Raw genomic sequence first — 144,179 nt, 5'->3', positions numbered from 1 at the left:
AGGTAATTAAGTATAAATGAGGTCACGGAGGTGAGCTTAATCCAGTACAACTGGTGCCCATATAAGAAGAAAAGATCAGGATACAGACACACACAGGAAGACAAGCCGAAGGCACTGGAAGAAGATGGCCATCTACAAGCCAAGGAGATGAGATGTGACAATAAAGCCAACCATGGTGACACCTTGATCTTGGACTTCTAGTTCCAGGAAAATGAGAAGTAAATTTCTGTTGTTTAAGCCACCCACTCTGTGGTGTAATAGTTAAAATTTCAAATAAAAACTGGACAATGAGCTTTGTCCAGGGAGTCTGAAGCTTGTAGAAGAAATGTGACTGGCCTAAGATTAACCAATCACTATCACCCCATGGATGATGTGGAGGCCATATTTTTACCAGATATACCAATTCCTTTGTCCACTCTCTCATAATGAAATACACCATGAAATAAAGTACATAGAATTACCACCATCGTATCCTCTCCTTTAAAAGTGCTTGTTTTGTACTCAGGGTGTCATAGGTGGAGAACAATACCTGGGGGTACAGAACAAAAGCTGGTACTATGAATATATAAGATAAATATGCACAGCTAGAAATAAAGTTCTACAGCTTCAACTTAAGGCTCTGAAACCAGACTCACCAGTACTACATGACTGTTACCATTTCAGCTCTCATTCTTTGAAAAAAGTAAGAGTGGGGAAGTTAACCTAAAAAAGCATTGGTATAATAAAGCTTAAGGCTGAGATTTTAAAGAACTGAATTATAATAAGTGTATAAAAAATGTGTTTTCTGATTTTACCACTCTTATTATAACCAACTGGAAGATCATAAGCATCCACTATTAATTCCTGAACTTCTTACTCTATAGGCCTTCCCATTCTAAACTGCCCAGACAATTCAGTACAAAGTGTGCATGTTGACTGTTAAAGAGGGTGTAGACAATAGAGAACACCGCTTATATTCTAAGGGACTAGTCTTTTAAATGTATTTTTCTGGGTCTTGAGATTCTGATGGTGGACCAGTGTGTTCCTAAAATATTCAGTTCAAATTGATGGCTATTAACTGAAGAGTTGAGAGCCACACATTTCTTTATATCCCCAGCGCCTGGAATGTGCACCCAAGAGTTCCCCAAACACTTCTTCACCCACTGATCTCCAGTTTATAGGACTCAGCTTATCCTTTGGTTTCATTGTTTCCTATTGAAGGAAATAGTCTACTTACCCAAGAGACTCCTGTCAGTGCTAGGGTTCTGCACTGGTCTGAACAGTACTTACTTTTAGAACCTGGCAATTGCTCCAAAAGCTTCCTAAATACAGATTGCTGCATTTGTGAAAATATTCAAAATGTTATTTTAACTATCATTGTATCGTTCTAGTTTCACTGTTTGGTATTTTCATTAGAATAGGTTTGTTTAGGCACTTTAATTCTTTCCCTTTTCTTACATACAGGTTTCACCTTTACTAACTTTATTATTCTTACTCTCCTATTAATGAAACCAATTTATCCAGACAGGAGAATTATTGATTTTTTGTAGGGTGAAGGAACTTACCAGAATGAGAAAGGACAAGTTTGAGAAACTCACTCATCTTTCTCCATTTTTATTACGATGGATGTTAGATTGTTTATTTCCTAGACTCGGTTCTGAAACTATCAATCAAAGCAGAAACATTGTTCAAAGACATAACTATTGGGGACCCTGCAAAGAAAATGAAAACTTGAGAGCTTCAATCCAGTAGGTTCATGGATCCTTTGGGAAAAATTAGACTTCTCTGGTTACCATGTTAGTTTTATACCATATTCCTCCAATTTCCTGCCTTTACAACTGCAATAGAATGTGCTTTGTGTCCTGTTGTGTCTGTATACTCAGTGACAAAATGGTGATTCAAGTGAAACTTCAAAATAAATGCAGCTTCATAGGTGCTAAAAAAGAGCACCAGAAATAGAGATGATTACAGAAGCAGGAAAATTTTGGCAACATGAAGGTAGTCTCCTTATATACTAAAAACAATATTTATAATCAAATTACTGTCACACTTTCCATCAATGTACACAGTAAATAGAGGAGCTTGATTTCAGCATTGGGCAGATTCAAAATACAGGATACTGCTGCATGAACAAACACCACAGCAGAGCATATCCGCAGTAGATAATAAGAATTTATTACTAATAATTTATAATAATAGTATTTTTTTATTTTATAGAGTCCTAAAAGAAAAGATACAGATTATCAATGAATATTTAAAGTTTTGATAAAAGATAATAATTTACCAGAATTAATGCCAGCTTTACAACTACATTCTCATATTTGAGTAATCAATAGAACTGGTGATGATGATTTAACAGTTCTCTGTATTTAAAGCAAGACATTTAAAATGAATTGGAAATTACACTAAGATATTAATCTGCTGTTCATGAACACCAGATATTCAATTCTTTGTTGATGGTTGATCACAAAATAAGCACTCAGTATCTGAATATGTGAATTTGCTGGAAAAATGATGAGAAATATTTTTCTGAGCTTACTCCATGTCACTGTGCCGATTACGAAGCTAGTGCCCCTAAGTCCAAGTCCTCTTTTTCCTTTCTCTCTGGTACTGCGGCTAGGATCCACAAGCCACGTTCCTTCCCAGGTGGCTTTGTTGTATTCTGCCTGCTGAGCACCTCCCAGGCCTGGTGGAGGGCCGTGGAGATGAAACTTGATCCTTCTATCTGATGGTTGATATTGCCATGGTTACTTGACTCCAGCTCCAGCGTCTTCCTCCAGGCCAGCAGCAGTTGGATCCACCCTCTAGCTGTCTTCTGTATTTCGAGAAACCACCTGGTTGCAGATGTCAAGGTTTCCAGGACCAGGAGGGCAGCACTCTCTCTTCAGCTATCTGAGGCCCAAAGATGTGGGACTCTACCCTGGGCTTCTGAGTTATCAGCACCAGCCATCCAGGCAGTGCCCCTTCCTCATGGGTCTGATTTCCTCATGGGCCTGATTGGAGCCCTGGGCTCCTGAGATGCCAGCAGGAGCCTGGTAGCACCGTCTCCTCAGAAGTATGAATGCCAACTCTAAAGGAGTCCTGGTTTAAGATACTAGGTTCTGATAACCCCAACCTTTGGCCTTGGTTGCTCCATTTTAGGGGGTGATACCTGCTTCTCATACTTAGTAATCTTTGTTTTCTCCCATTATGTCATTTTCAGTCCTTCAGCATAATTTAACCAATTCTTATATTAAATTCTCTCTGTTGAAAAACCTACTATTGTCCCTGTTTTCCTGACTAACACGTTATTGACATGCTCAGTGATTTGAATAAAAAATGGTTGAACTAAAGAAAATAAAATTATAGTTTACAAAATGTCTATCTTAAGAACATTAAAAAAAAAAAAAAGATTGAATAAGCAAAGTTTTCAGGTTATTATGTTACTGGACAGGGGCCGGCCCAGAGCAGGTCTGCCCCAGGCTGGCCTGTAGTGTGTGAGTCCTGTAGTGTGTAGGAAAGAGCTCGCACCACGAGTCCAGATGGGTTTGAGAGTACATTTATTATAGCTGGGGACAGTGAAACAAAGGGAGGAATTCGGGTAGCAGAAACAACAGGGCAGAGCCTCGGCAGTGCTCTGCTTGGGCTTTCTAGAAATGTTACAGGGAAGAAGTGAGCCTGGGCGGGGCTGCTTTAGCTCACTGGGAAGTCAGAGAAAAGGGGGCCTTGGAGAGATCAGGGGCTGAGCCTGGGGTGAGCTACTGCTGCCCATTGCTCCCCTGGCTGCAAGTCTCCTGGGGACCCTTAGAAATAAAAAGTCCTGAGGGCTTTTTATCCTTCTGGGTGTTTTTTTTCCTGCAGGCAAGAATCTTAGGGGAGGGCTTCAGTAGCGTATTCATCAGCTTTCCAGGTGCATTTTTAATATGCTGATGCATTAAAATGAGTGTATGTGGGGGTTGGGGATTATTCTTTGGTCTTTTTACTGTTTTACTTTTATCTTACATCGGTCTGCTTTTAATGCAGTTTTTGCTATTTGTTCCCCAACTTCCTCTGTCCTTGGGTTTAGCTGGCACAAATGGCATTAATTGGGTCTTTGTTTTCCTAGGCCAGGGTGATTTAAGCTCTGTAGTCTCTGGTTAGGAAGGAGAGTATAAACCACTTGCTTTCAAGTGTCCTTGGTGGGGGAAGATAAGGTGCTGCAATTCACAAGCTGGCTGCAAGCTGCCCGAACTGCATATACACATATAAAGATACATATGTACATGTATTTATGGTCAACTCAGTGATCAGTAGGAATTCACAACAACAGCCATTTTCATCACCTATACTAATTTTTTAAATGGCCAGTCTCACAGTAGATCCATTTCACTTTTTAATTGGCATAGTCTGAATTAAAGTACATGATTTTAAATAAGAATACCAAATTAAATTCTCATTTGTGTCTGAGCAAACATTTTTAGTATAAATTTCTGAGAAAAATTTTAGCTCATACCCTCTTCATAAACATCAAGTATATTAATATGTAGTTCTTATGTTTCTCTGAACTCATTTTAGTAATTTCACAGAGTTATCACTTGAATGCTTTGTTGTCTCACACATTCTTTGTGGCTGTTTTTTAAAACAATAAATTACTCTTTATTATTTATTGACAAAACACTTGAACTTTTAAAATTCTCAAACTATGTCTTCAATCCTTTGACACTGAAATTTTTTAAAAATTGCAGTGTTTTCACCTGATTTAACATTTAACTTTTAGAGCTAGCAGGTGTTGACAATCTCAACAGGGCAAAAGGAAATTTGACATGCATTAATACTCAGTGTTTACCTAAAATATGAGGAATTCCCACAGGACAAAGAACTAGGCAGTTTCTATTCAGGGAGTATGCTGAGTTTAGAGGAACTAGCTGTAAAAGCACTGAATTCATAATGCTAGATTTAAGGCTAGATTTTAAGTGATCAAAATGACAAATGGCCACTCCCAGAAAGGTTCTCAGCCAACACGGAATGTTGACAAGAAAGAAAAATAACATTTCCAGTGGTTAAAGTAGGACTTTGTTTTCCCCTAAAGTAATAACTCCTTGTAAGACTACTGGCTCAACACCTTCATGGTGGTGTCAGCACCCAGGATCATCAGAAAGTGTCTCTTCTCCATCTCCAAACACCTTCTTCCCCAAGCTCCATATCTAATTCACACTGACCCTCCAGTATATTATGCTTTTAAGATTTGGACCAGTCCAGACCAGTTTATCAACCAACCTGAAATATTGGCACATTATTGGAAAGTTTATGACCAGTCAGGTAACATAGGCACATGCATGTTTATTTAGAAAAGTGAAAAACTTGCCACTACAGTTAAATTCAATATTATCACCAACTCTAGCTGTCAGAAAATTCTTATAGTACCCAAAATGACAATCTTTACAAATTTATGTTTTATTGCAGGAAAGTGATACAAGATAGCAAAACATTAAAGTAAGTAAATGCATCAAAGCCAAAGACCATCTCCTTAATAAGGGGTCCATAGAGGTCAGATGTAGGCTCCTGTTCTCCCTTCTTATGGGCTACTTTCTCACTTGCATTTGGAAAGATCTACATGTGCACAGAATTCCTCTGCATATAAAATGGAAATTAGGCTGAGTTTCTTCTACTCTGCTGGTCACGTAGGCATATTCTTTTAGGTAATGATTCCCAGTGGTATAAGTTTCCAGGAGTCTCACTGAGACTAGGTGGAAATCATTAATAACACAGTTAGTAACAAACAAGTCTGAAGCTAATAAAAACCCCTCTGGAACTTACCTCAGACTCATGGTTATAGAGCAACACTATTAATCAGTATGCTTCATGCCTGACCAGGTATCAGACATGCAGGTAGATCTCTTACTCTAGCCCAGGTAAGGCCAATTCCAGGATCACTGGAATTAGCCATTATTGGGCAGTGTTTATATAAAGTTTCTTCTTTGAGTTAGAGTGACTCATGCTCCCTGTTTGTTTTCACCTCCTGGTTCGGAGGGATGAAGGTAAGAGTCCACAGCTGACCTCTCTGGACCCCTTGTTGGGAGACGATCTTTGGTTCCGATGCTTTACTTACTTTAATGTGGTTGCTATGTTGTATCATTTTCTGGCAATAAAACCTAATGTGTAAGTATTATCATTTTGGGTCCCCTAGGTTTTCTTTGGCAATTAAACCCTCTCTAACAGCCACCATTAGAACATACTCTCCTATTATACTCTGTAGATAGTTACTTATTCTGCCTGGTAATAGATTCCGTCTTCATGATAAATAAATAAGTCTTCATAAATAAAATCAAGCATAATTTTAAAATGAGAAATGAAAATTTAGAGCATAACTTGGTGCCTTTCCCCCGACATCGACTGCCCTTCCATTATCCTTGCAATTTATGCGCCAAAAATTAAAAAAGCAAAACCCAGTAATTTGGAGTCCCCAGAACAACATACAATGAATTTCCTTAAACCTGCACTTAAGCCCAAGTTCTTCATTTGTCTAAAGTTTCTCCTCTCCTTGTCTGAAAGTGGCCTCACCATTTCCTTTCTATTTACACCCCATAGAAGAGGCTTTGCTTTGTCCATAGCCTCCCCCCATGAACGGCTTTGTGCCCTTTCCAGTTGCACCCTGGCCTTATGTAATTGGATTAGGAATGGGTCCAGGGCATATGTTCAGCAACTCAGCATCTCTCTTCAGGGAATTGTAAAAACGGAACAACATCTGGCTAGTCCCCTGGACTAAATTTAATAGCTGAAGCTTATCATTTTTACCCATATTCTGTTAAGAGATGGGAAAGAGAAAATGCATATGGTATGGTCAAAGGCAATAAAGAAAAGTTTTAAAAGCTTTCCATTTATGTTCAGTCAAGGTGAGACTGCTCAATAAAGTGGCTACCTTGGCTTACATGTGAGCCTGGCCCTTCTGGAGCTGTAAGTACTTCCTTGGGGCAGAGCTTGGTCTTATGCATGTCAGCGGTCTCAATTCCTTGTCCAGAACCTAAAACCTAGAATGCCAATAAACGCAGGTGTAACCGAAAAAAATTTACACAGTTTGCCATGGTTTTGACAAAGGCATTACTTAAGTCAGATGCCTATAAATGAATATATTTCTTATTCTTTTCAGCCCTTACAATCCTAGACTGGTCTGCCGCCTCTGTGATGATTGATGATCCTCTATCATTTGAAGTCTTCCAATACTAAATTTTTACAACATTTTTACAACTACTTCTTGATAGTCTTCTTTATAGGCTCTTCTTTCTCTGTTCTTTACTCCTTTAAAACTCGATTCTCATCTTGATGTTCTTATTTTGGTGAATTGCAGCATCAACACCAAACTCCCCCAAATGAACACCTGTAATTTATCCTATGGTTAATTCGTTCTTCATATCTAGTTAGTCAGTAAGTCTTCAAATCTACTTCCTTAATATTTGCCCATCATTGGTTATCTCCCATTTTCCATAGCAGAGTCTAAGTTCACACTCCTTTTTTACTTTTCTGGACCTCTGAAATAATCTTTGTGGCACAAGCACAAATACTTCCCTCCTCCAATACGTCCACCACACTGAGACCAGGCCGATCTTTCTAAATGTCTATACAACTCATGCTCTTTCCTCTTCTGACCCTCATCAAGAATCACCATTGTTTACAGGGACAGGCCATAATCCTCTCCGGGCCTTGAGCTCTGTGCAGTTGTCTAGCTTCTCTTATGTCCTACTCCAGGTCTACCGAACAGTGACACCTTCCTAAATGTGCACAGAAATGTCATACCTTCATGCCCACGCCTGTTAGAGCCTCCTGCAAATTGTCTGTCAGAGAAACAACTGCTCATATCCCAGCAGCGCAAGTCATTTCTTTCATAAAGCCGTTCTTTCCTCTCCATCCCCTCACACTTGATCGCTTGTTCTTTGTGCCTTCACAGTGCCTTAAATCGAATTCCAGCATCTTCTTGTAACACTTGTGCTCTTATTTGGTTTTATGTCTCTTTTTTCAGTTTCTCTGGCTTCAAGCATTGCCAGATCATTGGTCAACTTGTATGTATTAGGTGGCCAATAGAAGTTTGTGGGAGGAGTAAATTAACATGTTAAAAAGAATGTCAAAAACCCAATCATCTAAGGATGATAAACGTAGACTGCCATTAATAACAAACACTTTAATTTTAAATGCAACTATTCAAAATTCAATAATCATCATTAAGGGCCTATTCAATGCCAGATGTGGTATTGAATATTAGAAGTACAAATATGTTTAAGACGCAATCCATGAATTTGATGCACTCTAATTTCCCAGCAGAGGAATCAGGGTGTGTGAGGTCAATCTTGCCCCTCTTAATAGAAGGACTCATTATACCTGAAGGTTTTGTATGTAAAATTACAGAATTAGAACTAAATAATGAAGGCAATGGAAAGGGTAATTATATAATTTATTATTCAAACCAGGCATTTGTAAAAGCAAAAGGGGGAACTATAAATAATCACACTAAGAAAGCAGGTGTAAAACTGGGTTGTCCAAATGTGGACAAACTAGAATGTATGATTGTTCTAGTGACATGGAGAATGATAAAGGGTTCAGACAAGATAGAAATGTAATCTGATTCATTGTGTTTACAGAGCACATTCTGATATATCTGGTAGATGTTCCTGGGGATAAGATAACATTCAGGGAAACCAATTAGGAAGTTGTTATAATTGTCTAGAAAGAAAAGAGAAGGCACTGGCAGTGGGAATGTAAAGGGAGAGAATAGACTTGAGAAACAAAGGAGATACAATGGATGTGATTTAAGGATAGCTATTTAAGGATAGCTTGGATGTGAGAAGTTAAGGAAAAGTCAAAATGGTTTTCTGATTTTTATGTTGGAAGTCTGTGAGGATGTTAAGGGACTTCAACAAAAAGATGGAAGACATATTTGGTAACGCTTTTAACTTAATAAACTTTTTGTTTAAAAGAAAGAATAAATGGGACAAATCTATTTTGCTATTGAAAATATGAAAATGTCTGAACTAATTTGAGTAAAGCATGCTACTTATGATATTTATAGAACATATGAATGTTTATTGCCTTTTGAAAACATATTTAGGAGTTTTAAAATAGATTCAAATTTTATCATCCCCAATTAAAAACTTTTACTGATCTGAGAATTTGGCCTTAGAATCCACAAGCCACTGTGTATACTTTTCTGTTACTAAACCTGACTATTCTGCTGCACACTCTTTCAATGCAAGAAATATATCCTATTACTTTTCTACCCAGTGCTTTGTCAAATGCCTGTAAGCACTGCGAATATACTATTTTTGCAGAAAAAGGCATTTCAAAGTGTTAAGTTAGAATGCTGGTGTTCACTGTATGTCTCTTACATGCCATGTACCGGTTTGGAGCAAAGACCTATTTACAATCTAGTGTCAGAGGCAGTCCATAAAAAAATGCTGTGTGATATAAGAAAGAAGTAATTAACTTAAAAGTAAATAAAGCAGAGAACTGGACTGGAGAGCTCCTGGAGGGAGGACAGTGGCTATTTTTGATGAGTTGGTCAGAGAAGGACTCCTGAGAAAGTGATATTTAAACAGCGAATCTACTGAAAAGATGTAAAAATGTGAAGAAATACTGTTGTAGGCAGAAGGAACAGCATGACCACAGAGTCACCGCGGATGGCTAAGATAGAGAATCTTCCATCCATTACAGAAACTTGACTTTGGGGTGATGCTACTGAGTTTCTCTGGATTCCCTAGCAGCAGTGGAGGGAACCTTCCAGCTCTTAGGGTTGGGAAAGACAAGAGGACTGTTTGGTGAGCTTAACTGCATGGCAGGTAAAGCAAAGCAGGCCAAGGGCTCCAGGGCAAAGGGCTCTGTGAGTGCAGGGCAGGAGGCGAGGGGTCCAGGTGGAAAGGGGTGTGAAAAAGACATGGGTAGAAAATTGGCTGATCCTGGGTGTACATTAGGGCCCAGAGATGGCCATTTTCCTAAATATAGAACACAATACAGGAAATGCACTGTGAAAACACTTACACCTTTATAACAATAAAGTTAGATCTGATTTCCTAAGAAACATTTATAGGTGAAGTGTTTATTGATATTAGATTTCTTTTCCCCCCAAATGATTATTACAAGTAAAGTGTTTTGGTTGATTTTCCTCTAACTGCACTAAATTGGTGATTCTTAGTGGACGTGGGCTGGGGCCCGAGAATGTGCATTTCTAACTCATTCCCCATGCGATGGTGCCGCTGCTGGACCAGGAACCAGACTTGGAGAATCACTGCACTAAACTCACTGAAATGTCCGGGAGGCTGATGTCAAATAAACACAAGTTAAATGACAATTTTACTACTTTAATGTCAGTATCTTTTAGCACCTTGGACTATTTTATGAAAAATCTTTTTTTCTTATATTAATCCTATGAGTATGTAAGTTATAAATACTATTATTACATCACCCAAATGAAAGTAAGAATCGCTAACCCCAGTAATAAGTGCTTATCGATATCTCATTACGGCTCAGGCTGTGACCTAAGTGCTTTCAATTAACTTCATTCAGTGCCCTGAATTGTGGCGGGTATTCATGATGACATTCGCCTTGCAGACAAGGAACCGGAGCCACAAAGGGCACAGTCTGAGGCGAAGGACACAGGCCGGGCTGACCCGGGGTCCTGTTGCTTTCCACACCTTCTTTTGTTCTGCTTTAGGCCTGAAGCAGACAACATATTCACAAAAGGATCGTGGGCATAACCTAGAGCTACTGTCCCTCGTTTTCCAGCACTAATGTCCCCTGCTTTGAAGTGGCAGGTCCTTCTGCCAGTATCACAGCGTAACAGCGTGTTAATCCAGTGAAAAGCCCATTGAGCTGCTGTGCATGTGTATACACTTAAACAGCACCGGGTATTTTACGGTCCACAATTTGTTCCCTAGACAATAAGAGGGCCTGCGGAGGCCCCTGTTTATGGGTTCTGTGGCTCAGATCCAAAGGAGAAAGGGGAGTTATGTCTCGGGAAAGGACAGCTCCCCAAACTTCAGTTTGAAGGCTACCCTCCTCTCACATGCCAGGGGAGGTTCGTAGCTGAAACCAGTCCTAAAAGAGAGGTCTCAAAGCAGGGAAAAAGTAGGATTTAGCCTCTCCGGGTGGTTTTTAATTAGGCACCTTTTCACACGCATCACCCTCTCTGTGGACATGGGAGGTGAGTATGCACAACTGAGGCATTTGTACCTTCAAACGGGTAGTGAGGGAGCTAGAATTATAATTTAAGTAAACCAGTTCCTTCAGTATTATTTGTAAGATCATCAAAAGCGGACATGAATTTGAAAGGGGGAGGGTGAAAAAACACTTCATCATAAATGCATTGCATTGAGATTCACGTCAGATAACAGGGAGCAAGGTGTTAGCAGGTAACAGTAGAAGTGCATAAACTTTCTAAATTTCATGGTGGTGGTGAAGGAAAAGGTTGCTATCTCTACTGCTAGGGACAAACAGTCTCCCCACATTTTTGGGGTTTTCATAAGGAGGGATTTTCGCTAAATTGCCTGAATTTCTTCCCTAACCCTTACTCAGCCCCAGGGGAGATGGGACAATTTAAACAATGGGTAAAACTGGGAAGAATATTTTACATTTTGCTCAGCTTCTTCCTGTTAGCCCTGATTGGGGGGGGGGGGGCAGGGGGTAAGTTTTTCCTTCTATGAAAGAGTCTATATCCCTGATCCTGCCGTACTTTGAATTGCCTTCCTCAAAATTCTCTAAATCTGCCCTGGCCAGTGTGGCTCAGTGGCTTGAGCATCAGCCCACCCACCAAAGGGTCTCTGGTTTGATTCCTGGTCAAGGGCATGTACCTGGGTTGCAGGTTGGATCCCTGGATCAGCGGGGGCATGTGTAGGAGACAACTAGTTGATGTCTCTCTCACATCAATGTTTCTCTCTCTCTCTCCCTCCCCCTCCTTCCTCTTCCCTCCCTCCCTTCCACTCTCTCTAAAAATCCATGGAGAAAATATCCTAGGGTGAGGGTTAACAACAACGACAAAAAATATACAAAATTTGAATAATAGAGGAAAGAGTATAGTGTTAGGTCATCAATTCCCCTACTGTATTCACAAGTGCAGATATTTAATCTTACTTTTTGTGTGAATAAAAGTGTTTAGTTCATAGCTTGGAGTAAAATATGCTTTTGATTTGTTGAGTACAACTGAATACTGGAGTTTTGTATTTTCTTAAAATCTCTGAGTATGCTTGTGTGTATGTGTGTTTGGGAGGGATACATTCTAGAAAACCCAGAGATAGTGATCTGCACTAGAAAGAGCTGATGGTGCTTCATGGAATGAATCATGCGAATAACAATAAAAGGTAGAGACTATGCGGGAGCAGATGCCAAATGGTCCAGACTGAAAGCAAGCTGAACTGAAAGATGCAATGGAAAAGAGGGGTTTCATATAAACAACAGACCTGTATCTCAGCAACGAAAATACATTTCTGAGTTAATTTTTTCTCTTGGGCATCTGGGAAAACGGTGGCAGCTTTCATTGTGAAAAAGAAAGTAGGGGAAAACTTGGGTTATGAAGAAAGCTGAATTAGTGTGTTTGCTTTTTAACATTTTAATGAATTGCTGAGATGACTCCTTGCACAGTCGCCTTTCAAAGCCAGAAATCGCTGTTCATGAATATAGGATGTGCTTCCTCTAAGGCATCCGGGCACAGGAGCTCACAGGTCATGGAGCTTTATAATTTCCTGACATGTGGTGAATCCTTGACGTGTAATGCTCCCGCTATTTGCTTCAAAGTTGAGAGTAACCATGTGTCTAAGATGGGAAGTGATATGAACCAACTTGAGGTAAAGTTGATAAGGCTGAATGTGAACGACTTAACAGTTTTAGTCAAACTGTTTTCACTTTCTGTCTATACGTAATATTATTACTATATTATTACAATATTATTACTTTCTGTCTATATATAGGATTATTATAACACCTATTAAACTTCGAATAAACATTTGTAATATATTTTAACTCTGGACATTTAAAAAAACACTCTTTCTTAAATAATATGAGATTTTACAAGAGTTGTAAAGTACAGAGAGTTCCTATCTATCTTTCACTCAGTTTTCTCTAATGTTAACATCTTATACAACCATAGTACATTTATCAAAAACTAAATATTTAAAATTTTTCTTTTAAAATATGAAAGTTTCAACTGTGGTCAGAAGTTTAAAACTTGATTTATCTTTTACAACTTCATATTCATTTATCCATACTCACATGTCATAATCAAAATGTTGTTTTACCAAATATATGGACTGCAACATTTTGTGACCTATGTGAACATAACCTTAATCGGTGGATTACGTTACTTTAAATCCCTAGTGACATTGTAGTTGGCCGTGTTCTCTTCAAGATGTTTCATATCCAGTGAAATAACTTATGTATTCTGTTAGTAAATTACAAATGAAAATTATAAGTAGCTCAAATTTAAATTTCTCATGTTTAGACTTTTAAATATTGTTTCCAGTTACCCACTGTGAAAACAAGATAAAAAATTAATTAAATTAAATAAATTACAGAGCTGCTAAAATTGTGTCAAATTAGTAAAAGCTATGATTTTGCCAACAGGGATGCAAATATTTCTTCATACTTGGACTGTTAAGCAACCCCTACAGCAATTTTTAAAAATACGTGGTTAGAAATGTATCATTTATGCTGTGAAAATGATAAATACATTTCAACCATTCCAGTTACCATAACAACAGAGTATAATGCTTTTCCCTTTATTTTAGCTTCAATTTAGATTTGATTGCCAGGACCAAAAACGAGAGAGACATTTCATACAGAATTTGTATTTCCACTCAAAGGTAAAGAACTAGGTTTGTGTCCACTTTGACTTTCTGACATTGGTTTCATAGGTCTCTGTGTTAATAAATACTCTAGGATAATGTCTAGGTAGAGCAGAGAAAGATACATTTTCTGTAATCTCTTACAGTTTTGTATAATATGAGATTAACTTTTGGCCAATCCAATGTGAGTATAAGTGTCATATGACAGTTTCTGGAAACTTCCCTCAAAGACATCTTGTGCACACCTTTTTTTTTTTTGCCTTTTTTTCTTCTTCGTGTGTTTCTTCATTCTACTTCCTGAAACACCTATGATGGGAAGAGCTTTTACTGACGTTTTGGAGTCTGAGGACATGGGGCATACACTGGAAATGGCAGAGCAGTGGATTCGATATAAGTTTGTCCTCTGAGAACTCTCTGGGACAGAGTAGCCATCCCAGCACTTGACTCTCTGAATTTCTCCGCAAGAGAGCAATTGCTTCTATTTTTTTAAGCCATTGGTATTTTGCATTTTTCTGTTGTTTGCAGGTTTTACTAATCCCAATGTGCCGCATCTCTCTGAAAAGTGAAAATAGGATACTCCTAGGTATCTACACATTTCAAGAAGACTGATGTTCGTGCATGTGCGTGCTTACCTGCCGCCTGTGAACACGGGCCTGCCGCCTCTGCTTACGCTCTTGCTCTCTTGGTGAGCTCTAAGTGGTGAGCTGGATGCCAGCAGCTGTGTCCCCGCTGGCACAGCTTACCTGGGCCCCCACAGCTCTCAGTCCACCTTAGACACCACAGACTTATATCATGGTTTCTTGGTGTATTTGCTTTTGAAAATATCCTGATATCCCAAAATAGGAACACCCTGGAGTTCTGCATGCCAGGGATAAGGGGCGATTTACTTAAGGCTCTTTGTTTTTCAATTCTGGAAAAATAAAGTCAGTTAAATCTTACTCTTGATGTTATTAAATCAGCAGAGCTGTCTATAGTTTAGTCAAAGTAGTTGAACAAACCTTTTATTTTCCTTGAATTTATAAATTTAAATTCAGTAGAGAAGGGAAGTGAGTGAATGTATAAACTGCAGTGGGGGGTCTCTCCTAAGCTACACGTGAAGAGGTATTTTGAAATGGAAAAAACTATATATTTTAAATGAGATTAAAACAGTTTAGTTACATTAAAAATATATTTTGTCAAGCATAAGAATGAGGTAAGAAACATGGAAAGAGATAAGTTATTAATACTTTGCGAAGAGATAACAAAGTTATATGATAACTGACTTTTGAATAATGAAAAAAAGGGAAAGCACATTTTCAAAGAAAAAAAGATATAAAGAGAGATGGAATAATGCTACATCAAGGAAATATTTTAGGCTAAATTCTAAGAAAAACCCTTGGCCCAACAGAAGGGTATATCCCGGAGATTGTTCCGAGTGGGGTATGATAGACACGTCAACAGGTGAGCACCTGAAAGTGACAGCTCTACCTCCACCCCCTGGCAGCTCCAGGACACCCAGAACAAAGGACTTACCAGGATAAAGTTGTGAATCCAAACTTTTCTGCCAAAGAACTCATGTTCCTGGCAAAACTCTGCAAGAAACGAACCCGTTCTTCCTGTGCCAGGCTGGAGTATCTCTCTTCTGTGAGAAGCATGCTGTTTCTGCTTCCATCTGCCTTCCTTCTCAGCTTCTCCAATATGTTCTAACCTAGACTGTAGGTCTTGAGGGAAAGAAAAGGGCAATTGGGTAAATTTTATTTTATTTTATGTTTTATTTTATATTTTTATTATTTCTTATTTGGAGGGTACGTTTATTACAGCTAGGGATGCTGAAACGAGGAAGGGATTAGCATAGACGAAACTACAGGCGAGAGCCTGGGCGGGGCTGCTTTGGCTCCCTGGGCAGTCAGAGGAAAGAAGCCGGGGACAGGTTCAGGGGGCCAGCCTGGGAGGACCTGCCCCTGCCCTTTGCTCCCCTGCTTGCAAGTCTTGTGGGGACACTTAGCGTTTAGGAGAAGTAAGAAAGGGGAGGCATGCTCTGGAGAGGGAGAGCACACCCTGGGTCCTTAGGCTTGAGGGTTTAAAAGCTCAGGATTAACAACAACAACAAAACAGTAACAATAAAAGCTGGGAGCTTAGGGGAGGGCTTAGGGGAGGATCTCAGTAGAATATTCATCGGTTTTATGCTGATGTGCCGAGATGAGGTTTCTTCCCTTAGCTTCATCAGTCTTTGGGTGCGGTTGGCACAAATGGCACTAACTGGATTTCTGCTCTCTATCCGGATCCCCGAGCAGAGTGATGTAAGCTGTTTACCCTCTGGTTGGGGAGGAGTGTAAAGCACTGTCCCCTCCGTGTCCTTGGTGAGGGGAGGGAAGGTTTGTGACCTATGCGCCTGTCGGGCACTGGGCTTCCCGGCTACTTAGTTGTGGCGCATGTCAGGCCTCTCCTCTCACAGCCCAGCCTAATCTCTGCTCCTGCCGGGGGAGATTATGGTTTTAAAGAGGAAGTTTCAGTGCTATTGGTATAATCAGTTAGATTATGAGCTTGATTTTATTTGTTTTGATGTTAATGCTTTTAAATTTGATGAACCAGCTTTTCAAATATTGCCAGATATTGATTCTAGAAAAACAGTATTTTGAACAGGACACTGCAAACATTTTTCTTCAAGACTGAATGTCAGTAAAACTGTATTTCCTGAATTAAAGCTAATTGTGTTTCTGAGGGTAAGACAGTCATTATGAGTTTAAAGAAAAACAACAACCAAAAAAAAAATAAAAAACACAACAGGAAAGGAATAAAAATAGAAAAAAATTGTAAAGCGAATCTAGAATTTGATACTGCCATCTGTTGTTTAGAAACAAAATTGCATGCAATTTAAAGCTATACTTTCTCTGCTAATTTTCAAGAAAAAATAGTATAGGGTCATGTTATTCCACATTATCAATACATGAAAAAGAGAGGGAAAAAATGGTGCTTTATTCATGCTATATTTCTGAGTTTGGATACAAGCACATGTGTCACTTTTTAAAATATTGCATAATGTGTACAGCTTTGAAATTGTTATAAATATTATGTATCTACTTAAAAGTTAGCAACTACAAAAATATGCTTAGTTCAGATGTCTCAAAATGAAAGTAAAATAGATATAGGAGATAATATGGATTCTTTTAGTTTGCAAAGATAATAGACCTTGCTTTGTATACAAATGTTAAAGGTGAGAATGGCTTTTCCTTCTGAACAATGAACATAATCCGCCATGATCCAGCATGTAACTATGGCAATGCGTAAATATATACCTTAGACTTGGAAGAATATAATGAATATTTTAAAATATACAACTTATTGCCCTGCTGGGCATGGCTCAGCGGTTAAACGTCGGCCTAGGACCCAGGCGATCGGGGTTCGATTCCCCGTCAGGGCACCTGCCCGGTTGCGGGCTCGATCAGTGACTCTCTCATCATTGATGGTTCTATCTCTCTCTCTCCCTCCCCTTTCTTCTCTCTGAAATCAATAAAGAAATATTTAAAAAAAATATATACAACTTATTTAATAATGAGAATTATATAATTTCCTCTTTGTTTAAATCAAATGTCTTAGAAAATTTCAAGTACTTTATGTAGTTAATTTTATAAATGCAGACAAAACTAAAAATATCCTTTAATGACTCACTAAAAATATTTATTTGGAGCTTTTGATGTAAAGTATTTTTTATAAAATATATATTTTATATTTGGATGTCTTTATTTGATTATCTGTTTAATTGCTATAGTGTTTTTTTTTTAACTCTGCCAGAAGATCTTAAGTATTGATAATAGTAAAATTAACTTTTATTTAATAAAATGTTGTTACTCAAGAGGAAAGTCAAATGATACATGAGTGTTGTCTATATTATTTATTACTAAAAATCCTGAGTTTATTTCAGTATGTTAAAAAATAAAATTACTCTAGAATAGATTTTATATCTTGGTTTTATAAATAGAAGCAACTTGCAAAGTAATATTTTAAACCCTCTATTTCATAATTGGGTAATATTCCACATTTATAAATTATTTATTGCTTCATCTCTGTCACCTTCTTCTCCCTGGTTTGTCAAAAGATGTGTTGGTATAATTAATTTGTTAGCACCCTGATAGATAAAAGGAAATGCAGAAAAGTTGTTCTGAACAATTTAGGTTTGTGAGGTTACAAAAATATAATTAGCCTGGGCTACATTTCACAACACTTTATGCTGTTGCTCACAGACATAGTTTAAGACTCCACAGTAGATCATTTCAACAATGTTATTAAAATTGCAAGTGGAATTATAAAACAATTTTTTAGAACTAGAGTCTTCTCTATAGTTATTCTAAGAGTACTCCTAAATGGCAAAAAATAAAATAAAATAAAATTTAAAAAAAATAGAAGATTCTCCTATTTTTCCATAATGAAGAAATATATTAATCTCCTTGACACTACTGATAGTTTACATAAGGAAATATTTCATGAAGATTACCTTCTTGTCTTATGTTTAACTCTATATGAGATTCATTAGTAATAACATACAATGGTGTATTGATTCTGTAGTATTTTAAGCACAACGTGAAAAATCAGTATATGAATCCAAATGTTTAAGCAGGTTTTCAGTCTTACATCTCTCAAGCAGCTATAAACCCCAAAGGAAATTGAATTAGCAGACTTCTGCTCCATCCAAGGTGGAAGGGTTAGCTTTATTCTTTTGCTTGATACACTAAAGAAAGAAGAAAAGAAAAATATATGAAACAATGACTTTCTGGATGTTGGATACCAGGCAACCGATTACTAATCCATGAGAAATAAATGAGGTGAGCTCTATGGTTGCTCCAGATTGCTGTCTAGAGAAAGTATCCAGGCCATAGCATAGGAAGCTGAGGGTTCTCTTTGAGTTAAGTGAATGGAATTGGAAAACTAGAGAAGCAAAGGTGGCTAGAACTTTCAAGGCAGAGGCTAGACAGGAGACAGCTGTACAGAGAGAAAACTCCAGAGCTCTGCAGAGGGCCATGTTCAAGTATTTAATTGAGTATTGCTGAGCAGATGAACGTGAGGAAACAACCTGAGGACAGGGAAAGAACCATACAGAAGATTTAGAGGAAACAAATTCCTAAGATCACATCGGGCCAGGAATAGTGCCTACTTTTAATACCCAGAATGGAAAACCGCATAGTGCACAAGGCATTAGAGTACTAGGAATTGTCTTGCCTCAGTAGGCAAGAAAAATTAGCCTTTAACTAAATGCTTCCCAGGTTCTGCCTAAGGAGGATGGAAGCGAGAACTGAAATGGCCACACTCTTTCCAAGTAACTTAAACGCGATCCCAGAACAACACTTAAGAATGTTTAAAGGAATACAAAATTATCCAGTACTCAACAAAGAAAAACTCACAATGTCTGGCATGCTTGAAATTTACCAAACATGAAAACATTAAAAAAAAATACAACCCATAACGAGGAGAAAAATAAACGAACTAAAAGTGACCCTGAAACGACAAAGAAGATAGATTTAGTAGACAAAGATATTGCACAGTTTTAACTGTATTCCATATGGTCAGTAAAAGAGGGGTAAGATTAAATGAGACAAGTATAAACATAGAAGATATAAAAAAAAAACCAAAATGAACAATATTTAAGATGGTAAATACACTGGATGGGATTAGTGGTAGATATAAAACAGTACAAAAGAAAAGATCGGTCAACTTGAAGACAGAGCAATCAGAATTATCCATCATAAAAGAGAGGGTAAAAAACAATTAAAACATTTAATGAAGCATCAACAAACTGTGGGATAATTTCAAGTGGCCAAGTATATGCATAATTAGAATCCTCAAAATGTAGGAAGATAAATATATATGTGTTTGAAAAACTAATGATCATTTTCACCCCTAAATTTAATGAAAACTTTAAACCAACAAATCCAATTAAAACAAGCACAGGAAACATGAAAAACATACCAGAGCACATCATTACTGAATCACTTGCTTACAAAAAGATATATTCTCTGAAGGGAACAGAGATAAGAATGTGTGTTTTGTTTGCTTGTTTATTTTGTTTAGTTTTTGGTCAGAAACAATGTCAGCTAGATAACTTTGGAGTAACCTTTTTTTAGTACTGAAATAAAATCTATTATGGTAGAATTCTTCACCCAGCCAAAATATTTTTCAAATGGAATCTTATGACGTGAAAAGTTCTGAGATATTTTTGAACAAAGAGAATGTTTCTGTGCGTCCTGGCCTCCCTGGGATGAGCCACAATGCCCTTCCCCCTTTAATAACCTCGCCCATTCTCCTAATTCTTGCCTAATAACCACAGGCGAAAATATAACACTTGCTCTATTTGTATACTTCTTTCTGCCCTATTAATTTATTCAACAATACTGGAAACATTAGACTAGAGCAGTAACAAAATTCTGGCTTCATAGAGTTTACATTCTTGTCAGGAGGGGCAGATGACATACAAAAACATAAGTATGTTGTAGAGTATATGAGATAATAAGTTTTACAAGAAAACTAAAGCAGGGAAACAGATACAGAATATTCAGACAGGAGAGGTGGATGTTGCTATTTTAAATAAAACAATCATATTTAATGCATAACACAGTTACTATAGTTGATAGCACTGTATTGTATAATTAAAATTTGCTAAGAGAGTAGAAGTTAAATGTTCTCTATCACACACACACACACACACACGCACAGAACACAGAAGGTAAATATGTGAGGTGATGGATGTGTTAACTCATTGGGGTTAATCCTTTCACAATGTATACATATATCAAAATAGCACATTGTACTTTTTAAATGCCTTACAATTTTAGTTATAATTACACTTCGATTTAAAAATAATAACAAAACTAAATAAATAAAGTGAAACAATTGGGAATGTCTCAGTGATGTGACAATTAAGAAAGACCTGAAGGAGCAAGCTATGTGGATAGCTGGGGAAGAATGCTCCTGGCAGAAGAAACAGCCTGTGCAAAGGCCCTGAGATAGTATCATCCAGGGTGAATGTAGCACCCACAGTGAGCAGAGCAAGAGACATGGGCAGATATTGTTGGGGCATATTTCTTTTTAATGTACTTCTCTTTTTTTACTTTATTAAATTTATTGGGGTGACATTGGTTAATAGGATCATATAGGTTTCAAGTGCACATTTCTATGGTACATGATCTGTATATTGTAATGCATTTCTAAGAAATGAATTTTTCATTGTTTTTGCACTCAGTTCTCCTTTAAAAACCATATTAGAAAATGGAAAGTAATAAAATTAACTTCCATATGCCCTATATCCAAATGAAAGTATCAAATTTTGAAAAAATTATGTTTTTTATTCTTTTTTCTTTTGCTGAAATATTTTAAAGCAAAATTCCAGATGTACTCATCACATCCCTATACTTTAATCTGTATCTCTAAAAATAAAGCCATATTCTTATGTAACTACAAAACCATTATCACATGTAACCATATCAGATTATTCCTGTTTATCTGACACCCAGTCCATAATCAAATTTCCCTGATTTTTCAAAATGTGTTTTGCATTTGGTTTGTTTGAATCAATATTCAAACTCACTGGTACTTCTTAAAGAGTAACGACAATTTTACTGTTTATAGAGTCTTCCCTTGAATCTATCTTCATTTAAAATATTTTTATCTTCTTGAGAACTGAATTAGAGAGAGGCTCGAGCAATTAATTATAATTATAAGCATCCTAAATTCTACACTGTGACTTCAAATGAAGATGCTAAAAAATAATACATTGGTAATTACTAACACAACTAATTACTAATACAACTAATTAGTAATTAGTTACTAAATACTAATACAACTAATTACTAATTTGTAATTTCTAATTTGTAATTACTAAATAGTAATACAACTAATTTGTAATTATTAATACAACTAATTTATTATACTATCACCTAAATTATAGGTCTGTTGTTTTATTATTTTTAAAATCAAAGAGGGCTTAGCTTATATACATATAGATTATATATGTTTACATTTTATGTGAAATAACTAGAGAAAAGAGAAAAATCCACCCAGTTGATAACAATAAAGAAAATGAAAATGGTCCCAGCAAAGATAAGTGGAGACCCAGCATTCTTTAAAATAAGCATTTATTCCACATACCAAAATTATGAATGTTAGATTTTTAATTCTAACATTATTGTAACACATTTACAAAGCAGCTATTTGACTTAGGTCATAGGAAGACTTCGCAATAAAATCTGACAGGACTTGTACAAAGCCTTCAAATTTTCCCTCATGTATTTCCCTAAAGGTTACAATAAGTTTTTATAAAAATTAAAATTTTCTCTCCTTTTTTTACCTCAAAATCAATGATAGCATATCTCTTTATCTTCGTGTATGTGTTGAGTTCGGCCTTCCTTTATTAAATTCTCTTCAATAGCATATCACATGGTGCAGAGAATGAAGAAAATGATTAGATTCTGATGGCCCCATTTATCAAATATCAGAAAAACATGATTTTGTCATTTTCTAGTGCACGTTACTGAGCCAGAACTGAACAAAAGAGACTCAACCTTAACTAATCATTCTCTCTTCCTCTTCCAACAAACATATGCTGAATGATGGTAAATTTATCCATGTCTTTCAAGTTTGAGGGACAATTAAAAATTCCAAGATTTTCCAGTCACCGGGTAAAGTTTTCATCATATAGACTGATTGATCTCTTACTGACATTGGATATTATAACATCAACTTCCCACAGCTAAAGTTGTTTTTCCACCTTTACATGTATGCTTTAAATGTGAAATAATGTGTGATTTTCCACTTTCACAGATAACCTTTAACTATTTGTATGTTTTGTATCTTACTTCGTGGTAGTTTCACAATGTCTTTCTTTCAAGCGGTCAAGTGTAGACCCTGAATTCTTTCTGGTAAAGGTGTTCTATGGATTATTTCATAGAAAAAAAGTTTGCTTTCAACTAACTCATGTCTTAAATACAAAAATGAGTTATTGTATTCTCTCAGGAACTTATCTGTCAAAAGATAGTTGAATTCTTCCTCCTAGAATGGATATTTTGCTTAGTTATATGCAAAGAGATAAAATAGATATTATTGATAATGAACTTTAATTTGCATTGAACACTTTCTAGATGAAAAGCCTTTTGCTAATCCTAGGTTATTTCATTTATACCTTACAACAGTCTTATGCAGCAGGTACTACTGTGACCTGCATTTTTCAGATGAGGCAATGGAGGATTAAAAAATTAAATTAACTTGGATGCCAGGTGCTTGACTCATACTGCTCTTAAAGACACAGACACTTCTATTTTTCAAGAAACTCAGTGTTTTATTATTATTATTATTATTTTTAACATATCTTTATTGATTTCAGAGAGGGGAAAGGAGAGGGAGAGAGAGAGATAGAAACATCAATGATGAGAGAGTCATTGATCGAGCCCACAACCCGGGCATGTGCCCTGACCAGGAATCGAACCCTGATCAGCTGGATCCTAGGTCGACGCTTAACCACTGAGCCACGCCAGGCCAGGCAAGAAACTCAGTGCTTTAAATGAAAGATTGTCTTAATGATGTTCAACTCCAAGTTGAAATGTATTAGTATGCCCACCTATGCGCCAAGAGAATCATAGAATATCATATCATTCTAGGACTTGAAAGTAGAGTGGTAAAAACAGAGATAATTTTTGCTCTCAGGGAGCTTATATTTAATGGGGAGATAACCCAGTAATAAATAAATATATCCTACAGCAATAGAGAGCGATAGTGCAATAAAAATTTAAACAGTGTGTAATGAACTACAATGAATGTGTCATTTTAGGCTGACCAACATTTTTGACTACTCACTTTATGTTTCGATAATTTTCTGCATTACAGTTTTTGACCTTTCCAAAAATGGAAAATAGAAAACTTACTTTCCAAGTCACCCCTCATCTAAGATGCAGGCAATATCTTGGTTTCTGCCAAACACATACACTAGCCTAAGATTTCAATATGGAATTGAACAACATGAAGGCATTTGTTTCTTTCAGGACATTGAATGTCTTGACCAATGTGGTGGTAGAGCAGTCTAGGTTTTCAGGAATAGTACTGGTTAATTCTGGTATTCAGTCCCTCAAATATTGATGTGAATGGGGCCCCAGAGTCATTGGTATGAGTTGTGGTGTTGGTATGATGTGCGTTACTTGATATATATTTTTAAATATATCTTTATTGATTTCAGAGAGAGGAAAGGAGAGGGAGAGATAGAAACATCAATGATGAGAGAGTCATTGATTGGCTGCCTCCCGCACACCCCTGACAGGGAATCGAACCCTGATCGCCTGGATCCTAGGTTGACACTCAACCGCTGAGCCACGCCTGGCCGAACTGTTACTTAATATTTTTAACACATTTCTTTTTTTTTAAACTACCCATTGTAAGTTCTATTGTTTGCAACTAAGAACTATGACTGATACACAGGGATAGATATAATAAGTTAGTCATAAAATGACACTTGGAAAAGGTGATATGTCAGAAAAGACATAAATGTAAGGAACCAAAGTAGCAGGAAAGAAAAGAGTAAATAGAAAGTCCTGAAGTGAGAATTAGCTTGATGTATTTTTTGGAGCAAGAAGAACATCTGTATGGCTAAGAGGACTATGCTAGGTAGACAATGATAGGCAAGGAGATAGGACAGAGAGTCATGGGGGGCCTTAAAGATTATGACAAAGAATTGGATTTTATAGTGAGTGTAATAGGAAGTCATTGGATAGTTTTAAGAAGCAGTTTTATAATATGACTTACATTTCAAAAATTTACTCTGACTGCTGTGTAGTGTTGATTGCAGAGAAACCTGAGTGGATTAAACTAATTTTGAAATACTGGAGGTTATAGAAATAGGTTAGACTCCAGACATATCCTGAAAATAGAATTGTCACATTTGTGTAGTGGATGTGCATTGTGATAGAAAACAATTGGTTGAATTGTGGTCATTTACTGTGAGTGGGACAGCTAGAGGAGAGTTGGGTTTTGTTTGTTGTTTGTTTGTTTGTTTGTTTGTTTGTTTTAATATGGGGATTGGGAATAATAAGCTCCGATTTCAAGTAGGCAATTTTCTATGGCTCTGGAAGTTCAAGGGAGAATATTGAGTTAGAGGTATAAATTTTGGAGTCATATGTTCGTAGATGGTATTTAAAATCTTCAGATACGAGATGACCCTCCGGGTACTAAAAGGAGAGACAGGGAATGCAAAATGGCCACGTGCTAAACTATGAGACAGTCTAACTTTAGAGGTTCAGGTGAACAGAGGGATTAACAAAAAAGACTGAGGAAGAATGGCCAATGTGATGAGATAAAAATGCAGGACAATCCTGATTCCCACATTCCTAGTGAAGAAAGTGCTTCTAGAAAGACGGGATCATTAACCACCCCAAATACTGCTGATAATTGGGATGAGATGAAGCCTGAGAATTTGACCATTAGTATTTGGCAAGAAAGAGGTAACTATAGAGCCAGGCCAGGAGATCTTGAGAATGATTGATTCAAGTGGAACAAGAAACAATGAAAAGATTACTTAAAGGTATGGGGTATGAAGAAACTAGCAGGTGAGGAAGTAGACACGTGAAGTATATAGTCCACTGGTTTTCTGTAAAGAAGAGCAGATATATGGGGTTATATCTGAAAACATGGAGTTAAGGGAGTTTTTTTCTTTTTTTACCATATTCACCTTGGCACACAAATCTATTAAGAATAGCAATACATAACTTTGCCAACTTTTAAAATTTTTATATTACAGTATTTGTTTTAGCTACAATTACCCAATGGCTCACTAAAACACAAATCAAATGGCAGATATCTTGGCAGTAATGTACCAAATTTTATCAAAACTACTCAGGTTATTAAAAAATTGTTTTAGAATAGACAGACAATTTTAAAGGGCTCAACAATTTACTTGAAAGACTTCACTTTATCTTATCAAAAACATTTTGTTTTCACATGCTAAAAGGCTATAGAATGAAAAACATGGTCCTAAATATTTTAGGTTAAGAATATTCAATTTTTGATACTAAAATTATTTACAAAACACTTTACAGCATTTAGAAAATAAGGCAGAAAGATAAAAAGCCAAGAGATCAGGGAAGTGCAATATTCCCAAATTAATAATAAAGGAATGCCCGAAGGCTTTTACTTTGACCCTACTAAACGTATTCATGAACATGCTAAGTGCTATAGGGGATGCTTATAAGTATGAGGCATGGTTCTGTACATCAAACAACATACAGATAGAGTTGGGAAGATAAAGAGTATACTTTAAGAAGATAATAAAGAAAAACAGTAAATAAACGGGCAGTGTAGACAATATGTGCCATAAAGATTAGGACAGAAAAAAATAACTGTGAATCATTAGTTGTCTTTTATAAAGACAGGAAATGAAGAGCATTCATAAAATCTGGAAAGTCATGTAAGATGGGAAAGAAAATTCTCAGAAGGGAAAATAAATTTTGTAGTAATGTAGTAACAATTCAATTAAAACTACTTTCCTTGACCCTGTTGTGTTATAAGTTTAAGAGCAGGTAGAAAAAAACCCAATGAAGCTCCTCAGCCACTCGAATGACTGTAGTCATAAAGGCATACAGGAGCTGGAAGGGATGTAAAATGGTGCAATCACTGAAAAAGTGTGAGAGTTTCTCAAAAAGATAAATATAGAGTTACTTTATGATCCAGCATTTCAATTTCCAGGTAAATTGAAACATATGTCTACACAAAAACTTCTGCACAAATGCTCTTAGAAGTATTATTTATAACCAAAAAGGAGAAACAATTCAAATGTCCATCAACTGATGAATGGTTAAACAAAATGTGATATACACAGCCAATCAAGTATTATTCAGCCATAAAAAGAGAAGTGCTGCACATACTACAATAAGAATGGAAAACATTCTACTAAGTGAAAGAAACCTGACACAAAAGGCCACATTTTATATAATTCCATTTATAGAAAATGTACAGAAATCAAAAATACATAGTGATAGAAAGTAGACTAGCGGTTGTTACAGGTTCAAGGGAGGAGAGAATGGAAACTCGCTGGTAATAGATATGAGGTTTCTTTGTGAGATAATGAAATGTTCTGGAATTAGTGGTGATAGTTACACAATCTTGTGAATATATTAAAAAGCACTGAACTGTAGATTTCAAAGGTGTATATTTGATAGCATGTGAATTTTATTTCAATTTTTTTAGAGTGAGAGATATTTCAAATTAATAAACAACAACAACAGAAGATGGGGACATTCTTCATGTCTGGGTGTTTTGGAGTCATGTAGGAACAGAAGTATATACAAAAGATGGGAAGATACTGGGTAGAGTAGGCTTACTGGAGAGAAGAGTTTGGGCTCCTGAGGACATAAAATTGTAAAGATGGGTTATGCCAACTGTATTATTTTAAAAATAAGTAGCAAGATGTCAAGAATTAGGAAAAACTGAAAGATCCAAGTCAATTTATTATAGGCTGTGATATGTAAAGAAAGCATTACTATGTATATCCCCATTCCAGAGATAAAGAAATTGAGATATAGGTACCTGAAGAATCTTACCTAAGGTAATACAGCAAATAAATGATAGAATCAGGATTTGAATCCAGATTTGACCGACTCCAGAGTCAACAACCAGGACTGTTCTTTCTTCCCTTGATAATGACATATTTTATCATGATGAAATTTCTATATAAATAAAATCACTTTTATAGTACCAAATTTTACTTTTCTTCCATTATCAGGTGAAAAGTTAAGTTTGAGTTGTATTTTATTAGCACAGTAGAACCAATTAATTTTCACCAAGTGCAGAGAAGATTGTCAACTTTTTTAGCATGACTTACTCTTTTTGAAGTTGAATCATTTTAATAGGATTTGCTCTTAGGGGATTGTATAGAACACCTTATTTTTTTAGACTTTACCAATTAAATCGAAGAAGGTATAAAATTATATTTATGGTAGAGATACAAAGAAGAAAATTGGGGCACTGGAAAGATGATACATATTTTTCTAGTACCTTTCAAGGCCATTTAAACAAAGCATAACATTTTATACTACTTTTTTTCTGCCTTCAAATATAAATTGTTAAGCTGCCACTCAAAAAATGGTCTTATTGCTAAAGTATCTTTGCCTTCTTCTGTTCTTCCATGATCTCTTAAGTCATACACATAATGAAAAGTTGCCTGAAAATTGTAATTTTTCTATAGTTGTTTAATTATGAATTGATTCAAACTTCAAAATTATTTTCAAAGACAGTCTACAGTGTTTGAAGCTCCGTGTCAGTTGCTATGTTAGTCAGCATTTGAGTTAAATGACAGTCACTGGAAATCCCCATTAACTGTGGCTTAAACTGGATAAAAGTTTACTGCTTTTTCTTATTCAGGAAGCCTGAACATGGTCAGTGCAGCCAGCATTGTTGCAATATATCACAATGTCCAGGACCTAGGCTAATCCACCCTAATGCTTCGCTCTGCACAGATTTTGATTCCAAGTTATTGTAATGATTCAAGGTGATTGTCAGAGCTCCAGATATTCCATCTGAGAGGGAGGAAGAGCAATGAAAGATGCAAGTGCATTTCTTTCCTTTAAGGACACTTTTTGGGAGTTGGACACACAATTTCTGCTTACAATCCACTGAACTTAGTCATAACTAACCAGAGGGGAAACTAGGATGTGTAGCCTTAATTCTGGGTGACACAACTAAAGAGAAGGGGTTTTATTGCTGTGGGAAATGGGGACATAAATATCTGCAGATGTTGCAGTTCAAGTTTCCTAGGAAGCAGATTCTGAGATGCTGATTGCTTCCAAGGAAGTTCATTGGAGTGTTCTTGGGACCAGAGCTTAGGGGAGACCACGGAAGGGAGCAGTTGGACGCAGAGGTGAGAAGCTGAGCTGCTCAGCAGCCCCAACCAAGACCCAAGCCAGTCCCATTCAGAATTGTGGTTAGTCAGAGTGAGGAAGCTGAGTCTTCATATTTAAACTTGGGTCCCTTGCTGTAGGCTGCTTCTGGAAGCAGGTATGACAGTGGACAAGACAGTTTTCTTGAGCTGAGATAATTCCCAAAGAAGGCTGACAGCTGAGGGCTGTCTTCCAGAAGATGGGGTAATAATTCTCCGTCCCTGTGGAGGGACCTGGGTCGCACATCACAGCATCTACCACGGCTGGCTGCTAGCAGGATCCGTGCTACGGAGGGTAAGAAAGGAAACCAAAGCACAATCTTGCCCTGGACACATGAAGACCTACATTCCAGCGACATTTCAAATAGCCCTAACGCAAGGTAGAAAGGATTAAGTGTTTGAAGAGAAATACAAATGAAGAGCTATGGGTGTTCAGAAGTTAGTTTCCACCTACTCGCCTGCAATTCTTATTTAGCATAGACTGTATGTTAGATGCCATGCTAGGCAATAGAATAAAATGAATGTCTGATGGGCATGTTCCTGTACCATCAGGGAATTTAGCGTCTCACTGGGGACAGTGATTAAAGGAAACAACAGTTAGTTGCGATATGTGGTAGGAAGGGAGAAGCAGTAAATGAATGACTAATTGTGAAATGTGTATTTGAAGGAGATATGAATAGGACAGGGAGAACTATATAAGCTAAGAATTAATGATGAGAAGGTAGCAGCCTTGGGGGGAAGAAAGTGGAAAAATAGATTTCTAGGCAGGGGGCCCAAAATGTTCAACGACAAAGTGACAAGTTTGAGAACTGAAAGAACACCTGCATGACTGGGGCACAGTAAGCAATGAAAAGAGTGGAGTGAGAGGAGATTGGAGTGGTAAGAAGAGCATTCAGTGCCTGAGAATCTGGGTTGTGTTTTGTGCACAATGGAAGAGCAAAGGACTTAACACACAGAAGAAAGTGCATAATTTGATTAACATTTCACATAAATTATCTCTGGCTGCAGTAGTGAAAACAATATTCGAGTATTGAAAAGGCTTCATAAAACTTGACATCACTTTAGAGAACTGCTTTCAACAATTATAATAAACACATAAATGGTTCACATTCTAGAGATACAGATAAAATAAAAAGACAAAATTTCTTGCCTCACAAAGCTTACTCTTCCATAAAGAGATTCTCTATCTCTGTTTTTAACTCTCTCCATACACATGCACACACACACATACACATTTATGAAAAGGAATGGATGAAAAATAACCTCTGAATAACTCCTATAGCTCTTCATTTATTTATTTTTTCTCTTTAAAATATTGACATACCTTGTATTTATTTACCTGGTACCAGGGTGTACCCAAAATTACTCTAATACAAGGTAAATATATATATGCCTATACACACTAAAGTATATATATATATTCTATATGCTATGTATGTGTCATGTATATATGTGTATGTATTATGTATGTATACACATGTGTTTACATTATTCATATGTCCTACATATAGTATGTATAATACTGCATAGATGTTATATATAATATGCTCTATACTAAATTGTGCATTAATATTAAGAGCTTTTATGCCTTTTAACTATTTGAGTAAAGACACTAACTTTACTAGAATTATTTGTACAGCATAATCTCAGTTTTATCCCGCTCAAGACAGTGCATCATGACTACACAATATTCTTTGTTGAATTCACATACGAGTATTTATACATTTTTGTGAGGATAATTTTATATTTTGATTTTAATGAACAATTATTATTTTAAATAGCTTTGTCCTTCTAAAATTTTTATGTGAAAATATATTCATCCAAACAGAATTTCTTATTTTAAAATATAATGTTCAAGTCAAACATTAGTGTCAAAGCAAAAATATTTTTACTTACCTATGACTAATCATTATTTAATTCATTCTATTTGTGATGGGATAATATATTCATAAAGCAATGCAGAAGTTTTCTATCCTGACTCTAAATAGGAGAGGCCAGTGGAGCGTAGCGGAGAGCTTGTTGCAATCTCTTCCTTGACTTTTAAGGTTGTATTTTCATCAAAGTCTGTGAGAGAATTTTGGATGGCATATTTCATGTGAGAGATCTATGACACTGTGCTGTGGTTCTACCCATTTCATAAAAGCAGAGGAGCAAATGGGATGCTTGCTTCGTTAAAAATAAAGAACGCATGCCCTAGCCCGTTGCTCAGTGGTTAGAGCGTCCATCTGAGGACTGAGGGGTCTCCGGTTCGATTCCTGATCAAGGGCATTTACTGGGCTGCAGGCTAGATGCTCCCGCCCTTCAGCGTGAGGGAGACAACCAGTCAACGAAAAATCAATGGAAAAAATAAACTCGGGTGAGCATTAACGAAATAAATATAAAATTAAGAACACTGTGTTCGAGTTGTTTTTGTCCTAAACTTGTTTTTTTTGTCTCTCGACAGCAGAACATTGAAAACTCACTGAAATTTATGTACAGTGACTGTTGGACTCCTATGCCTCTAACCTTTCAGAAGGGCTTTACACAGAGAGCTGAATGTACTGACATCTGGAGACTGCTTTTCAAAAGTGAGCAGTGTGCTTAGTTGGGAGTCGCAGCTGATCAGAGAGACAGAGAAAAAATTCTCAGGGAGCAAAATATAAGTGGGGAAGTATAAGTCAAATTTATGTCAAAGCTTCCACTGCAGAAGCAACACCACGTACTTATTGATCACTGATCATGCACAAGACTGGGCCTGAGGTATTGAAAAGAAAAGAGAGCACAGGGCCCTTCCACCAGCTATTTACTCCACAGAACTGTGGCAAATGCTGAGACAGAGGCAGAAGCCGCGTATAAAGGGCCTGACTGGCTAAAATTTCTCTAAGTCCCAGAAAGATTCTGCAGGAAATGCAGACTCCCCCAAACTCATTTTTCATCCACTTATGGGAGCTATATAAGAAACTGTAGAATGCCTGAGCAAGGAATTAGAGTAGATTTTATCAGCGAGGTGTGGCTGGCTATGAAATGCCCTCAGGAATGCAACCCAACGCTGAGGAATGGTGTTAATCTAAAAACTAGAGCAGATTACCCTCGTTTGCTCCTTTTTTGTGTGTTTCTAAATCTGGTAGAATTAAGGCAAAATCTTAATATGTATATTATGCCTCTTTTCAATGCTAGCTTAAATATTATTAATTAACAAAATGTAATGGCATAAGATTTTTGAGAAAACTCTCTTAGCCTCACATTATTCAGAACACTTTAAACACAGTGGCGACTAAACCTTCAGATTGGATAACACTGTTTAGTAAGAGCTCTGGGATCATATGCAACACTTAAAGGACACAAGGCGCTGAGGGTCAGTGCCCTCGGGCATCTTAGTTTCTTGGTCTCTGGGATTCTGTTGCTAGGCATTCACCGAGAGAAGAAAGGCAGGGCCATTGAAAAGCCCCCCCCCCCCCCAGACCCTCTTAAACTCCTGTTTCTCTGGTTCTGAAAATAAGTGAATGTTTGGAGACAGTTTAAAGAGAGGCCAACAGAGGTTTCCACATATTATCATCTAGTTTATACCTATGGGCAAAGTGTATTAAGGTAAGAGCTACGAATATTTTTTTTAAATTAGCATTCTGCTTGAAATAATTATTTGTAATAGAAGTTTGTTATTGTTGCTTCTAATGAGTTTACATCTTTGTTTTGAGTACTAACAGTGTTAATACTTGGTAGAACATAGGATAAATTTTTTAAACCATTAATTTTTCTTTAAAAATGCGTGGCACTTAGCATAATCCATTAGAACCGTGTATAGAGAAAACCTTCTGGCATAATTTAACAATATATATGAAAATAGCCCGAAGAAAAGCATTTATGTTGAGAACTGTTAAAATGTTATTACTGCTTATGGAACAATTATTAACTATTCCTTTACTTGATAGGCTAAATCAGATACTAAATCAATAGGCTTTTAACCTTTTGGATGTAGTATATTGCAGCTTTAATTTTACAGAAATTCTGGTTGCTCTGGGTATAGAAACCATGGTTGGAGCGGGGGAGGACAATTGGTGCCTTTGCAAAGAGGACTGCTTTCTTTTCATCTGAAACTAAGCTATGTGGTTGCTGTTTTTGTCAGTTTTATAATGTAAAAAATTATCTTCATCTGCCAACAAAAACTAAATATCTAAATTAAAACATGATATTATCCTGTTCACCAGGGGGAGAGGGTTTATTTTAAGTCCCAGAGCTAACGACCTGGGTTCAAATGGCAGTTCTATCACTTTTCAGTGGCCTTACCTTGGGTAGTTGCTTGACTTCTTGGTAAAATAGGGATTATGGGTCACAGTATTATGGGTTATTAGAGAAATTAAATTAAATAATACAGTTTTGTATTCCAGTTAACACAATGCTTAGCACAGAGTCAATCCATGATAAGCTAACAATTATAATTATCAGAAGAAGGCAAATTGGTTTTAATTTATCCTTTTATTAGCATAAGAAAGGAGAGGTCAGAAAATAATCTGTCCAACAAGAATTTTTAGAATAGGTGAGACAGACAGACAGACAGACAGACACACACACACACAATGGCTTTCTAACCCTTAGAGTAAGAATAATTCTGACTCATAGTAAAAAGAAATTTGAAGATAGGTAGGTCCACTCTTTTGCCATGGCAAGAGGAGAGAAAATATAATGAAAATCATAAGCATAGGACAGATAAAGTATAGCTCTGGCTTCTTGATATAATGATACCTCAGCTTTTACCAATATATTGCTTTACATTATGACAGTCTCATATGCTCTCACCCATATTGTCATGATCACAAGAATACAGAAGAGATAACTAGCGCTTGGTGAGACCAAGGGACATGTCTGAGACCGTGCCAGTTGTACATAACAGAAAAGATCTCGGGTTCAAGGTTCAAACCCGTACTATTTGCCATGCTGCCTTCTTTCTACATTGTGCTGACTATGGTTTTCAAAAAAATAAAGGGTTAGGAGGGAAGAGGTCCATAAAAATGTGAGAAAACCGATGTGATTTATTAGGGTAGGGTAGATGTACTCAGGAGAGAGAGCATTATCTATTGGGATTTGGGAGCAGAAACACTGATAAACAGGAAAGGTATGTGTTGGCTGCTTCCGGAGAGATGCAAATCTGGAGAATTCCTCTGCCTATATTCACAGGAATGTTCTGAGTGGATAAGTTCCTTTACTGTTTCTTTCATTCAACAGTGTTACATAGATTTGCATACAGTAAAAATAAACAACAAACTGTAACTGCCAGTGGAGGCAATTTCTGAACTTTATTGGAATGGATGTTAGTATCTAGTTAAGTTAAAATTCTAATTTGCCAAATGCATATTCCAAAACTAATTTTTTTAGAGTAATACAGAGTAATTACAAAAATGTATACATACTTTAACACCTGATAGCTCAGTTTTGAATATAAAATGTATTATAATAAACATTGACTTTATAATTATTCAAAGTGTATGCATACATTTATGGGGGGATTCTCTCTCTCTATCAGTGCTTCTGCTCCCAAATCCCAAAAATATATATATTTAAATATGTGTTTATTGACTTCAGAGAGAGGAAGGGAGAGGGAGATAGAGAGAGAAACATCAGTGAGAGAGAAATATAGATCAGCTGCCTCCTGCATGCCCCCTACTGGGGAATCGGGTTTGCAACTCAGGCATGTGCCCTGACCCAGAACCAAACCAGGGACCTGTTGATGCACAGAACAATACTCAACCAGTGCTCAACCAACTGAGCCACACTGGCCAGGCTCAAAACTAAAATTTCATTTTTAAATTTGAAGCAAACACACTTGTAACACTTTTTAAATATATATATAATCTTTATTGATTTCAGAGAGAGGAAGGGAGAGCGAGAGAGAAAGTTGAAACATCAATATGAGAGAGTCATTGATGGGCTGCTTCCTGCACGCCCCCGACTGGGGATCAAGCCCGCAACCCGGGCATGGGCCGTGACCGGGAATCGAACACTGATCTCCTGGATCCTAGGTAGATGCTCAGCTGCTGAGCCATGCTCAGCCAGGCTGTAACATATTTTTTAAATTTAGGACCTGCTCATCTTAACATAATAGGACTCCGCTGGAATGTGGCTGTTTTCTAGACATGACGTATGAAATCTTAAAAATTTGAGAATGTTGGATGTACTTGTGTTGTTACAATAATGTATTCTTTCTGAAAAAGCACGTGTTCTCACTTTGTGTGAATGCTAACCTGTGCATGCATGAATTATATGTCTCTTTTTAATGAAGGACCGAGACAAGAATATCAATTAAAGATGTTTTGTATTTGTCAAAGTTGCCCATGATGAATGTAAGATGCCTTATTCTAATCAGTACTGTTGCTACAACTCTAGTGATGGATATCTAGCAGTGATTCCTATTTCTACCCAGTTAAGCACTATACACCATCTTCAATCCATTGATATATTGTTGCAAGTTGTATACTGAATCCATTTCTATAGGGTTACCTTTCAGTGTATAATTTAGCTTTTGAGAACTGAACAGTAATAATAAAACTAACGAAGGAGTTGAGTATGAGTTATACATCACAATTATTGAGAACACTTCAGATGAATATAAAGTGCTTTGTGAGCTATTTTTGTTCTGATTCTAACACTTGTTTACAACATCTGGTCATTTCCCAAATTTATTACTGAAGAAGGTTTGTTAGCAGCCAAGATATCTCTAAATTTAAACTATTTAAATTAAGATCTTATATTAATCAATTTCCTGTGGCTTAAGAAAAGTAATCCTCTCAGAAAGACTACTTTCACATTTTGGTGAATGACCATACTTCTTTAATTTAGTTCCTATAAGAATGGGGGGTGATATTATTGGCTCTTCATTCTTCTACCTCAAGTGGCTTTTGCCATGGTGGGGGGAAAAAATTGGATTGCTATTCATTGATTTATTATTAGGTTTAGTCATTTCTGTCTTTTTGCAAATTCGTATTTCTGATATTGAATCACTTTATAAATATTATTTTGACTTAGTAAATATGTAAATATATATGTGGTTAAAATCAGTACTTAGCATTTTCCCTCCTTTAATAAAATTAGAATAAATCTTCTAAGCTCTTAATTTAATTGAGTTTAGAGGTTTTAAGAGAATGTGTATGAAGACAGAATTAGGTTTAGAAAGTCTACTGACTTGGTTTTAGAAAACCTGGCCTTTAGCTCTGATTCTAACAGTGAAGATTTCCTAGTGTCCTGCTATATTTTTCATTTTATTTCATGTTCTAGGCATATTACCGTTTTGGTAAATATTAACTCAATTGTAGTTGATGTCCTGCCCTATATGCCATCTCTGCTCCACAGATGAATATGAATATTAGATGTGTTGTATTTGGCAAAGGAAGGAAAGCTTATACACTTGATTTAAGAAAAAGCAACACACTGCTAGGGAGGGGTAAACTTTTTTTTTTTATTTCAAGCTTATTAAACTCTTTTTCTTTCACTTAAAAAATTAATGTGTAAATTGCATACAATGAAATGTACAACTCTTAAGTGCTTAGTTCAATTACTTTGACACTTGTATATTCTCAGTACCCACAACCCAAAGAAAAATGTAGAATATTTCCATCATCCCAGAAAGATCTTTCATGTCCTTTGCCAATAAATCCTGTCACCACCAGAGGAAATTACTGTCTCATTTCTACCACTATAAATTACTATTTCTTGGGCTTATATAAATAAAAGTGTAACATAGATATTCTTTCCCATCTCAGATCTCTCAGTCAACGTATTGATTTTGAGATTTATACGTGTTGTTGCACATATCACTACTTTATTCCTTTTTATTGCAAAAATAGCGCTTCGTTTATATATTCTCTTGGTGGACGTATGAGTTGTTTCTTGCTTGGGGCTACTCTTAGGAATAGGCTGTTATGAATATTCTTGTACAAGTCTTTTTAAGGACATGCTTTTATTTTTTGGGAGTAAATACCTCAGAGTAAAATTCCTTTATCGGGGGTGAAATACACGTTCAGCTTTATAATTACCGCAGTTTTCCAAAGGGGTGGTACCATTTTATGCTTCTACCATAAATACCCGAATTCTCATTGCTTCACTCACTTCTGACATTTGTTGTTGTGAATCTTTTTAAATTTTAGTTCTTCTAATGGTTGTGAATGCTAATTACAGATGCTTTTTGACTTATGTACCGATAAACCCATCGTAAGTTGAAAATATCCTGTCGAAAAGGCATTTAATATACCTAACCTACCAAACATCATAGCTGAGGCTGCCCTGCCTCAAACGTACTCAGAACACCTACATTATTATCACACAGTTCAGCAAAATCTTTTTTTTTTTTTTTCAATCCTCACCCAAGGATATTTTTTCCATTGCTTTTCAGAGAGGGAGGGAGGGAGGGAGGGAGGGAGGGAGGGAGGGAGGGAGGGAGGGAGGGAGGGAGGGAGGGAGGGAGGGAGGGAGGGAGGGAGGGGAAAACGGGAAACATCGATGTGAGAGAGACACAGTGATAGGTTGCACCTCCCTGCCCAGGTGCAGGAATGGAGCCTGCAACCCAGGCGCCTGCCCTTGGCCTGAATCGAGCCTGGGCCCCTGCATCCGGGCGACACTCTAACCACTGAGACACTGCCAGGGCCAGCGAAAGCTTCCAACACAGTGGAGGCCCTGCGGAGCATCAGCTGTTTGCCTCGCCATCGCCTGGCTGACTTGGCAGCTGAGCTCACGGTCACGGTCCAGCATCACAAATAAATATCTACCCCAGAAAAAGATCAAAATTCCAAATTCCAAGTACAGTTTCAATGGGATGCAAATCGCTTTCAGATCATTGTCGAGTAAAAAAGCGTAAGTCAATGCATCAAAAAATAAAAACCCAACTATCTTAAGTTAGGGGTCATCTACATAGTTTCAATTGCTATGCTTTTTTCCAATAACTAAAAAAAAAGAGAAAGTTTCATTATGAATGGAGTTTTTATGTCTTTTTCTATCAATTTTAGTCAGTTTTTTCCAAAGAATATGTCCATTTTATTTAAATTGTCAGATATATTGGCATGTGGGTCATGTGGAAACAAATTCTTTCAGGTTTTTGCCTATTAAGATGTTTTTATTTCCCCGTTATTTTGAAGGATATTTTTAATATATAGAATTCTAAATTAACAGGTTATTTTTTCCTTTGAGTACTTCAAAGATGTTATTCCACTGCCTTCTTTTATTTATTGTATTTAGTGAAAAGCGAGTCATAACTGTTATACCCTTTGTGTAGTATGGATTTTTTTTTATTGAGTGGTTTCAATATTTTCTTTTTCTTTTTTGTGTTTTCGGATTTCACCTACAATATACCCAAGGGTAATTTTCTTCTTGCGGTTTTCTGAACTTCTTGAGTGTTTAGGTTGATGTGTTTCATCAATTTGGGAAATTTTTTATCTATTATCTTTAAAAATGTGTCTTTTGTCTTAATCTCTTTCTTTTCTCCTTTATTTTTTTCCTTTGTTTACTCCAATTATATGTATATTAAGCCACAAGGAAGTGTCCCACAGATCCCAGACACGTTCCCTTTTGTCTACACATTTATCTTCTCTGTTTCAATTTGGATGATTTCTTTTTTATCTGAATTCATATTAACTGATAGTGTTTTCTTAAATATTTCCTATGTGCTATTAAGCTTATCAAATACATTTTTATTTCTGATATTATTCTTATTTCTAGTGTTTCTATTTGACATTTTATTATAGCTTTCATCTCTGCTGAAATTCCCTTTGTCTTCAAGACAGGTAGCCCCCATTCTCTACCCCATTCGATCCTACTGTACTCATTTTAAATCGCCTGTCTGATATTTCTAATATCTGGGCCTTTTCTGTATATTTTCCTGTTTTCTTGACCATGGGTTACATTTTAAAAAATTTATTCATTTGTCTCATAATTTTTTATTATCTGAGAGGCATTATGAGTAATAAAACTTTAGTAAATACTATTTACCTCCGAGAAGGGCGTGGCCCTTTTCCTGTCAGGCCACCGCTGTGGGGCCGAGTCACACCCATCTGTAGTTGAGCCAGGTCTAATCCAAACGAAAGTTATTGCAGCCTTAATTAGTTTTAATTTACTACAGCCTTTAAATACTTTGAGAGTATGATCAGGATTTACTTTTTAACTAAGATTGAGATCAAGCCAGACAATAGAATCCTTTACAATAGAGCAAAAAAGCCTTCTAACCTTTGTGTGGTATAAGGACTCAGATTAAGATGCAATATTATGTGCTGCCTTGACATGAGAAACTGGAGGGCCTCAGATGGCCTTGACCACAAGTTCCCTTCCCCACTCTGCTCGAGCGGATAAGGTCCCCCAGCCAAAGGATCTTCCTTATCAAGGGGACCAGGCAGAGTTTCTGCTTATCCATGAGTAGTGGGTTTCAGTTCCCTTCAGCCCAAGGAATTACTTAAACAAGCCAATTACATCGTTGGTGGGAGCCAGGGGCCAACCCACAGTCCTGATATTACAGAACTTGTGTCCTCCAGGCCCTCGCTGTTCACTCTGTTCCAGAGCACAGCTGGTGCGTGGCATGTGGTGTTCTACTGTCCCCACCCCCCCCAAGGATGTGAGTATATGTACAGGCTGCCGTCAGTCTCATCCATCCAGGGTCGGGTTCCATGTGTTCACTCGCCCCCATAACCATAGGGTGGGAATTCCTCCCTCCCCAGCGGGGTGATAGGAGGTGATGAAAACACTGTGGGGGAGCTGCTACTTTACAGTAAAAAATCATTAAAAAAATATATCCGGTAAGTTCTCTTTTTTCCTCAGACCCACCCTTGTATTTCTACACCATGGATGGTATCTCTCCAACCTCTTGCCTTATCTCCAGCCTTTGGGGGCCCATTGAAATGTACTTGGTGAAGGCCTGGCATGCCTCTGAGCTATTTGTTTCTTTTAGTTTTCTTTCCCTTTACCCAGTCTTTGGATGGCTATGGCAGTGACGAAGTGGAGCCTTTTTTTTTTTTTTAATATCTTTTTATTGATTTCAGAGAGAGGAAGAGAGAGGGAAAGAGAGAGATAGAAACATCAATGATGAGAGAGAGTCATCGATCGGCTGCCTCCTGCACGCCCCTTACCGGGGATCAAGCCCGCAACCTGGTTATGTGCCCTGACCGGGAATCAAACGGGAATCGAACTGTGACCTCTTGGTTCATAGACTGATGCTCAACCACTGAGCCATGCCAGCTGGGCAAAGTAGAGCCTTCTTTTTTTTTTTTGCTTTTACCTATTTCCACATATCTTTATTGGGTCCTAGGTAATTGCTATTGGTCCTTATTTTTTTAAATTTTTGTTCAAAATATTACAGATGTTCCTTTTTCTCCCCATTCACCCCTTACATCCCTCCCCAGTCCCTCTCCACACCATTGTCTGTGTCCCTGGGTTGTGCATATATGCATATAAATTCTTTGGTTAACCTCTTCCCCTCCACCCACCCGCCCCCCTCTATCCCTCTGAGCTTCATCAGTCTGATCCAAGCTTCCATGTGGTTGAGTCTACTCTGTTCATCAGTTTATTAAGTCCTTTAGATTCCACATATAAGTAGATCATGTGATGTTTGTTTTTTTCTGACTGGCTTATTTCACTTAGCATAATATCTTCCAGGCCCCTCTATACTGTCCCAAAGGGTACGAGATCCTTCTTTACAGCTGCCTAGTATTCCATGGTGTAAATGTCCCACAGCTTTTTTATCCACTCATCTACTGATGGCTACTTGGGCTACTTTCAGATCTTGGCTATTGCAAATAGTGCTGCTATGAACATAGGGGTGCATATATTCTTTTTGATTACTGTTTCAGGATTCTTAGGATACATTCCTAGAAGTGGGATCACTGGGTCAAAAGGCAGCTCCATTTTTAATTTTTTGAGGAAACTCCACTCTGTTTTCCATAGTGGCTGCACCATCTGCATTCCCACCAGCAGTGCACCAGGTTCCCCTTTCTCCACACCCTCGCCAGCACGTCATTTATTAATTTGTTGATAGTAGCCATTCTTATAGGTATGAAGTGATACCTCATTGTAGTTTTAATTTGCATCTCTCTGATGATTAGTGATGTTGAGCATTTTTTCATATGTCTCTTGGCCATCCATATGTCCTCTTTGGAGAAGTGTCTATTCAGATCCTTTGCCCATTTCTTAATTGGGTTGTTTGTCTTCCTCTTGCTGAATAGTGTGAGTTCTTTGTACACTTTGGAAATTAGCCCCTTATCAGATTCATCCTTGGCAAATATGTTTTCCCAGACCGTGGGCTCTTTTGTATTTTTGAGGCTGTTTTCTTTTGCTGTGCAGAGCTTTTTAGTTTGATGTAGTCCCATATGTTCATTTCCCTTTTGTTTCTCTTGCCCTAGGAGATGTATCAGTGAAAATTCCACTACATGAGATCTCTGTGATTTTACTGCCTATATTTTCTTCCAGGATTTTTATGGTTTCATAACTTACATTTAAGTTTTTTTTCCATTTTGAGTTTATTTTTGTGTATGGTGAAAGCTAGTGGTCTAATTTCTTTTTTTTTTTTTTTTTTTGCATGTAGCTGTCCAGTTTTCCCAGCACCACTTATTGAAGAGACTGTCTTTACTCCATTATACGCTCTTGCCTCCTTTGTCAAATATTAACTGACCGTAATGACATGGGTCTCTTTCTGGGGTCTCTGTTCTGTTCCATTGATCTATATGTCTGGTGTTGTACCAATACCAGGCTGTTTTGATTACAATGGCTTTGTAGTACAGTTTGATATCCGGTAAAGTGATCCCTCAAAGTGGAGCCTTCTTGATGATGAAATTTCTGGCTTCTTTGTTGGCCTTCTCTGACACTACCCTAGGGAAGGGATGAGGGTCAAGGAACCTTGTAAGGTGGGGAAAAGCTAAGCTCTTCTTACAGCCTTTGCTGGTAGACCACAGTTTTTTGCTTTTGGTGTTTCTTTGGAGGGGGAGATTGGTGTTTTTCTGGGGGCTTGTTGTTAGGTGGACTAGAAAAGTTATTGTTTAAAAAGTTTCCTGTCTTTCTAAGCTGATCATTTTCTGGTCCTTGGCTTTTCTTGGGGCTCATATTGTTTGTATCATTGATGTTTCTAGTTTGCCAAATTCTCCAGTACTCAGTCTGGGAGATAGGAGGCAAAAAGAAAATCCAGAGGACTGAATGCTGTGTTTGTTCCTTGGACCTGCTAGCCAGCCTGCTTTCTTTTCTCCACCTGTCAGAGTCTTCTTATATTTGTTTTACAAATAATGTCCAGAACACTTAGTTAGATGCACTTGGCAGGAGGAATAAGAAAAAGAATGTCTATTCCTTAGCTCCAGAAGCAAAAGTCATAAATGATAATCACTCAATAGCCAGACATAAATTTTCATTAAGGAAATGAAAATACTGTTATTTCTAAAATGTTCAAAAGAAATTAGTCTTAAAAACTTTTAAAATTAGCTCTTTCATTTCAAGTGTATTTTTCTACTTAAAGCGAACATATAAAGTAAGCAATAGAGTAGTTTTGCAACCTATCAATACAGACATTTTCTTATGAGGGATATTTGGTCATCTTTTATCAATGTGTTTGTTCTTTATATTCTTAATTATAAAGTAAAAAACTTAATGTTAGAACAAAATATGTTGTGGTGTTTTTCTGACAATTTAACATGCCTCTCTCACCTAATATTAAGAATTGTACTCATTATACTTTCATATTTTCTTTCCTACCACCCCACTCAGGCTGAAATTTTGTTCTTAATTTTAACCTTTTTGCATATTTTAGATTGTTCTGGAACTACTACTGCTTAATTATCTTTTATTACACAGTTCTGAGTCTTTGCTTTATGATTTTCATCTGTGATAGTTTCAAAATAAACTATCTCAAATTTATTTTGAAAACAGATGAAGTAGAACAGTGGGTTTTCTGAATTTTGTTTAGAAAGGACTTGCAAGAGGCAATCTGATTGAAAGTGCATTATTCTAAGAGACGTTTTAAGCTGTATTTATAGGGTCAGTACATATTTATTTAGATTGCTTTTTTTTTTCTTTTGTGTGTCTATGATTTTAAGAAATAGCTTGTCTTCCCTAACTCCCTGGCAGGTGCTATTACTGTATATAGAAGTCCATTCAGAGTTTCATCCATTCATTTATTTATTCAAAAAATATTTATTGGATGCCTACCACTGTTCTAGATGTTGACGATGTAGCAGTCTTCTGCTCCCATTGAGGTTCCAGTTTAGCAAGTGAAAGGAGTATGTTATCTGTGCTGTCAAGAATAAGGCAACACCATCCCTTACAATATTGCACAGGAATTGAAAATGCGCCCAACCAAAGAGAATAAACAAACAAAATACCTGAAAAGATTAAAGTCAAACTTATAAAAACACAAATCCTCCCCTCTAATTTCAAAAATTCAAACTAGTAGCAATCTTTATTTTATTAACAGCATCACAATATATTTTAGCTGTGAGATAAAAGCAAAAAATACATTAAAAACAGTTGAAAAAATACACTTAAAACAGTTTTTAGAATATTTTCTCTAAATTTAGATCTTTACTTTTTATTTTGGGGTGGGGGGCATTATTAAACGGTGGAAAGACTCAGAATGAGAGATAAATGTCTGTTTTATCAATTAACAGTATGTTACCTTTGGAAGTTATTTAACTTCTTTAAGCTTACTTTTCTAACAGTAAAGTGAAAGTGGAACACTTACCTTGCATGATTGGGAGAGTTAAAAAATATGCCAAATTTATCTTACCTAGCAGATCATTTGGCTTATCAAAATCACATGTAAATCTGCTTCTTTCCTTCCCCCAGGCCTTTTACTGAATGCTTATGAATCTCTTTGTCCACATACAAATTTAACCGAGTTTTGATACCCTTCAACCACCATAAAATTGAAAAAAAGTTTAGAACTTTGTTTTGTACAATTATCCTTTGACAGTGTCAATTTATAGAGAAGGCCTCTAATAAAATCTTATTTTAAATGCTTGAACTTTTTAAAGAAAATACGAATTTCTTGTGTAAAAAAGAAAGAAGCTGCCAAATCATCTGATGAATCTAGTGGCAATTATTCCATACCCCTAATATTTTACAAAGAATAATAATTCTTACAGCCATAAAATAACTTTAAATAACACTTAACACAATCTACAAACAATGAACCCTTCGATCTAAGATTCTCTTTTAACTCACATTTATATTTCGTTTCAACTTAGTAAACATTTTTGTTTTCTCTTGTGATTAGAAAATTAATTCCTATGTATTTTAAGGGAAGAAGAAAATAAATCTGCTATCTCACCACCTAGAGAGAGCCCATTTTGCAATATGCTCCATCCTACGTTTGTGATACAACGAAAACTGACCAAAACCTCTTGATAGCACATAATATAATGAGTTTCACAGTTTCTTTTTTATAAAATTACTAAAGGTGGATAAATGGCAATAGGGTAAAACATAATTAAATAGAAACAATCCAGTGGGCAATGGGTGCATAGCAGAGTGGTGGAGTGCAAGGATACAAATCTCTGATGGCACAGTTCGACCCAAGCATAGCATTTACAGGAGCTAGAAGAATGGATTGAGTATCCCTTCTTCAGACTGTAACCCAGGGATATTATTTTTCTTAATTGTTATTTGATGAGGATTAATGAGTTTTACAAAGCAGAATTTAAGACTAGGCCTCTGACAGCATCTGGAGTACTGAGTTTGTGTCTTCAACTAAGAGATAACCCAGACACCTAAAACCAACTGTCGAATGAGCTGGGGATTCTCTGGGGAAGTGCAGCGAGATGACTGAGTGGATTGATAACGAGATCCAGTACCTCTCCTTGTAAGCTAGAATAAGGGTAACCAAAAGTCATTATGGGTCAATACCTTACAGGAGGCAAAAGAAATTACTTAGCTCAGGTCAGTTTTTATTGCCATTGAGAGCTACCTGCTATCAGTTGTAGATCCAATGAATGACCCTTTACCACTAAAGTTTACCTACCCTGAGCAGGGCTAAGTTTTTTTTCTTCAAAACATGTTTGTGCCATTATACCAGTTGCTTCTTAAACTTTCAGGATAGTTTATTCATCTACTGTTACTAAATCTAAGGAAATGGACTTAAAATTGTACACTATTAAATAGAAAAATTTTTCTTGGGTTTTTCCAAATTACTGTTCTGCTCTAAGCTAAAGGCAGTTAGTTGCCTTTAACTTTTTCAGATAAAAAAGCTGTCATGTGTTTTTCTCAGCATTAAAAACCATCTTTGTGCTTTAAAAATTGTGCAATTTCTTTGCTCTTTTTAGTAACTAATTGCTGCCTGTATTGTCTGTGCTGGACATTTTTGCTCTTTTACTAAAGCGAGGTTTATGGGATTTTTCTGTGGTATATCTGAGAAGCAGATGCTTTGTACTCCATATCAAATTCATTTGAAGTTGCTGCTGATTAATGTGTCTTAGTTTAAATAATCTTACATTATATACTCTTTAATATGTCAAAAATGTACTCATAGAAATGAATGGCCAAGATTAAGGAGAAAAAAAAGTACTAAGACCCAGTAGTTACTAATTTACAGAAAAATAAGGCCTTATTGCAAATCCTGGTGTCCTGTATCCAGGATTAGGAACAAAAGTACATGTCTGCAAGTATACGTAACCAAACAGGTAGTAGGTTTCACATTTTCCAACTCCAAAAGTAACCGTTACATGACTAAATATTTAGCAAGAGCCTGATGCCCCGCACAGAGGTTGACAGGAAGATTAATTACATAGGGACCTAGTTTTCAGATAACATATAATAGAACATAAGCAAATTGAAAGCCAAGAATATTCTTGCTTTCCTTTATAATCTCAGTACCTGAGAGAGTGACTTGCTGAAGCCAACTTAGGGTTTGGGTAATTATTGAATGAGTGAACGAAAGAATGAACGAACGAATGAACGAATGAATGAATGAATCAATGAACTAATTCGTTATTTATATGTCCAAAGGGTCTCTTGTGGATTTTTTTATGGGTGAGAGAGCTTAACTGAAGTCTGAGAATCAGAGATTTGCTAGAATAGTGAAATCATAAATTCCATAAAATATATCTACTAGAAAAGGAGCCATAGAAAAGCGTTTGATCAATTTAGTTCTCTATTACCTACAGCTAGTAGACTTTTGTACTACAGTAAAAGTACAAAAGCATTATATAAGATCCCATTTTAATGTATTTTCATGTGACTTCACTTTTTCTTCATACATTCCTTAGTGGTAAAATACTAATTATCCCCAACCACTAGAAGATCAGAATTAGAAAACAGAAGAAGTAAAATGCTGATTATTCATTTCATTAATTAATTCTGGTAAAAGTTCTGAGAGCAAAATTTAAAGTGTACTCCTTGTATGCCGGTATAATTCAATTATTTATATTTTTCTTTTTTATTACTTACAATTGAGCTTAACTTCAAGTGATGCTACAGCTGAAGAGTATTTATAAAAATGGGGTTTAATAATTTTTTAAAAGAACTCAACCTGTGATGTGTAGAGACACTGCAAATGAGTTTTTGTTGATATGTGTATGCATGTAAGCACTTGAATAAAATGTGGCTCACTGGGTGGGGCGTAATGGAAAGGAATTGTCACAAGCTTTTCCCCCCTCAGTTCCCTTGTGTAGTAGAACAAGATGCTAAACTTTTCATTCAGTTCATCCAAACAAATTCCATCATCAACATGAAGTTCCTCTTCAAAATCAGCAACATATGACACATAAGCGTACCCAGTACCCAGAGAAGCGAAGTTACTCCATGTTTCCTCGTGGGCTCTCCTGATAACAGCTGCCTGTTTTCCCATTTGCCCTTAGCTCGTCAGAGACCCTGCGCCGCTCCCACAGATCATCCCACCAGAGGTCACAGATCACCCCGAACCTACAGAAACAGGAAACCAGACTTCCTCAGGCCCCTTCAAAACACAGAAACCTGTTTCCTTTGCACATCTCACATTGGCAAAGCTCCGGCTTAGCAGATTCAGTGTGGAAGCAGCTGCCGAAAAGGCCAGAAGGACTTACTCCTCAATTTCGGATGAGTTGCCTTCCTTCAAACCACTGAGATGAAGGGGGCAAGGCTGTTTGTTCTGCTCTCCAGCATATGGAGTGGGGGCCTTGGGCTTAACGACACCACGCAGACTTGGGCTGCATCCGAGGATGGCAACTCCCAGAAGAATATGAGCTCTGCTTCGGTTCCTCTAAATAAAATACAAAGTCACCAAATGCTGCCAACCACTCAGGCCGTGCCAGCTGAGACGGCCCCTGAGGCCAGAACCTCCGAAGAGAGTCGCCTGAAGTCAGCACCGTCTCGCCCAGAGTCAGGCGCATCCCCTGCGGGTGTGAGACACCCAGGCCTCAGGTCCACGGAGGGGACAGAAGAAAGGGTGCTGCAGGTGCAAACCCTCGCCCCGCCGGCCAAGTCCAGCATCCAGGTTAGTCCCGGAGCAGAGCCCGTGGTCCTTTCCAACTCCACGCTGAAATTTCTGCAGAGCTTTGCCACGAAGTCGAATGAGCAAGTGACTTCTCTAAACGCAGTTGGCGCCGTGGGAAATCGATCACCCCGGGAAGCATATCTCGGCAGAGGGGACACCAGGGAAAGCCAGAGAACCAGCTACCAAAAGCCAAGCTTCGAGACAACTAGAGGGAAGTAAGAAACATTATTTTCTTCTTTTTCTCCCTAGCTATGGGGCCTGTAAGACGGCAAGCCAACAGTTAAGCTACCTCGCTCCCAGAAAATGATTTTGTGTTCCAGGTGAAATTGGACCATATTTCAGTTAGATAAGGCCAGTAAGATAACTGAGCGTTGCCTTATCTAACGGAGAACAGATGAACAAACAAAATGCAACAATCCCGTTTTAATTGAAGTTGTCCGAGTCACTTATAGAGGTGTTTTCACTTGGGATGGTTACTAACAAAGAATGTAACACCACAGTGACTGTTAGTTTAGTTAACTCAATTCAAGGGCATGTTGGTTGTGCTCAGAATTACACCCACAACATGAAAGAAAAAACTTCAATATAGTTGGGATGTGAACAGATTTAAAAATTGAGACAGCCTGGTGCTGTGGAAAGTATACAATTATCAAGATCAAACCAAGTAGCCCTGGGCTGCAATCCTGGCCCCAGCACTATCTAGATTCATAACTTTGAGCAAGTCCATTGATCTCCCTGAGCCTCAGTTTCTTCATATGTAAAATACAGATACAGTATAAGGAGTACAAATGAAAAATATAACTTTTCATGCTTACCATGCAAGATTCGAATTAATGAACTATGTTTAGATGTGTGCTTCTCAGAGCAGGTGCTCAACAAATCCTACTTTACCATCACTGTTATATTCAGTTATGTCATCATGAATGTGATGAATAAATAAGCCGATTCTTCAAAGTGATTTAGATTTAAAATTAGAGCAAAGTCAGTTCGAATTGTTGAGTAAATTTACAAAACACAGCTTAAAAGAGTATCATTAAAGACTTTCAAAAGGACTTCCCCCAAACCTGTGAAAAATGCAGATCAATATTTTACTCATTTAATATTCAAAGTTATCTGTATGTTTGGAATACTAGAAGTTTAGTGATGTGAAACTAAACTTTCAAATACCTTTTGCCTATAATAAAATAATTTCAAGATACCAAATAATCTTTTAGGAGCTTAAGTGAGTTAAACACCTTATTAACTATAACACATATTCAAGCTAATAATAGTAGCTTATACCTGCTACATGGAAGACATTGTGTTCAAGCTGTAGTTGATATAAAGATGAGGAGACACTGGGAAAAATGCAAGCCACTAGATTCCCATTTATGTATTCTCTATTCATTCTATTTCAGAGATTACAGAAATTTTAAAAACACTTAAGTAAATCTGATTTTAATTAAAAACTTAACTTGGTGGAATTTAGAACAATTCCAATTTACTGTGAAACAAATGCTACAAATTACAAAACGTTCAATTTGGGATAAGTACATTTTGTCTATAACAGACATTTTAAGATATAAATTAAACTTTCTCATGTTTAGGGACAACAGAATTGATCTATTAAATAATAATAACAAATGCTACTTATTGAGGCCCTTTTCTAAGTCACTTACATGATCATTTCTATGAACCATATTTTGTTAATTTAATTTTTTAAACCAATTATATAGAACTCTCAGGCATTCACAGGAAATGATTGGAAACTTTTTAGAGATGGCGTCAGCAAGACATCATCTTGTGTGGCTCGGTGGTTGAACGTTGGCCCAGGAACGAAGAGGTCCACAGGTTCGATTCCCGGCCAGGGCACATGCCTGGGTTGCAGGCTCCATCTCAGCAGGGGGCATGCAGGAGGCAGCCAGTGGATGTTTTTCTCTCATCAGTGTTTCTGTCTTTCTATCCCTCTCCGTTTCTCTCTCTCTAAAAAAAATCAACAAAAAACCATATTTAACATATCATTTAAAATTTATATAGCCTATAGAAAATGGGATTCGTTTCATAATTAGAACTAGTAATTCATCATTTAAATAATACTAGTTTTTAAGTAAATTCTAGTTGTTCAATCCAAGGGCCTCACTTCTGAAGCTTGTGGAAGAAACTCTTATTTATTTGATCACTCTTCATACATTACCTATTATATGCTCAAAACTGTGCTGGTCTCTGGGGATACATGGAATTTTCAAAATAAGAATAATTCTTGCTTCCAAGGCATATGTCATATCAAAGGTAAGCACCAACATATGAATCAGATTTTTTAAATTTAATATTTTTAGGAGGAAACAAATTATTAAAGGTATAACCTACTAAACAGAACTTTATTTCATGGATTTTCCTATGAAAATAATATTAAGTTATTCCTGGAGAAAAGTAACAACTGTCCTTAGAACTTCTATAGGCTGAGGTACTGGAGAGCCTGAGGTTTGCTTTTGGTAATCCTTTCCATGGAGTACAAGACTTCTTGCTCATTAGGCCCTGCCTTAATAATAGTACTCCAGAAAACTTAAGTCTGTTTTTTATGGACACAGTGTTGATGCAAGGATAAGGCCAAAAGGGGTCTTTCATATTGTCATTCAATTAGCAAGTAATAATAATTTAGGGCATTTGTTCTTAGGCCTGTACTGTTCTGAGTGAATATATATACATATATATTTCAATCATTTAATCATGACTATAAATCCATGAAGAAGCTTCAGTTGTTACTTCTTTGCAGAGAGGTTAAGTAACTTGACTAAGGTCACTTACTTAGTACAGCTCAGGACAAGATTCAAACCCAGGCCGGCTGCCTTTAGAGACATAGCTCTCAATCCCTTTAGCAAGCACAGCCTACTATCCCAAGTGGAAAAATAAGATGACCACTCTATTTCCCTTCTTATGAGCCTTTGAGGCTATTCTTTGCCTCCAGAATAAAGTCCAGGTTCCTTACCCAGTCAGTCATGCAATGCTATTCTTTTCTGGCTCCTGCCTAGCTCCCAGACTCATCTTCTGTGTTTCTGGTCATTACAATTTGTAGTTCTCTGCTCCACAATGTGCTATTTGTTCAACCTACCTTTGTTCCCTGTTTGGTCTTCCTCTCCCGTCACCTACTTCCTTTACACCTAATAATAATACCTCCAGGAGCCTTCTCGGGCTAAGTTAGGTGACCCTTCTAACTGTTCATATAGCTCTTTTTAAATTCTTCTATCACTGCACTACAACAGTGCACTGTAATGAACCTGTGATCTCCTTGAGTACAGGGACATTTTTTCACTGCTAGCAAAGTCTCTGGCTTATAAGTACACAATAAATATTCAACAAACTGAATGTAAAATATTTATAGACCAATATGTGAATATAAAGAATAATCCTTCCCAAAGAAATATTCTTATTTCTCTATTAAAAATCCTGGTTGATTTGGGTTAACTAATTTGAGATAATTTGGGATTGAAAAAATAACTTAGATTTTTTTCCTACTGCTTTTGGAATTTTATAGTGATTCTAAATAAAAGGAATACTTATGTTTATAGGGTTTTTTTCTGGCATATTTTGTCTCATCCATACTTTCTCTCATCTGAGCACTGCAGTAATCACTACTGGCTATACCAGAGCCGTGTGTGGTGTCCTGTCTAGCAGAGTGGGTGTTTGTCAGTGACCAAGCACATTGAAATAGCCTGCATAAAAAAGAAGAAATTAGGATTAATGCATTTGTGTGTTGAGCAAGCATGTGCTGAGGACCTAATCTGTCCCCAGCACTGTGCTTGCCCTGCCCTCATGGATTCTGTAGACCAGTGGGAAGGGCATGGGGAGGAAAACAGTGAATCACAAGTGTTGGTGTTGCATTAAAATGGTTATAAACATTCTGAATGAAGCTCATGAGTACACAAGAGGGCGCCACTGGAGGTTAGTAAACCCTCCCTGAGAGGGTAATAGGTGAAGTGAGGTATCGGTGCACATCAGCTGCTTACTTCACTTCTCCCACAACCACAACCTCTGCACACACATACTTGCATTTGAATCTTCGCCATCTCCGTGAATGGCTAGTTTCATAACTAGAAACCTGGGATGTATTCTTGACATTTTTTTCCCCTTCTAGCCTTAAAAAAAATTCTTCTTGGTGCCCGCTCCAATATATTCCAGATTCCTCAGCTTTTCCCCACCTTCACTACACCATCCTATTTCTAGCCACTGTTATTTAACCACTAGTCTCCTACCTTGTCCACATGTTTCCACTCTTGCCTTCTGTAATTCATGCTCCACACAACTAAGAGATCTTCTAATTTTTTTTATTGAATATATTTGACATATGACTTTGTTTAAATTTAAGGTGTTTAAACTTTTAAATAATTTTATTAATGTATTTCATTAGATGTAAGACTTCATCTATTGTGACACATTATATTACATACTAATAAAAAGAAAGTATGACATCAGTATTTCTTAGGATTTTTATTTTTATTTATTTTACTTCATTTATTATTATTTTTTTCAGTCCTCACCTGAGGATATTTTTTTCCATTGCTTTTCAGAGAGAATGGAAGGGGGAGAGAGAGAGAGAGAGAGAGAGAGAGAGAGAGGGAGAGAGAGGGAGACATTGATGTGAGAGAGACACATCGATTGGTTCGGTGCCTTTCGCATGAGCCTCGACTGGGGCAGGGATCGATCCTGCAACTGAGGTATATGCCCTTGGCCAGAATTGAACCTGAGACCCTTCAGTCTGTGGGCCAACATTTTAACCACTGACCAAACTTGCTAGGGCTAGAATTTTTAGATTTACTTATCTCTTAGACTTAGGGATGTTTTTTACTATATATCACTTTTTTGCATATTTAAATGAAAATATAGATGAAACTGTCTGACCAATACTCACTGAAAAATACCATTGATTTCAAAATATATTCTGGATTTCAGAGATATGTGTCTTAAAATCTGTGGAATTTTGTATCTTTTCACATGCTCAAAATTACTCAGCAGCTTTCTATTGCATTTAGAATAAAATGCTGAATTCTTACCGTGGCTCACAGGCCTTTCTTGACATGATGAGCTTGGCTATTTTTGTGATCTCATCTTCCATTACGATGCCTGCTCACTCCACTTGACCTCCTCCAGCCACACTGGCCTTCTTTTTGGTCACTGAACCTGTCAAGTTAACATGCATCGTCAAGGAAATTTTCTGTTCACTTGCTAGAATGCTCCTCCTTCGGGAGCATTCCTTTAGAATGAGGACTCCTCTTCCTCATGAAACTATAACGTTAATGTCCCTCCTCAGAGACCTTCTCTGACTACTCAATGTAAAGTTGTCATCTTTATCTTATCACCTTTTTTTTTTATAGCACTTTTTGAAATAATTGGGTCTATTTATGTAGAGTTGTGTATTTCGTGTTTTTCAACAGAACATACATCCCATGAAAATAGGAACCTTGTCTTTCTTATTGACTGTTCTATTCATTGCTTACAACAGTGCCAGGCACATAGTAAGAGCTCAACAAAACTCTATAGGTTGTGGCTCAGCTGTTGAGTATCAACCTAAGATCCAGGAGATCTCGGTTCGATTCCCAGTCAGGGCACATGCCCGGGTTGTGGGCTTCATCAATGACTCTCTCGTCATTGATGTTTCTGTCTCTCTCTCCCTCTCCTTTCCTCTCTCTGAAATCAATAAAGATATATTTAAAAAAACAAACAAACCACCAAAACTTTATAGGCTATGGATAGGTTTGAAAATTTAGAGATCAACTAGAGATATAAATCTTGGAAATATAGAAATATGCACACTCTACTGAGGAGGTTTTATTGTGTGTGTTTTTTTCTTTTTTAATAAAAGAAAAGAGAGAGGCAAAAATCAGAGGTAGGCCAGAGAGTTTTTTCACTTCTTTATTTGTTGTTTTATTTTATTTTATATACAGACTGGTCATAAATATGGTAAAATGTTAATAAAGAGGGCCAGAAGGAAAATAAAAGTTCAATACAAAGCAACATAAATATTTTATTTGCTGAGTTTAATAACTTGGTTTCTTTTAGAATTTCATTTGTTAATTCTTTTTCTATAAGCTTCATATTTTGGTGTACGTACAAGTAGGCGGCTTAAGTTAAATGAATTCTAACCTCTAATATAATATGTAAAATTATAAGTTCTACAGGTCTTTTATTAGGCTACACATAGACATAAAAAATCTGATCAATAAAATTCACCTGTTGTCTAGGTCCATTCAGGCTGCTGTAACAAAATAACACAGACTGAGTGGCTTAAGAAGAACAGAAATTTATTTCTCACAGTTCTGGAAGCTGGGAGTCTGAGATCAAGTTGCCGGCATTGTTGGGCGAGGGCCTTTCCCAGGTTCCAAGCTTTTCATTGTATCTTCATATGGTAGAAGAGGTGAGGGCTATCTTTAGGGCCTCTTTTATAAGGGCATGAATCCCATCATGAGGGAGTGCCCTGATGACCTAGTCATCTCCCAAGCCCCCACTTCTAGATACTATCATATTGGGCATTTAAATTTCAACATATGAATTTGGGGAAACACAAATATTCAATTTATAGCATATGTAATTTGCAAAGTTATTGTCAGGACTACTAGCATCTAAAGGGGATTATTCTCATATGCTATAAAAAGAAAACCATACCATTATATTAAAGAGTATTTTTTCTTTTATTCTTAGAAAATAAATGCATCTACTGTATTACCACCAGTGAAAACTAATACTAAATAGAATGTAAGCCGCATCTTAATTTTTTCTCATTGTTCGCTCTTATTTTATTCCTTTTACATTTCTCTTCAGTAAGTTACTACTGAATATATAAGTTCATATTGTTTTATAGATGCTAGAATTTAACGAGCCTTTAGTCCAGGTGATTAAATGAGAAATTTTTGTATTTCCACACCTTCTGTTTTTTAATATGAAAGGGTTATTTTTTAAAATTTCTTATTTAGAGGCAAATGCTGAAAGAGTCCATTTTCAGGAACAACTGGCTTATGTTTAGAATTAAGCATCACAGTTTCTAGTTAGCCTGCCTTTCCTGAGGCTTCGTGGTCTGCACTCTAGGAAAGCCTGACACCTGCTGGAACTGAAGCAGCTTGCATTGTCTCTGAATATGTGAGGTTACAGTGTGGGGAAAAGAAACAAAAAAAGGAAATTGGTAAAATAAAACAAATGTGTGGAAAATGGTTGTTTTAAAGTAACTTTAAAAATTGTTACTTATAAATATGTTATACATATCTAATTCTGTGTACCTTTTAAAATGTACTATTATTGGCTTTAAAACTTGGAAAATAGGTTGGATCCCAAAAGCAAACTCCATGTGTCTCCTGGGATGGGGACACTTTCAGCTCATTTTCCTAAAATTTTACACGAAGAATACGGTATATACACAATAACTTGTGACTCTGAGGCACGGTACAGTCATCTATCATCAAAAACTCAATTACATTCACCATACTGTGCCCACTATGGAAGGCGAATTAATGATGTCTGACAAAAGACTTTAACTGCAGAAGTCAATATATAAAAAGGGGCTTCTTCTTAAAACCTTAATTAACCAGAAAATTAAAGTATCAAAAATTCCCCATGCTCTGAGCTTTGCATGATTGCCTTTCAAAATATGTTTCAAATATTTATTTACATGATTCTTTTATAATACTAATTTGTTTCAAATATTTATTTACATGATTCTTGTGTAAAACTAATTTGTTTCAAATATTTATTTACACAATTTAGTGTAAATATTATTTTTAGAGTAAATAGACTTTTGAAAAAGATGGATTGTATAAAAGTACTTACACTAAAATAAAATGAATTAAAAACATGAATAGTTTGTATTTGAAAAAAGTTATTTTTCTTAAGGAGGTAAATATCAGGATGAACTTATCTTTTAGACTGTTAGACAAAAATAAATATAAGTCTAATTATTTACATGTGGTTTGCATAATAAGAATCTTTTCACTAAATCTAAATACCTATTTCTGATTTTTATTATTTCTTCTTTCATAAGGTGTATATTTTCTCTAGACTAGTTTATCATTTATGAGTTGAACTATATGTAAGTTCTAGTCTCTCATAATTTGATACAGGTCACTCCTTTTTAGTCTAATTGAAATTCTTATAAAATAAAGATTTTATAACATTTGGGAAGTATTTATGTTCATAACTTCTTAAGACTATAGAGATATTTTGAGAGCTAAACTTCATTATAAGAATTAAATATAAATGATATTAATAATCCTGTGTAATGGTTTTCTGGAAATTGTTATTGAACTGATATATGAGCAATTATAGTTAAGATGAATTCATCAGGTCATGAAAGAAGTCAAAACGGAGCCATGTCTCTACTTGCTATGAGGCAAAAAATTGGAAATATATAAATATATAGACCTATAGATATCTATTCTTTTCATTAAAAATCCTACTGAACTCTGAATTTTTAATCATTATTGACAACAGCAAGTGTTTTATATATATTTTATTAGCTCATTTAGTCTCACAACAATCCTGTGAGATACATAATATAATATTTATTGTATAGGTGAGGAAGACACATTTAACATACAAACTAATGGCTAATAAATTGTAGAATCAAGATATAAAGTCAACAGCTGTGCTGCATGCTTCTCCAAAGTCAAGGAAATGTTTTCTTTATTTTGTTTCACTAATTTAGTTATCCCCAACCCTGCTCCTCTCCTTCTGCTTAATTTGACAATAGGGAAAAAATTTTTAAACATCTACACAGAATCTTTTCTTCATTTGCCTCCATGTGTGGAGTAAAAAGAGAGTGAAAATCTTGTTCAATAGTTGGTCCTTCATCATAGAAGTGACCTTCTAAATCTGACTTATATTATGGATGCTATCCCTTTCATCTGTGCCAAATATCTTCTCCAGATCGGTGGCCTTTCTTTTAAAATTATTCCTGGTGCCTTCACATAAAAAAATTCTTAAACTTTATTTATTCAAGTATTTTAGTTACTATATAGACTGAGGAATTGCAGGGGTGGGTGGGAGTGTGTGGGGAGAGATTAACCAAGAAATTTATACGCATTATGCATAACCCGTGGACACAGATAATAGTGTGGTGAAGGCCTGGGGTCAGGGGACAGGTGTAGGGTGGAAGGAGTCAACGGGGGAAAAAGGAGACATCTGTAATACTTTAAACAATAAAGATAAATTTAAAAAAAATAAACATGTGACCCATCACCAAAAAAAGAAGAAAAAAACCCACAATTGATGTTTTTGTAAATTGGATTTATATCTTGCAACTTTGCTAAATTCACTTATTACCTCCAATAGTTTTCTTTGTAGATTATGACCTTGCTCATAAAACTCTTGTTTTCTATAAATATATATAATCTTGCCTCTTAACTTCTAGTTTATATGACTTTATTTCTCTTTCTTGCTTTATTACATCGACATGGTAATCCCAGGTTATACAGATATATACCTATGCTTTCTTCTAAGAGCTTTACAGTTTTAGCTCTTACTTGTAAGTCTTTGATTTATTTTTGAGTTAATTTTTATATCTGGTACGAGATAGATTAAATGTAGAGTTCAGATCATGCATGTGTGCCCCTTTCTCTCAAGAATCATATCGCTGCATTGTCTGTTGTCCAAATCTGATTGCTTTATATATCTTGTCCAGCTTTATAGTTCTTACTAAAAACCTATATAGATTTACCAGGTAGATCTGGTGCTTTGTTATAGCCAGAGCCAGAAATTTCTGGAATTTATGTTTTTAGTTTATTCCATAAAAATTTGTAGAATAAGCTTATTAAACTTGTATCAAACTGAGGTTTGATTAAAAGTGCATTGAATCTACAGAGTAAATTGAGGAGAATTGATATCTTTACCTTGGCCCTTCCCATCAATGACCATAAGGTACTGGATTTTTTTTTTTTCAGGCTTTTCAATAAAGCTTAAATTTTTCATATATTAAATCTCACGCTTTTTTGTTGGATTTAACAAGATAATATTATTATTTTTGCTATTGTAAACAGTATTTTTTAAATTTGTTATTGGTACATTGAACTGTAACTGATCTTAAAGATGTGGCTAAACTTTTTATTAATTATTAAGTCTTCTATTGATCTTACCTACATTGCTGAACTCTCTTATTAATTAGAATTATTTGCATCTAGACTATTTCATTTTTTTCTTTATTCATAGTCGTTATCTGCTGCTAAAAAGAGTATTTTTTTCCCTCTTTTTGATCCTTACACCATTTATTTCTTTACTTCTGTCTTACTGCACATTATGTAGAGGTAATGAACTTAAGTCTGAATCTCCAATCTCAGCCCTAATATTGGTATTTGCCATAAGGGCAATCTTGGATTTTGACTTAGCTTATAGCTAAACAACACAGGTTCTGGTTTTATTTCTGATTTATTCTTAATTTCTTTTGATCTCCCAGTGTTCCTTTACTTTCCATGAGTACAGCAATGCAATAACAAATGTGTTTTTCTCTCATCTCTAGATGTTCTAAAGCTAGATATCAATATTTCAAAGTATCTGATCTCCAGTACTGGCAGTAACAGGCATAGTTCTATGAAAATAATTTTGATAAAAAGAATTCTTGGACAGTGATTTTTTTCCTAACAAGAATCATCTCTTCCTTAGGAACTGGTGTGCGTATGTACATACCAGATTATCTCCCACAATGATACTGTACAACCAAGCCACTTATGTTCCCAGTGGGAGAGCGCCTTGTGGCTGGAACAGCGGGTTCTGTCCTCAGAGGTATGTAATGGTTCTTGAAAATAGTAATTTCTTCCATCAAAATCATATATGGCCTGGAATATTTAGAGAAAGTTAATTATCCCAGATACATATGTAAAGTAGGGTCATCACATTAAACTAGATGTATGATCTTGAGTAAGTAAAATGTAGATACTAATAATACTTTGCCTCATATGGGTGTTTTTAGAACATGTAAGATAATGCAGTGAAATACTTGACACTAGTACCTGGTACTTTGTAAGTCTTCAATAAATGTTAATTCTCATGTTTGTTTCTATTTTTACTACAACTATTACGTATATTCTGTAACCTTATCAATAACCGCGTCCTTTATTTCCTTATGAAATTCACACACAGCTTTAAAGGTTTATTGATAATTTTTCGTTCTAGGTTAGAGAGAAGTCCACCAAGTGCAGTTATGCACAGTAAAGCAGCTACCTGGGGCCCTCCTTTTTGTGTCTATTTTCATGACTCATGTTATTTAGTTTTCACTTTTAAAAAATCTATGTAATTGTCCTAATATGTGGAGCTGAGTAACTGATAAATTCTCTGAATTCATACACAGGAGCTTAGCTGGGTGTATTTCAAAAGAACCTGCAATAAAAACTAAAATTGTTATTCAGGTCATGATGGTTAATGTTATGCAAATTGTCATACAAATAACTCGGGCAGTGAATCTGACACATCAGCAATCTGGAACAGCGCGCAGTAAGAATACATAAAATCAAGGTGTTTCTTAGTCCCTGGAGGAATCGCCACAGTTCATGGTCCAGAGAGCTAAGCACATCTTAGGGATTTGGGGGAGCTGAGCTCCAGTTCTGCTTTCAGCATTTACTCCCTTTGTGACAATTTCCTTGTCAACATGAGATACAAAGAATGCCTGGTTAATTCTTTAGTAATGAAAATATTACCCCAGAAACCTGTATCATATTGCCCTTTTGAGTTCAAGGTTTGTTTGTTTTTTATCTCTTTAAACAAACCAGAAATATGTATCTTTATTTGCATCTCTTATCTTTCTCTACCTTTGACTGGGTCTCTCCATTTACTCACTATTTCAGTATGTAGGCAATGGTTGTCGCTTTCTTGTTCATTGTGTCCGAGCAACATACAGCAGAAACCCAGTTTGCCAAAGCGGGGAACATAGACTCCGAGAACAACCCAGTTAACTGCCTGAGTTCCCTCCCACAAACCCGAAAGAGTCTTTTCCCCACCTGCCTGACTTCCTATTTAGCTTTAGCTGCTGGACTGGAGGTGATATTTCACTGGGCAGAGTTATTTACTGAATACAATTTACTGAAATAAGCAGAAATAGATAATTAGCCTACTTTTAGAGATGGAAGGAATCTTAAAGCTCATCTTAAAATTGAGGAATGACCTCACACATTTTGAATTACCCATCAAGTTACAGCAGAAACTAAAACCCAAGTCTCCTGAAGCAAAGCCCAGTCTGTTGTAATGCATTTGCTCCACATAACAAAGGCTTTATTGATGAACTTGACTACAGTGTCTCCAAGATGTTGTATCTCACAAACTCTAGCTCGTGCTGGGGAGCTCACCCGCACAGCGTGGGCTGAGACTCTAGCTTCATCACTTTCAGATGGGAGACTCTGAGCAAATTATTTCATCCATGTGCCTCAGGCCTTCATTAGCAAAGCAGAATAATAATAATAATACTTTCTTTATAACTCTATGAGAATTAAAATAATATGCCCATTTCATAGACCCATTTGATAAATGTTAGCTAAATATTGAAGATATAGGGATAAAAACAATATGACCAAGTTGTATTTGTGATTTGCACTTATACACATAGAGCTTGCAATTGAGTATCATTCGCTATTTATGTTGATTATTGAAATATTATAGTTTCTTGATTTTCCTTTCATGGTTTCTTCTCAGAAATATTTCCTCATGTTAGATATCTCTCTCTCTCTCTCTCAGAGAAAAATACTATGTGAAAGAAATAATATATAGTATGATTAGAAACCTTGAGAAATGAGAAAGTTCAGGTTGAAAATCATAGTGGTTATCATAATCTCAATTAGATCACTAATTTGTTGTAAGTTGTTTGATATTGTTCAGGAGTAAAAAGGATCCTTTTAACTATAACAATATAAGAAATAATGACAATTAAAATAAAACAAATTATCCCTATAAACTATTTAAAAATTGGAATTAAAATAACTTTTAACATTGATTTAGTGAAAAGCATTATGAAAAGAAAAGCTATAGTGTTTTTAGAAATGTAATGATAGATATAAATTTAAAAGAGCAAATAGTATGACCTTTAGTACAGTTTGTAATATGTTTAAAGAAATCTAAGTTTGACAATAATATTAATAATAAATATAATACTAATACTAATGATAATAACAGATAACACTTACTGAATGCTTATTATATGTCAGAAATCATCCCAAACACTTTACATTAATTATTCCAACTGATACTTTCATGTGAGACAAAATAATCCTGCCGTTGCTCTCCTCCCTAGACCTCAGAGGACAGCAAAGCCTGTCTACAGGATGCAACATAAAATTGTTACCTCATTGGAATGGAAGTGCTGTCCTGGATTCAGTGGAGCAAAATGTGAGCTAAAAGGTACAGTCTTACTAATTTTGTAATAACAATTAGAAGCATAAAACTCCTGAAGAATAAGCAACTGATTCCAGTAAAGAAAAGAGTTGCATTTTCCCTTTTGAACCAGTTAGTTAACATGTAACCAAACTATTAGGACTGTCAGCTTTCGGAGCTCCCTAACTTAGTAACTATTATAGTACCCTAAAATCTCATAAGCTGTCTTTTAAATTCTCCTCTCATTTTTATGTTGGTTTTACATGACGAGTAAATGGAGATCTGACTAAATAGCTTCCTTTTTTCTTAACTATGTGCATGCCTTATTAAAGTACCAGAAATCCCAATTTTTAAATACATCATCATTAGACGTGATCCTATGTAAAAACAAACAAACAAAAAACTACTCTGTATTTTCCTTCCAGTTCAATTATTTGAAATAATACTGTGTTTATAAATGAAATTCAGTTTTAAAGAATACATATAAATATGGCATGAATTATTCTGCTTTTTTAAAAATCCTAATGGAGCCATTTTTCCAACTGAGATTTTAAGGGTTTTCTGGTGGCAGGGCTGATCAAACACACGGTAACCTGCTGTGGCCTAACATCTACGTGACTGTTATTTTGCTTATGGCTTTAAACAGGTTTCCTTTGAAAAATATGTACGGCATCAACATACATATTTTAAATGAATGTTACAAGAAAGGCTATTAGCAGTGGTGAGGAATTCAATCAGCAGTGTCAGAGACTGTGATTAAAAATTAATGTAAGTGTGGAGGAACCATTATGATTCATATTTAAAAAAAGAAAATTGCAATAAAAAAGCTATAGGAACCCTGAAATTTAGTTAGGGGTATTACATATGGTTCTTCTAGCCCAATTCAATGAGCATCTACAGGTAAATTGCACAGTTATGCTATTTGTTCTCGGTCTAGCCTTTCAGGGATGTTAAAAAAAATTAATACATTTTCAGAGTGTAGCATAAATATGTGCTTCATTTATAATCAGGTAAAATAAACTTTTAAACAAAATATCTATACTAAAAATATTTGGAAACAAGATAATTTAGGATATTTTTTAAAAATTCAAGTATGATACTGCTTTCAAAGGACTTTGGACTACCATGAGGTGCACAAATATGCTCACAGTGGTAAAACATATTTGTTTATAGTTCTGTATTTGGCAGATGGCGACAGTTCTGGGCAGTATTTAGAATTATATTTCTAAAGCCTGGTTAGTTTTTATATTTTTCTTCTGTGAAGACGGTTTTGTTAGGAATATTAATTCTATTATTATTTCTTAAAGATTCAAGTGTTTGTTCACAGAATACATTTCTAGAAATTTAGAATGTCGTTACACATCCTATTGCACATAAGGGGCTGAATGTAGATTTGTGGAAGGAAGCAAAGTCTGTACAATAGAGAATGTCATGGGCTCCAGCTGATAAGCACTGCTCTTGTATCAGGCTTTGTTGTTGTTGTTTTAAACTTATCTTTATTGTTGAAAGTATTACAGATGCCTCCTTTTCCCCCCATTGACCCCTTCCACCCTGCACTCACCCCCCACCCCAGGCCTTCCCCACACTGTGGTCTGTGTCCAGGGGTTATGCATATGTGCATATAAATTCTTGGTTAATCTGTCCCCACCCACCCACTCACCCCCGCCTTCCCTCTGAGATTTGTCAGTCTGTTCCATGCTTCTATGTCACTATTTTGTTCATCAGTTTATTTTGTTCTTTAGATTCCACATATAAGTGAGATCGTGTGATGTTTGTCTTTCTCTGCCTGGCTTATTCTGCTTAGCATAATATTCTCTAGGTCCATCCAAGCTGTCTCAAAGGGTAAGAGAGCCATCTTCTTTACAGCTGCATAGTATTCCATGGTGTAAATGTGCCACAGCTTTTTTATCCACTCATCTACTGATGGGAACAGGGCTGCTCAATGTTGCTAATCATCAGAGCGATGCAAATTAAAACCACAATGAGGTATCACTTCACTCCTGTCACAATGGCTCCATCAACAAATCAACAAATGACACGTGCTGGCGAGGGTGTGGAGAAAGGGGACCCTAGTACACTGCTGGTGGGAATGCAGACTGGGGCAGCCACTATGGAAAGCAGAGTGGAGTTTCCTCAAAAAATTAAAAATGGAGCTGCCTTTTGACCCAGTGTTCCCACTTCTAGGAACATATCCTAAGAATCCTGAAACACCAATCAGGCTTTGTTTTTTTGATGCCTACTGCAGTTAACCCTTAAACAATGCAGGGGTTAGGGGAGCTAATACCTTGCACAGTAAAAAATCCACATATAACTTCTGACTCCCATGGGTGATTGGTGACAGGACTCCCCAGAGATACACAAATCCACAGATGCTCAAGTTCCTGATATAAAATGGAGTCTTACAATGCATACAGTAGGCCCTCAGCATCTGTGGATTCCAAACCACCAATAGAAAATACTGTTTTCCATCTGGGTTGGTTGACTCTGTGGATGCAAAACCCTGGATACAGAGGGCTGGTTGCATATTTATTGAAAAAAATCCACTTATGAGTGGACCCACGCGGTTCAAGCCCATGTTGTGCAAGGGTCAACTCTAATCTGTTATTAATACACCAGGGAGGGAAAACAAACCATAGAATTTCATCATTATAAATGTACACACAAAAAACAAGACTAGTTGATGGTTTTTAATATCTATTATATACTGTCATTCCCTTTTTCTCAGAGAATTATATGAAATATTTAAATTAAATTCAAATAGCTTAGTTTTGAATGTTTAATGACACCTTGTATTCTAAGTGGAAGCAACTTGTGGATATTTTTAACACAAGGTTTATAAATTGTTTCCATAAATCCTCATTAACAAAAATGTCTCAGAACCATTTTGACTATGACCCTCTGTCACAATACTATAATTAGAATTTCTCACAATGGAGGTGTCTGCTGATTAAGCTGCTGTGGAAAGGTCTTCTTTCTATTGAAATCTATAACAGGAATAATTTTCTGATGGCAGACATTCCCATTGTGTGATATTGTCATACAATTAATTCTACTATCACTGCAATTCCAAAAGAACCTGCTGTTGCTCCCTACAATATTCTGACCATCCTACTCTTTAGTTTTATTGCAGTATAAGCTTCTGAATTTTTTATTAGTGCAACTGATGCACTGGTAGTAACAAGAACTACTGTGCCCCTTCGTCCCTTCAACCATTCTTTATTATCTCATCTATTCTGGGGTGATTTTTTGTGTGTGTGCACATTTTCCCTAATTCCTACCCAATTACATGTCAAGTTCCTCCCTCTTTTTTTTTTTTTTTTTTATCACACTTTATATATGTGCAACAGTCTTTTATTCTTATATAGGAGAAAAAATTGTCAGGTTTCCTTTGACAACACTGTCCATGCCGCCTCATATGACAAGCCACCCCAAATAAGGCAAGCATAATCAGTGTGGCCGTCCACTCTTTAAACCTCCTCAGAGCCCTCAAGGGTTTGGAATAACCTGGTGGTATGACACCGTGGTAATTACTTCAGGGCCAGTCCTTCACATTAGGAGATTATTGTATTCAAGGAAATTTGTAAAATACTGCAAAAACTTCTCAAGTTCTTGCTTCCCCAACAAGTTTCCTCCTTACAAGCAAACTAAATTCTATAAAACAAAAATCATAATTTTCTTTAAATTTGTATTGCAGTAGGAAGACCTTTTTAATTATGTAAAGAGATTAATAGATCAGGAATAAATCTGAGCTACTAGCAACTACACTCTTACTTTTCCTCTCCCAGTTGGCACCCCTCTGTCTTTTTCTTTCTCCCTCTATCTCTATAGATCCATCCCCAACCCGTTAGGAAGGAAAGTCATGATTCAAAGTCCTGGGGCAACCGGTCCTCTGTCTTATTCTACAACATGCTATTTATATTACTGAGCCTCCACACATGTTCTTTTTGCTGCAACTCAGATAGTCGAAATTCTGGTAGTAAGTTTTAGATTAGCTTATTAAAGTATTAGTCATATTTTCAAGAGGAAACCAATTTTTAAAAAGTCTAAGTGAATAGAACTTTGTTGAAAAAAAGGAAGAGCATCAGATCTAATGACACTATAATAGTTTTGATGTATTTTACATTTGTTATACCTTTTTAAGGGTCAAATAGTTTGTTTTCAGAAAGGGATCTAATTTTGTAATATGATATCTGAGATTTTTTTTGAAATGTCACTGACAACATACTTTTTAAGCCAATTTTATAAAATTTGCAATAATGTGTTTTTCCAGTAGATGTCTCTAAAATGTTCCAAAGTGGAACAGGGAAATTGTGGCTTTCTCTAATGACACAAAGAACAGAAATTTAAGTTCAAATAATATTAGATTAGAGAGGAGAAAAGAACAACTCCTTTGCAAATATGTTAAAAAACATTTAGTCATTTCCCCTTTATAGGAAAAAGGTTAAAAAAAGAAAAAAGCTATTTAATGAAACTATGCTTGTATAAATCTATCACAGATATTCTGAATGCTGAAAACGTATAATCATGCAGTTATTGGAATAAAGTGATTCCTACCTTATGTTATGAATATGTGGAAATATTTCATTTATCAAATACTAAAAAATAATTCAATAAATTATATAAGAGCTAGTGTAACTAACATTTTTTCAAATGGGGCTTCTCCAATAAGGTTATTTAAAAATATGACTTCAATTAATATGAAATAAAAATTTTAATCTTTAAAACAGAAAAAAAATCCCTCTATTTCTTTTATGTTTGCATATCTAATTCTTCCAAGTAGTGACCTAATGCTTTTCTCTTTGAGAAAGAGCATTACCTCCTGCAAACAGGAGCAACCTCCTGTATTGTTCACTACAATTATGATACATTTTGTCAAAAAACACCTTGTACCTTAAGTCTTTCTTGCTCCAAATTGCCTTATTCGATTTAACTACTAAATCTCAGTAAATCTTTATATAGGTACTGACCTCCACCAAGCAGTCATTCACTGAATATTGCAGGATCAGCTGGACACTGTTCTTGTCAAGCCACACAGGAAGGTTTCTGGTCCTAAGGGCGAGAGAGCAAGCTTCTTCATTGCTGAGCTGCCATTAATGACTTCCTCCATGTGTCTCAAAGGCCTGAAAGAAAAAAAGAAAATTCACAAATAGCATTTGTCTAATTTAAAAAGAGAAGAAAAAAAAGAAAATATACTTCATAAGGAAGCTGTTGCTCTTGACACTTGCCAACCTTGCTTTCTTCTCTAAGTCCTTTGTCCATCAAGGCCAGAGTTTACAGTGCAAGGAAGAAAAGAGTAATTATGTTGGGAGAAGAGAAGACAGGAATCCAATTTTTTAAATATATTGAATTTTTAAAAAATCTGAAGTGCATAAATAAATGCTTTTTTGTCTCAGTTTCTATCTCGTACAGAAGATCCAGAAAAAAACAGACTTAGAAATCTATGCTCTATGGGACAAAGCAAAGGTCTATGTGTAAGTGCAAGATAAGATAGATTGCCTGGAAAACCTAAGATCTGTGGCAGTCCTAGTGGTAGAGAATACATATGGGAAGACAGAAAGATTGCTCAATGGAAAAAATAAAAGAGCATCGATCAGCCAGGAAGTTTATCACAGGAGAGTAACTGACTCCACTGTTAGAGATTCTATCAGCACTTCTCCACCAGCTAAATCCTGTGCAATAAATTGGGATGAATGCAAGTATTGAACTCCAGTCAACAAACAGAGCTAGAAAAAGATAAACTATTGAGTTTGTTAAACAGGCTTTTAAAGGGTTTAACAGACTTGGCAGGGACCCCATCCAATGAATTCCAGAGAAAAGAGGTTCATAGGGCAATTGAATCCTAAACGTCTTTGTGGGATGCTTACTAGTTGTTGTTTTTTTAACGTAAGAGTACAATTTTCTCACCTATTTCCTCCTAACACAATTAATTTAAGAATAACTCTAGCTAAGAGCAAATGGGAAGTTTAATGCACACACACAACCACATTAGTTTTTGTCATTCGCTATTTAAAGTATTTTTCCAATGACAATTTATTTTAAATCAGGCTTTTTAAAACTTCACAAAATTATGGAGAAAATTTTTCTTATTTCATATGTATGCTTCCACATAATTGGAGTGAATCGTCAAAAATCAGCATTCAAGAAAACTGGAGATTTTCACTCTTTACTTCTGTGTATGATTCTTTATGCCTTTCAGTTTCTTTTTCCTTTCTAAAGAAAATTACCTTAGAATAATAAATAAATTATTATTTATTTTTTCCCTAATCTTTTTAGATATTGTTTCTAATCTGCTGATTTTCTCCAGTATGTCACTTTTTATTCCCTTGTTTGCAATGCAATAGCATTTTTCCAGATCATTTGAAATTCTTTTGACCCTAAGTTCAATAGAAAATTAGACTTTACTCTTCATTTACCTCCTTTCTATTCTGGGCACTTGACCTTGTACCCAGGTTTGTTTTCACCTCTTGCACAGTCAGGATCTTGCCTTGACTGGGTGGCATAGAGAGAGCTATGAGGAGAAAGTGCCCCCACTCAAATATGACCCTAGAAGACTGAAAATAACCCCCCCACACACGCGCTCTTGTATGTGATTCTCTGCTTTTCTTTTTTTTCTTTTTTTTAATATATCTTTATTGATTTCAGAGAGAGGAAAGGAGAGGGAGAGAGAGAGATAGAAACATCAATGACTCTCTCGCCCCCGACTGGGGATCGAGCCCGCAGCCTCCCTGCTTTTCTAGTCCTTCCCAAATGCAGAAGGAAACAAGTGAAATGCGGTGTTATAATCTCCACATTCAATGTACAACATGCAATACTTTACAAAACGTGAGATAAAGAGGCCTGATTTCATTAGAATATAATAATGCACTATAAAATAATGCCATACTATTTGTAATAAAGCTTTAGCAAAGTATTTTGAGCCTCTAGAAAGAAATCCTATGTAAAATGCTTGTGATTTTTGTTGAGGTCACTCCATTTCAGTAAGGGTCCTGAGCACCTAAACCAATCTGCCTCTTGGTTATGAGGATGCGGTGGAAAGGGTCAGGGGTCGTGTTCAAATATGTAACAACCAAGTCAGTGGTTATTTTATATATTAAAAGATGTTCCATAGTAACAAATTTTAATAACTTATTATAAATTCTCAAATAATATTTATGGAAAATTATGCACTGAAAACAATTAGTATGTATGAACAAGTAAACTAAGGTTAGCACCAAACAATTTGATGATTCTGCTAAAACACTGAATGTTTCATAAAGTCTACGTAGTGCATGACATGGGCCAGCAAACTGTTAGTTCTGAAAACACTCCCAGATCTTGTTATAATAGGAATTCCATTCATCATGTATTCTACAAGACATATCCTTTATTGTGCATCCACTATTACCTTGGAATGTTAATTTTATAATATTTATAACTAATTTATCATTGTATGTTTATTACATATTTGCCAACAGGTATGGCTGTACTTCAAAATTTTAATAATTGGTAGGCTACATTAGTGCACAGTGACTAAATATAATCTTGGAGGTAGGGTACGTAGAACGTTACTAGATGGGAGTGAGGAGTAATAGCCTGGGTTTTTAATGGAAAGGGTATTTTATTTCTGACACATTCAATAATTGTCTTCGATTGCTGGGAAGGTGGCTTAAACACTCTTCACAGTCTTCCAGGCTTAGCAGTACATATCCAGGGATCTTGTGTCATAACAGTAGAGAGCATGGAATTGTCTGCATGAGGGAATCGTAGAACTGTGAAAAGCACCTTCCACCCCACCCTACTTCACTTATTCCTTATAAAGACTCACCTCACTATAGAGTGGTAGGAGACTCAAGGTTTTCATTCATTAGAGTTTTAATAAATCATGTCTTTAGCATATGCTCTTGTTATCAACAAGCCTGTGTGACTATTTTAAAATCTATAAAGATCAATGTCTGTATTGCAATTTTAATATAAAAAGTATCTGGTATTTTAAACAATGAATTTACTTCTTAGAATTAGAAAATTTTGCAATTTGTTCTCAATCAATGCTTCTTAAGCAGGGTCATACCTCAAAATCAACTGTCAAGTTTTAAAAATATATATATACACGTGCTCAATTCCCCAGAACAGATCTACTGAATCAGAATCTTCAGGGTGGGGGTGGGGATGGAAAGAACATTGACACTTCTAGTGTTTCAAAGTTTACAGGTGCTTCTTATATCCATCCATGATGAAAACCACTATTCTAAAGGAATGTTCAAAAAAATCCATAACATGTGGAGAAAATTCATGATAGAAAAGGAAATCTTCCTAGTAGGCTTGTTTGTATGTCACAAAACAATATAATCTTTGTTTTCACTATAATTGTGTACTGCTTCCTAACAAACTATCTGCTGCCTATTAAGTGATAATATGCCTTTTAATGCAGCAGCTCTTTTTATATTCTTATAATCTAGCTCAAAAAGTAACCAGTTAGAACATGAAAAGACCATTTGTTCATCCTGTTAAACCCACCTGTTCCTTTTGCTGTAAATACTCACAAGTCTGTATCCTGAACACTGTTTCACTGCTAAGAGAAACAGGAGGTAGTGAGGTGGGAGTTGCTAAGGAAGATTAATCTTTACACCCTACTCCAGTGTTTCTCACACTAATGTACATTGGGATCACCTGGAGAGCTAGTTAAACCACACATTGCTGCCCCACTGCAGAATTTTTTAAATGAGCAGGTGTGGGGTGGGGCCTAACAGTTGCATATTAGGAGTTCCCAAGTGATGCTGATATGGCTGATTGAGAGACCCTGGTTTGAGTACCATTGCTCTAAGTACCTTCTTGGGAAGACAGATTTTAGCTGCCAGAAATGCTTTATTACATCATCGAAGAAGGAATCTTGATTTCTAAAAATGCAATTATTTAATAGATATATTTGTATGAATTAATTTGAATTTAGGCTATAAAAACATTATTGCTAGAACTTAGCAGAAAATTAACACTTTCCATCACATACTCGAAGTCCCAAAGTGAGTCCACTTTTCCCCAAGCTATAGATTGTCTTCTTCAACCAAATAAATCAACAATTATGTAGGACTTTCTATAATACAGTGGGGGGTGGGGGTAAGATCAAAACAAAAACCTTGGACATGAATGGAAATTCATTAATTTAGCTCAATTTTCTTTCTTTCTTTCTTTCTTTCTTTCTTTCTTTCTTTCTTTCTTTCTTTCTTTCTTTCTTTCTTTCTTTCTTTCTTTCTTTCTTTCTTTCTTTCTTTCTTTCTTTTTCTTTCATATATCTTTATTGATTTCAGAGAGAGGAAAGGAGAGGGAGAGAGAGAGAAACATCAATGATGAGAGAGTCATTGATCGGCTGCCTCCTGCACGCCCCCTGCTGGGGATCGAGCCCGCAACCCGGGCATGTGCCCTGACCGGGAATCGAACCCCGATCGCCTGGATCCTAGGTCGAGCCACGCCGGGCGGCTGGAAGCTGCGTTGCTAACAAGCAGCCTTCCTGGCAGGCGGCTTGCGAAGCGGCTGCAGCTTTTTGCAGGGCTCATTTCCAAGGCCCCTCAATTATGCAGGCCGCTGATTTAGTTTAGTTTAGTTTCTCCAAACTACCAACCATTCTCGTCTAAGAGGAGACCGGAATTTTTTCTCGGCCCCCCCATCGGAGTCCTGCTCTCCCCAGCCCCCCGGGGGGCGGGCAGCGGGCTCTGCAGCCGAAGGGCAGGGAGCTCGGCCACATTGTTGCCACAGGATGGGGACAAGCGCGCAGCCCCGACGCTCACCGCTCTCCCCCGCTTGCCTCCCTGCAGCCCCGGAACCGCAGCGGCTGACCCACACCAGCCAGGCGGAGAGCCACGCGGCTGTCGGCGGAGAGGCAGGCGGGCAGCGGCGGCAGGACTGCTGTGACCCGGGTAATTACTGTCACCCCTACCCAGCTGTCGTCAGCGCCGTGTACAGCTTCCAAACAAGACCTCGCTCGGCTGTCAGATGTTTGCTGGCGACGCATGAACATACCTCTGAGCCCTTTGCTGTGGTGCGGGAGGATCTGCGGCTGAGCCGCAGGCTCGCGGCCTAAGGGGCCCCGGGGGATTACTGGGGCTCCTGTGCACACAGAGGAGAGGAAAGGGGAGGGGACGGCTGCATTGCCAGGCTGTCAGGAAACCACGGGTTTCCAAAGGAACAGCAAGCTTTTGTCCCCCAAAGGCTGCAGTCATGGAGCATCTTGAGGTGGAAGGAAGGGCTGGATTCCTCGGAGGGAGCTCAGAAGGCTTCCTTCCCGTGGCGATGGAGATCACTGAAGGGTGCTGGTCACTTAGGGGAAAGTATGTGACTCGGGACCAACAGGGGTCTCCTGTTGATCCAGAGTTGTCCCGTTGCATACTTTCTCAGCTTTCTAATCATAAGTACTTTGCTATTTCTTTTAGGCTTAACTTTATCTGTTAGAACCATGGATTGGTGACTGGGGATCTCTTTAAGAATGCAGGTGAATGTATCTTAGAAACTGTATTCTGATTTTTTAAAGACTTGGAATTCAGTATCTTCATAAGATACCATAACATCCGCCTTGAATTATTGAAGTGCATCTTAAAAGGCATGGAAAGTAGCCCTTAAACTGAAATCTCTCTTTCCGTAAATACCTCAGTCAAGAATAAAATTCTCAGAATATAAATACATCTGTATACATATAAGTATACAGCTACACATATTTAATGCTGGAGCATTGGATTTGAAAGCAGAAGGTGAGGCATTAGCTCTGAAACCTTAAGCAAGTTATTTTGGTTTTCTGACCCTGAATTTCTTCATCTATTGAGATTGTAACAAAAACTCTTTGAGGTAAGCAAAACAAAACACAAACAAACAAATAATTTTTTTTAAAAGACCTGAACATTCTGGGCATAGTTAAAAGATTTTAGAAATCTAAGCTAACATAATACTTTTTAAAATTTCTACCCCTTAGTGTAAAATTCAGGTTGCTATTTGCTAAATGCATATAGCCTATACCTTTAAATATACAGTGCAAACATGATTTATTTGAATTACCTTTAAACCTATCATAAAATTTGAAAGGTTTTAAATATGTATTTTCTATTGTTTCCAATTTCCTCTTCTTCTCCACACAGCAGTGACACAAAAACTGACTGACCAGATGAACCTCCAGGCAGTGAAACTGACCCTTCTGCAGAAGAAGATTGACGATATTTCTTTGGTTGTGACTGATGTAAGGAACACCTACTCCTCCCTGGAAGAGAAAATCAATGAAGATAGAGGCAAGGAATTTCAATCTTTTCTAAAAGGTAAAAGTAAAACAAAATAAATTCATTCATTTAAGGCAAAAGGAAAGCAACTCATTATCTTTCCTCATATCGCTTCGGTATCTTTGCTTTAGATTGGGTGGTATATTAGTCTGTATAATACAGATATTAAACATTTTTTTTTTATATCTCTTTATTGATTTCAGAGAGAGGAAAGGAGAGGGAGAGAGATAGAAACATCAATGATGAGAGAGCCATTGATCGAGCCCGCAACCCGGGCATGTGCCCTGACCGGGAATTGAACCCCAATAGCCTGGATCCTAGGTCGATGCTCAACCGCTGAGCCACGCCTGGCAGGGCCAGATATTTTTAAATAAGCTACTTTTAAATCACTTAATTCTGAAATAATTTGGAATATCTAAATATTTTCACTATGTCATCAAATCTCTGACTGAATATTTCATCCGATTTATTGACATTATGTACCTAGTTATAGCCTAACTGGTATTTCTCTATAGTTAAAAGAAATTAAACTATGAGCCATATTTAATTTATTTTAATTGTGGTTTTCAGGTCAGGATAAAGATGAGGTTAAGGAGTGATTAACAAGGTAGCTAGATACATGGTTGTCTCAATAATATTGCTGAAGGTATTGAGGATAAATCTAAAGTGCATTATGATCCCAGAAAATATCTAGTTCCTACAGTACCATCAATAAAATATATTCTGAAACATCTAGGGTCAGAATAAGAATAATTTCTTCATAAATGCGAATCAGCTTTGTCTGAATTTTTTACTTTTAAAACAGAAGGCTGTGTTCCTTCCTGGAGCTTCTACGGGATAATTCAAGTTGTCAGAATTCATTTTCTTGCAGTTGTAGAACTGAGGTCCCATTGTCTTGGTAGCTCTAAACTGAGGCTTTTTCCCAGCTTCTGGAGTCCACTGAGTTTCTTGCCTCATGTCCTTTCTCCATCTTCAAAAGCCCACAGCTGTTGAGTCCACCTGCCGCCTCTCAGGCTCACCCTTGGGCCTTTCCCTTCCTCTTTAAGGACTCATATGATTGCCGTGGGCTCCCCTGGATAATCCAGACTAATCTCCTCATCTCAAGGTTCTTAACCTTAATCACACCTGGTAAGGCCATTTGCCAGGTAAGATAACCTATTCACAGGTTCAGGGAGCTAGGGTGTGGACATCTTGGACAGGGCAGGATTATTCTGCCTTCCACAGGGATTTATAGATAGTGAGTAATTGCTCTGACAGTGTTAAGCACAGGGTACTAAGGGCCTGGTTGATAGTTTCGACAGATCCAGTGGAAAGAGACCAGGAAAGGCTTTTGTGAAGAGAAATCATCTCAACTAATAAATGATGGATCAGGAGGAGTTAATTAGCCAAAGGGATTTCAGGTAGAGCATGGGTATTCTAGGAAAATATTTCAGTTACTAGGAATATCTCAGCTCACTGGGTTAAGTTTTTGTTTCCAAGTTTCAGGATTATTGGTTTCTTTCACTTTTTTCTACAAATAAAAAAAAGCACTCATTAAGCACATTTCTATCACTCACAAATCGTATTTTTTTTCTATTTTTCACCTGTGGTTTACAGGTAAAAGAGATTTAAAAAAAAGTGGACGTTTCTATTTCCATATCATCTACCAGTATTATAGCAACCATGATCGTGTTTAAGCATGTAAATAACTGGTGCATAATTATAAGCCCTCTGAAAGAAAGACCCTGTTCTACGCTTCTGGCATGCCCACTATGGCCAAAACTTACTGATCACAAGCATGAGAGAGGAATACATTTTCCCTGAAGTAATAGCAGGAACAAGTAGTCAAATAGAAACAGGATATAATTGACTATAACCATCATAATGAAATTTGTTTAGCAAAATTTGGTTATCACAACCTGAGAGAATTAAGCCTGTCACCTGCTTCTACATAAACCTACTAACAAAACTTCTGGCAGCGACACAGAAAACATACACTCAGAACAACAACAACACAATTCCCTCCTCATTAGGAGGCATTAGTTGTATACTGAGCACAATCAATTATGAGAATCAGAGGGCTTATAATTAATGAATGTCTTTATAGGCAACAAAAACTAAACTCACCCTCCCAGGTATTGTGCTTGCCTAGCAAAACCACAATTTCTTCCCTTGCTTATTCCAAATCTCAGGTGAGAAACACTGTTTATCTACTAGGATCCATAGAAAGTCTTCAGAATCAAATGCCCCAACCCCTTAAGAGGTATTTGAAAGTTATGAAAAGGCCATACATTTGCAACCACGGAAGGGGCATGTCAAGGTATCTGATATCAAGCATATCTAAGTCACCAAATACAATGTCATCTTTTTTAGAAAGTATGAGCACATGAGTTATATGAAATAGAATCAAATAAAATTACGTGCCCACTCAGATATTAACATAAGCACTTTTATGTATTTTTGTAAAAACAGATTCTTACACAGATGTTTCTTTGGTAACAAATTATAGAAATGTTACCTGAAAAGCTAATTTGTCCTGAAAAAAGTTTTTAAGCTAATAATCTAATTTCTTTTCAGTCACTACTGTGATTTTAGCCTTCACCCAATATATTTTTCCATTAAAGAACAGCTAAAGTATACCCTCTAATTTTAATTTTTATAGTTTATTATTTTCTTAATTACTTTGATCAATATTCTGTACTGAACTTTACCTATTTACAGTGTTTTTACCTACTATTATTCTTATTTGGACTTTCAAATCATGTTATTTTTCACTTCCTGAAATTAAATACCTATTATTATTGTATATAATTAATTAATTAATTCAAGCATGCTTAAGATTTACTTTACCTTTGCAATCTTGAAAATTATTTTAAAATCCAAATTGTAAGATTATAATTTTCAAGAAAGTCTGGTTTCTAACCTTAAATATTTTATTGTATTTCATCAAGCTGTCATCATGAGAATTAAAGACAATTTTAACAAACAGGAAATAGCTAAATGATCCTGAAGAAAGTACAATAAAAATAACTTTGCTGTTGAGAAGCACCTATACTTAGTGAAGCTAACATTTTAGTATCAGAAATGTCACCTTTCAAATTTTATGTTCTGTGTAGCGTATAGAATGCACTCAATGAAGATTTGTTTTATAAATGGATGACTGCTTAAATGCTAAGTAAAATTTGGAGAATTAAAATAGTTTATAACCTTTCTGGCATAATTATTCATGTTATTAAATACAAAAGCTAGGACCATTTCAGTATAATTTATCTTAATTGTGGCTTTGTAATCTTTTCTAATTAATTTAGCCATCCGTTAGTACTTAGTTGCTATGTGTCATTGATTACTATTCCACACTTCATATGGTTTTATTTTTTCTATTACATACAAATTGATTTTCACTTAATTTTTTTTGCCTTTTAAATTTATTTCAGTCTTCACTAGGTTTAGAAAGGTACAATAATTTTTTTTGGAAATCCTAGACCCTAAAGGTCAATTGAGCTTTAGGGTCTAGAATTTCCAACATTGATTTTTAGGGTCGAGAATTTCCAGGAAACTATTCATGTTAACAACATTTATAGCTTTATCTTAGTACCAGATTAAATAATACCACGATGCTCAAGCAATACCTCATTCTATTCAGGATAATTGCTTTTTCATAATAGTTTTTCTGTCATACATCTTAAATACTTTAGAACTTGCTAACACAATATATACATGTAGAGATTATATATTTTAGTCCTATAATCACCTTTTTTGAGTAGGCTTCATAGTAGCCATAACTCATTTTATAACATCCCATTGTTCAGACCTTGTTTAACATTCTTTGTATTGTGTTGCCTGTATTTTACATTATAGTCATTGCTTAGATTTTGGAATGGACATACCTTCTATCTTCATATGTATTATAAATATGCCTTAAGTATTTGTTTTATTTTTTCTCATTTTCTGTTTTTGTAACAGGCTTTTGGTTTCATTTTGTTTTGTTTTTAAGTTTTACATTTTAATATGTGCATTTTCTAATCTAAATTGTTCTGAATAGTGCAGGATGTTTTCTCTTTTCCTTTTTTTTTTTTTTTTTTTTAAGTGCTACTTGTAGAACTGTCCACAATCCTAGCTTATGATTTGTCCATGCTTTCTAATACTGGAGATACTATGATGTGCTTCATTAGTGGGAAGTGGCCTCTTCTCTTTTTGCTAAGAATTAATGTCATGTTATAATACTTAAGGTATATATTGAATTCCTGTTTTCATTTGACTTAGTGATCTCCAAACCTCTCATTATTATTTTATTGTTGTTATAAACTATTGCTGAATATTTTGACTATTACTTTATATTGTTCCTCATTTGAGAATCTCATAAAATTATTTCTCTGCAATTTATTAGTTTTTATAAGCTCGAAACACAGGCTTTGAAAGTTAATTACTAGAAACCTAGTAACACAATCATGACCTAACATTAGATATTACTTACTAAGGCAGAAAGCCCAAAGTCATGTAGTTTTGTACAAGACTAAAACTAGACCTAGAGTCATTGCATACAGGAGCCTGTTAACTGAAGACAGTAGTACTTCCCTCATGTATTTTACCCAGAGGAACTTAGAGTTGTGGTTCTGGTGTGTTCTACACCACAATTGATTTCTCCCTTCAGACTTATGAATTAAGAAAGTGATCACCATCTATAAACTACAGAAATTTTAAAATTTTCATAAGTGTAATCAAGAAGTATTTTTATTATTACATGTTATTAGTGTTTGGCCTCAAACTTTTTATCTTTTTAGAGATATTTAAAATTTACATAGTTAAAATTATGTGTCATTTATTGTTGTTTATTACTTCTTTCTCTAGGTCTAAAATCCAAAAGCATTAATGATCTGATAAAGGAGATAGTTAAACAACAATTGAAAATTTTCCAAAATGACATGGGAGAGACAAAAGCTCAGCTCCTCAAGACTGTATCGAAACTATCAAAGGACCTCGAAGACACCAAACGCGTAATTCAACAAGTCAATGAATCCGTGGTGTCAATAGCAGTCCAGCAAAATTCTGTTTTAATGCAGGAAAAGAGTCCCACTTTAACTGATATACTAGATCTGAAAAATCACATTGTGAATATAAGACAAGAAATGACTTTTGCATATGAGAAGCCTATTAAAGAACTAGAAGCAAAACAGACTTATTTAGAAGGTGCTCTAGAACAGGAACGGTCAAGGAACATTCTGTATCACGAATCCCTCAATAAGACACTTTCTAAAATGAAGGAGGTACAGGAGCTGCTTCTGTCAACTGGACAAGCATCACATCAGGAGAGTGTTCCAGCTGCAGAGTCGGTTGGCAACAATGTCCCTGAGCACCTGTCTACTCTTCATGAGAATGTAAAGAAGCAAGGTTTGATGGTCTTGCAAATGCTGGAGGATCTGCACATCCAAGACAGCAAGATTAGCAACCTCACCATCGCTTTGGAAATGGAGAGAGAGCTTGTCAGGGGTGAATGTGAAGACGTGTTATCCGAGTACAGAAGTGATTTTAAATTTCAAATTAAGGAAACAGAAGAGAATTTACAAATTCTAAACCAAACGTTAGCTGAGGTTCTCTTTCCCATGGACAATAAAATGGATAAAATGAATGAGCAACTAAATGACTTGACTTTTGATATGGAGATCCTTCAACCCTTGCTTGAGCAAGGGGCATCACTTAGAGAGATAGTGGCATATGAACAACCTAAAGAAGCAAAAGCTACAAGGAAAAAAGTGGAAAATCTGACTAGTGCTGTCAACAGTCTAAATCTTCTTGTCAGAGAACTTACAAAAAGATACAACTTACTTAGAAATGAAGTACAGAGTCGCAGTGATGCCTTAGACAGACGTATCAATGAACATGCCTTAGAAATGGAAGATGGCCTAAATAAGACAATGATTATTATAAATAATGCCATTGATTTCATTCAAGATAACTACATGTTAAAAGAGACTTTAAGTACAATAAAGTGCAATCCCAATGCCCTTGATAAATGTAGCCAAAATATGGAAACTATTTTGACATTTATGACTCAATTCCAACATTTGAATGATTCTGTTCAGATTTTGGTCAATGACAATCAGAGATATAACTTTGTCTTGCAAGTTGCCAAGGCCCTTGCAGGTATTCCTAAAGATGGAACACTAAGTCAGTTCAACTTTCAAAAGATTTATCAAATGGTCAATGAAACCACTGCCCAAGTGATAAAATACCAGGAAAATATGAGTCATTTAGAGGAAAAAGTGCTCTCAGCCACAAAGATTTCCCAAAATTTTGAAACTCGGTTGCAAGACATTGAGTCTAAAGTGACCAAGACGCTCATACCTTATTATGTTTCACTAAAAAAAACCAGTGTGACCACAAATGAGAGAGACCAGGTTCTTCAACTGCAGGTATTAAATTCTAGATATAAGGCACTAGAAGCAAAATCCATTCATCACTCAATTAACTTCTCCTTACTTAACAAAACCATCTATGAAGTTTTGACGATGTGTCATAATGCTTCTACACGTATATCAGAACTGAATGCTACCATACCTAAGTGGATAAACGGCTCCCTACCAGATATTCAGCTTCTTCGAAAAGGTCTGACAGAATTTGTAGAAACAGTAGTTGAAGTAAAAACTCAAATTGCTGTATCTAATTTAAGTTGGTATATAAATCAATCATTATCTAGTAGTCTTGCAAATGTTTTCAAGTCTCAGAAGCAAGTAAAATCATTGCTGAAGAAAAATGCATTTAGGAAACCACCAGTGAATGTTACCACTGTCCTGGTCAGCCGAGCCCAAAGAAACACAGACAACGTGCAAGCTTCTGGTAAGCTATCACTGAAAATCACCTTGAATCTCTCTTTCTGTTTAAATGGTGCTTAATAGATCTGTAGTTTCAAAACACCATAAGGTATAGAAGGCACTTAACTTGAATTTGGGTAAGTAGTTATGTAATTCAAAGGTCATTGAAGTATTATTTAAATCGATCCTATTCTATGTAAATTAGGCATCAATACAAAACAAGTGCTTATAGTGTATGTATTTGTCTGCGTTTCTTAACTTTTTTCTGATAAGACAATCAAATCTGCCCCTGTAGAACATTTTTCTTTGCATATGTAAATAAAGAATGCTATTAGACAGTGAGCTCCCTGATGAATAAGCCCAGACTGTCTTGTTCATTTTGGCATTACCTGGCGAAATGTCTGGTATGTGATAAGAGCTCAATAAATGTCTGTTGACTGACTGAATGACTGCATAAGTAAGCAGGCATTTCATTTTGGTAGATCACAGAAGGCCACAAATGCCCCACTAAGTATCTTAGTTTGTTCGAACTGCCATGAGAAAATACCACAGACTGGGTGGCTTACAAACAACAGAAATGTATTTCTCACAGTTTTGGAGGCTAGCAAGTCCAAGATCAAGGTGACAGCCTGGTCACATTCTGGTGAGGGCCCTCCTTCTGGTTCACAGCTGGTGACTTCTCACTGTGTCCTCACATAGTGAAAGGGGAGAAGGATCTCTGTGGGGTCTCTTTTATAAGAACACAAATCCCATCCAGGGGGGCGCCACCCTCATGACGTAAGCACTTCTTTCCAAAGGCCCCAGCTCCTTATATCATCAACTTTGGGGGTTAGGGTTTCAACATAATAATTTTGGGAGGAATTTAGGCACGGTTTTGTAAAAAGTGGTCTTTGAAACTTTGGAGCGGAGGGTTGGGTGAGGTAAGAACAATCTCAGAAGCATGAAGCTAGCTGTAGTAGTGTGTAGCCTGACTGCAAAAAAATGAAATTAGAAATACCAGTTAGGACATCACTGGAAACAGCAATAAGGGACAGATCTCACAATCGTTGAAACAGTTGTGAGAAATGTTGTGAAAGTAAAATCAACAGAAACAGAGGGATAGTGGAAAAATTAATGATCTGAGGCTCAACCAATCATAATTCTGGTCTCTGTAGTTTCAGTTAGTTTGTGTGTAGCCTTCAGTAAGTTCATCACTCTGCAGAAACTGTGTTTCTTCCTTGTAAGTAATGGGAGTGCAGTTGATATTTTACTGAGCTTATTGGTAGAAATATGTTGCAGACTGCATCACTATAAAAAAATGTGAGCTGTTCACAGCCTGAATGCTCGGCTCTTAGGGATGGAGGGATCTAGAATATTCTAAGGTTTTGAATTTGGGAAATGAGAGAGTGGTGGTACCATTAACAGATGTTTGTAAACACTGAAGAAGGGGCATAAATTTGGGAAGAAAGAGAAATTCAGTGCAATGCATATAAACTGCTTAATAGTCTCTCTGATGAAAGAAGTGTTTTATGAATATGTTTGGCATATGAGTAATATTAAATACTCTTCCTACAGTGAAAAGAATAGCTATGATTCCTACTAAAGGAAATGGCACTGTTCCTCTGATATATATCTGCAATTGAATTATATACTCATTTGGGTGAATTTTGTGATTTATTGCTTTTTAATTACAAAAGGGTGATCATTATCTTAACATAATATGACTCATATTTAATCTCTGAAAGTTTTGATATTTAAAATCACAAAATATACAAGGCTGAATGTTCTCTTGACTATTTAAATTATTGTATTTATTTTTGATTCCCTTCAAATTAATCTGACCCAGGAGAACTAACCTTGCTCTCTGGAATCATAGAACAAATTATTTAGACATATATGTTTCTAAGAGAAAGGTAGTACTTCTATATTCCAATGTTCTTACAATAATAATTTTAGGGAAAATAACAAATTGTTCTTTTTCCATACTATTATAATCCTTGGTCTTCCTGTGATTACTGCAAATGAGTTTCTTTTAAGCTCTATAGGATATGTAGTCATACCCCAGGCAAAGTGTGTCATTCTTTTTCCTAAACAAAAAACACCTGGACTTATGCAGTAACTATAAATTTTTGATATTAATTCTAAGTTAATTGAGTTAAAAGGCTTAATAGGGAGGGCATAAGAACTTATAGACTTTTATAATATAAAGAATGCATTTTAGGAACTTATAATTATTGGGCCTAATGGGCAAATAATTAACTCAGTTCCAATTCTTTTCTGCAATGATGCCCTGATAAAATTGTTTCCTGATCCTTTATTTACTGTAAGTAGAATTTTTATAGGCTTGTGATTAATAATTAATTAACAGTTCTTTATTTTTATCTCAGTGAAGATAACCAATAACGATGTCAGGGCAATAAAGATATATTCACCTACTTTCATGTATGGGGTGGATATTCACTTTATGTAACGTAATTTTAACTGGGTGCATAGATATGCGTGTTCATTAAGCCGGTGCTACTTCTATGGGCCATAAACCTGGTGGCACTCATTGGGCAGCTGAGCAGGTAAAGTCTATGCACAGTGATGAAACCAGTGGACTCAGGCTAAGTTCTCCTATACGAATAAATTGCAAAATCAACTACTTCCTTTCATACCCTGTTTTATACTGGGGGGGGGACACACTGGCTAAATTTGGTCATATTTCCTTTGAATTTTGCTATTGTATTACAAATAGCAAATAGCCTCATTGATCCCCTACATAACTAACGCATCTCACAATGATATTATTCAGATTATAGCCACTATCATTTACAGAATAAGTGCAATCTGTTAGAAGAAAAATCATATAAACATGTTTTTTAAAATTTAACCTTAATTTTAATGCCAAATTTACTTTGAAGCCTAATAATAGTAATTTTGTAATAATATTGGATACTATTTAGCACTTATTCTATATATCCTAGGCACTGTATAAATTACACTCTATACATTACTTCATTTAATAATACCTATGAGGTAACTATCATTATTCTTATTTTGATGAGTAGACTAACCCTCGGGTGGATGAGCTAGAGGATCCTGTCTATGCCCGGCCGGGCGTGGCTCAGCGGTTGAGGGTCGACCTGGCATCCAGGCGATCGGGGTTCGATTCCCGGTCAGGGCACATGCCCAGGTTGCAGGCTCGATCAGTGACTCATCATTGATCTTTCTCTCTCTCTCCTTCTCCTTTCCTCTCTCTGAAATCAATAAAGATATATATAAAAAAAAAAAAAAAAAAAGGTCATGCAACTAGTAAGTGATGGAGCCTGACTCCTATTCTGTGGGACTCAGGGCTCAGGCCTTAGCCACTGGACTCAAAGAGATTGTGGGGGGTGTTCAGCTGCCCCCTCCCCCTTTCCTCCTGTTTGATGCCTCACACCCGTTTAAGAGCCTGAGCATACCCGAATGTCCCCACGGCCAGAGTTGGCATTCCCAGGGACTTGCCTTTCTTGAGGACCCAAATACTGCCCCTCGTTTCCCCATCGGCCGGGAGGCAGTAGAGGTGCTACATGTCAGCTTGGCTTTTCCGTGACATGACCAGTAGGCAGTTATCATTTAAAGCCACCACCAGCTGTCACAGGCCTCCTTTTGACTGACGCAGAAGGGCAGCCTTTAGAGCTCCCATCCCTGTCACTCCCGCCTGAGCCGTTGTGACTCAGTGATGCCGGTTACGATTCTTCCCAGGCCAAGGCCGATAAGCTGTTCCAGTTGGTTGGCTAAATATTTGATTTTTTTTCTAAACAATATTGCAGTGGACACCAAGAGGGTCTGAACTCATCTTTGAAGATTTGTTTGTATAGCGATTGGCAGAGTGGGCCCTGCAGAGAGTGTGGCTGCTCGCGGCTGTGACATCGGTCGCAGCATCACTGCTGAGGACGCGCGTCCCCTCGGTGAGACGCGCGCTTCATTTTGATCGGTTCCAAAAAAACACCAGAAGTATGTGGCGCCCCTCAGTAAAACAGTTTTACTCTTAATTATCTCTTCACTCCTCCTAAGAAAGATGATATTCTGTAAGAGACTTGCTCATACACCAGATACAACTTTTTAAATGATAAACTGCTGTGAACATAAGCAGTTTAAAAGAGAAAAATAAGACCCTAGTAGATATTTAACTGTTTCATATGGCTTTGAAACCGTTTCTAACTTCTGTGACTGCATAAAGGCAGTTGGGGTGACTAAAGAGCACTGAATTTGGAATCGGGGAACCAAAGTTCAAATCCTGCCTGGCAACATATTTATTTGTAATAAGTAATTTTTCTAGACCTTACTTTCCTCATTTATAAAATAAGAATAACACACCTACCTTACAAGTTTATTTTGAGGATCAAGGAAATAACCTGCATACAGTATATTATTATGTTCCTTATGACTATATGGTACAATTTTCTTAGCTATATTTAATGTCTATACTTTATTTTTATAATATTGTCATTTAATATTTCATATATAAATATTTCCATTCATCAGCATAGTTTAGACTCATACCATCCCACTGTTCCCTATCTTTACTTTATAGATCACTGTTTTACTTTATAAATCATTGTTTTAAATTCAACATAGTGTTTATAAATGAGCTTATGCTTATTACATACAATAAATCAAAAAGAACAGGAGACGAAATCTAAAGGTCTTACTGTATAAAAGTGCATGTACATTGACAAGCACTGAAAACACCTGCAAAAAAGTTTAAATGAAGGTTTTTTCCAAGGTATTTTCTATTCTTTCTATTCTTTTCTGTACTATTACAAATTAATATTTTCAAATATACCTCAAGATAACTAACAAATGGACTTCTGTACAAAATGTTTTAATATAAGCTGATCAAATTTTGAAGGATATTTGCTTGAATTTGAAATTTGTAATGTGTTTTATAAGGTCTCCAAAACTGCACACAATTTTGGTGATCTGATAGAAGCACTCATGGGATTCAGCATACAGTTATGCACACAGCTAAGGTTTGTTTGTTTGTTTATTTATTTATTTGAGAGAGAGAGGAGAGAAATATCAACACTGGAAAAATATGGATCGGTTGCCTCCCATATGTGCCCCAACCAAGCATCAAACTGAAACCTAGATCTGTGCCCTGACTGGGAATGAAACCCTCAAACTTGTGGTGTACTGGACGACACTCCAACCACCTGAGCCACCCAGCCAGGGCCAGCTATGGTTTATCAGGATCAGCCAGGGAAAATGAGACAGGCAGAGTCTGGAGAAATCCTGGCTTCCTTATGTTCTCTCCCTCCTAAGACGGTACACACTTACGTGTGCTTGTTTTTCCAGCCACGCACACATGCACACAAAATGTACTAACACGTGTGCAATATTTCTGCCCAGAGAAGCCTATCAGGAAATATTCAGCGCCCAAGGGTTTTATCAGGGCTGTCTTGGTCAGTTTGGGTTGTTGTAACAAAGTACCATAGATGTGTGGATTATAAACAACAGAACTTTATTTTTCACAGTTGTGGAAGCTGGAAGTCTGAGATCAGGCCAGCATGGGCAGGCCCTGGTTTTCTTTGTATCAGGATTCATTAGCAAACCTGTCCCCTGGGGATAGCATCCTCAGTTTGTGTCAATAAAGCATATCCGTGTTGAAGCGAATATTAAATGAGCTACTTTTTGTTCATGGTTCCCTGGGAGAAAGACTCCCCTAGAGTTCCATAGGACTCCCCTTCATGGGAAGGACGACAGTTAAAGAAAGAATGCTCACAAACCAGCAATCCTTTTCTGAACCTTGCTTGCAGTGAAGTGGCCATGATATCTGAGGTGAGCAGTCAGAAACCCGTGCATTTAATGCTCACATCTGAACCAAAATTTATGCCACATGGTCTGACAGAAGGAAATGGGACAGAACACTAGGTTCCACTGGCACAGTCCATGCCTGTGCTGCGGTTCTTTCTCTCACAAGAATCGTACGGGCTATTTTTCAACAACAGACTGTTATTTTGACAACAGAGACTAGAAACAAAATTTGATTATGAACTAGCCTGTAATGAATACAATGAATAGATGTCTTTATACTGGTCATTAACAACATTAGAAATTCAAAATTGTACAGTATTATTTTGTGCCATATTGATTATTAAACATGAAAAGGAAAGTGCAGGAGTTATTAAATCACAGATTGTGAACTTGTTGCACAATCATCTAAGTGGAGAGGATACTTGCATCTTCACAAAATATTGTAGCATAAAAATAATTGCTGTGCCATGCATTAACTACATAGAAGCTTGAAAAACATACTTTAAACGTCTTTAATTGCAATTTTTCTATACACAGCTTATTAGTGGTTCTGAAAAAAATAAGTATTTTGTTATAAATTTAACTCGAATTATTCAAATCTATTTTAAATGTCGTTTAAGGAGAAAATATCACATGGCACTTTATTGATATCGTTGATTGATCTAAACTCTCGTCTCTTCAACTCTAAAAATAAACTACCAGTAACATTATTACAGTGTTTGGAGAACTGAAAAAATCAGTGAAAGAAAGTTATTTCATGACACTGTGTGAGAATGATATAGGAACCAAACAAAACACACATTTACATTTTCCAAAAAAGGAAATCATTTTTCATGATTAATCAATACTCCTTTAAGAATTCTGTATATTCTAGGTTTTATAATCTTAAGTAAGTGTTAAATTTTGAAATTAAGATTTAAGGGGTATAAGCATGAAGATGGTGTTTTGAAACTCTGGGTATAAGTAAGATAAGCCAGGGGAATGTGCATGCAGCAGAGACAGAAAAGGGAGCAGAGTCAGGGAAAGAGCGTCCTTGGGGAGAGACGTCAGGAAAGCATGTCGACAAGAGACAAAGATGTAGTGGGATGGTCATGGTTTATGTGGACATTAGCATCTAACTGTATTTTCTAACACCACGAGAGTAAATTAGAAGTTATGGAAAATATTTAACCCAAATAATTATCTGAAAAATAATGAGGAGACATCAACACTACCTGTAAAACATAATCGAAACTCAGTACCTTTATTGTAAACGAAGAATTCACAAAGCCTTGTGTAATAGTAAGCTAAGAATTTTGCTTGAGGAAGAACTGCCTCAAAATCTTTTTAAAACACTTTCTTAGATTAAAGACATAGTAAAAGTATATAATTTTTATTATACAGTGTTACATTAGCTTAAAATATTATGCTTGAACTTATTTAAGCAGTTTTTCTCTTAGAATCAAAATAAACTATCTTTAATGTTATTATTCTTTTTGGAAAATCATAACAATTCTTAACTGTTCAGTTCAATTAACAAGTATTAATTAAGTGCCATATGGTATCTGGTATTGTTCTAGAGCTTTGAGTATATCATAATGTTAAAAAATCCCTGTCTTCCTGAATTAAAATGTAAATTACAAAATATGTTAAAAGGCGATAAATGCTATGCATCAAAGAAAAACCAAAGAAAAATAAGGAAAATCAGAGTACTGTGGGATATACAGAGCAGATTGCAGCATTATTAGAGAAGATAGGATAGATGTCATTTTTTGGAAAACAAGTGAAATCTGCAAGAAACTGGGAAAGGAAAGGAATAGGAAGACAGGAGGGCCCTGGCTCAGAAGTTGCTGTTTCTGATGTACAGGCAATGATAGACTTCTCGCTAATCTGTTGGAAACTTCATTCTGCCCTAAATAGGATCAGTTATCTGTCCTCTGCAAAGTTATTGTTTAAATGAAGAAATAAAAATTAAGATCTTGATACTAAAACAGAACTAAGCAATAAAGTACAAATTAAATATTTAAATAAATAAATAAAAGTAAAATAATATATTACAATACATGTTAATGTATTGTAATACATGTTATATATACATGTATATATAATGTATATACATGTTATATATAACATGTATAATATAAATAAAAAATAAAAATGCAGTAGAAGGTATCATTACAATGTGCCCCTACATTTTATTCACCAAGTACCTAGTGAGTAAATTCTGCGTGAGCACTGAGAAAGACTGAGTGGAAAGTGTGGTAAATTCAACAGTCTCTCTTCTCATGGAGTTTATACGTTATTATAATAGGAATGGCAAATGTTAGCAAAGGCGGGGTGATTTGAAAATGTAGGGAGCTTTCCAATCATTTCAAATTTAACATGAACATTTATGAAATATGGAAGTGGAATTAATAGAAAAGTGTAACTTGAGCACATATCAGAGTCCAGAAAGCAAAAGCCAAAACAAATTGAGACTTATGAAACATTCCAAGGCAATGGCAAAGTAATTTTAGTCATGCTCAGAGCAGGGAATGAATATTGAAAGATTAGTTATAGTACTTGCACAAGATAGTAGAATGTTGAGTTGGCAGAACTGTTCAACTGATTGCACAGATCTGCAGTAAAGAAAATAAATGGACTAGAAAGAATTTAAGAGCTTTGAAGCCGAAGGTGGAGAAGTGGAGAGTGTGCTTAAAATGAGTCCATGACTCTGGAAAAACATGCCGGTGGCATGATGCCACTTGTAAGCTATGAAACATAAAATATACCAATTCATGTCTTACCTTAAAGCTCACACACTCCCAACAGCTGAGAAATCCTTTATCATTATTATGTTTTTGGTTTATAGTTTTCCAGACATCATAGATATATTGGAAGGACTATGTTTCAGTAATTTTCTTCCAGATAATCAAATCCTTTTGATTATTTTATAAAATGAATAATATATAAAATATTTTATTTTATATAATATATAAAATTAGAATAATATTCTAATTTTAGAATATTTGTAAAATTATAACAAATTAGAATATTTGTAAATTTAGAATATTTGTAAAATCATTGGCACTTTTAGTGCTTTGATGTTTGAAGAAATATCATGAAATCTATAGATATGTAATTAGATTGTTGCTTTTTGCTTAAACTAGGCAGTTGAAGTGGGCTATGAAGACTTACTCTAAACTAAGATTCCACAAATAACTATTGGAATTGCACAATAAAAATTGTTTGGTGATTTAAAAACCTCTGTAATTTTTGAAAAACTGTGAAGAAGGGATAAAGTATTGGATAAGAATGATGTGGTTATCTAGTTAATCTTTCCCTACTTTGTTTATTTATCTTTAGGAAGACCTTTCAGCACTTCTGTATGTCAGGGACTGTGCTATTCAGTAGTGACACAAAGTTTAAGAGATGAAAGACCTGCACCCTGACTCACAAAAGCTCACACTCTGGTTGGAAGGAAGAAGGGCATGGGAGCAATTAGAGTACAGTGTGCTAAATTTAATAAGCCAATTCCCAAGCGTCAGACAATAATTAAGAGAATTATATGTAATTAAGTCTTTTGACAGGCATAGGGAAGATGTCAAAAGGAAAATGATGATTTATTGAAGGCCTATTTTTGTTGTTAATTCAAGAACAAATTCCCTACCAGAGATATATGCAGAAACTTATAAAGGTATCTAACCATTTTTAAGTAGTTTAGAAATCAGGTAGAAAAATGAGAGTGAAATGATTCACAAAGGTATATTTGTAGCCTATGTAACAAAGTACAAATAGTTTTAATTGACAAATCAGTGCCAACCAATCTTTAGTTGTGTGTTATAAAGCTGTGTACTTGACACTGATTCATAAAGTATTTGTATCAGTGACTTGGATGAACACATGAAACATAACTTTGGAAATGATAAGAAAGATGGGAGGGTGGTTAAAACATTGCATACAGAATTAAAACAAAGACCAGAGATGATAAGTCATACACAATAAGATACATTTAATTATCAGTAATAATTGTGAATTCTTGTTAAAATAAATTAAATAAAAAAGGGATTTTTAAAGACCACCTGTGATGTCAGAACATAGAAGTCCTGTTATGACACAATGCAATTCAGGTACAAAAATAGACAATCAACACTTAATGCTTATGTACCATTATGTAAGGTCATTTCATTTTGACAACTGTTACCATAGCTTGCTCTGATTAGACTCAATTCACACTATGTCCAGTTCTGGGAACCATAGGCTTAATTTTAGGAACTGTTATGTGGACTATTTCGGCAGGGACTTAGAGGCCAGAGGTATCTAAAACATCAAGGAAAGCAAGGAACTTAAAACACAAGCAGCAGAAGCGGGTGCAGAGCAGTGGGCGAGGCACCCCGGACAGATAATCTGCAGGCCAGATGACGGAGGTCCTGGAAGGCAAACCGCGTGGTCAGCAAGTTTGAGCTCCTACAGCAATGAGGAGACATGCAGGCCCCAGTTAGACGCAAGTGAATTTTTACTCCAGGTGAATGACCCTACAAAGGAATTGAAATAAAGGGCAAAATGGCACCCTCTGAAATGGCTCGGAGAAGAGCAAGGCAAGACCCCGTTTCTAGAGGTAATGGAACACATGCAGCGTGCCCCCTGAACAGTAAGGAGAAGGCGAGGGCCCAGCTCCTGGAGAATCGCAGTAGAGCCAACAGCAGCGCGGATTTCTTAGTTTCTGAAATCTGCCTGCCGAGAGCAGGTTTGACCCCTGATTCATGGGCAGGGGAGAGTCTGCAGGGGACAGCGGCGTTTTCCCATCTTGGGAAATAAGAATTACAGAGCTAATCAGGCTACCTAAATGATTCAATATTCCCTCAACTCCACTGCACAGTTGATTCATTCCTAGTGAAACATAAATTAAATACTATTCTGTGAGTTGATCACTATGCTAGATTCAGAGAATGTGAAAATAGATGAAGCCACTGCTTTGACATAAAGAACTCACATTTGCCCAGTCGGGCGGGGCTCAGCGGCTGAGCATCGACCTGGGATCCAGGAGATCGAGGTTCGATTCCCGGCCAGGGCACAGGCCCGGGTTGCAGGCTCGGTCCCCAGTGCGGGAGGCAACCGATCAATGACAACTCTCTCATCGATGTTTCTATCTCTCTCTCCCTCTCTCTGAAATCAATAAAGATATATTTTAAGAAAAGAATTCACATTTTTATAGGTAATGGGAAATCATTAAAGATTTAAAAACTAGCAAGTAATGGGCTTGGTTTTAGAATGATAACAAACAGCAAACGGGTTTAGTAACCTATTCACATGGCTGAGAAACAATGTTTACAAAATGTAGGCTGATTTAAAACATTTGTTAAAAGATATTACATGTGTAACATTTTTATATGTACCTTAGTTGGGAAAATACTTTATGGGGCATTGCAGAAAATTTAAATTAGTTTCTACCTGCATAAATAATATATATTTTCCTTGCCAAAAATTTGAATAATACAGGCATGCAATTTGGTCACATTTTATGTGAAATTGAATTATTTAAATATGAAGTAGAATGTATATAAAGTATTTATAGGTTGCACTTTCTGAGAAAAATGTTAAACAATGCAAATAATCCTAAATTTAAAAATCATTGAAATGAGTGGATTGTAAAGTGTGTACAGTGTTGCCACAGCGTGGTGCCGAAGTGATAACTGTGGCCAGTAATGTAAGTATTCTTCCAACCTATTCTCTGTATTTACATGATTATGTTTTACATTTATAACCATATTCATAATTTGAGGCTTTCTAAATAAGTGAAACTATTCTGTATCTAATGTGTGAACTGGAACTTACTGTTTTCAGTCAATCAAATGTGCCGGGTGTCTACCTCATCCTTTAACAGCTGCCTAATATTATTTAGTGAAAAGATACTGGAATTCATTTAACAAGTCCCACATCAATGGTCATTAGGTGCCTTAACAATTGTCCACTAAGGCAAATGATGTCATAAAGAATATTCTTGGACAATTATCTTTGTATACATAAGAAATGTGTCTGGAATATATATTTTACCAGGTAAAATTTCTGGTTCAAAGCAAATGAACCTTTTATATTCTAATAAATATGGTGCAATTGTCCTATTTAAAGGTTCTAACAATTTAAACTCTAACCAACATTGTATGAGAATGCTCGTTTTCTCCCGTATTGCCATGATGGAATGTTTTGTATCTTTTTTTAAATCATTTTTAATTTTTCAATTACAGTTGACATACAATATTATATTAGTCCCAGGTGTACACCCCCATGATTAGACATTATGAAACTTATTAAGTGATCATCCCGAGAAATCTCATATCCATCTGACACCATACAGTTATTAGAATATTATTGACTATATTCCCTATACTGTACTTTACACCCCCGTGACTACACTGTAACTACTAATTTGTACTTCTAAATCCCATCACTTTCTCACCCATCCCTCCAAACCCCCTGCCATCTGGCAACTGTCAAAATATTCTCTGTGTCTGTGAGTCTGTTTCTGTTCTGTTTGTTCATTTATTTTTACTTTTAGATTCAGTTGTTGATAGATATGTATTTATTGCCGTTTTATTGTTCATATTTTTTATCTTCTTCCTCTTAAAGAAGACCCTTTAACATTTCATGTTTTCTATCTTTTAAATGTTGACACCTCATATAAAAACGTTGGTGGAGGTAATTTATCATTCCTTCATTAGTAGTGAGGTTGACTAATGTTTAAAATTTTTCATGAGCATTCATGTTTTTGTTCAGTGATTTGCCAGCGGATATCATTTGCTTATTTTTTTACTTTTTTTGAGGGGTTACATTTTTTGTTGTTGTTTTGGATTCGTCAGAACTTTTCACATATTATGGATATTAGTCATTAGATTGTTGTGTCTATTGTTTTGTTTTCTCTTAATTTGTCACTTATCTTCGAATTTTGATAATGGTGGCTTTTATTGCAAATGAGTTTTAATTTTTTTGGTAGTCAAACAAGGATTTTTCTATTATAGCTTCTGGTTTCTGTTTTGTTTTGCTTTGCTTTGAAAGAGTTTTCCAAAATTTTAAATCTCTACATAGATATATTTTTTATTTGACTGTAGTGCAATTATATGAGTTGTTTTTTTTTAATATTTAGTACTTTTGTACATGTGGAATTTATGTTTTTATGGATATCCAATTACCTGAGCACAATGTATTGAATAGATATTTTGCTTTTCCAATTATTTGAAATATTACCTTTATCATGTACCAGTTCCAAACATACATGATTCTGTGATCAGATATCCTGCACTGTTCTACAGCTGACCAAAATATTTATATTTCCGCACAAATAAATGCAATAGACCACAGAATTATTCCCACTTCCAAGAATCAAGAAAGAGAGCTCTGAGAGTTAAGGGACTTGCATGAAGTCCTGTGACTACACTGGTGACCCACCTGGACCTGGGAACCCATTTTTCTTATTTCTTAGTATTTTTTTCTCACTGCTGCAAAGTATGATTGAAGCCATCAGAAAACAGGTCACTTTTATCATGTTTTCCTGATTCTTTTTCAGTAACAGAGGAAGTGTGTAGCAGGTCCCCCTGCGAGAACGGGGGCACATGTATAAGTGGGAGAACCAGCTTTATCTGTGCTTGCCGACACCCCTTCACTGGCCACAACTGCACTGTCAAGCTGGTGGAAGAAAATGCCTTAGCTCCAGGTACGAAAATGCACGCATCCTTGGGCTTGTTCAAGGTCGTATGCAGAAAACATTTTGAAAATATTTACGAGTGAATATTTAAGCCTGCTTCATCGGGGCTCACTGGAGGATTAATTCCTTCTACTTCTGAAACTTATTGAATAATGCACGTGATTTACAAGTGAAAATGTCTTTTTGTCAGGTACATTCATATTGATGTTCACTTGTTGAAATTTTTAATATTGGTATAAGAGAGGCAGGCTTTTTTCCCCTGTGCATCCTAAAAGGAAAACTCTATCTCCTTAAACTCTTATCTCCATAAAGTTGTTAAACAGTACAACTTTGATTCGTCTCAGATATGGTCATTTAGATGAAGCTTTCCTAAGTGCTTACCAGCAAAGCTTACTTTCCATGAAGGTCGAGCTAATAATAGTGCCATTTGACTGGGTAAGGACTGGTCGAAGATGTCTTTTTTTGTGTCCATTTACCTTTGTAATGATTGGTTGCTATAAATTTACTTTGAGTGTGCCATTTCTGATTTTTTTGTACAAGAAAATATATGCAACACTTAAAATGTATTCTCTTTAATGAGAGCCAAAAAACCTACTTCAAATCAGGTTTTTAATATGCTGCACAGTGAAAAGGACATTTTTTAGTCTATTTTTGAATCTCAGCCTTTGTTAGTGCGTTTGGCATTAATTACATAGAAAATTCCTTTTGTCTACTTCTCTGTAGTGCATATGACTTCACTTGGTTTCCATTTAGCCTCTAGAAACTGTTTGACAAGGTGTTGGGGAAATTGTTTCCACATCATGTCAGCTTCAATTCCTTCAAGGGGCTTTAAAGCATTCTGGCAAACCATAATAATCACCGAGCGCTTTGAATTCCTTTGTCTCTGGAGAGATCAAAGCAATATGCAAATTAATCTTTGAGGCATTTTTGTGAGAGAGTTAAAATGTTATTATCATTGTGTCCTGATTTCAATGGAGAAACTGAGGCTCAGAGATGCTGTGGTTTCGGGTAACTCAGCCAAGAGACGAGGCAGGCCTCCAGGCACACCTGCCCTTGTTAAATAAGATGAATGACCTTTGCCTTCTGCTAATCCTCTTTGTAACTGAGACGAAATGATAAAGATATGAGGAAAGGCAAAACAAGAGAAAAACATAAAAATTAACTCTCTTCATTTTTTCCTTTAACAGATTTTTCCAAAGGATCTTACAGATACGCACCTATGGTGGCATTTTTTGCCTCTCACACATACGGAATGACTGCCCCTGGTCCTATTCTATTTAATAACTTGGATGTCAATTATGGATCTTCATATACTCCAAGAACTGGAAAATTCAGAATTCCGTATCTTGGGGTGTATGTTTTTAAGTACACCATTGAGTCACTAAGTCCTCATATCTCTGGGTTTTTAGTGGTTGATGGAAGAGACAAGCTCACATTTGAGTCTGAAAATATTAACAGTGAAGCACATTGCGATAGGGTGTTGACTGGGGATGCCTTATTGGAATTAAATTATGGGCAGGAAGTGTGGCTACGACTTGTCAAAGGCACAATTCCAGCCAAATTTCCCCCAGCCACTACATTTAGCGGCTACTTGTTATACCGAACATAAATTAGCATGAAAGGCAGACTCGCACCCCTGCTGAGAAGCTGCCAGTGTTTTTACTTACCTTTGCATGCACATCTGCTCTGTTTTTAGTTTTTCTACACAACATGAAAATCAACTTCTTTTTTAATCTGAGTAAGGCTGAAAATTTATTTCATAAAATTATTGGAATATCTTTTAGATAACCTGAATATGAGGGTATTCTTGCTCCTAAAAAGATTCAGTGGCTCAGAAAAAAAAGCGCATGTGCTAACATAACTATTTTTTTCTCATGTTAAGTCATTTCAATCTAAGGTAATATAAATTGGTAATGACTCAATATTGTCAGTCACAGCAGTCTTTCCAATAAAACATTAACTTGTATTATACTCTGCATACATAAATATTAACATATTTCTTGAATTCACAAATTCAAATAAATTACTCTAAGATCAAGAAGTGTTTTTTTTAATTTTGATATTTACTATTTACTGTTGATCAATTTTATATATTAAAATTTTCATATATAATAAAAATTAAGAAAGTTGAGTTTGACACTTGAAATGTGCTTAACTATTTCTGTAATTTGAGGATAAAGTAATTTGAGGACAAATATTTGAACATTTACACCCAAGTCTAAGGATATATAAGTGGATCTGTTACTTGTTTCCATCACATAATATCTGTAGGGGAAAAATAAAACCTTTCTCATAGAGTGTCTTTCTGCAACAGGCCATTCACACCTGCCTGGGTTTTTATGCAGGGCACAGAATATTCTGAAGTAATGCTATAATTTATGGGATGTTCACTATGCTCAGATTCTCTTCTAAGAAATTTACATGTGATATCTCATTGATCCCTAACAAAGACTCTTATAAGATGGGTATTACTGTCATTACTTTTATATTTGAAGAAACTGAGAAAGAAAGATTAGTAAATGGACCAATTTCCACAACTACTAAGGACCGGGGCAGAATTTAGAATGAGGCCCTATCTTCTCCAGCACACACATCCATCCTTTACTTATAATTGCCTCCTACGGATATATTACAATTTATTTCCTAATCCCTTATCAAAAGTCATTGAGATTGTCTCCAATGTTTTTTGTTGTTGTGAACACCCTTAAAATAACTTCCTACATATTTGACAAAGCATTTCTGAAGAATTGATTCCTATAGGTAATAGTAAAAATAATAATGAAAAATGTTTGCTGTGCAAGCATTTCTCATGAATTAACTTGCTTAATGCTCACTGTAACCCTATGAATTACATATTAAACCTATGAGATACATACTACATTTTATCATCTACAGGCGAGAAATAGGCATATACAAAGTAAGTAATTTTTCCAATATTACAGAAAATTATGGAGATTTTCTTGAACAGAGGATAAGCATATTTTTAAAATTTTCATAGCTGCTACCAAATTGCTCTTGAAAAGATTTCTACCAATCCATAGTTCCATTTTGTTCATGTAAAATTGTACTTTTTATCCCTCACACATCCTCATCAAAACTCACAATTTTTAAATGCTGCCAACCTTGAAGGTGAAAATAGTATTTCCTTATAAGCAGAAGCTTGAGAATTTTTCAAATTTGCTGTAACTTGAAAGCATATGTCCAAAGACTTGTACACAAATGTTCGTTGAAGCTTTATTTGTAATAGCCAAAAATTAGGTGCCACTCACATATCTAGCAACAAATGGTTAAGCAAACTCAGGTTTATACATAGAGTAAAGCAATGATTTTCTTTTCATTTTTGTTGTTGTTTTTTATAATTTTTTTTTAATTCTAGAGAAGGAGCAATGGGGGAAGAGGGGAGAGAGAGATCAATCTCATATCCATTCATCAGTTATTTAATAAATATATACTTTGTGACAGGCAGGGCAAATCATATGTATATTTTAAAAAATCAAGTAAATCAGTACAGGCAGATGCTGCATTTGAAATACATTATCCAGAGACATGAGGTATTTACTACCATTAAAATCATGAGACGCTCAGTAAGAGTGGGAATGGATCTCTAATAACCAGCCCCTCTTTTTTCTGCACCTCTGACCAACCTTCCATTTCCTCCTTTTGGATCACTCAGGAACTGAGGAGGTTCATTTTCAGAGTGAAGTATTCCTATATTCTTACCAACCAAAACTCTCATTTTGGAAGAATGGGCTGATACCATTTGGGGACTATGAAATTATTAAAATAAACCACATTGCTCTTTGGTTGATTAGACTATTTAATCCTCAGAGAAAAATTGTTGTTGTTCATCTGTTTCACAGTATAAATTTACTGAATCAAATGAATTTCTAATTTATAGAAGTTCCATTAAATATATCATATACATTATATATCATACAAATATATTATTTATATATTATATCTTTTATATTATCTATACATTCCGTTAGTTATATATGTATAACTTAAGGTTTTACTTATCTAACATATATAAATATATATCTTTATCCATATATATAAATTATATATTATATGATATTAAAACTTTACATATTCTATATATAAATTATATATATTATATGATATAAAAAACTTAAGGGTTTTTATTCACTTTTAATTCAAGTATGAAGAAAATGGGTTGACAATTTGTACCTTTTTAAAAAAATGTTATGGTTTATTTTTGTCAACTTTTTCCCATTAGAAACTGGTTGAGTAATACTCTTTGTCTTTATCAAAGGCAATTTTGAGAGTAACAATTTATCTGATTAGTCAAAGCTGTTTGCATATCCTCTATTCTTGCCAGGTACCTGCGGGACACATTAAAGCAGAAATGATAGGCCTGCTCTCAGGATGTGCATTTAGTTGGGTTGATTTCCCCTGTTAAAGGTAGAGATGTGTGCTGCCCCAGTGATTTCGAACCCAGGGTTTCATCAGTGAGTTGAAGAGTGTTATAAAGCACCTTCCCCTGAGAGCTTTTACCACAGCTCAGTGAGAATCTTCAATGAGCTATAGTGTTTGTGTCTAGAGAAGACAATCTCAAAGTCGTGTTCATTTCTCTGCAATGACATCCTAATTAAACAATCTCAAACTCTGGAAAAAGTCCAGACTTTGGAGTTTTTATTACATTTATTCACAGATTGTTTCATAAATTATCAACTCCCAGGCTTTAGTCAAACATAGCAAGTGTTGAATGTAGTAATATTTAGAATATTTTTAAATGTTATTTCCATTGTTGTAAAAATATCAGTTTAGAGCAGATCTCAGTTGTAATGTGATTTCTTATTAGTAATTAGATTCAAATAGCTGCTTACATCAACCCCACTGAAGATTACAGTAAAAATGCTTCATGACAAAACCTAGAAGTCAGTGGTTTTGTTTTCATTTTTCTTTTTCAGTGTATTTGAATCTAAATCCAAAAATTTGGATTCAAACACTTATTTGAATTTTCTTTTTTTTTTATTCAAATAAATTTGTACTAAGTCTACTCAAGATTGGAAGTACTATATGACACAACCGAGGAGTGCATGTTCTCATAAATACTACTCTACTTTGCTTACTTTAGCAACTAAGAAGAAATTGACTCCCCAGAATACAGATGATTACAGGTAGTTTCCAAATGTTTTTGTCGTTTACTTCCCCTCATTTACCTTGCTGTCACTGTCATCACCACCAAAACATTAATTGTGCAGGATATGTATAAAGAGGACAACATGTCTATTTCTTCATTTCTATGAAATTTGTGAATTAGGAATGACAGCAATTTGCCAGAAAAGGTAGGAAAAAATCTTTTTTTTAAATGTATCTTTATTGTTGAAAGTATTACAGATGTCCCCTTCCCCCCATTGTTTATTTGTACCAGCTAGCCATTTTCAAAAATGATTTGATGTAGCAAGATGGATAATATAATATATAAGAAGAATATTAAACTTTAACAAAGACAGTTACTACTTATATACCAAATACAGTGGTACCTCAATTTTCGAATGTCTCCGCTGACGAACATTTCGGGTTAGGAGCCCCGTAAACCCTGAAGGAAATGCTTCGGTTTTCGAACTCACCTCGGAAGTCGTACATGCCCCACGGCTTCCACTGAGGGCAAGGCCCTGAGGCCCAGCTGTCGGCTGTGGATCCCTCGGTTTTCAAACATTTCAGAACTCAAAAACGGTCTTCCAGAACAGATTACATTCGAAAACCCAGGGACCACTCTATATGCCAAGCACATGTGCTCTTTTTATCCCAATTTCACAGATATATTTACATGCACTAAGTTTCATGATCTGTCACAAAGTAATCTGCTATTTACAAAGAATATCCCACAAAGAGGCCACCTATAGTCTCAACCCCTCTTTTTTATCCCTCTGTACTTTGTTTCTTATCAAACCACTGTAGATTTGCTATCCTAACTAACCTGTTTCGATCTCTTTAATCCTGCTGAGAAGGCAGCTGAATAGTATGGAAATTATTCTGTAGATGAAATTTAAAAGACCCTCCAGAGATTGCATTCTTTTTAATGTGACTTTCTTTGCCCTTTGTGAATCCTGTCATTAAATTTTTTGAATCATGATTCTATTTTGTAAGTTCTAATTCTGTTTTGTTTAAATGGTCAGCACACTGACTGGTCATCAGTGGGTTTTAGCTTATCACAGAGCTCTATATTAACAGCAAACCACGAACTCTACTGCATACAGTGAATGGGAACAATAAACAAAGACCATCACTGCATTTCTGTATCATTTTGGCTTCTCTCTTCCCACATGGTATATTCCAAATAAAACATGTTTGAGAAAACAATATCATTATGAACAACGCACATATATACTCTAATATGCCATTCTTGAGTGTTACAAAAGAGCATATCCTTTTATACTTAAGAAAGACCGTGTAGATATCACTGGAGCAAGATCGGTATCTGAAAACTGATTTCATAATCTACTTTAGACAATGGGAAGACTCAATTGCCTGTAGAGCACCTTAGAATTCCATGAGGCCATGTCCCAACTGCCCAAGTCGAGTTTTTGGTACTGCAGCTAGTGGAAGATCACTGAGGTCAGTAAATGCAGAAAACATACAAGGAATGTGAAAAGAATTAAGTGTCTTGAGTTCATTAATTAAATTTTAGAAATTTAGAAAATTTCCTAGTAAAATTTATTTTACTTACCTTAATGGAGACATGTTTGAATTTTATAACCGCCAACCCAAACCTATTCCTGATTTCCCGTGTTTTGAATCTAGAAAATTAAAATGTGACATCTATGTTTAGCTAATGTTGTTATCTTTGTTAGACACAGGTTTTAGGCCTCTGATGAAGACATGAAAATTTCTTAAAATAGTATCATTCTTGGCTGTAACAAACAGCTACTATGTCCTAGCTAAATACTTAAATACACTGATGTGGCTTTGTCAATAAGATTTACACCAGAATTATCTTGGCAAGAGACCTAGTGAAAGACTTATTGGCAACAGGGCCAAAAAGTTACTGCCTCAGGGAGAAACCGCTTTCAACTGTAAATAATTATGCAGAATGCGATCTGCCATTCTCTTTCTGAAGCGCACACCTCCGTGAGTTACTAATTTTCCTATGTCACCACAGTTTCAATGTCATAACTTCATTTTTCCCTACAATGGTAAAATCAAAAGCAACGCACAAACTTCAAAAACAAAACTCCTGAGTATTTCCTTCCCTTACTGCTTCTGGTGGTTATCTGGCAGAAAATATATGGCCAAGACAAGATAAAAAATAGGAGGGAGCAAAACATAAAAGAAAAAAGAGCAAAACAGAACTAAGGTGGGAAAAGAGGAAGAAGAGTGGGGGAGGAAGATTCTAAGTAGAGGAGGAAGGCGGTGAGAAGTCAGGTGAGTCGGGGTTGAGAGACAGACTGTGGCCAGACACAGGGTGAGAGAGCGTGGGAGGCTGAAAATCCTCTGGGGTGTAGATCTACGGCAGGAAAATTGCCACTGTCTCTACTCGCTCCACCTGCCATTTTGAAAACCTGTGAGTTTGTCTTAAAAAAATGTTAGGACATACACTGTCCTTTCTGGAATGCTGTGCTCTGAGAAATGCAACATTAGCATCACAGACTAGGAAGGAAAGAGACAAGGGTTGATTCATAATTCCAAAAAATTGTGGTTATGTATTCTCATTTTATTTCCTCTCCTTGTTTCTTGAAACTTGGCAATTTGTCTAATAAGAAAAAAATCTTAGCATTCCCACAAATTTTCTTTTAGTATAATCCCAAGATTTTTTTTCTGGTGTAAAGTGATCATCAGTGTGATTGTTCGGCATACTTCTTGAAGTCCTATAAGGCAGCTTTGCACATTGAAACAAAAAGTAATGGAATTGCCAAGTTTCTCCACTGGTATTGCTGCTGAATAAATGTGTAAAGTTAGCAAATGTTTTTAATTTATGTTTTCTGAGCTCTAAAAGTAAAGAAAATGCTATAGATTTTTTTAAAATTTCTTAGAGTAGTGGCTTTAAAATGAATCTGCATTGAATTCAGATTGCCCTTAATATAAAATATGTTCTGTATAAATATTGATCAGAACACAATTTGTAATAATATATGTTTTTTTCTCTCTCAGAAAACTCTTAAAAGGTAAGGAAAAATAAATTTACACCCATAGGGAAGAAAAACAATCTTCCTTCTATCTTCTAAATTCTTTTGGCTGGAACTAATAATTGAATTAACACAAAATAGATTAACAGGAGAAAAATGACCAAATTTATTACGTATGTACCAGAACATACCGGTGTTCTATGGGCTCTGGAGAAAGCAGGGGTAGATGGGTGGGACTTCAAGGGGCAGGAAGGCAATTGATATGCAGATAGAAAAGCAAATGTTTGGTAAATAAATGTTTGCTGGGCCATGTTTAACAATGGGACAAGGAGAGGACTTTGATCCAAGGGGCCCTGCTAGGTTCCTCCCTGTCTATCACACCTAGTTCATATTATATTACAGTCATCTATCATAGCTCCCTGTCTGGAGCAGGCCTGCTATCTGTTTTTAGGCAGTTTGGGAAGTTGTGGGGGAAGGTCAAAGGTTCTTTGAGTCTTTTTGTTTCTTAAAAATAACTAGCTTAAAATAATCAAATCTTAAAAGGTGTCTTTTAGGGTGGCAAACTCTTCTTCCCCTCAGACCTAAAGCAAGATTTCATTGATTTCAGTCTGCATCTCTTTAGGAAAAGAAGAGAATAACATTATATATTTATATATATGAGCCTCTCAAGCTGCTGGCCTTCCCAGCGCGCAAGGCCGTTCCCGCGCAGGCACTTGGCGCTTGCAGCACCTGGGGCCTGGCCAAGACCTCGCTGCCTCTCCCGGGCCGCCGGCCAGAGCTGCACGTCTCCCGCCCCACCCCTTCCTTGGGAAGCAACCCTCAAGGCCGGACTCGCCTTCTCAGCAGCCCACAGCTTATTCTCTCCAGGGGCCTTCCCAGGGCAGCAGGAGCGAGCCCGGCCTTGCGAGGGGAGGGGAGAGCTCTGCCGTTTAGACTTTAACCCCCCTCGCCTTCCTGGGCTCCCCGCCCCTTACCTTGCCCCCCCCACCTCTGCTCGCTTCTGCGTTCCCCCTCCTTCACTCCACTTTGCCTCTGATAGCGTAAGAAACATTCAAACCTGTGAAGAGTTTTTGTGAGTTTATTTGACCCGAACTATCGACCTATGCGGAGGAGCCAAAATCTCAACAGTTTGAAATAATGCTCCGGAGAATGGCAGCTTTGCCCCTGGCTTTATAGATGACACTCGAAGGGGGACCCGAGCCGGTTACAAACAATCCATTGGCGATGGGTTAGGGGGCGGGAGAAAGCCAAGCGGGGGAACCTGTGGGATTGCACACAAAGTAAAGTGAGAGCCACATGCTTCTTTCACAGGGCTGGGTGCAGGATAGTAACAGTCACCGAGGCCTCAATCACAAGGACGGGATTCCTGGCCTCTGCCCTGGTGCATTGAGGGCCCGGAAAGACGGGACATTGCTTTGTTTTACAATGGTGCCGGTAAATCAGGTATGTTGTCTCAGATGCAAAAGACAATTTAGGTGAAAATTAACCTTTGCTAGGGAAAAATACTGCCTTAGGGCCTGACTACCAACCATAAATTGCTTATGTTTAAAAGGATTTAATTGCAGGCCATCCCTTGTGGTTACTTTGGGCCTCTGAGTTTGCAAGGCCCCCACTCAGGCCTGCCCTGAGCTTGTCAGGTTAGCATGTGGCCCCTTCCAGCCACATCTCTCATCCTTCTTTCTCCTTCCTACCCTCCCTTTCTTACACATTTCCATGAACCATCACTTAAAGAATGTTCCAATTATAAAATCCTATGGTTCCTTTTCCCTCTTTTATTCTTCACCCCATATTTTCTAAGATCAAGTAGTAATTGAAGACACTGCCTAGGATGTACTATATTTTCAATAACATTTATTTCCATTATATATAGTACTGCATCTGACCTAAACTGTATTTTTTAATGAAAATGTTATTGCGAATGTGCTGTTGAGTAGGATTCTCTAACTATCTGAATAAATTAAATTAAACTGCCATCTGAATAGTACACTTCAAAGAAATAATTTAACATCATTATTTACAATTTCATCCAGTTTAAGCATAAATGACATTTTACTTATTTAGGTGAAATGCTTGTCATGCGCAAAGAAACACTGAATTACCAAAAAATAGATTTAAAAATGGCTGCATCTATAAAAAACAATAGCCATCCTTATAATCAAGTAATATGAAAATAATACACAACTAAATAAAATTACTTATAAAAAGGAATAAAGAAATACTTGGGGTAAATTAGCCACTACATAAAGAAAATGTCCCAGTCAAAAAATTTTATCCTAAGTCTCAGAGTCTTCTAAGTGTACAGACGTCACATAAGGGAAAATCAGTACATTTCAATTGATGAAGATGAAGTATAATGAATGCTTGATTGTCTCAGACGAAATCATATGTGCTGAAAGAACATCTGTTACAGCCTCCCCTCTTATTTTATTGCAAATTACAACCTATTGCAATTAAAACAACATGATTAAAATTACAGACATTTTGAATAAAGAATAATTTATAGACCTCCAACTAATCGAACCTATTTTTTAAATGACTAAAATTTTTAAAAAGAAGATTTCTGAAATTCAATATATTGCATTTTATTATAATGCAACACTGGCATTCAGTATCTACATTCAGACACAGCTACTGCTGTAAAAAAAAAAAAAGAATCCTAGACTAAGAAACCTATAATACCACTTATTTGTTGTATTTATTAAAGCTATTTCATAAGGACTTCACATTGGTTTTTCTTGTTACTTGCAGTATTCACAAGATCCAGCCAAATGGCCAACACATAGTAGACATTTATTTATTTAGTATTTGCTTACTAACGCTTGACATGAAGCATGAGTGAAGTGTTCATAAAGACATATGCTTAGGTATACACAAACATATCATATTGTCTTAGAAAGTATTTCGAAGAAAATTATTTCAAGCAGAACAATGCCATAAATAATTGAATAATTTATACATGCAGGTGTGTGAAATAGTAAGAGTAATATTACGTTTATAAAACAATCTCCCTCATATAAGTGGGATTCCCTCTAACCACCTGTCTATTCAATGTAACAATTAAATTAATTCTATGGAACTGGACCAACACCAAATAGAAAGCTATGAGAATCATTTGTAAACTACTGTGTTTGACTATGTGCCTGTTGCTAAAAGTTCTGATATCATTATTTATTTACCTTAAATTAATTTTTCTAACCAGAATTAATCACATATTTAGGTTCCAAGATAACAAGATTTTAACAGGCTTGTGAACAAGGCCTGAAATCAGTTGTCAGTTGGTCAAACCCAAGGTTTCATAGGTATTTTACAATGACAGGCAGTCTATTAAGGCTAGGGGAATTTTGTCACTCACCTCTCCAATCTTTTAATATTTTTTCTGTTAAAAGTGTTTTTGAAAAGATGAATTGTTAACTAATGTGTAATATAAACAGCATATTTGTGTAAGAGTCCCAGAAACTAACTTCAAAGGAAGCTGATTCCAGCAACTGGCTCCGGGAAACTTGCTGACTTTCAACCATAAAAAACAGACCTCTGCTTGACCAGTTTCAAGACAATCATCAAAATAGACTGTGCTGACTTACAAGTAGAGAACTTTAAACCCTCCTCCTCCTGACTTCTTTGTTCTGCTTTCCTTCTATTTCCTAATAAAAACCCCTGCCTGACCTAAGATGTTAAGATGGGCTTTAGGGCAGGAGTCCACCACCTTCTCAGGTTGCTGGCACTTGAATAAACTGTCTTTTCTTATGTCAGCAACTGTCTCTGGAGTATTGGCTTTTGAAGCAGCAGGCAGCTGCACCTGAGTTTGGTATCATTGTGGGCATGAATTGACTGAGTTCAAATTCCAGTCACAAGTTATTTGACTTTAACTTTTCTGTGCTTCATTTTTTAAGTCTGTATAGAGGCATAAAAATTGTTCCTACTTAGCATCAGGTTTCTTATCAGATTAAAAATGACAATGCATGTAAAACATTAAATGCAATGTTTAGAACTTAGCAAATATTCAATGATTGGCTAGTACTATTAGTCTAGAAAGAAGATTGTGAAGGGTAAAGGGGAATGCACAGAAAAAAAGACAAGGCAAATAGCAAGATCTCACTAAATGCTTATTGTTGGATTCGAGTTTTAACAAAGAAAGAAAGAGGCAGCAAAATGAACAGAATTAGTAGAGCAAGAAAGTTTATGAAAATGAACAGTGAAACTAAAGTTCCTTTGACTTTGATTAAATTTAGCTCTGAATCCTAGCTCTAGAAATCACATTTCTTCCCCCCCCCCCCCCCCATCCCTCAGATATAAATAGCATTTCTCCTGGGTAATCAGCAACCCCTGAGGCAGCAGAAGACAATAGCTGGGACCTGACCAAAAGTCACAAGGTCTCAACCTCTGGCAGGCTAAAGATAACATCTTGACCTAAGTTATGCTTCAGCTCCTGAGCTATAAGGTGAATCTACCTCTTGTCTACTTTCCCCTGAGACCAGACAGAGGGACAAAGGAACAGATCCCAGAGCCGTCCTCAAGACCTGAAGAAGTGATTTATTACCCTTATCCCACCTTCTACCAATCAGCTACCAACAAGGCTCTGAAATCCTAACCCGTGGTGTCTTGTGATAGTGCCCAGTATAGTCTGAAACCTACATGCCATCAGGGAGTGTAGAGAGCACATGCTCGCCTGCACTCCAGATTGGCCAGTTCTCTTACAAACCTTTCTATTCTGAAAACTCTTGCTTGTGCATTTCTTTTAGCCAGTGCAGGTAGACAGACAATGTTTGATACTCAAACATTGGGGTTTGGAGACAATAGGACAAAAGATACCATATTGCCAGAATAAACTTTCACAGCATGATCTGACAGATCAAAAAACTGAGAAAAACATAAATTAAAAAAATAGTCTTACACACTGGATTACATACTTCTAAAATGAAACGTATCTCTAACCTGAGGTGACATATCACTGTTTGGGAGAAAGACACAGGAAATGAGGGCGAACAAAGAAGAAAATGCAACAGGAAATTATTTGTTGAACTTCAGATGATATATTAATTATTCACTTTTCTTTATATTATAGTGACACAAAACTTGTCAAGGTGTAAAGAAGGGTTAATTACAAAAGTATATAAAAAAGTCATTGCCAAGATGAAAAATAATTTCTCAAGTAAATCAATTTTTAAAATTTATTTTAGCCTGATTATTGCCTTTTAAAAATCACTCTTACTTATCATACCATTCATAGAGTCTTCAGGTATTATATTCACCATACGTGTCAAAATAACAGATCACATGGAACAGGTAAAAGTTAAAGCTATATGTAGGGAAAGTGAAAACACTTAGGCTTTCCAGCCACCGTCTCCAGGCAAAGGCCCCATTTATGTGAACATGATACAGCACAGTCATCACAGATGCCATGTCAGCTGACTAATGTCTGGCCCATCGTTGGCTGACAGCCACTGTTGTCCTGGTTCCTATAAGACTGGTCCAGGTCTTTCAGAGGGGGAGGTTTGTTCCCCTGGGCCAATTGTTCCCCCAGGTTGAGGTGTGTCCTCCGTGTATAGGAAGACGGTTTGTTTCTCTGCATGTCAGCCCTGCCATCAGCTGAATAAAGGAAATGTCCCATCCTCCTTCAGCTCCAGGGTTTGTCCTTAGGACTGTCTGGGTCTACAGTGAACCTCCCTGGCCATGGTCCTTGGCACTACAATTGCCACAGTCGTCACCACTACAGTTGGCCTGGTGGTTGGCATTACACTATAGCACTTCATATGCTGTTCAAATGCATCAAAAGTGCATGAAAATTAAGGAAATCATTTTATATTGCTAAAAAATGTTTGATTCCGTAATAGTAAGATGGCTTCCCTAAAACTGATTGATCTATCTAAAATAAGAGTTTTCAAATATTATATTAAAACTATTCTTCCTCCACCCCAGCACAATGAAAAAGACACTAAAGAAAGAACAGATTAACCGAAAGGTTTTATTTAAGAGATAGCATGCATGTGGTTAAAAGCAAGACTGTGTTGCCCAAAACCTGACTCTGAGCCTCACTTTTATTTTCTGTAAAATGAGTAATACTAATAAAATCTACCTCAAAGGTTGTTGCAGGGATTAAATTTATTAATAGGCATACATAATTTAGAACACCAGTTGACACGTCAAAATAGCCTTAAAGTGTTCACTATTGGTATTTCTGGAATTCTTCACTTAAAGATTATGGCAACAGATACTTGACAACCTAAAAGTTAAAAAATTTGATACAGTTCTGAGTGTTACTCTGAACTGCACACATCAATATTTTATCTAAAAAAATATTTGTTCCTAATCTCAAAGATTTTACTTGAAACAAAGATCTTGGAATTCTTTTAAAAATTTCCCTTGAAACAAATATAAAGGTAAAGCTGTAGGAAATCTTTTATTAAGAATCTCTTTAGTGAGCCAATATAAGAGAGAAGCATTGAGGTACGAAAATGATTTTCCCAGTTATGATTCCCATATATCTCAGCTGCCCTTCTGAAGCTTTCTCATGCATAAAGCTCCTCATTATGGTACAGGTAAATCACAGATTTCAAACTTAATCCTTAGGATTTCTGCATGCTCAATTTAGTTATGTGTCACTCAAGCACAAGTTCAAAAAAGCCCTGAGCAGCTATTTTAGAGTGGTTAAATTCACTTGTAATGTTGTGATAGAAGGAAATATATTTATATATGGTCTTTATCCCCAGCTTCTGGCACAGAGCTCTTAAAACTCTTTTAAGTTCCTAAGTGGTAAAGTGTAAAGGTAAGAGGAGTGGCTTTTGTTATTCGTAAACTCTTTTCAACCCCGCCGGAGTTTATGTTAACTAGATGACTGGTGGCTGGAGCCAGATGAACCAGCCTGTGATCAGAGGGTTGAAACTCTCAGCCCCACCTTCGAGACCTCCAGGCAAGAAAGAGGTAAGTTGAGAATTAAGCTAATCACTAATGGCCAAAGATTAACCAATCATCCTAGAAAATGGAACCTCCATAAAAACCTTTAATGAAGGAATCTGAAGAACCTCTGTGTTGGTGAACACACTCCTGTGCAGAGGGTGGTACACCCCAAACTGTATGGAACTAGAAGCCCCTGTGCTTGGGACCTTTCTTTTCCCCTCACCCTATGTACCTCGATATGAATTATAATATAAAGAGGTATAGATTAAAACTATTTTTATTGTATAAAAATATCTGATTTTGAGAAAAATCACAATGCTTATTTTTTTATTGTTTTATGATATGCTACTTTGTCCCTTGACTGTAACAAAATATTGGAAAAATGCATTTGTGGCCTAGATTCATACTGCTACATCCAACAAGTAACTTGGTGCTTCTCTCATATGGGATGTTAAGTTGAAATTTTTTCCAATATTTTGCTTCCATTTCCCTTTCTCTTAGTAATGGTTCCCCTCTTCCCCACAAGTGAAACCTAGCTCCTGAATTCAAGGTCCTATACAGGGTACAAAATACCTTGGGAAATGTAATTCAGTCACTCCACTCAACCCTCTTCCCCCATATGCCTGTTTCTTTCCCTCTTCGACAGCAGGTCCCCAAAGCAGAGACCTTTCTAAATCATTAGGAATAAAAATGTCTTCACTTAATTTGGTCTAGTCATTTGATTTGTTATGAATTAAGAGACAGTGCAAAGAGTAGATATATCAGAGCAGGTCAACAGATTTGAAATTATTCTGAAATATCCATTTGCATTTTATGATAAGCCGCCATAGCTCTTAAGCCACACAGTGGACTGCACAGTTAATTCTCTGGAAAATTTTTTAAAAAGGACTCATTTTAGTGCACAGTTGTTTTTATATTGGGGAGGACATAACTGCTTTATTTTAAAAAACCACTAGAAAGAAGTTTTATGTTACTATTTTAAGTTATTAACATTCTAATTAAAATTTCTTAAAATATTGAAAAGCTGAAGGAGAATAAGGTGCCACCTATTGCATTGTCTTTCAAAGTCCTGGACCTTCCAGAAATCCTGAATGCCGTTAGGTATTGAAAGGACACTTGGCTTTTTACTTATCCACAGGTTTCTGTTCTCTGGGAGGAAACAAATCAGTAACTATATGCTGACCTTCGATAACGTGCAGCTCATCCAGTTACATTAGCAGAAATAGAAAGGGAAGAGTATTTCATGAAAGGTGGCCTGGAGACTATCCTGCCACTGGATACTTTACCGGACGGGGAGAGGGGTGGTGTTGCGCAAGAAGCAGCTCATTCGAAGGCACATTCCTATGTTTTTCCTAATACTGAGGTAAAATACATTTCCCTGTTATTTTCACAAGTGAGTTTAGTTCTGTCATGTCGAGCCACCTGGAAAATAATATCTCCAGGCTTGGTGTTGCTTGTCAATGCTTCCTTTAGAGTGTCGCATCCAGAAAGGAATGCTGTGATCCAAGGACCAATGCAAATGTCATGCGGGAGGATGCTGAGAAGCTGCCCCTAACAAGAATTGTCAGGGGCGTCAGGCCACGTCTACCCCTCAACACTTCCAGTTTCCCTGGATGAGTCACTCAAGGATCATGTGAGAGAGGACTGTACGCGTCTTTCCCCACAATTGTAGCAGCTGAGATCTAAGATGAGTCTAAAGCCATTTCACATTATTTAAGACATTCCATAAACCAGAGTGAAACACTGAAGCTAATCAATGGCGAAACTCAACAAGTATAATCAAACTCTATTAATTATGTCATAATTAATATAAAATGTATTGTTATAGGCTGAATTGTTATAGGCCCAACAAATTAATATGTTAAAATCCTAACCCTCAGAAACTCAGAATGTGACCATATTTGGAGATAGGTATTTAAAAGGTGATTAAGTTAAAATGAAGGTCTTTAGAGTTGGCCTTAATCCACTGACTGGTATCTTTGTAATAAGAGGAATACACACTCACAGAGGAAAGATCATGTGAGGACACAGCAAAAAGGTGGCCATCTGTAAGCCAAAGGGAGAGACCTCAGAAGAAACCAAATCTGCCAGCATCTTGATCTTTGACTTTTTGCCTCCAGATAAAATAAATTTCTGTGGTTTAAGCCATTCAGCCTATACGATTTTCTTACGATTGCCCTATCAAACTAATACATATATAGTATATTTAATTATTTATATGTATATAGGTATGTATTCATATATATATGTATATATACATATGTGTATCAATTATGTACAATAATATCTTAATATAGAATATATTGTATAATAATAGAGAATATATTGTAATATAAGTTAATATAAATTAATAACATTATATCTATGTCTATATTATCTATATCTATAAATGTTCCAGCTGGGTGAATTCCCTTGGAAGAGATGATATTAAAGTTGATATAACTTATTTATATCAGCAAGCAAATTTTTATATTTGTTTATATTGGAAAACACTGTGAATTTTAAAACATGGCATGCAAAGATAATTTTCTGTGAATAGCTTGTGGGGAATGTATAATTCTACTTTCCTACCAGGTAATTTACCTTCTCTAGTTAAGAGCAGTTTAAAAATTGCTGACAACACACTTACACAATTACCTCCAACCTAAGAGCCTTAATGAGAAATTTCTATCTGTTTTGATCTTCCCACTGTATGCTGGCTGCCTCTTCCAAGTATGCTGATAACTGCGCGCTGTCAACTTCCACATTGTTGGACCTGTCCATTGTATTTGACATAATTGATCAGGAGCCCTCACATTCTTATATAGCATATGTTATTGCCTTAAATAAGGCTTTTCTTTGCTCATGCAATATATAGGATAATGTTGCCAAACATTATCCTATATTCCTTTTAATCATACCATTAGGACCCATATCATTTAATTATTGAATAAAGGTGGCTCCAGAATGGTTGAGTCTAAGGTATATTTTAGTTGACATTGTTATGTTGATGATGTGAGTTTATTTTTCATCTCTCAAAAAGCAATTTAAAAGTTAAGTGCCTGAGTGTCATTTGGAAAGTGAAATTGTGACTGTCCATCCATCACCAGAATGGTGCCTTATAATTCTCACTTTCATATGAATTGTGTGTATTTCACAGCTATAAGGACATTTTGATTCATATATTTAGTGGCAGCAGGACACTCCACTAGATCTTATTATAGTTCAGGTTGAAAACATTTTGGTACTTTAGTTCTTATAAATGCTAACAAAAGTGACATATTAAAATAACATTATATTAAGTAACATATATATAGTAACAATTTAAAACTCAAAATGAATCTACCTGGCAGACATTGTTATCTCTACTGTACATAAGAAGTTGCCAAGAGACTAATAAATGTTAGATAACCCATTAATCTGAACTAAATGTCAGAGTGAAGGTGTAAACCATGCCTGATGCCAAAACCACTCTCTTATATACTGTGCTACACTAACACATAACACTCACTAAAATAATTGTAACTGATTCTAACTGGGCTCCGCAATTGAAGATTTATTATTTTAAGATTGATATTATTCAATAAACCAAATGTTTCAAAATAGTTATGTAAATTCATATAGCTGGTTGATCATGTGATTAAAATCAAGCATTAAGAATGATTGGGTAAGCCCTATTATAATAAAAAATTTGATATTATATTGGATATTAAAATTAATAATTGGTCCATGTACAAAAATAACATTAATAAAGTAAAAAGAGAACCTATAGAATGGAAGAGATATTTTCAATATATATATCCAAAAGAAGACATATTCAGAACATGTAAAGAGCTCCTACAAATCAATAAGAAAAATACAGCTTAAAAGAGAACTAGGCATAAGTTTTCTATAGGAACTTGAAAAAAGAGAATATTCAAGTGGACAATGAACATTTAAAAATGTGCAAAACATCAGGAAATGCAAAATAGAAGCACAATAAAATAAGTGTGCCCACCACTGAATTACTAAAAATAAAATGATTGAAAATAACAAGTATAAATAATGATGTAGAAGCATGAAATTAAGAATTTTTCTGAGTATAAAATCAGGAAACAAGAATCTAACATGATACTTGTCAAAGCTCATCTTTCAGACAAGGTGTGGTGAGGTTGAACATGTTAATATTTGGAAAAGCTTCCTCAATAAATATTCACCTATGAGAGTTCCAAATAGCATTAGGCCTGACCCCATTATTTTCAAGATATGCCAATATTATCCTTACCTGTAATATCTTTGAGTGACTGTGGAATAATGAACTTTAATTTGAATGTTTTTCTCTTATATTTTATGGGTTTTTGTTTTTTTTACCTGGAGATAGTGATATGACACTTGGAAAATTTGCAATAATGACTGACAACAGCAATTTTACCATACTGACACTCTCTGGAATATGATTTAATCATCTAAGACAATGTTCGTAACGTATTTCTCCCTTTGGCTAGGAAACTTATGTGTGGAGTGTAAACATGTAAAATGAAAGAGAGTGTGCTGATCTGGTGGTAAAATCTTTTGGGAAGCATGAAAACCCTGGTAGCCTCCCCAGCTCCCTCAACAGGGAGGATCTTGGCCACATAATGTTTAATTCTCTCTCTCCAGGTGATTGAGGGGAAATAATATTTAATTACCTGAATTACTAACACTCTGAAACACTGACCTACACACCATTGTTTTCAAACATTGTTTCATTAGAAGAAAGTTTTCTAGAACCCTCAGGGAAATTGTCTGCAAATCCCAGTTGATAAACAGTTATTGAAGGCACTAAACTCTTGATATAATAAAACATTTTTAAATTATGAATTAGCACTGTAAATGAGAAGTTTCATCTGTATAACTTAAAAATAATTTTAGGCTTATCCTTGAAATAAAACCACACACTTTATTTATTTATTTATTTATTTATTTATTTATTTATTTATTTATTTATTTATTTTGAATTTTTGATCCTCAGTCTCTGTGATTCATAAATCTCCAGTTTGTCTATGCAAAACCAGTTTTAAAAAAGAGTAAAAGTATCATAATGCTTCTAATTTTATGTGAGATTTTTGCAGCAAGGATGTTGGCACCTGGCCTCAGCCTTGTCTTTTATTAGGTATGTGCCTGAGTAGATTACTTCAACTCCACATCTTTCTTCCTCGTCAAAAATGAGAGTTGGGTTAAGTGATCTTTGAATATTTGTGTAGGCCAAATGATGCCCTTCGTCCCCAGATATAACTCCTGTAACCTGTGAAAATTACCTAACATGGCAGATGTGATGAAGGTAAAGATACTGAGATGGGGAGATTACCCTGAATTATCTGAAGGTCCCTAAAAGCAATCACAATGTCTTTATAAGAGGGAGACAGACGACTATTTGACATAGAAGAGGAAACTGCAATGTGACAGTGGATTGATGCAGCCCAAGCCAAGGAATGCCAGAGTCACAAGAAGCTAGAGAGGCAAGAAACAGATTCTTGCCTAGAGCCTCTGGAGGGAGCAGGGTCCTGTGACACTGTATTTTGGTCCAGTGATACTGATTTCTGACTTATGATCCCTAGAGAGTATTAATTTGTTTTCCAAAGCCACCAAGTTTGTGATAATTCATTACAGCAGCCATAAGAAATGAATAGAGTACCCTTCGAGCTTTAAAACTGTATGATTGACAAAAACAAATGAAGATGTGATATTCAATTGGCACTCAGAATAACTTGCTTTTATTAACTAAATTTCTAAAGTACAACTGGTGTTAACAGTTCTGGGCAGATTGATTTCAAATTCTCAATTTAAAATAATTTTCTTTCAGTGATCTTAGCAAATTATCTAAGAAAGGGTTAGCTTTCCATGTGACTATGGAGAACTTCAAAGTCCCTTTGACTCTTTCTTCATCCTTTGTTATTGTCCCCCTTTTTGTGTTTTCTTTTTTTCTCTGGAAGCTTTTAAAATTTTTTTTTGTTCATAGTCTTCTGAATATTCATTATGTGTCTCTGCATAGGCTTACTTGTATCTTTTAATTTAGGCACACCATGAAAGGAAGGGAAGAATGAAAGTAGGAGCAGGTAGGTATATTTGTATTTGAGTTGGCAAAAGTGAGGTAATTTCTGGTAGATTTATTTTTCTTAGAAATTAAGGTCTTCTATGGAGGCCCAGAAGAATTTTTGGAAAGCATTTCAGGTCTATTGTGGAAAACAGAAAAGAGTCCCTATCAGGCAAGTTTATTCTTATCCCAAATGGGACTCTTTGGGCCTCAAGTTTAACTGAGAGTCCAAAGTTCGAGAACTTATTGCTAGTTTGAGACCACAGCAAACAGGTTACAAGTACTTTCACATTTCTTAGTGATGTGCTAGATATATATTCAGACCATGCAAAGTAGGTAATCAAAAATCAATTTTGAACATTTAGCCCAGTACCTCTCCCCCATGTCATCCCCTTTGAGGTCTAAAGGCTTGAAGTTGAATGAACAGGAGAGTTTCTTTGAGGAAAGCTGGTGACGTGCTATAGCACTTTCTCTTCCCTTCCCCTTTTCTCCCAAAGGACTAGAGGATCAGGTTCTTGGCCTGTTACCGTGAGTCTCTTGAGTGAGTTGTCAAGACGACTATTCAGAATGTTTGGCCTGTATCACGAGGAGCTTTGGGGAGGTACTGAGTCAGTGCCATTCACACCTGGAGAAGTTTAAAAGTGAGAAATTATGGATCAGGGTATTATGAATATTGACAAGAAAGAAGCTGGGCAGACCAGGAGAATGCAGAGCATGGAGAAGGGTGTGGGTATAAGCTTTCCAGAATTATTCATCAAGGCAGTGTTCTGCTGGTGGGGTGAGGGGAAAGAAAGTGGGGAGGCTGAAGGACTGAGACCTCAACAAAGTTACATATTCTATATTGAATAATTTGATTTATGGCTAAACCATAGCTCAGGTGGGCAGCAAGTAATGCCATTTATAATTTCCCAGACAGTACTAAGCTTTGGAAAGAGTAGGAGTCTCTGATGACTGCAGAAGATAGATGTCTTGGGACTTTATAAGAGTAAACATTGGTCGTCTTCTGAGTTTCTAATTAGTACATAGGTGTCTTGGTAGGACACCTTAATATATTACCATACAAATGGCCATAATGAACTCAGTTTTTGTCTTCCTCCAGGCCCTATGGAGATTCATTTTGTTAGAATGAATTATTCCTGGTGGCTTCAATTAGATCAGTGAATGTAGTCTCTGCCTTTTCCTGCTGTAATTAACTGTGTTTTATCTGGTAATTTCCCAAGAATAAGTTTTGAAGTCACATATGTGCTTAGGTGAAGATATAGCTGACAGATGACATGTGAAGTTATTGGAGAAAAAATAGAGAGAATGGGCCGCTGACCTAGCCTGGTAGAAATAAAAAACAAACAAACAAAAAAACCTTATAAGAACCAAACTGTACAGAATGTCTGAAACCTAAGAGAAATAATTGAATAAGACATAGATTTTTTTTTATTCTTTCAAATTTCATCATCTCTTTGAGGCCACTAAACTACAATTTACTTCCCTAGAACTAATTTACTAAATGTATTCTGGAGGAATCCCTAAGTCAATGTATCACTAAAAATGAGCAATTTTTTCCTTTCTTGTAGTAATAGGCCCAACAAATTACATAGAAACAGGGAAACAAGAAATGTCATTAAATATATTGAACTGGTTGAAGTGGTGGTTTTCAAACTGTGCTCTGAGGTGAGAGGCCACTTGCAGAAAGGCAGCTTCAAATAGATCAGTTCCATTTTTACCTGTTTTATATATTGGACTTCTCCATGAGATTAAATTTAAAAACAGGGTCCTGTGTGAAAATAAACCATTAGTCTTCTTAGGATAGGAAAAAAATAGAATATCTTTAAAATATACCATGCAGCTATATTTAAATACTATATAACATCATAAACATAATATTTTAAATTTATATAGCAATAACTTAAAAATATTTTCATATATATAATTTAGTAATTTTAAAATAAAAAGAGAGTAAGAAAGAAAAAAGAGAGGGAAGAAAAATACGAGTAGGACTTAGTACATTCACAATGCTATGTAACCAGTACCTGCATCCAATTCCAAAATATTTTCAACATCCCAAGAGAAAACCCCTTGTCCATCAAGCCGTCACTCCCCATTCTCCTCTCTCCTAGGCGCTGACAACCATCAATTTGCTTCTGATTTCATGGATTTATCAATTCTGGATATTCCATATAAATGGAATTATTCAATATGTGACTTTTAAAGTCTGACTTATTTCATTTAGCATAATGATTTCTAGGTTCATCCACGTAGTACCACGTAGCAGTTCTTCAGCCCTTTCTCATACTACAGGTGTTCCATTGTGTGCATATACCCCGCAGTGTTTTCATTCATCTGTTGATGGCCATTTGGACTGTTTCCACCTTTGGTTATATAAATAGTGCTGCTCTGAACATTCATGCACAAGCATTTTCTTGAGTACCTGTTTTCAATTTTCCAGGGTATACACCTGAAATGAAATTGCTGGGTCATATGGTAATTCTATTTTTAATTTTTTGAGGAATCGCCAAGCTGTTTATCACAGTGGCTGCACGATTTTACATTCCTCCCTGAAAAGTATGAAGGTTCCAATTTCTCCGTATCCTCACCAACACCTGTTGTTTTCCAGTTGGCTCTCTTTTAATCAAACATTTCTGTGATTAAATATAATTATTGGCTTAATCGGGGAATCATTGTTCAAAAACGGAGTTCTTTTTTCATATAGTTGCTTTGCTCTTTTTCCAAAATTGAATCCCTTACTCCTCTTCATTCACTGTGTATAAAATAATACTTTCTAGCTTTATTGAGGCGTAAATGTAGAACACCATGTCATTCTCCTATGGTAGCCTGCTTTTTTTAAATGGGACACCAGGATTTATTAAGAGCTCAGGTAACATTCCTAGTTATTTCTATCGTTTCCCACTCTACTCCCATTATGCCATATGTTTTATTTTCTACTAAATACTTTTGATGTAGAGTATCTAGGTCAGTTATAGTGAACAGTAGGAGAGAAACACAATGATGAGAATTAGAAAATATTTTGAAAAATTATGGCTTAAACATTTATATCCATACTGTGTGCTATTTCACTTGTGTACACACAATTATTTCATAGCACAATAAAATATAAGTCTCAGAACAATAAAAACATGGATATTTGGCCCCTCTTATGATATTTTACTATTATTTCATATGTTTCCATTGGCTATTTTGCTTTTTGTTCATATAATTTTATTTTTCTGCTCCATGGCTGCTTTATCACCTAGAATAGGTTGTTTAGGTGACTCTAATGTGGCCACATATCAGTTTAATACATTTCTTTTCAAGCAATGATCAGTCACACGCCACCTGCCAAGCATTGTAACCGATCGCCAAGTAGACAATTTTGACAGGCGGTTCCCGGGAGATCCCTGTGCTGTGCTTTGTAACAGGAGGTCGCCCGGCAGGATCACAGTCTAGGCATGTAAACCCAAAAGCAAGAATGAATAAAGAGAATAAAGGATGAAAGTGACTAAGCACAGGATGCAACCTTTAAAAATCAGAAGTAATTGCTGAAAGATTATAAAAACATGAGTATAGGAGAGGAAAACTATAAAGTGTTTAGCCTCAGAGCTAGAGAGAGAAATTTTAAAAGCTCATAGCATGATGAACAATGTAAACTAAATAGACAACGAACAGAAATTCAGAAAATCACAAAGGAGAAAACACGTAACATTTGGCAATTTTTGCCAAATAAGTTGGAAGGATAGAGGATATAAAGCCCAGTGTAGCAGAAATAGCCAAGTAAACATAAGTTGCACCCAGACGAAACAATAATTGCTGAAGGCTGTAGCTCACTGATAGAACACATGCCTTCCCCGTATGAAGCTTGGGATTTATATCCTATCACAATCCCTTTATGTGCACTCATAAGAGCTCAGTCAATATGTGTTGGTTCTATAAGAAAGAAAGGCATGCTACATAGGACATGTACATATGTAAAACATAGAAAAATATCTATTTTTTCTTCTTCTAACCTGTGGAAATATTCTTTTGTATTTATTGATGTTTCCTAAATGTGATCTTCCTCTGAGATGTAATGAGCCTTCATTGTGTGATGTATTTACCCTAAAGGAATGCCAGGTAAAGCATAGAAACAGAATCAAAGGAAAAACTGATCCTTAGAAGACTCCTGTTAAGGGTTGTACACTGGACTTCAGAATCCTGATGTGGGCACCCAAAGGTTTGCTACCACTTGACTCTGAATGGTGTGGCAGGTGGAAGGACCACAGATTACACTGTTTCCTCCTGTCAGGCCGAACAGCTTGGCAAACCCACAGGCAAAGAAACCAGGGCTGTTGGCTTGAATCCTGCTCAAGAGGAAGACAAAGGCACCTTTGTGCTCGCTTTTGCCCAAGGGAGGATCTGTGGGCACAGGATCTGTTACAGAAAACCTGCCTAGAAGGAAAGCATATTTGAAACCCAACTCTGGGTAATTGGAGCTGCAAGCTTTTGTGATGCTACAACCTGCCAGGAACAGCCCCTGATTTGATAGGTAAATATCTGCTCTCTCTAAACTGTACAGTAATATTTTCTTTGGGTGAGCACACTAAAACTAGTTTTGTGGTAGAAAATTTTTCTGGTGTTACACTTGTGTACCTAATTTTTATGAGCTGCCGAATAGAACAAGAGAAAGTCACAAAGTTCACACAGGAAAAAATGACTGAGAATGAAAAAATTGGAGAGTTGTACTGAAGTGAGGGGGTGGTTAATGCATAAGAATTAAAAGGAGTTTGCATAAGGAGCACCAAATAGCTGTTAAAAACACTTCCTTGGGGAAAAATTTTAAAAAATTTTAAAGAGTGTATCCATCTTCTCATTCTAAAAGCTGTACCATTAATTCTTTAGGATTTAAATTTAACCTTATATTTACACACTACAAGGCTTCATTTTTTATGAACAAGTTTAAATAAAACCTGTCCTCAATGATCTCATAACAAGTTTGTCCAGTAGTTATAGAAATGTAGTGTGATTAGCTATTCACACAAAGTAAATTTGATCCCAATATAGCTATTAATATACACAGTTTAACAGCTGATAGCTCAATCAATGTTTCTGTCTTTTCAGATTTAACCCATTGGAATTAATAATGGTATTCAAAGTGTATATACATTTTTGGGGACAGATCAGATTCATATTTTCATTAGGTAAAGGATGCTCCTTGTCTGGATGGTTCGTCAGTGTTGTGCTTATGAATATGAGTTTGGCTCATGAGCTCAGATATCTTTCTTAAGATCAACAGAATAATGTTGATAATCATTGATGAAAGACTATGGAATAAACAGGTTGTGGTTTACTAGACAGAATAATTGTTTGAAAACAAATTCAAATAATATGCAGGTATAATTACAATGAAGTTCTTGAAAATCACCATTACCTTCTCCCTTAGCCATTGAAGACACCTTCAGTTGACTAATAGTTCCATAAGGATCCTTTTGTTCTTCATCTTCTGGTTCTTTATTTTATGATAATTTATATTCTACATAGAATTTTGCTGAAACATATCAAACTTATCACTTAATTTTATATTAATTGATGAGGAAATTTCAAAACTTCTCAGCAATTAAAAATACATGGGCCTTTAGCCAAACCAACCTGGGTTTAAATCTTAGTTCTGTGGTGCTAGAAAAATGACATGTCTCTCTAACCCTTGGACTCCTCAGAGCAAAATGGGACAATCTACCATTCATTGTCATGTGAGGATTTGAAACACCTTGATCAGGGCCTGTTGCGAAGTAGGTACTTGATAAATGGGAGATTTTTTTGTTTGTTTTTTTCTCCCTCCAATTATTCTAGATTCAGTCTCAGAACTGCAATGATTTTCTTTCTCAAACAGATTATACAATCTAATTTTATTGCTCTATTTCTTTAATAAATTTTTGACACAAACATCCATGCAAAAAATGGAATTGTGGCAATAAGGCTGTCTTAGGTGTGTACACACAATTGGTATATCCTATGTATACATTTCTCCTCCAAACGGTCTTCTACTGTAGTTCAGCAGGGGTTTCATCAGTACTCCTCACTTAGGTGAGAAAGAGCATCTTCCAGGATGAGTGGAGCTTGAAGATACTATTGAGAAAAATATCCTTTATTAAATATTAGTGTGTCTTCACTCTATCAGAGGAAGATGAGTTAAAAAACCCATTCTTTTACTAAATTCTGAGTTACCAATATTTCATTGTTTAGCTATTTAAAAACATCTATATATATTTTCGCAAGTATATTCCATGTATCACCTGGAGTTGCATCATCACTTGAAATCTACTAAGATAAGTTTGAATCCCATTTTATACCCTTATATAATCTGCTAAGATTTATGAAAAATTTATTTAACAGTATTTGCTAAGATTTAAGAAAATTCAAATGGTCATTTCTGGTTCTGGGCTCGTATTTGCACACAGGTTATGTTAACCCACTCATGAATCTCAAGTTTATATTTTAATATCCACTAAAATCACATCTCTCATTCAGGACACATGCCTGAAGTAAACTTAAAGACTTTGGTGGGAGTGGTGGAGTGGAGGGAGATTTACACTGAAGCAATACCAACAATTTCCAATCAAACATTAACAACCATGTTCCCTAAAATCCTTTTGGTTACCATGCAACTTGGGGGTTTCTCATTGGATCTTTATTCCATAGAGTGACCATACTTAAACCACCTCACTCACTCCTTCTCATTCCAATGCCATTTTCTCTACCCTTCTTTTTCTTTTTTTAATTCAGTTCTTCAAATTGTTTGTTTTTTAAAGAAGACCTTTCATGTCATATATCATAATATTATCTAAAGCCCACAGTCGGCAAAAGTAATTAAATTCCCTTAGAAAGTATTGGCTTAGCCTTCTTTGGTACAAGGCACAATTGAACCAGTTTGGTCTTTTGAGGGCACTCTGATGAGCCACCATGATCCCCCCTCAGGATGAAAGGCCTTTTCCCCAGCTGCTGGTAATGCTGCCTCTGTGAGCCTCAGAACTGGCTTAAGTGAAGAAAGTCTCCTTGACCAGGGTCATGATCCCATGCTAGATGCGGCTCAGAGGTAGCAACTGGTCTATGTGCAGGTATAAATGTCTTGACCCCTCACTTAAATTCAGGAAACTTTGACAGGTCACCTCAGCCTGGGTGCTCCTTGTGGCACTAGCTGACTGAGCTGAAGTCTTTGATGTGACTATATTGTAGCTCAACCTCTCCATCTGCTCAGTCTGGCTTCTTGCCTTTCCTTTCCACAGCTGTGAACCCAGAGACCACTCTAATAAACTTTCTGAATGAAATTTTCACCTCAGAGTCTCCTCAGCCAACCCAAACTTCAACAGTCCTTTATTAATTAAGATCATGTATATTCTTCAGCTTTGGGGTGAAATGTTCTATAAATGTCAATTAAATCCATCTGCTCTAGTATGTCATTTAGAGTCACTGTTTCCTTGTTGATTTTTTTTGTCTGTGGGACATTCTGAAAGATAGACCACATGTTAGGATACAAAACAAGTCTCTACAAGTTCAAGAAGATTGAAATCATATCAAACATCTTCTGGGATATTTACACCATGGAATACCATGCAGCTGTAAAAAAGAAGGATCCCTTATCCTTTGAGGCAGCATGGTGGGACCTGGAGAGTATTAGGCTAAGTGAAATAAACCAGGCAGAGAAAGACAAGTATCACATGATCTCACTCATGTGGAATCTAATGAACAAAATAAACCTATGAACAAAATAGATCCAGAGACATAGAAGCATGGAACAGACTGACAAATCTCAGAGGGAAGCAGGGGTGGGTGGGAAGGGTGAGTGGGAGGAATTAACCTAAGAACTGATATGTACATATGCATAACCCATGGACACAGACAATAGTGTGGTGAAGACCTAGGGGGGCATGCAGGGTGGAGGGAATCAATGCTCAGGGGAAGGAACATCTGTAGTATTTCCAACAATAAAGATAAATTAAAACAAAAACAAAAATAAATAAATATGTATACAACATCTTAAAATCACATATTAACATGGCATCTTAGAAAAATACTCAGAAAAATAAGTATGAAAAATGTTTTCTTAGTTTCTTCACATCTTCTTTGAATTAAATTGTAATAACTGAAATTCCACATTATAAAAAAGAACAATATGTAGTAAGTAAGATAAAGATGTCTGAGAAAATGGAGAAAATATAAGTGTGAAGAAACCTACAAAAGAATTTAGGATAAAAGAAATGTAAAGAGAAATAACTGAGTTTGAACACTTAGAATGAAAATTTAGTTGTAGCATCTTGGAAATCAGTCTGGTAATGAGAGAGGAAACAAAAATTGATGGAGATAAAATAGTAAGGAAGGAAATGATCCAAATAGAAAAGTCTCATTACACTACAGGAATATTTCTCTGCAGCAGTCAAACGGCATAGTAGGATTTAAATTATCTTTGTGTTTCCAGCAGTTTTGAAGTACACAATGTTGTACTTCCATGACTTTTGGCTCATTGATTACAAGTCCAAAGATTCTTATTTCTCACTTCTAAAAATAGAAGCAGAGGATAAATGGTTTAACAACCTATTTGAAAAATGATTCCCAAAGGACATTAGCTGTGAAAACCATTCAAAAACATTTCCATGGTTTTGGTCATGGTAGGTTCACATCTGGCATTTGGTCAATCACTCATTAAATATTAATTAGCACTATTTATGCAATTTCAATGCTCTTTTACCCTTTTAGTAGAGGAAAACCTGAAGGTAGGGATCTTCAAAGGATAGTTAGTTTCTTTTGCACTGATCTGCAGATTGCTTATCCAGTTTAAATACGTTCCTTTTTCTCATTTTCCTTTCCCATAAGACTGAAATAGAAACAGTGAACTAAGTGCAAAGAAAAGGTCTTTACTTCTAAGCACGGAATTTCCTTCCAAATAAAGAAACGTTATTCAGTTAATTACTGTTAATATAAAGAAGAAATCATTACCCTACTTAGAATTTCCTGAGTCTATATTTTCAGTTTTTAAAAATATGTAAATGCCCAGCCGGACGTGGCTCAGCGGTTGAGCGTCGACCTAGGATCCAGGCGATTGGGGTACGATTCCTGGTCAGGGCACACGCCCGGGTTTCGGGTTTGACCCCCAGTAGGGGGCCTGCAGGAGGCAGCCGATCAATGACTCTCTCATCATTGATGTTTCTATCTCTCTCTCTCCCTCTCCTTTTCTCTCTCTCTGAAATCAATAAAGATATATTTTTAAAAATATACATATAGAATAAAAAATAGATAGTAATTTTCAAATAAGATATTCTAACTTGAGGAGTCTTATATACAAATGTGGCTCTTAAATATGCCAGGAATTTAAGGACCATTCAGTGACAATGCAAGGATCTGGAAATATTACTAATTTTTGGAATACTAACATGGAATACAATACTTTTTTAGAATACAATAAAGTCATGTAATCTTTAATTTAGTACACATTTGAGCCTCTGTTATATAACAAACATTGTGTACAAAGGATTTCAGAAGTAAACACAACTTCCTGCCCACTCAGCCCTTCTTCACCTTCTAGGGAAGACACCAGTGAAAAGTCAGCAATTATGTTAAATGGAGAAAAGTACCCTAACAGACCTACATGCAGGTATGAGAGGAGGAAAGACCTAATTTATCCCGAGGAATATAAATCAAGGAACACTTGCCTACAGAGCCTAGAAGAAGTTAGTTATGCGCAGGTGTGAGGTTTAATGAGGAAACAGGCCTGAACAGGAAGAAAAAAAGAACATTCAAAGCTGCACGTTTTGAGGATCCTGGCTTAAGAATGGCAGTGTGTCTACAGCAATGGGAAAAAAAGGGGTGTGTGTGTGTGTGTGTGTGTGTGTGTGTGTGTGTGTGTACTTGTGGCAGCAGGTGAGGCTGAATATGCATCTAGTGAGAAATTAACAAAGGATCTCGTTTGTTCTTTTAAAAATGTTAAGTTTATCCTGAAGCCCATGGAGACTCAATGAAAGATATTCCAAGAATTTTCCTCAGAAAGTAAAAGGGGCAGGAGCTCTAAGAGATTGGTGGAGGTTAATCTGTTCCATACTTATGGCCCTGGGGCAGGCTAGTGGATTGAACTAATTCTTTCAGTGGCCCTGATTACAAACTCCAAAGAACAGACCTCCCTCCACAGTCTACACTAGAAGTTCTCACAGGAGAATCGCCTGAATATCTGCTTTAATTGGTAGGAGTAGGTCTGTGGGTATGATTATTTTTTAAAAGTCCTTTAGGTGACTCGAATGGGCAGTAAAGATTGGGGTGGATTACTTTCCTTAAGTCAGGAGGGCAATGAGTCAAATAGAATATTGTCAGGTTTATAAAGAATGGAAGAAAATTGCATTGGAATGTTCAGGTATTTGAGATGTACATAGCACCCCAGAGTCTGAGGCTTAGTAGGTATAAAATGGGGGTTGTAATAAATAAACGCATTTTAAAAGGAGGTTTATGAGTTAAAATAGAACAATTGGATAAAGTCAGTGTTGGGGACTAGCATCCTCCCAGGACACTATATGCAAACTGTTCTTCAAACAACCTGATTTTCTGCATAGATGTGCCTTTGCTACCTAGAATAGTCTTCCAAACTATTCACATGGAAACATCCTACCAGTGTTTTCAAGCTGTTTTCCCAACATCACCACTGTGTCCAGGGCAGAATGAATTGTTCCTGTCACTAGCCCCTCCCCCAGCACAGTTTTATTACTTCCATAAAGGCCTGAATGAACGCATTGTGTCTGCTGTCCTTGTTGGACTGTGCACCCCACGAAAAGTAACGCACATCAAATTGCCCTGGGGCGCCTAATAGCAAATGTTCGTTGAATAGCTTTGACTATGGAAACAGGAAAAAGGAAGTTGTGGATTATATATTCAAAGATGTATATTATACAAAGATGTATAATTAGAAAGGTGGGCGAGCAGAGAGCAGAGGGGCTGAAAGTCAGTCTGAGAAGTATTTTTGCCTGGCTGAGAGTGGAAAGAAATAGAGTTGGAAGAAAGAGAACACTGATCGTTATGCGGTATTGACGGGGAGGGAAACCATCGGATACTTTTATCTGTGGTGAACTTGGACATTAAGTGGGAAAGGATAGACAGGGTCCCACAATCCTGGTTTTCATTTGCATGAAGACTGTGAAGTATGTAAGTGAATCAGGTTCTCAGGGAAATTCTCAAAGCTATTTGTGACCTAAACAATTACTTGGTGAAATTTGGACTAGTTCAACTACCACTATCCATGATTTTGTGGCTTCTAAAGAGTAAGAAAAATAAATAATTTTTAAAATTTATTTATTTATTGACTTGAGACTTTTGAGAACACAGGCAGGCAAAAGAACACTGAAAAAAACCAAAAAACTTCCTGTACCACTTTAGACAGAAAAAACAATACGAACATAAGCAAAACAAAAACCACTATGTGTAGTATACCTTTACCTTTATGTGCCTAAAAGCATATGTTCAGACTCAGTCGCTAATCACACTCATGTAATCAGACACTTTATGTCCCATCCATACCTCTTTTTTTAAAAAATGTATATCTTTATTGATTTCAAAGACAGTAACGGAAAGGGAGAGAGAGAGAAACATCAATGATGAGAGAGTCATTGATCGGCTGCCTCCTGCACGCCCCCGACCGGGGATCCAGCCTGCAACCCAGGCATGTGCCCTCACCAGGAGTCGAACCCCGATCGCCTGGATCCCAGGTTGATGCTCAACCGCTGAGCCATGCCCGGCCAGGCTTCATATCTCTTGCTGTCCATAGTTTGACTGGCTTGTATTAGGCATTCTGCCTTTGATTTTCTTTGTAACCTATTTCTGGAACGACAATTATCAAACCAAATCTATTCTTTACTCTTCCTTGACATATGCAGTGGTTATGAGGGGAAAAAATTAGAATATTCTATCCTCATTACGATATCAGTACCACTACCCTTTGAATATTATTTATTTTGGAACTAATACAAAACTGTACCCTAACCCTGGTTGGTGTGGCTCAGTTGGTTGGGTGTCATCCCATGCACCTAAAGGTTGCCAGTTGGATTCCTGGTCAGGGCACATGCCCAGGTTTTGGGCTCGATCCCCGGTAAGAGGCGTACAGGAGGCAGCTGATCTGATGTTATGCTCTCACATCGATGTTTCTCTCCTCTCATTTTCTCCCTTCCTTTTCCTCTCTCTGAAATAATAAAATAAAATAAATCAGTGAACTGTTCTTTAAAAAAAACAAACACACAACCAAAAAACTCTACCCTAGGCTGTTTTTAAGGTACTAGAGATTAGTAAGCCTCTAAGCTATTACAATATTTGCTAAAAATTGGAAGACATGGAGGTCAGATGCATGAGATTTAAAATATACAAAGACAATATGTAGGATATAATCAAACCAAAATCTTCCGATTTCATTTTTTACAAGGTTACTATAAAAGACCTTCCCATTAAGGATTAAGTAAAGCTGAATAAAGGGCCAGCTGCTTTTGTTCCTCTTTCCTGTTGATCTGATTTTAAAATGAAGTTCAGATGTCAAAGCCACCATTGAGATAAAATAAAGAGCTTGATTTGATTCTGCCATCGATACACTGTTCAACCATGGTGTAGGCCTTCAATCTTTCTGATATTTGCATTCACTATTATTACAAGGTTAATAAGATGATGTCTGCAGAGTATTTTAAGCTCTTTTATTTTCAGAGTGATAAGCAAATGTGAGGTTTTATTATCATTATCATTGCCTTCAAAGGGAGTTTGGCTTTCATAGCTCAGTGGGGTAAAAAAGATAAGAACCTGGCTGCTGGTGTTCAAATAGAAAAAAAGGAAAAAATTGAGGGAGGAAAAACGTCATTTCATTGATACATTCATCAGTAATGAGACTCTGTTCAAGGAAAAAGAAATAGATACGTAATCCTAAATAAACTATTAGGGCCAAACATACATATTCTCTCTCTCTCCCGCTCTCTCACACACAGGTACATGCACATGCACACACACAGGCTCAATCTTTTAAATTCACTCCTCTGTTATTTACTTATCCTTTCCGCTAAATCAAAAGATAAGTAAAATCGGTCTAAATGTATTCCTGACTGCTTTTCTCTCTCTTTTTCTTATTTAATCCACACACAAGGACATGCCTAGAAAGAGAAAGAGAAAGATCAATTGGTTACCTTTTGTAGGTGCCCTGGCTGGGGATCGAACCCACAACCCAGATTTGGGTCCTGACCGGGAATTTAACCGGCAACCTTTAGGTGCACAAGATGACACTCAAGCAACTGAGCCACCCGGGCCGGGCTTGGCTGCTTTTCTTAATGCATGTATTAATGGAATGTCCCTGTGTTTAACGTTGCATATTAATGAAAAATATAGAACACTTTCGTTAGATTAGCCCAAAGCACAGCTATTTGGTCCTAAGAAGTCACATCTGTAATCTCCCATTTGAAATGGGCGGTAATTTTGAGAGGAAAACCTTAATATCCTCTGGTTGTGAGCACTCCTATCACAGTGAAATGGAAGTGTCACGTTATTTTAACATAGTTTAATATTTGCATGTTTTTAGCTCAACTGAGCAAAAAGTAAGTTCTGCCTTATATATCTAACACTACTCATTGAGACGTAATTCACAGTAAATGACACATGTAGAACTAAATGGACAAACAGCAGAAAAAAAATGTATTACCTCCATCCAGCCGTTTGTCTTCTGATAGCGCAAGTAAAGCTTAAGTCAGATACAATTAAACGTACTAAAGCGTTAACAGTGACTTTTGAACTGCTTGAATTAACAGAATCAATCCTCATAAATTAAGCTATCAGTGATCTATGATACAATTAAGTTCCATAATCAAAAAAAGCTCCAGCGCGCCCGCCTCACTTGGGCTGTTTCTGACACTGCGCTGTAACGGCTGCGGGCCCGCCCTTCCTGCGGGCCTGGGGGACCTCCATCTGCCATCCTAGACGCCGACATTATGACACACAGTTTCTTCTCCATTCTTCAATTTAGGCTGACATCTGGTGGTCTAGGAAAATGACAAGTAATGCTTCTGAATGTAAACCAGTTCACAAATGTGCCTTTTCTCACTCTTCCCTTTGTCTTTCTGAAGTGCTTGAAATTGCGACCAAACCAGTTAATTACATGGAAATTCACATAGAATAACAATTTAAACGGCAGAACAATAGGGGTGAGGAAAGTGACCTTCATGTGATGAATTATATACGTGTGAGTATATCGAACTCTGTAGCGACTAAAAGGCACCAATAGAAAGCCCCATATATTGGCCAATTAGACCCACTCGGAAAGGGTACCATTTAATGGCACCACACTGGGGATCATAATGGGAACTGGTACGTGTGAGATTTCCTCCTTTCTGCCTCCTTGTCAGGGTAGCTGGAGGGAGGGAGAGGAAAAGAATGAGGGGGAGGGGAGAGAGCCACGGTGTATAGTCAGAAATTGATGTTAAACAGGCATAAGGTAGTGTTCAAAAGCATTTATCTTTTATTTTTTTCTTCAGGAGAAAGGGGGCACTTCTAGCACTTAGTGGCAGTCCAGATGGCGAAACACATTGGGCCAGAAGCAGGAGCAATTCAACTCTCCCCATGCCTACATTAAAAAAAAAATACCTCCAATTAATTTACTCTGGTATATTCTACTAATTACCAAATCATGGAGGAACAGTGTGATACACTGTCGGCCATATGACTTTCTTGCCATTTGTACAATTTACCAGCACGGAAAAAGAAAAAAGAAAAAGCACCCCTGATTTTTCTCATATTCAGCACCTACTATATAATTCATAGTATTTTGACCATGAAGAATCTTAATAAGTAGGCATTTTTGTGTTCAGATTTTGATTACTGTTTTTCTGTGTGTGTGTCTCTTGCAATGACTGTAAATAGTACAGGAAATTAATGCTTGATTAAGTTGGTTCCATCTTCATATTCATAAAAGGTTCTAGATTGACAGAATTAAGGGCAAAGCTCCCTATTATGAAAAACAACCACAAAATTAAAAAAATACAAAAAACATAAAAACAAACAATAAAAGACTTAAGCCTTGTCCAAGAAAAACCAATGTGAAGATTTGGCTTGGCCTCTGTTTCCACCTAACCCTGTGACTCTGAAAAGGTTATGGAAGGAGTGCCAATTACATTGGTGCTTTTGAAATACGGCCAGGTCCTCTAGGAGGTAGCCTCAAACTGCCAATACCTAATCTCATAAAGGTCACTGCGAAGTTCAAATAAAATTGCTTTTAGTGACTATAAAACTCACCTGAGTTGAAATGAGTAAGCAAAAGATAAACTGTTTCCATCTGCTCTTAATAGTCCTTTCTCCCCTTTTAAGAATGAAATTTAGTTCTAATCAGAAGCCATTGGGCCTCTCAAGAAAGGATGCTATTTTCCTTCAATAAACTCATGACTATGAAATAAACTTTTAAAGAAGAATGAATACATGTTCTGTAAGAAAAATGTCTAACACAAACCATCAACAGGAAAGGCAATGTCATTCTAATAGGTTTCATGGGATTCATATTTATTGAGGGTTAGTGAGGAGAAAAAGAGACTGATTTTTGGAACTCAGAGCCTTTGTGTCTCTCACAAATGCCTTACGCTGCTTGCTAATGAATGAGATCTCAGAATTAGACATTAGTTGTTTTAGCATTGGACTTTGTGGCCTCCTTGCATGTAAATATTTTCCAATACTTTTAAAATTATGTCTCATTTTTTTTAAAAACTATATTTTATTTTATTTCTTCTATCACCAATGATCCCCTCTATGCCCTCTTCCACCTCCAGTTGCCCCCTCCACCCCTGCAATCAGCACACTGTCTACGCCCATGAGTTCTCTCTCTCCCATTTTTTTCTTTTTTGCTCAATCCGCCCAACCCTACCCCCCACCCACCCCCTAGCTGTCTGCCTGCCTTCTCCCTGTAAGCCTGTCTCTATTTTGCTTGGTCTGTCTCATTTTCATCAGACTAATTTTTATTAGAAAAAAATATTTTTTTATACATGTAACTTTAATTTCTTCTAGCCATTCCTATCCAGGTATAAAAATGGTGGCATGTTCCGAATAAGTAAAGCTATTTCTTTGAAAATATAATACGGTATTTTTATCTTTTTCAAATATTTTTTTCAATTTTAGGCAGAGTCCCAAAGAAATCTCTTGGGAAATCCTTCCATTCTGAGACCTCCATTGCCCGGTAACCCACATGAAGTGTCTCATCAGTTCTACCAGCACCCCCACCCTCACCCCCTCTACCGTCACCTCTCACCACTGCTTCCTACTGCTGCTGACCCGGCCGGTGCCAACAGCCACCTCAAATGCCAGCACTAGGCCTCCCAACAAGAACACCTCTGCCGTTACCCACTGAAGATGGGTGGTTTGTGCATTGGAGAACAATGGCAAAAATCTTCCAGTTTTAGATTTAGATTTTCTTTCTTCCTCCCTCCATCCCTCCCTTTTCTTTCCATCTAAAAAAGTGTTGCTCAGCTAATATGTATAGATATAAGCTATTTACATAGAATAGAAATATAGTTACCATGTAATTGTGTAATATGGTCCCAAGATTTTAAAAATACAGAGCACTCTCAGGAGAAAGTAGGGTTCTGTAAAATGTTTTAGACAAGAGCCAAGAATGGACCTTTTCCTCCCTAGTGGAGTAGAGCTAGATCATGTTTTTGATAAACAGATTCCTTTCATTGGTGCTATTTTTGTGGGGTGATGATCTGGTAATCTTATTCTAGAATCTATTTCTTAGAATTACACAGACTCATTTTTAGTCCTATAAACATGAGATAGCATAATAAAATACATGTTAGGCAAAACTTAAAGATCAAATGATAGGCAGTTATGTCATTTATGTATATGAATTATATTAGTGTCCTTATTTTTCTCAAACTGTATGAAGCATGATTTAGATGTTATACATTGAAAGAGAAAGGAGGGAAGGAATTACAGAATCTAGTATGTGCTTTGTTTCTTCACATTGTCCCTTTGAATTTTTATGAGATTATAAGGACAAATATAAGTTTTTATTTGCTGGGAGGTTTTTTTTTTATTATTACTGCTTCAATTTCATCAGTTGTTATTGGCCTATTCAGGTTTTCTGATCTTCCTGATTCAGTTTTACATGATCTCACTCATATGTGGAATCTAATAAACAAAATAGACTGAGGAACAAAGTAGATCCAGAGACATAAGAGCATGGAACAGACTGATGAATCTCAGTGGGAAGGCGGGGATGGGGGAGTGGGTGGGGAGAGGTTAATCAAAGAACTTGTATGCATAACCCATGGACACAGACAATAGTGTGGTGAAGGCATGGGGAGGGGGCGGTTGCAGGGTGGAGGGGATCCACGGGGCGAAAACGGGGGGATAGCTGTAATACTTTCAATAATAAAGATAAATTTTAAAAAATAGAATTGTTATTGAAATGGCTTCATTGCTTCTCTACTATAAGATGGAAATATTGGTGATATTACAGGTATATTACTTTACTGTAGATAAAAATAGCAATAAAACAGAGACGTAGTAAAGTGGAATATAGGTTTTTAAAAAGTAAATTTATTGTGGATAATACATTTTATGTTTGATTTTATGCAGAAAACAGGGGACGTCTTTAAACATTAGAAGCAACTATAATTTACAGTCATTAATATCTGAATGTCATTATTTCAAAATAACAATAATTGTTTTACCTTTTAATAAAATTTGACCCTTTAACAAATAAAATTTAGTCTGATATTAGCTCATAAGTGTTAGGAGTCCATTCCAGAAGCTTAGAGCACTTTCTGAAACTCTAGCAGTTGAACCGACCAAACGCTTCCAGGTTAATGACACAGAGACCCTGGTTTGGATCAGGGCTGCGGTGCCAATCCGAATGTCATACACACAAAGTGTCTCCTCTTAGCAAGCAGGTTCCATGTCCAGATGGTTAGCTTGAGTAGACAGCGAGCTTTAGATGCTTCTCTTGTCAGGCAGCCAAGAACTCTTGGGATGGTCCAATATTTTTGTTTTAAAAAAAAAAAGGAATAGCGGAATAAAAGCAGCTGTCATGGCTGCTGAAATTTCCTTGGTACACAGGGGGGATTGCTCTTCTTTGTTGAGAGGCTGGATTTTCGCTGTTATTGTGGTTTTATTTTTTTACCTGCAAGGACTAAAATGGTTGGCATTGCTTTATCTCCTCTGGGAGCCAGTGCTTTTCCTCTCCAGCTGTCTGTAGTTCCAGGAGCCATTATGCATGAGGTTGCAGAAGCCAAGTAGCCGTTTCCTTGATTCATTCCTGAAAACTTTTCCTTCTATCCCCTTTCTTTCCTAGAGGCCCACATGGCCTCATGGTTGGAGCCAGAACACAGAAAATGAGTCAGCAAAAGGTAGATTGTTGTTTCCCAAATGTACCTATTGAACAGCAGCAATTAAGCCTGCCTTAAACCTTTAAGTGGCACAGTTTGAAAAACATTTTTCCCCTTCTCACGTATGTAACTTGGAAATCTCATCATTAGGACCATTCTCTGGTTAAAGGTATTATCTCTGCTAAAACAAGTACACACTCATCACCAAGCGGGCACTGGGGATAAGATGACTAAGGAATTCTCCAATTATTACTATACAATGAGATGATGCTTCAGTAGAAATGCACAAAGCCCTGAGAAACGGAAGAGAATGAACGTGCCCAGGCAAGAGGAGGGAGTAGGTGCAACTAAGACTTGAGGAATGAGTGCATTTGGCAGGTGGAGAGGGCAGCACCGTGTTTCAGCAAAAAGAATGAGAAAGCACAATCTGTGAATTTACTGGGGAACAACACAGGATGGAAGGTGAAGCCAGAACCTGGAGGGGTGTGTATGATTACATAAAGGATTTACTTTATATCCTGTATTTTTGAGAAACTGCTGATCAATGTTAAGTAATAGAATAGTGTGATCAGGTTTCCGGTAGCATGGAAGATACATTTGAAGATTGGAAAGGACATTGATGCAAAGAGCTGGTTGTGATGCAGAAATGCCGAGAGTGGAGGAGAACCACTAATGATAGGCTTTAGGGAGGAATACGCATATGTTTAGGGTAGGGATTTCTTTTTGAAGAACTCCAGTGACCCTAGGACAAGGGGTTACCTGTCAAATTCCAGAAGCTGAAGAAATATAGCACCTGGATAGGTAAGTTCAAGGGATAGAATAGGGGTCTCGGACTTGCTCAAGGAAGAGACACCTGACTTGAGCCTGCAGGAACAAAGCCATAAGAGGGCATCAAATTCACAGTGTGAAGAGAATTCTTCAGTGTGCAGAGAAACCCAAGTGCGAGGAATATCTGCTCTCCAATTGCTCAATTGCATTGCTGAGCTAAGAATTCCTGTGATAATAGCAGCTGACATTTCTATTATTACTTATTCTTAATCCTCACACAAGAATATTTTTATTGATTTTCAAGAGAGGGGAAGGGGGGGAGAGAGAGAGAGAGAGAGAGAAAGAGGGAAACATTGATGTGAGAAAGAAACATCAATTGGTTGCCTCCCCTTCGGTGCACTGGACGATGCTCCAACTAACTTAGCCACACTGGCCAGGGCACATTTCTACTATTTAATGTCTAATTATTAACTTTCAGCTGATGATTCACCTTACTGTAGCCCTTTTGCAACAATATGAGAAAACAAAAATAATTATCAAGGCCATCTTTTTCTCCCCAAAATTGAATGTGCAGCATGGTTCTGGAGAGGTAGAGGGGGAGGGGTATTCTAAATGTTTTTAAGACCTTTTTCCATGAGAATTTAATCAATGAAAATTTTTAATTATTATTTTCTCTCAAAATTACACAGATAAATTATGGATGAGAATACAAAATTCACATAAAATATAGGACTTAGAATCAACTTAATGTGAGGGGTTAATTCTCAAGGTTACCTGTTTATGCCTCTCTCTTGCAGAGAACACTTCAGTGAAACATTTCAAATACTTTCCACAAAGATATTTACCAAATAATGTTACTTTAAGTTTTGAGCTGAAAATGAAAATATTTAAATATATTCATGGCTAATCAAATCAAAAGAGTGAAACTGGTAAATAATGTGTTATTTTCTCTTATTCCAGTATCTCTAATGGGACTCAGCAAACAGTTCCCCATCATCTTTCTCAGAAACAAATCTACTTACAGTGGCATCGGTTGGGAGAGAGAAAAGATAACTTCCTGATTAAGGTTGAGATGGTTGGTGCAAAGCTTTCTCCCTGGGGGTGAAAGCTTTCTCCCTGGGGGTGAAGTTCTTGGCGTACTGCTGGAATAAGAATTTCTGGAGGTCCCGTGAGAGAATGAGATATGATAGAAAGCTTTATTTCCGTGCAATTACATCCCTGGGTCTCCAAAGTCCTATTCCCCTTAGTCTAGTCATAGAAGAAGTGTAGCTGGGGTTTCAGTAGAGCTAAAATTAGAGCCAGTGACCAGAGTTTCATTTCCATGTTGGAGCCGAATCCTGTTCAGCATCAGGCTAGCTTAGCTTGTTTTCCCCACTACAGTCTATCAGTCCATTGCATGTGGGGTCTGCAGGACCACATGGCTGTGGAGGAAACACAGGTGAAGCCAAGGAAGCCAAGAGCACATGAGCAACAAGAGCAACAAGAGATTGAACTCCATTTAGGGGATTATGTATTCCCGAATTTTGGCTCCCTTGCAGTGGCACCCATGCCCATTCTGGCCAATCATCTCTGTCCCCAGGTGTGATTAACAAGCACCTTCTTTAGTCACCCCAACTTTACTGGGCATGTGTCTATTTTCGCTGTGTGGTTCCCTGGGGAAACCACAGTGTGACATTGCAGCTTCCTGGTGAAGCTGCCCAAATGACATATCTGACTTCCCGCTTTGCTCCTTCCCTGTTATTAATAACGAGGTAATTACAATGGTAAAAAGGTTACCTCAGCCAACAACATCCTACTGTGTAAAGTTTTATTTAGTTTAAACTAAAAATATACTTTTCTTATTATATACTTGATTTTCATTTCAGCAATGCTATCGCACTGTAACATAGCAACACTCCTGACAGTATTTGCATGTAATGAGATGTAAGGCTTCTTTCCATTCCCCAAACCATGCTTCCAGTTCAGGACCTCATTAATTCTTGTCTTACTTCACACAACAACCTCCTGACTGGTCTCTTTGCCTTTAATCTCTCCTAACTTGAATCCATCATTCTGCCTGATTGATCTTCGTTGAGTACCATTCTACTCTTGCCACTACTTTTCTCAAAAAACCCTTGATAACTCTTAACTATTTCAAAAACATATTTAAAATTTTTTAGACCAATTATTTGTAGCATTTTGGATTCCTGCACCAAAAAAATCTGTTAATCTGCTGAAAGTTATGGATCTTCTCCTAATAAAACTGAAATTATGTTTACATTTACACCAAAGTTCAATAAAACGTCCAGCTAATAAAAACTCCTGTTTCTCATTCATTCAACAAATATTAGTGGGCTTTTACTCTATGCCAGTTACTGTTCTAGGTGCTAAGGATAAAGTAGTAAAGAAAACAGGTAAAAAAATCCCTACCCTTGCCCTAGCCAGTTTAGTACAGTGGTTAGAGTGTCAGCCTGCAGACTGACGGGTCCCAGGTTCAATTTCAGTCAAGGACATATACCTCGGTTGCAGGCGCAATCCGGGCCCAGGTAGGGGAATGTGTGGGAGGGCAACTAATTGATGAATCTCTCTCACATTGATGTTTCTCTCTCCTTCTCTCTCTCCCTTCCATTCTCTCTGAAAAACAATGAGAAAAAAAAAAATCCTCACTCCTTGAGTAAGGATTAAAAGATAAATAAATAAATAAATAAATAAATAAATAAATAAATAAATAAACAAATAAATAAATAAAATTTCTGTAGCCAGCATTCAAATGTGGTCAAAATAAACTACAGATTATTTTTCACGACTATTTTTTTAAATCTGAAAATAGTAGCATGTATGAACTATTTTTAGTCCTAAAAATGAAATGTGGGGGTTTTTTTTAGCTACACTTTATATAGATTATTCTGAATAAACCAAGGTTTTTATTGACATTAAATGTGAGTAAAAATCATTCTTTGTTTTAGAAACAAAGGCTTAAAAAATATTTTTTCTATTTTAATATATGACTACTGATTAAGCATGTAAATAAAATGTATATTGCTACATTTATTAGAATTATAGTTTTGCTCTGCTGGCGTGGCTCAGTGGTTGAATGCGGACCTATGTTCCAGGAGATCTCTGTTCGATTCCGGGCTAGGGTATATGCCCAGTTTGTGGGCTTATCCCCAGTCGGGGGCATGCAGGAGGCAGCTGATCAATCATTCTCTCATCATTGATGTTTCTATCTCTCTCTCTCTCCCTTTCCCTTCCTCTCCCTGAAATCAATAAGATATTAAAAATAAGAATTATAGATTTTACCTATATCACCAATTATTAGCACATTAATAATAGCTTCTATTTAAAAGGAAATACCTATATCTGATTACATGTTTCATTAGTGTATTGTTTCTCATTACTAACCTTTAGAATAACCCTTGATCAGTGCGTTATCTGACAATGTCCATCCAGATCACTCTTTAGGCTTAATAACAATGAAAAATCAATTTTTTGCCATTCAGCTCTTACTTTCTGAAAATGCAGTTTTCACTGTTTAAAATATACATAAGTGTATTTTATTCTCATTGTTGTCTTTCTAAAGATATCATTGAAAGTCAAAGTATTTCTAACCTGTCTTATGTCTAATAGTGACATTACTAAAAATAACACATATGGAAGATTAACTTTAATAGCCAATGGAAATGTGTTACTGCTATATTTGCTGCAGATTACTATCTCTTTAGAGCAACAATTTGTATTCATTTAATTCAAATATTATGAGTTCCTAGGTCGCATATTGATCTTGAGGGAAGGATATTTTATCCAGGTTTATTTTGGGATACATTCACTCTTTTTCATTTAGAGAAACTTTGATTGTGGCCAAGTCCCTTTAGAGAGGAAATAATAAATTTATGGCTTATGAATAGAAAATAATGAAATGTGTGTGCTAGGGAAGGGGAACATTTTCAACCTTCTAAGGGATAAAGAGGAAAATAAATGGGTTGACTCAAATTTAGAAGCTGAAAGTAAAGACATTTATGTTTTGTAGGCCTTCTCAACATTTTTCCTCTCTTCTTCTACTAAGGGCAACCATAATTCAATTTAGGAAGTTGGCACAACTGTATTGTTTTATGAGCTTTATGGTCTCGCTAAGACTTTAAATCAGCCAAAGCATGAATACTTGACACAAATAGATGAATCAGACTCTGTTGAATATCTCCAACCCTTAAGTACTGAGGGGGAAACCTCAAGAACAGATAAGAGAAAGTAATCTGTAATCTAGATGCTGTGAGCACTATAAGTGGTGCCATAGATTGAATTCTTGTGTGCCCCCTGCCAAATTCATATATTGAAACCTAATGTATTAGGAAGTGGGACCTTTGGGGGGTGATTCAGTCATAAGGGTAGAGCCTTTATGAATGGGATCAGTGACCTTATGTAAGAGACCCCAGAGAGATCCCTTGCCCCTTCTGCTATGTGAGGACACAGCAAGAAATCAAGACCTCACCAGACACTGCGTCTGCTGGCATTCTGATCTTGGACTTTCCAGCCTTCAAATCTGTGAGAAATAAATGTTTGTTGTTAAGCCACTCAGTCCAATGTATTTTTTGTTTGTTTGTATTAATAGTCTGAGCAGACTAAAACAAGTGGATTAATTATAATTTTATAAATCATAACATGCCTGTTGAGAGTTTTATGAGTAAGAGTGTAGTACAATATGAACTTAATTTTGTCTCTTCTCAAGGGTGTGAATATTTTTTTGAATTTCTAGGAAATAGAGCCTCAAATTAAGAGCTGAAAGTTTGGGAGCACCTCTGGCACTGTGCCGCCAGTGTTAGTTATATCACCGAGCCCATTCTGTCAGTCATGCTCCCTACACATGTGAGTGAAGAAATGCTCAGCTGATAGGGCACAAAGTGGTAGATACATGGAGAAAGATAGAGCTAGACTAGAGGGAGACTATGATCAAGTGGCTGTTTGAAAACTGTCAATGAAACACAGCAGGGAACAATGCAGGAACAAATAGGAAGCTTTCAGAAACAACTAGTGCTGTTAATCAAAATCTACCAATTTTGGTTCTAAAGTTCCCCGATACCTTGGGTATTTATACACCAAGAAGTATACAACAAGGCCATGATTTTTTTCCATTACATATGGCTTTTTGGGCAAATTAATTTAATTAAAAAATTAAATGTCACCTCTGATTATGGAAGCTTAACTTACTTGAACATTATACAGTAATTAATATTTTTTAAATATATCTTTATTGATTTCAGAGAGAGGAAAGAAGAGGGAGAGAGAGATAGAAACATCAATGATGAGAGAGTCATTGATTGAGCCCGCAACCCGGGCATGTGCGCTGACCGGGAATCGAACCCCGATCGCCTGGATCCTAGGTCGATGCTCAACCACTGAGCCATGCCTGGCCGGGCAGTAATTAATTTTTAAGAAATATGAAAATCATTAATAATGAGTATTGTGATAGCTAACTACTATGCACAACTAAATGTCATAGGAAGTCAAAGTAACCAAAACAACGAAAAACATGGGAATACAAACCAGAATCCTTAATTTCAATAAGGCATGGAACGTAAAATATTATTAATGTGGGTGGTCAACTGTGTTCCCCAGAGCACTTCTTGGATACTTAAAGTGAAGTTAAAATTCAGTCACATTGTTTTACAGGGCAAACTGGAAAAGACCCTGTAATGTTGGACATTAGCAAGTTTTTCACTGGCAGTAAAACTTGCCTGGTCCTTTCTGAAAATAGGGTCGTACAGAGCATGCCTCCTAGAGAAATGACTGTCTCAAGAGAAAGCCCAACTCTATTCTAGAAACTTCAACCCTGTATAAATTACTAAGTAGAAAACTTACAGCTGTGTTTGTGTTTTTCACTCCTACATAGTAGCCATTACTTCCCTTTATCTCGGTGTGTTGTTTTTCTGTTTGTTTGTATTTTAGATTTTACCATAATTTATGGTTGGTTGCTATACACTTTCCCTCCTTTTAAAATTTCCTTCAATTTGTTTTTAGGTGTGGGGTTTTTTTGTTTGTTTGTTTTAAATGTGTACTCTACTCTCAGAATAATGATCACCTCATTATGAACTATGACCCTAAGCCATTTTCTACCAGATTTATGGGATATTTTTGTTTTTCTCCCTAGTGTTCAGCTCCACAATTGTCTTTATTGAACTACATTTGGTATCTGATTATTTCATTATTCAATATGGTTTCTTCCAATCTTTTTGACCTTACTTTATCATTGTGGGACTCAGTTTCCTCATTTGCAAAATAATTGACTTTGGGTCGATTGACTCCTTGAGGCATTTTATACCTTCAATAAGTCATTTTCTAAGTTGTCACTAAATCAATCTTTGGCTCCTTAATGCTACTTTCAGATTTAAAGAATATGTTTTGTATTTTATCATCTAGACACTTGATGAGAAGATACAGCAACCCTGGACCTCAAATAAACTTTTTCAGGACACCATTTGTCACATTCTCCTGAGTTGACACTAGCACACTGATCATGTCCTTATTACCTATTTATTTTCTCTGCAAGCGTTTTCAGTTTGGGGAATATTCGTTGATGTTTTACAAAATTTCTGGGATATATTTATTTTATTTTGGGATTTTTACTTTTTAAAATCTTGCTTCTTCAAACTGAAGCTCTTCAAATGCATTTTACATAATATTTTCCAAGACTTTAAAAAGATGGAAATGTTAAATCAGTTTAATTCAGACTAATATTCTATTAATTCTAGGAATACCAAATTTATCTAGTACTTAAGACTGAAATACAAATGGACTGCAATTATAGTCAGAGATTTACAAAGCCTCACTTCACTTTATTTTGTCTCCTAGGACCTTAATGGAATTAACCAAATAAGATGTTTAAGCTTCATTATTTTTAAATACATTAATATAAAATTATGAAGAGTAAAATATAACATTATTTTCCAATAATTTCATTTAGCCTTTCAATGAACTGCAATACCAAACTTGTCTGCAGCCCTTTCAAGGCATTGACTTAATTAAATCAAATCCATTCTGCTCCTTCTGTAAAATGCCTTTGAATACCAGGTGCTGTTCCACTTCCAAGGTTTGGTTTCTATTGTTTCTAGAAAGAGACTCTGATCTTAACTTTGCCAGCAGAGGGCACATCCACATATCCTTCTTTGCATTCTCTAATCTACAAAAAGGAAATGAAAAGAAAAGCCACATTTGAGGTTTTATAATATAACATCTTATTTGAACTATGTCTAATTAAAAAAAGAAAATAACACTTAAATATTTTCTCTTATGTTTGAATAAAATCCAAAAGACACTTAGATACTATTTTCACTGAACCAGAACATTGGAGTAATGTATCTACTTTTGCTCTGCAAAATTTGTTTGAAAATTTTACCACTGATTTTGTCTTGATTATATTTTGGACAAAATATAATCTGCTTTTGGTATTCCATTCTGGACATCAAATTAGAAAAAAAAAGTCAAATAGTATTTATTTAGATGTTTATGTATTTGTAGAATTAGCAAAAATTCAAACAACTAATAATCTATATTTTAGCCTAAAGTTAATATAAGCACATATGCAGAATATTGAATTTAATTGGACAGTTATTTAAATGTTTCTGAGAGAAGAACATTTTTAAAGAAAAGAAGTTGGAGTGAAGCCATAAAATTTAGTCTGTTGACAATTTTGGCTGATGGCTTAATGACAGACAAGAACATTTTAATCTTCCTTCTTCCAATGAACTGATAGAATGGTAGCAGGGTTTGGGGTTTTGTTTTGTTTTTTCTTTCTTACTCTGTCAGCTAAATGAATACAAAGGAGCATCTATAATTTCGACATTATGTATAAAAGATATGTTGTGCCTGTGCACATGAAAAGTTTGTGATTTTAAAATAGAAAAGTAATGTTGAAAAAAGCAGAATTCATAGCCTCATGTGCTGATTCCTATCTCTATTTTGTGTAAGCCATTACACAGTCTGACTTGCACCAAAACCGACTCAAAGAACTCACAAATGTAAGTTCAAATACTACATCAGCTTTAAAAATGTTCTATTGTATTAGGTCAAGATGATTAATAATCGTTATAGGTTATTTCAAATTTTAGAAAGATGTGGAACAAAAGCCACCATGAATCAGGACACTTTGGACTTAAAAAAAAAAAGTTATTTGAATCTTAAATACAGAAAAATACTAATAATAATGTAAGTTAAGAGTTCAGTTTGAGTCTTAGACTCTGCTATTTTGAAAATACACTAGTAAAAGGAAATTAAAAGTGATTATAGTAGGAGGAGACGCAAGGTTCTAGACAAGAGAAGCAAAAGCACCCTGAGGACATGAGACTATTTCCATTCATAAGTAGTTTTGTGTTTTTCCCCAAATAAAGCCTTTTCCAATGAAGCTCAATTCCAGTTACAACCCCAGTTGTAAGGCCACTGGGATTACAATGAATGACAACAAACATTTTGTCAGGTATAAAAATCTTAAACAATTAAAAATTTTGACAGTTCTAAAATCGACATATTTATGTGTACTGTTAGTTAAAATCTAGGTATATAATTATAACTATTATTAATTACTCATGTTTAAACAACAAGTTTTTGTCTCTTTTTTGATAAAACAGAGGCTCCAACACTGCATCGGTGTGACCCCTAGGAACTGGAATGTGGAGCCGAGGACAAAGGGGAGAGAGGGACTGCAAGGACGGAAGAGTCAGAGGGTCGAGAGCCTCGCAAGGAAGCCGGCGGCCCATGCTGCGAGTGCGAGTCATGCATTGTTCTCTGCTCCGCGGACAAACGTCAGCTCAAAACAATGCTTCCCTGGAACCCTAGCTTGCTTTCTCTGCCTTCGTTCTCTCTTTCTTCTTTCTCTGTTTGCTAAATAGGATTATAGTACCATAGTTTGCTGAACTTACAGCTGATACCTTAGGTGTATTTTACTTTACGCTAAAACCTTACCAGCATCCTTGAAAATTAATATGATAATTCCATGGCACGCACTGAGCAACGAGGCCTAAAGGAGCAGGTATAGGATTAGGGCTCAGGGCTCCTAAAGTTTTAAAATTTATATTATGAAACTGTACAAAACAATCACCCTTTGTAATGTCTCTCCTTAGTTCATTTCCTAAAACAAAAGAACAAAACAACAATAGCAAAACCAGGCTCATATTTCCAAAGCCTGGTTTAAATTGGTTGTGTAATGTAAGTTTTTAAGATGTATACAGACATTTTCAATTGTGCAACAGCTGACTTCTCCTTTAGTAATAAGGAAGTGGGTGAAACCTGTGGCTCCCGAAGGTAGGTACTTAACGGGGCTTTCCACTGTCTGATTCATCCTGAAATGAAGAAAGAGAAATAGAAAATAAACATTGATTACCGCACCAATTAAATAAATGTCTGTATCATTTTTACCATTAAATTTATTTTTTAAAATTACTATTGATTTCTTGGGTTGTATGAACCAAAAAACCTGCCATGGATAAATCAAGTCAATTAGTACCTTCAGCTGAAAGAGCTGAAATAAAGAATGCTTTCTTTAGTTACCTAGGCAGCTTTTCTATTATTCATATTATTTTGAGGGTTTTGCTCATCTTTGAAGAGACTGGATAATGAGGACATATATTTATTTCTGTCCTATCACAAACCTGCCTTGTTGCAAACTAAGCCTGTTACAGTGAAGCGGTTCTTCGGTGTAGCATCTGCGATAATGATTTTGTGTTAATGATTAAACAGTCCAATGTATACATTGTGATTACAATGTGATAAAAATCTTTACAAGAAATAAAATGAATAAAGGAGATCAGCTTTCTGCTTTCCTTCTAAACAATGATCACATGAGAAAAATATGGGTGAGAGTGGGTTTGTGACACACAAGTAAATAAATACTGAACTCCGGCCCTTAATGTCCCCCGGAGTGCATGGCATACGCAGGAAAGAGGAAAGGGGAAGTGTTGTGTCCGTTAGCAAGAACTTTTTAAAACTAATTTATGAGAGTTAAAGTAATGAAGCTTAAAAAAAAAAAAAAAAAGCAATAAAGCTGGCTGAAGGCAGAGGGAGGCAGAGTGGAGGTGCCCAGGTACAGGTGGCTTTCTGATGGCCACTGAAGGTTGCAGGTTCGTGGAAGTCGGCTGTTTAAGGGACGGAGAGTATGTCTAGGGTTGACAGAGGGCACTGTTAGTGGGAATGGTGGGAGAATCTAATTAGGTGGTTGCTAGCAGGTTGGAAACAAAAGGCAGATCTATCTCCTCGGCAGCTAAAATGTGCTAATGCCAAATTAGATGCTTAGTCAATATAACCACCTCCGCATGTGGTGAGCGCTCATACCTCAGAGAAGCAGTTAATTAGCTCTTTTCAATTTACCACTCTCCACTCCAAACCCAACTTTAGCCATAAATTTCATGCCATATTTGAGGAAGATGTGTTTTCCCCCCTTTCTGAAACCGAATCAATCTCTTTCTCCCCCAGAGAATGACATTTAATCACCCCTGTGTTATTAGGTTTATGATTGGGATTATGATTCTCATTCTCATTTGCCTCACAGGCTTTGTGCTTTCAAAGCCTTCAGAGCAAATCTCATGCCCACGCAGGAGGGTCCACTCCCACGGACCCCAGCGGCTCTCTAGGGCACTTTACCCAGGGCCCTGAGGAAACCCTTTAATGCCCCCCACCAGCACCACATCTGAAAGTGCTTACGGTCTTCACAGAGCAGATGTAGGCCACACAACACGTGTCAACTTCTAATTATATATGAGTCGACCTTATAAATTTGATATCCAAAAATAACACTGGTCAAGATTATTGGTTATTTTTATATCTTCCTGATTTGTTTAATTTTTTTTAATGACAAAAACTATTTAAAGAGCATAAATAGTATTGTCTGATGCCTAAGAATTTATTTGTATTTTCTTTTAAGGAAATCTAAAGACTTTGCAGGTAGTAAAAAACGTCAATATTTTAAGGTTCTTATTTACTGAAACAGTTGAAAGAAGAAGGCGTCAAATTAGGCACAGAGGACAATATATGACAAAGTTTTATCAGTAAAAACATTTTCTTGAGTACATCTAGATATATTTTTATTTTTTCAATGTAACAATTAATTAATATTTATTTTATCACCTACAAGGCACTGTACTAGTGAAATGAGGCATTTGATATCTCGGTATTAAGCTCTTTCCCTTTTCTAAACACTGTGCTATGTATTTTATGTATATCTCATTTTTTCCTCAAATAACTCCACAAGATAAGTACTATTATCTCTATTGATAGGGAAATTGAGACACAGAAAGTAATCTAAGTTACACAAAGTCACACAGCTTATAAATGATTTACCTGAATTTGGATACAAATAGTATAGAGGCTTTAACTCTTTAGTTTTTAAAAATAAATCTACTCTCTTCCCTTATCTATCCAGGTTCAGTGTAAAGGAATTTTCCTATTTCTGCATTTTCAGACTTAGAATTGTAATGAATCAAAGTCGAACCAAACCCAAACAAACACAGAACCTGAAACATATTCATTGCTGATGTAATTCATTTTATTTAATTTTTTCTTTGCTTGGTAGTTCAGTTGGTTCATTCAGTTCCATATATGAGTGAAATCATATGATGCTTGTCTTTCTCTGACTGGCTTATTTCACTCAACAAAGACGTTTCGGTGAGGGGGTGGAGAAAAAGGAACGCTTGTGCACTGTTGGTGGGAATGCAGACTGGTGCAGCCACTGTGGAAAGCAATATGGAGTTACCTCCAAAAATTAAAAATGGAACTTGCCTTATGACCCAGCAATTCCACTTCTGGTAATTTATCCAAAAAAAACAAAACACTAATTCGAAAGAAAATATGCACCCCTATGTTCATTTCAGCATTATTTACAATAGCCGAGATTTGGAAGCAACCTAAGTGCCCGTCAGTAGATGAGTGGATAAAAAAGCTGTGGGACATTTACACCCTGGAATACTATGCAGCTGTAAAAAAGGAGGATCTCTTACCCTTTGGGACAGCATGGATGGACCTGGAGGGTATTGTGCTAAGTGAAGTAATTTGTTTGTTATGCTTTCTTTAGTAATTGGTTTAAACAGTCAATTGCTTGTTCTGAAAAGAAAACACACAACACACACACACATTCTATGTTATTTAAGTAATGTGATAGAGAGCAAAAGTTTACATTAGCAAGAACCAGGACCAGCTACATTAATTTTGGTGCCCAGTGCAAAATGAAAACATGGAGTTCCTTGTTCAAAATTATTAATAACTTTGAGACAGAGATAGCTGAGTATTAAACAAAATGAGACTGCACAGGTCATGGGCCCATGAAGCCAGCCCTGGCAAGAAATC

At 36.4% G+C, this 144,179-nt stretch overlaps 1 protein-coding gene across 1 annotated transcript; it reads left to right on the top strand.

Moving 5' to 3' along the window:
• Positions 1-46,536: 46,536 nt before the first annotated feature.
• On the top strand, positions 46,537-93,808 carry MMRN1 (multimerin 1). The gene is made up of 8 exons (XM_016203219.2): positions 46,537-47,238; positions 57,638-57,757; positions 60,252-60,358; positions 70,117-70,218; positions 71,428-71,601; positions 76,390-78,375; positions 91,630-91,776; positions 92,955-93,808. The coding sequence occupies exons 1-8, from the start codon at positions 46,655-46,657 to the stop codon at positions 93,374-93,376; spliced, it is 3,642 nt and encodes a 1,213-aa protein (XP_016058705.2). The 5' UTR covers positions 46,537-46,654; the 3' UTR covers positions 93,377-93,808.
• Positions 93,809-144,179: the final 50,371 nt, after the last annotated feature.

Source organism: Miniopterus natalensis, chromosome 1 (assembly GCF_054644295.1).
Source record: "Miniopterus natalensis isolate mMinNat1 chromosome 1, mMinNat1.hap1, whole genome shotgun sequence".
NCBI classification, from domain to species: Eukaryota; Metazoa; Chordata; class Mammalia; order Chiroptera; family Miniopteridae; genus Miniopterus; species Miniopterus natalensis.
This window is presented reverse-complemented; position numbering and strand designations above follow the sequence as displayed.

Coding starts and splice junctions, on each gene's coding strand:
- MMRN1 (XM_016203219.2), top strand. CDS start 46,655: ATGAAGGGGGCAAGGCTGTTTGTTCTGCTCTCCAGCATATGGAGTGGG. Junction 57,758..60,251: donor AGCGGGTTCTGTCCTCAGAG/GTATGTAATGGT, acceptor TCTCCTCCCTAG/ACCTCAGAGGACAGCAAAGC. Junction 70,219..71,427: donor GCAGGACTGCTGTGACCCGG/GTAATTACTGTC, acceptor TTCTCCACACAG/CAGTGACACAAAAACTGACT.